Source organism: Bidens hawaiensis, unplaced genomic scaffold (assembly GCF_021521415.1).
Source record: "Bidens hawaiensis isolate Kalapana, Puna unplaced genomic scaffold, B.hawaiensis_p1.1 tig00013567_1, whole genome shotgun sequence".
Taxonomy (NCBI): domain Eukaryota; kingdom Viridiplantae; phylum Streptophyta; class Magnoliopsida; order Asterales; family Asteraceae; genus Bidens; species Bidens hawaiensis.
This window is the reverse complement of record NW_027492151.1, coordinates 353,207-497,385: the sequence shown is the minus strand read 5'-3', so window position 1 is coordinate 497,385 and position 144,179 is coordinate 353,207. Positions and strand designations below refer to the sequence as shown.

The 144,179-nt window shown below is 37.3% G+C and overlaps 8 protein-coding genes, 2 non-coding genes and 3 pseudogenes across 11 annotated transcripts; 2 read left to right on the top strand and 11 right to left on the bottom strand.

Moving 5' to 3' along the window:
• Positions 1-36,395: 36,395 nt before the first annotated feature.
• Positions 36,396-38,179, bottom strand: LOC143544449 (uncharacterized; annotated as a pseudogene).
• Positions 38,180-49,405: 11,226 nt separating this feature from the next.
• Positions 49,406-51,851, bottom strand: LOC143544448 (NAC domain-containing protein 75-like). The gene is made up of 4 exons (XM_077036555.1): positions 51,697-51,851; positions 50,912-51,089; positions 49,508-50,121; positions 49,406-49,423 (listed from the first exon to the last, which is right to left on the bottom strand). The coding sequence occupies exons 1-4, from the start codon at positions 51,832-51,834 to the stop codon at positions 49,406-49,408; spliced, it is 948 nt and encodes a 315-aa protein (XP_076892670.1). The 5' UTR covers positions 51,835-51,851.
• Positions 51,852-64,524: 12,673 nt separating this feature from the next.
• On the bottom strand, positions 64,525-71,058 carry LOC143544474 (mitochondrial-processing peptidase subunit alpha-like). 2 transcript variants are annotated; one of them, XM_077036578.1, is made up of 13 exons: positions 71,005-71,058; positions 68,952-69,185; positions 68,568-68,864; positions 67,571-67,738; positions 67,141-67,308; positions 66,955-67,035; positions 66,651-66,717; positions 66,390-66,487; positions 66,234-66,306; positions 66,065-66,135; positions 65,923-65,972; positions 65,530-65,642; positions 64,525-64,888 (listed from the first exon to the last, which is right to left on the bottom strand). In XM_077036578.1, exons 1-13 carry the CDS (start codon positions 71,041-71,043, stop codon positions 64,842-64,844), a joined length of 1,506 nt encoding a protein of 501 aa, XP_076892693.1. In that variant the 5' UTR covers positions 71,044-71,058; the 3' UTR covers positions 64,525-64,841. The 2 variants fall into 2 exon arrangements, with proteins under 2 accessions (XP_076892693.1, XP_076892692.1); XM_077036577.1 differs by lacking the exon at positions 71,005-71,058 and adding an exon at positions 69,269-69,397.
• Positions 71,059-72,673: 1,615 nt separating this feature from the next.
• LOC143544473 (glutathione hydrolase 3-like) lies at positions 72,674-78,363 on the bottom strand. Its single transcript, XM_077036576.1, has 5 exons — positions 78,070-78,363; positions 77,377-77,612; positions 73,934-74,198; positions 73,129-73,266; positions 72,674-73,018 (listed from the first exon to the last, which is right to left on the bottom strand). Exons 1-5 carry the CDS (start codon positions 78,298-78,300, stop codon positions 72,749-72,751), a joined length of 1,140 nt encoding a protein of 379 aa, XP_076892691.1. The 5' UTR covers positions 78,301-78,363; the 3' UTR covers positions 72,674-72,748.
• A 4,208-nt stretch (positions 78,364-82,571) lies between these two features.
• On the bottom strand, positions 82,572-91,399 carry LOC143544472 (uncharacterized). Its single transcript, XM_077036575.1, has 21 exons — positions 90,444-91,399; positions 90,205-90,320; positions 88,443-88,651; positions 88,093-88,212; positions 87,851-87,985; positions 87,639-87,764; positions 87,476-87,531; positions 87,309-87,399; positions 87,111-87,228; positions 86,752-86,964; positions 86,333-86,660; positions 86,135-86,228; positions 85,926-86,034; positions 85,476-85,750; positions 85,194-85,321; positions 84,875-85,109; positions 84,594-84,782; positions 84,053-84,523; positions 83,731-83,973; positions 83,465-83,556; positions 82,572-82,951 (listed from the first exon to the last, which is right to left on the bottom strand). Exons 1-21 carry the CDS (start codon positions 91,256-91,258, stop codon positions 82,804-82,806), a joined length of 4,311 nt encoding a protein of 1,436 aa, XP_076892690.1. The 5' UTR covers positions 91,259-91,399; the 3' UTR covers positions 82,572-82,803.
• Positions 91,400-94,186: 2,787 nt separating this feature from the next.
• On the bottom strand, positions 94,187-94,258 carry TRNAE-UUC (transfer RNA glutamic acid (anticodon UUC)). Its single transcript has one exon. It is a non-coding gene; the product is annotated as a tRNA-Glu (tRNA).
• A 12,739-nt stretch (positions 94,259-106,997) lies between these two features.
• LOC143544461 (small ribosomal subunit protein eS30z/eS30y/eS30x) lies at positions 106,998-108,679 on the bottom strand. Its single transcript, XM_077036567.1, has 3 exons — positions 108,571-108,679; positions 108,317-108,454; positions 106,998-107,229 (listed from the first exon to the last, which is right to left on the bottom strand). Exons 1-3 carry the CDS (start codon positions 108,572-108,574, stop codon positions 107,183-107,185), a joined length of 189 nt encoding a protein of 62 aa, XP_076892682.1. The 5' UTR covers positions 108,575-108,679; the 3' UTR covers positions 106,998-107,182.
• Positions 108,680-109,731: 1,052 nt separating this feature from the next.
• On the top strand, positions 109,732-112,732 carry LOC143544460 (uncharacterized). Its single transcript, XM_077036566.1, has 7 exons — positions 109,732-110,254; positions 111,062-111,147; positions 111,760-111,838; positions 111,942-112,001; positions 112,070-112,191; positions 112,386-112,457; positions 112,555-112,732. The coding sequence occupies exons 1-7, from the start codon at positions 109,868-109,870 to the stop codon at positions 112,655-112,657; spliced, it is 909 nt and encodes a 302-aa protein (XP_076892681.1). The 5' UTR covers positions 109,732-109,867; the 3' UTR covers positions 112,658-112,732.
• A 534-nt stretch (positions 112,733-113,266) lies between these two features.
• Positions 113,267-117,338, bottom strand: LOC143544471 (histone acetyltransferase type B catalytic subunit-like). Its single transcript, XM_077036574.1, has 10 exons — positions 117,022-117,338; positions 116,911-116,952; positions 115,339-115,448; positions 115,188-115,256; positions 115,071-115,109; positions 114,909-114,985; positions 114,730-114,805; positions 114,430-114,505; positions 114,181-114,338; positions 113,267-114,068 (listed from the first exon to the last, which is right to left on the bottom strand). Exons 1-10 carry the CDS (start codon positions 117,098-117,100, stop codon positions 113,418-113,420), a joined length of 1,377 nt encoding a protein of 458 aa, XP_076892689.1. The 5' UTR covers positions 117,101-117,338; the 3' UTR covers positions 113,267-113,417.
• Positions 117,339-117,731: 393 nt separating this feature from the next.
• On the top strand, positions 117,732-117,803 carry TRNAP-UGG (transfer RNA proline (anticodon UGG)). Its single transcript has one exon. It is a non-coding gene; the product is annotated as a tRNA-Pro (tRNA).
• A 4,444-nt stretch (positions 117,804-122,247) lies between these two features.
• Positions 122,248-122,874, bottom strand: LOC143544446 (stress-response A/B barrel domain-containing protein UP3 pseudogene; annotated as a pseudogene).
• Positions 122,875-123,626: 752 nt separating this feature from the next.
• On the bottom strand, positions 123,627-124,232 carry LOC143544445 (stress-response A/B barrel domain-containing protein UP3 pseudogene; annotated as a pseudogene).
• An 802-nt stretch (positions 124,233-125,034) lies between these two features.
• LOC143544459 (uncharacterized) lies at positions 125,035-128,821 on the bottom strand. The gene is made up of 6 exons (XM_077036564.1): positions 128,627-128,821; positions 127,039-127,149; positions 126,437-126,505; positions 126,204-126,335; positions 125,535-125,735; positions 125,035-125,337 (listed from the first exon to the last, which is right to left on the bottom strand). Exons 1-6 carry the CDS (start codon positions 128,819-128,821, stop codon positions 125,107-125,109), a joined length of 939 nt encoding a protein of 312 aa, XP_076892679.1. The 3' UTR covers positions 125,035-125,106.
• Positions 128,822-144,179: the final 15,358 nt, after the last annotated feature.

The following is a 144,179-nucleotide window of genomic DNA, read 5'->3' as shown; positions in this document are numbered from 1 at the left end:
AGTGTTATACACGATATACGTTAAACCCAAGTACAAAGACACGTTACAATACTCAATAGACACGTTGTATTGCAACTCCTTTAACACGTGATAGCCAAATCACAATTACACGTACTGAACCAATGTTTCAAAACAAGTCGTAGCCAAACATATATAGTTATCGACAACTTCGCCTAACAGACTAAGCGAAGTTGTTGATAAATTCGCTTGTCCACAAGTTCGCTTATATTAGGCGAACTTGTGAGACAAGTTAACTAAAACACCAATACAAATCAAACTAACACGATTACAGACACTAGATACTGAACTACTGACATCATGTACCAACACGTAGGAAAAATTAAGGATGGGTCGAAGCACTGAATCGGATCATAAATTCAGTCTAGGAGACTGCCATACAATATTTTATGACCCTAAGAAAGAATCGGATCAATAATTATGTCCTCACGCTACCCCGTGACCCATTCGAAATTTTGGTCGTATTGCCAAATGGGGTAGTACACGAGCTGGAGGAAAAACTGATGATTGTTTGAACCACTGAATCGGATGATAAATTCGGTCTATGAGACTGCCATACAATATTTTATAACCATAAGAAAGAATCGGATCAATAATTATGACTTCACGCCACCACGTGGCCCGTTCGTAATTTTTGTCGTATTGCCAAAGTGGGTAGTACATGAGCTGGAGGAAAAACTGAGGAGGGGTCGAACCACTGAATTGGATCATAAATTCGGTCTAGGAGACTGCATACAATATTTTATGACCATAAGAAAGAATCGGATCAATAATTATGCCCTCACGCCACCTCGTGGCCCGTTCAAAATTTTGGTCGTATTGGCAAAGGGGCTAGTACACGAGCCGGAGGAAAAACTGAGGATGGGTCGAACCACTGAATCGAATCTTAAATTCGGTCTAGGAGAATGCCATACAATATTTTATGACCATAAGAAAGAATCGGATCAATAATTATGCCATCACGCCACCTCGTGGCCCGTTCGAAATTATGGTCGTATTGCCAAAGGGGGTAGTACACGAGCCGGAGGAAAAACTGTGGATGGGTCGAACCACTGAATCGGATCATAAATTCAGTCTAGGAGACTGCCATACACTATTTTATGACCATAAGAAATAATCGGATCAATAATTATGACCTCACGCCACCCCGTAGACCGTTCGAAATTTTAATCGTATTGCCAAACGGGTAGTACACGAGTCAGAGGAAAAACTGAGGATGGGTCGAACCACTGAATCGGATCATAAATTCGGACTAGGAGACTGCCATACAATTTTTTATGACCATAAAAAGAATCGGATCAATAACTATGACCTGAAGGCACCCCGTGGACCGTTCGAAATTTTAGTCGTATTGCCAAAGGGGCTAGTACACGAGCCGGAGGAAAAACTGAGGATGGGTCGAACCACTGAATCGGATCATAAATTCGGAGTAAGAGACTGCCATACATTATTTTATGACCATAAGAAAGGATCGGATCAATAATTATGTCTTCACGCCACCTCGTGGCCCTTTCGAAATTTTGGTCTTATTGCCAAAGGGGGTAGTACACGAGCCGGAGGAAAAACTGAGGATGGGTCGAACCACTGAATCGGATCATAAACTCGGTCTAGGAGACTAACAAACAATATTTTATTACCCTAAGAAAGAATCGGATCCATAATTATGCCCGCGCGCCACCTCGTGGCCCGTTCGAAATTTTGGTCGTATTGCCAAACGTGGTAGTACACTAGCCGGAGGAAAAACTGAGGATGAGTCGAACCAGTGAATCGGATCTTAAATTCGGTATAGGAGACTGCCATACAATAATTTATGACCATAAGAAATAATCGGATCAATAATTATGCCCTCACGCCACCTCGTGGCCCGTTCGAAATTTTGGTCATATTGCCAAAGGGGGTAGTACACGAGCCGGAGGAAAAACTGAGGATGAGTCGAACCACTGAATCGGATCATAAATTCGGTCTAGGAGATGCCATACAATATTTTATGGCCATAAGAAATAATCGGATCAATAATTATGACCTCAAGCCACCCCGTGGCCCGTTCGAAATTTTAGTCGTATCACCAAAGGGGTAGTACACGAGTCGGAGGAATAACTGAGGATGGGTCGAACCACTGAATCGGATCATAAATTCGGAGTAAGAGACTGCCATACATTATTTTATGACCATAAGAAATGATCGGATCAATAATTATGACCTCACACCATCCCGTGGCCCGTTCGAAATTTTTGTCGTATTGCCAAAGAAGACACGAGCCGGAGAAAAACTAAGGACGGGTCGAACCACTGAATCAGATCATAAATTCGGTCTAGGAGACTACCACACAATATTTTATGACCATAATAAAGAATCAGATCTATAATTATGCCCTGACGCCACCTCGTGGCAAGTTTGTAATTTTGGTCTTATTGCCAAAGGGGGTAGTACACGAGCCGGAGGAAAAACTGAGGATGGGTTGAACCACTGAATCGGATCATAAAGGAGACTACCATACCATATTTTATAACCATGTTGGTGCATGTTTTGTAACAGATGATCTTTCGTGTTTGTTAGAATTGAGAGCAACGGTCAAAGGGCAGACTGTTGGTGCATTTTGTGACCGTCGCTATGCAATTCAGACCAGCGGAGACGCCATAGGTGAAGTTAGAACAACTTCGCCTTAGGCGAAGTTAGAACAACTTCGCCAACGGCGAAGTTAGGACAACTTCACCTTAGGCGAAGTTATCACAACTTCGCCATTGGCGAAGTTATTAACAACTTCGTCTACTGACGCCTACTGAAGTTTATATATATATGCGTGTGTCTTGTTTAGTTTTAAGTATCCAGTAATTCAGAGAGTTGTGTGTTACAGTTTGAGTGTCGAGAGAGAACAAACAGAGAGAGTGTGTCGTTAGGGACGACCCGAGGTAGAGCTCACCTCGGGTCGGACGTGTTTCTGTTTATGTTACGGTATGTAACGTGTTTGTTTAATTATTATTATAAAGAATCTGCAGATTTGTTTATCCCGTTCTTGTATTTGTTCGTGTATTTGTTCGTGTACATGTTTGTGTTCTTCATCTTTACACCAATAAACGAGTCTAGGAGGATTCCGCACTCCTAGACCTCGTGCGGATCTCGTATCGATCGGCGACGCCCCGGGGGGGACTTACAAACCATAAGAAAGAATCCGATCAATAATTATGCCCTCTCGCCATCCCGTGGCCCGTTCAAATTTTGGTCGTTTTGCCAAAGGGGTTAGTACACGAGCCGAAGGAAAAACTGAGGATGGGTCGAACCACTGAATCGGACCATAAATTCGGTCTAGGAAACTGCTATACAAGATTTTATTACCCTAAGAAAGAATTGGATCCATAATTATGCCCGCACGCCACCCCATGGCCCGTTTCTAAATTTTGGTCGTATTGCCAAATGGGGTAGTACACGAGCTGGAGGAAAAACTGATGATTGGTTGAACCACTGAATCGGATGATAAATTCGGTCTATGAGACTGCCATACAATATTTTATAACCATAAGAAAGAATCGGATCAATAATTATGACTTCACGCCACCACGTGGCTCGTTCGTAATTTTTGTCGTATTGCCAAAGTGGGTAGTACATTAGCTGGAGGAAAAACTGAGGAGGGGTCGAACCACTGAATTGGATCATAAAATCGGTCTAGGAGACTGCATACAATATTTTATGACCATAAGAAAGAATCGGATCAATAATTATGCCCTCACGCCACCTCGTGGCCCGTTCGAAATTTTGGTCGTATTGGCAAAGGGGCTAGTACACGAGCCGGAGGAAAAACTGAGGATGGGTCGAACCACTGAATCGAATCTTAAATTCGGTCTAGGAGAATGCCATACATTATTTTATGACCATAAGAAAGAATCGGATCAATAATTATGCCCTCACGCCACCTCGTGGCCCGTTCGAAATTTTGGTCGTATTGCCAAAGGGGGTAGTACACGAGCCGGAGGAAAAACTGTGGATGGGTCGAACTACTGAATCGGATCATAAATTCAGTCTTGGAGACTGCCATACAATATTTTATGACCATAAGAAATAATCGGATCAATAATTATGACCTCACGCCACCCCGTGGACCGTTCGAAATTTTAGTCGTATTGCCAAACGGGTAGTACACGAGTCAGAGGAAAAACTGAGGATGGGTCGAACCACTGAATCGGATCATAAATTCCGGCTAGGAGACTGCCATACAATTTTTTATGACCATAAGAAAGAATCGGATCAATAATTATGACCTCAAGCCACCCCGTGGCCCGTTCGAAATTTTAGTCATATTGCCAAAGGGGTAGTACACGAGTCGGAGGAAAAACTGAGGATGGGTAGAACCACTGAATCGGATCATAAATTCGGAGTAAGAGACTGCCATACATTATTTTACGACCATAAGAAAGGTTCGGATCAATAATTATGCCTTCACGACACCTCGTGGCCCGTTCGAAATTTTGGTCTTATTGCCAAAGGGGGGTAGTACACGAGCCGGAGGAAAAACTGAGGATGGGTCGAACCACTGAATCGGATCATAAATTCGGTCTAGGAGACTAACAAACAATATTTTAATACCCTAAGAAAGAATCGGATCCATAATTATACCTGCGCGCCACCTCGTGGCCCGTTCGAAATTTTGGTCGTATTGCCAAACGTGGTAGTACACTAGCCGGAGGAAAAACTGAGGATGGGTCGAACCAGTGAATCGGATCTTAAATTTGGTATAGGAGACTGCCATACAATAATTTATGACCATAAGAAATAATCGGATCAATAATTATGCCCTCACGCCACCTCGTGGCCCGTTCGAAATTTTGGTCATATTGCCAAAGGGGGTAGTACAAGAACCGGAAGAAAAACTGAGGATGGGTCGAACCACTGAATCGGATCATAAATTCGGTCTAGGAGATGCCATACAATATTTTATGGCCATAAGAAATAATCGGATCAATAATTATGACCTCAAGCCACCCCGTGGCCCGTTCGAAATTTTAGTCATATTACCAAAGGGCAGTACACGAGTCGGAGGAATAACTGAGGATGGGTCGAACCACTGAATCGGATCATAAATTCGGAGTAAGAGACTGCCATACATTATTTTATGACCATAAGAAATGATCGGATCAATAATTATGACCTCACACCATCCCGTGGCCCGTACGAAATTTTTGTCGTATTGCGAAAGGAGACACGAGCCGGAGAAAAACTAAGGACGGGTCGAACCACTGAATCAGATCATAAATTCGGTCTAGGAGACTACCACACAATATTTTATGACCATAATAAAGAATCAGATCTATAATTATGCCCTGACGCCACCTCGTGGCAAGTTCGAAATTTTGGTCTTATTGCCAAAGGGGGTAGTACACGAGCCGGAGGAAAAACTGAGGATGGGTTGAACCACTGAATCGGATCATAAAGGAGACTACCATACAATATTTTATAACCATAAGAAAGAATCGGATCAATAATTATGCCCTCTCGCCATCCCGTGGCCCGTTCGAAATTTTGGTCGTTTTGCCAAAGGGGTTAGTACACGAGCCGAAGGAAAAACTGAGGATGGGTCGAACCACTGAATCGGACCATAAATTCGGTCTAGGAAACTGCCATACAAGATTTTATTACCCTAAGAAAGAATTGGATCCATAATTATGCCCGCACGCCACCCCATGGCCCGTTTCTAAATTTTGGTCGTATTGCCAAATGGGGTAGTACACGAGCTGGAGGAAAAACTGATGATTGGTTGAACCACTGAATCGGATGATAAATTCGGTCTATGAGACTGCCATCAATATTTTATAACTATAAGAAAGAATCGGATCAATAATTATGACTTCACGCCACCACGTGGCTCGTTCGTAATTTTTGTCGTATTGCCATAGTGGGTAGTACATGAGCTGGAGGAAAAACTGAGGAGGGGTCGAACCACTGAATTGGATCATAAACTCGGTCTAGGAGACTGCATACAATATTTTATGACCATAAGAAAGAATCGGATCAATAATTATTCCCTCACGCCACCTCGTGGCCCGTTCGAAATTTTGGTTGTATTGGCAAAGGGGCTAGTACACGAGCCGGAGGAAAAACTGAGGATGGGTCGAACAACTGAATCGAATCTTAAATTCGGTCTAGGAGACTGCCATACAATATTTTAAGACCATAAGAAAGAATCGGATCAATAATTATGCCCTCACGCCACCTCGGGGCCCGTTCGAAATATTGGTCGTATTGCTAAATGGGGTAGTACACGAGCCGGAGGAAAAACTGTGGATGGGTCGAACCACTGAATCGGATCATAAATTCAGTCTAGGAGACTGCCATACAATACTTTATGACCATAAGAAATAATCGGATCAATAATTATGACCTCACGCCACCCCGTGGACCGTTCGAAATTTTAGTCGTATTGCCAAACGGGTAGTACACGAGTCAGAGGAAAAACTGAGGATGGGTCGAACCACTGAATCGGATCATAAATTCCGACTAGGAGACTGCCATACAATTTTTTATGACCATAAGAAAGAATCGGATCAATAATTATGACCTCAAGCCACCCCGTGGCCCGTTCGAAATTTTAGTCATATTGCCAAAGGGGTAGTACACGAGTCGGAGGAAAAACTGAGGATGGGTAGAACCACTGAATCGGATCATAAATTCGGAGTAAGAGACTGCCATACATTATTTTACGACCATAAGAAAGGATCGGATCAATAATTATGCCTTCACGCCACCTCGTGGCCCGTTCGAAATTTTGGTCTTATTGCCAAAGGGGGTAGTACACGAGCCGGAGGAAAAACTGAGGATGGGTCGAACCACTGAATCGGATCATAAATTCGGTCTAGGAGACTAACAAACAATATTTTATTACCCTAAGAAAGAATCGGATCCATAATTATGCCCGCGCGCCACCTCGTGGTTCGTTCGAAATTTTGGTCGTATTGCCAAACGGGGTAGTACACTAGCCGGAGGAAAAACTGAGGATGGGTCGAACCAGTGAATCGGATCTTAAACTCGGTCTAGGAGACTGCCATACAATAATTTATGACAATAAGAAATAATCGGATCAATAATTATGCCCTCACGCCACCTCGTGGCCCGTTCGAAATTTTGGTCATATTGCCAAAGGGGGTAGTACACGAGCCGGAGGAAATACTGAGGATGGGTCGAACCATTGAATCGGATCATAAATTCGGTCTAGGAGACTGCCATACAATATTTTATGGCCATAAGAAATAATCGGATCAATAATTATGACCTCAAGCCACCCCGTGGCTCGTTCGAAATTTTAGTCGTATTACCAAAAGGGTAGTACACGAGTCGGAGAAATAACTGAGGATGGGTCGAACCACTGAATCGGATCATAAATTCGGAGTAAGAGACTGCCATACATTATTTGATGACCATAAGAAATGATCAGATCAATAATTATGACCTCACACCATCTGTGGCCCGTTCGAAATTTTTGTCGTATTGCTAAAGGAGACACGAGCCGGAGAAAAACTAAGGACGGGTCGAACCACTGAATCAGATCATAAATTCGGTTTAGGAGACTATCACACAATATTTTATGACCATAATAAAGAATCAGATCTATAATTATGCCCTGACGCCACCTCGTGGCAAGTTCGAAATTTTGGTCTTATTGCCAAAGGGGGTAGTACACGAGCCGGAGGAAAAACTGAGGATGGGTTGAACCACTGAATCGGATCATAAATGAGACTACCATACAATATTTTATAACCATAAGAAAGAATCGGATCAATAATTATGCCCTCTCGCCATCCCGTGGCCCGTTCGAAATTTTGGTCGTTTTGCCAAAGGGGTTAGTACACGAGCCGAAGGAAAAACTGAGGATGGGTCGAATCACTGAATCGGACCATAAATTCGGTCTAGGAAACTGCCATACAAGATTTTATTACCCTAAGAAAGAATTGGATCCATAATTATGCCCGCACGCCACCCCATGGCCCGTTTCTAAATTTTGGTCGTATTGCCAAATGGGGTAGTACACGAGTCGGAGGAAATACTGAGGATGGGTCGAACCACTGAATCGGATCATAAATTCGGACTAGGAGACTGCCATACATTATATTATGACCATAAGAAAGGATCGGATCAATAATTATGAACTCACGCCATCCCGTGGCCCGTTCGAAATTTTTGTCGTATTGCCAAAGGGGACACGAGCCGGAGAAAAACTAAGGACGGGTCGAACCACTGAATCAGATCATAAATTCGATCTAGGAGACTACCATACATTATTTTATGACCATAATAAAGAATCGGATCTATAATTATGCCCTGACGCCACCTCATGGCACGTTCGAAATTTTGGTCGTATTGCCAAAGGGGGTAGTGCACGAGCCGGAGGAATACTGAGGATGGGTTGAACCACTGAATCGGATCATAAATTCGGTCTAGGAGACTACCATACAATATTTTATAACCATAGGAAAGAATCGGATCAATAATTATGCCCTCTCGCTATCCCGTGGCCTGTTCGGAATTTTCTTCGTATTGCCAAAGGGGTTAGTACACGAGCCGGAGGAAAAACTGAGGATGGGTCGAACCACTGAATCGGATCATAAATTTAGTCTAGGAGACTGCCATACAATATTTTATGACCATGAGAAATAATCGGATCAATAATTTTTGAGTCAAGAAATTGACTTAAGGGGAGATTGTTGAGTAATAGATTTGACCTAAATGAAGTACATGGAAGATTGGAATCTTCTCAACCTCCTCAGAATTTTTTAAGTATGGATCCGGGCACCCCTTAGACATCCGAGCAAGCTTTTACTTAGTCGGGTACGATATTTTGTCTATCGGGCAAGGTTTACTTCAAGTAGTCTTCTTTAGTGGATATCCGAGCAGGGTTTGCAAATTAGTGCATTGTCAGGCAAGGTACACTAGTTTACGTAAATACGGGCATGGTTCACTGTATCAAGCAAGTCTGTTCTACAGAACCAAGTATATTACTCTTCCGAGTAAGGTTTGGTTAACCAAGTCCAAGAGGCTAAGTGATTGGAAGACCGGGCAAGGTATTCATTAATAAATATGATCCAAGTAGGCTTGATGAAATTGGAATATCTCTAAGTAACATCGGGCAAGGTTCAACTCAAGCAAGGTATTATACTCTCGAGTACACTTTGCAAATAAGTTACTTTATAGCAAAGAGTTGAAATGGATCATTGAAGAACAAGGTTGCTCGTAAATATTTGTCGGGCAAAGTTTGACAAAGCCAAGATGACTGAAGTATACCCGGTGAGTATTTTACTTGGTAAAATACTCTTTAAGTAAAGTCTACCCGGAAACTGATCTCGGGCACACTTCTATGTTACCAAGTCATGAAGGATGGCAGAGTACACAGCGTACTTGGAATGAGAAGTTTGATGAAAAGCCTACCCGGAAGACTTGTTTTACACTTAGTTTATTTTGAATATGTACGTTGTATTTAGGGTTTCTAGAAGGAATGACAGCTGTCATAGGGTGGCAGGCCTATAAATAGAATGTTTTATGGCACGCCGCCCAAGACACACGGATAAAGATAGACAGACACATTTGTTGAGAGAGAATATTGTGTGACGGCTGTCCTAGGATTCCTTAAATCCTAAATCGATTATCCACTTTGTATGATTTTATATTATATAGATGGAAATCTTTTGAGTGAATCCTGTGTGTTCTTTATACCTTAGATTATTAATTGCAAATATCATGTTTGTTATTGATTCCGCCTTTAACAAACATTAATCTTTCAAAATATAGCAACCCGTCATTAACTCTCTTGTCGGCACATTAATCTGTGTGAGTTATGACATGATTAAGTAAGATCTAGCTGAAATCGGGGACCTGACAAGTGGTATCAGAGCTAGTTACTGCTATTTTGGAAAGATTTGGGTTGCTGATTGAAGATTTGAAGAAGAATGACGTAAGCAGACCTCTGTTCCATTGATTTGTGACGTCAGCAGCTCTGTTTTCATTTTTCTTCCAGATCTACAATCTACCGGTGATTTCTCTTCCTTATTTCAATTAAAGTTTTAAAATTTATATTTAAATCTTGTTTTAATCATATCAGACACATCAGATCTATAGATTTGTTCTCAGATCTGATTATTTTACCCTGTTTTACTAATAAATTAATTTTGTTTTCACAAAAATGTCTGGTTATGAGGAACAAGAGGTGTCTACTAACAAGATTCCTAGATTGTCTGGACAGGAAAATTTCACAAAATGGAAAGTCTTGTTTGAAGCAGCAGTTTGCTACAATGATGTTGACATGTGGAACTCCATCAAGAATGGTCCACAAGCTGCTGCTGCAGAAGGTGCAAATCAGGCAGCAACTGCTGCTGTGAGAGAAAGAATGAGAAAGGTGGATGACAAGGCTTTAGCTATGTTAAAGCTAGGTCTGTCTTGGGAGATACTCACCAAGGTTGCACATCATCCCAATGCCAAGGAAATGTATGATGCAATTCTTGAGATGTTTGAAGGAAATGTTGAACTCAAGAACATCAAGAAGCAGAGATTGAAGCAGCAGTTAGAAAGATTCAAGTATAAAGAAGGAGAAAGGTTGAAATCAATTCTTGAGAGGTTTTTGGGAATTGTGAATGAGCTCAGAACCACAGACTATGTTATAACTGACTTTGACCTCAACACAAAGCTGCTCAATTCTATGCCAAAAGAATGGTATACCGTGCGAGTTCATTCTCACAAAGCACAACTTCATTGAGCTAAAGGTAGATGATGTTGTGTGTTTTCTTCAAGCTGCTGAGATAGAAATGATTGAAAATGAAATGATAAGGGAGGAAAGACCCTGCTTCAATGTTTCAAATGCATTGATTGCACCTATGGGAAATCTGACTACAAAGAATCAACAACAGATTCCTATCATTGAAGAACCTGTTAAACTCAATTCTGATACTCCAAAATCATTTTTTGGTGTTAGCTCAAGCAATCAAGGAAACCAGCAAATATTCAATGTTCAACTGATTGATGACACTGACTCAGCCTCTGTGGCAAGTGGAAATGTTCCTCACACTGGTGGTGGGCATGGTCAAGGTAGTGAACTCAAGCCTTGCTGTCTATGTTTACTGAATCATATAATGCATTTGTTGCAAAGAACCTAATCCACACAAGTGTAGTACAAGATGATTTAGAGCAGATAGATGCTGATGATTTGGAAGACATGGATTTAAAGTGGCAAGCTGCAATGTTAGCTTTGAGAAGTAAGAGGTTGTATAATAGGACTGGTAGATCTCTGGTTTCTGGACCAAATGAAATAATTGGATTTGACAAGTCAAAGGCAATCTGCTACAATTGCCAACACCCAGGACATTTTGCAAGAGAATGCAACTTGCCAAGAAACTATACCAGCAAAATCAGCAAAGAAACAACAACCAAAACTTCAATAAAAACTTCAATCCCAACAACAACTACAATCCCAACTTCAACAACTTTCAGCCTCATATGAATAATCTGAATCAAGCAAATCAAAATCAACCAAGAAATCAAGGTAATGTGACAGTGACTACACAACATGAAGGTAACTTTGATTGGAGCAATCATGAAGAAGACATTGCAGATGACATCAAAAGAGCAAATGTGGCATTCATGGCCATAATTGAGAAAGAAACTGCATCTTCATCTCAGGTACACTCTGCTCCTACTACTGATTTAAATGAACTTATCAATGATTTGAAAACAAAAGTAGGCAAGCTGGAAAGTGAGTGTTTTAAGAAACAAAGTATCATCAATGCATATGAGGCAAGTGAAATAGTGAATGAAGAAAGGATGAAAAGTTTAGAAGAAGACTGTGTAAACAGTTACAGAGCTTAGAAAAGATTCACCACTGAAATTGATGGGTTGAAGAAAATGATTTTAGAAGAAAAGTTATAGAACACAAAATTACAAGTTGACAATGAATTCTTGAAGAACTTGGTTTCCACTGGAAACATCTGTGGAATTCTAAACCAAGTTAAGAAAAAAGACAAATACAAAGCAGTTCCACCACCATTCAACAACAACTTTATGCCAAAAGTTGATAAAGAGAAAAGAAATGCATATCTACAACAATTCAAAGATATGTTTCAAGACAAAGAAGAACTTGTAGATTTGTACAGGAATGTTGAGGTGAGTGAAGAAGGAGAGTTTGTTATGAAGAAAGAACTGAAAGAAGAAAAGTCAATTGGAGTGCAAGTCTCTGAAGATGACCTTGAGTCAATTGATTTGAATCAAGATGACCTAAGTGATTTGAGTGATCAGATTACTGAAGAGAAACTCAAAGCTGCTGAAAGAGGAAGAAGATACAAGAAACCAGAATCAGTTGACAAACTTCCAAAGTATCCACCAGTCACACCAAAAATGAAGAAACAGAATGAAAGAATGAAAAGAGAACATGTGTCCTTTGACATATGTGAAAGAAAGAAGGTAAATTACAATGCTGTAAGGCCTCCAAGCCAAGAAGTATTGGAAAGGATTAAGCAGAATAACAAGAAAAGAGTACAAAAAAAGGTGTGAATGTTGGAAACGTCATTCCTATTTATCCTATTTTCTCTAGTCATGAAGTGTTAGATGTTGGAGAAGTGGAAACTATGGAAGAATATGAGAAAAGGCAATCAAGACATAGAGAAAATCAGGATGAAGAACCAATGAATGTGCAAAAAATTGTGTTTGTAAAAGGCAGGACTGAAAGAAAAAATATCAAGATTGAGGAATTTGTTCCTTTCTCAATCAATTTTGACAGTCTAAAAAACAAGAACACCATTGGAGTCAATGAGCCAAGACCAAGTGCAAGGTTCAAGAAACCTAAAAAACATGAAGCATTCAAAGGAAAGGTTTTGTGCAAGAAATGTGATGAGTATGGTCATCACACAGACTCATGTAATGAAAGATTGATATTCGAACCTTTTCATGTACCGGATGGAACAAAGTATGGCCAAGACTTTGTTCTATACAAACATAATTATGATGTATATCTGGGAAAAGGAAAGGTGTGTGGAAATGAAACCATGAACATAGAAGAAAAGAAATCTGAAAAGGAGACAAGGAGTGAAAAGAAAACTGATGTCAAGACAAAGAAACAAGTGACTAAATCAGTAAGAAGAAGTGTATCTCCTAAGAAAAATGAGAAATTGGTGAAGAAGAACTATCAGCCTGTGAAAATCAAACAAGACAGTCAATCAGTCAAATCTGATAGTTCTGAAGGATCATCAAGCAGTGAGAAGTCAAGAAAGAGAAATGCATTTTATAGAAAGAAACCAACAGAACTCACTGGTGATGAGAAGTTTCTGTTAAAGCATGGATATGAACAAGACTGAAATTATGGATGAGACAGTTGCAGATGTAAGAGACTACTCTGAAAAGAAGGATTATGTGATCAAAGAGTATGCAACTGACTCAGCTGAATTACAGACCTCAACTTCTTATGTTAAAACTCCAAGAGAGTGTGGATATGAAACAGATAATTCAGATAATCTAGAAATCACACATGAAGATCCTGAACCAACAACAACACTCACTTCCCAAGCTGTGTCTGAAACTGAATCTGATGAGCTGCAAGTTGATAAGGCTTGCACTTCATCTCTCAACTAATCAAATTTTCTTTGTATGTGCAGGAACAGTCCACTCCTCTAAATGACATATGGTACATGAATAGTGGTTGTTCTAGGCACATGACTTGTGACAAGAGATCTCTTGTCAACTATGAAGAAAAGTATGAAGGTCCAGTAGCTTTTGGGAGTGATGAGAATGGTGGAAGATTGTTGGAAAAAGAATCTTAACAAATGGGAAAGTCTCATTTGATAATGTATTTCATGTTGAAGGTCTTCAGTACAATCTGCTGAGTATATCACAAATGTGTGATAAGGGATACAAAGTCAGTTTTGATGATTCACACTGTTTCATTCTAAAACCTGAATTTGTGATTCCACCTGAAATGATTATGATGATGGCACCAAGAAATGGTAACTTGTATGAATTAAATATGAAAGAAGCTATTTCAAGAGGAGGTGCATGTTTTGTTTCCAAGGCCACTGAAAATGAGTCAAAATTGTGGCATAGAAAACTGTGTCATGTGAACTGGAAGAACATGAATAGACTTGTCAAAGGTGAGCATGTCATAGGCTTACCTACAAGAGAGTTCAATTTGGAAGATCATTGTGATTCATGCCAAAAGGGAAAACAACACAAATCTACTCATAAGCCAAAGCTCATCAATTCAATTGATCAAGTACTTGAACTACTTCACATGGATCTCTTTGGTCCTGTAAGTGTACCAAGTATTGGAAAGAAAAGATATTGTCTTGTGATCAGTGATGACTATTCAAGATACACTTGGGTTTATTTACTAAGTACCAAGGATGAGACTGCAGAGTTGATTAAGGGTTGTGTAACAATGGTTGAGAACAAATTGAATAAGAAAGTGAAGATGATGAGAAGTGACAATGGCACTGAGTTCAAGAATGGAGTAATGCAAGAATTCTGTGAAGCAAAAGGAATACAACAACAATTCTCAGCTCCTAGAACTCCTGAACAAAATGGTGTAGCAGAAAGAAGAAACAGAACATTGATTGAAGCTGCAAGAACCATGATAGCAGATGCTAGCTTGCCTGTCACTTTTTGGGCTGAAGCAATAAATACAGCCTGCTATTTTCAGAATAGGGTGCTTGTGAACAAAAGCATAACAAAACTCCATATGAAATCTTCAACAATATAAAGCCTTACATCAAGTTCTTCAAGCCCTTTGGATGCAAATGTTTTCTTTTGAACACAAGGGACTATTTGAACAAGTTTCAAACAAAATCCCTGGATTGTTTCTTTGTTGGATATTCTACACACTCAAAAGCCTACAGAGTATATGTGAAAGATCACTTGAGTGTTATAGAATCATCTGATATTATTTTTAATGAGAATCAATTCAATACTGTTGATGGTGCATCATGGTTGTTTGACCATGAGAAATTGATAAAGTCCTTCAAGATTTATCCTGAAGACTTTGATGAATCTTTCTACAAGACCAGTGAAATTGAAGAGAAAAAGAAGAAATCATTGGACTTGGAAGAATTATGGAAGAAGGTTGCTAGAAAAGAAAAGGAGTATACTTTTGTGAAGAATTCCTCATGTGACATTGATGAACATGATCATGCTGAGCACAATCAAGACAATCCAGATGTACAGAATGATCAAATTCAAAATGAGGGTGACACAAGCAACCATGCAAGTGGAGAAGAAGCTGCCTCTACTGCAAGATTTCAAGATTTATTTCAAAGATTGAATCTAGAAAACAATGGTGCATCTACTTCAGGACAACATAATGATGAAGCACCAAAATTTCATGATGCAGAAACTGATTTGATCATTGAAGTCTTTGACCTCAATGAATCAAATCTTGACACACATGTGTCTACAGATATGATTATGCAAACTCCTTATGTAGAAAAGAATCATCCTTCTGAAAACATTATTGGAGACTTACATGAAAGAGTAACAAGGAGTCATTCTGAAATTGCAAACATCTGTCTTTACTCTTGTTTTCTATCCCAAATGGAGCCAAAGAATATTGCTCAAGCATTAAAAGACAATAGTTGGGTGGAAGCAATGCAAGAAGAATTGGCACAGTTTAGAGACATACATGTGTGGGATCTTGTTGATAAGCCATATGACAGATATGCAATAGGAACCAAATGGGTTTTTAAAAACAAAAGGGATGAAAGGGGTTTGGTGATTAAGAATAAAGCTAGACTTGTAGCACTGGGATGTCTTCAAGAAGAGGGAATAGACTTTGAGGAAGTCTTTGCTCCTGTTGAATAAAGCTATCAGAATTTTTCTTGCATATGCTGCCTCAATGAACATTAAAGTGTTCCATTTGGATGTCAAGTCTGCATTTCTAAGTGGAAAGATTGATGAAGAGGTGTATGTGGCTCAACCTCCAGGTTTTGAGGATCCAATGTATCCAAACAGGGTGTATAAGTTAAACAAAGCCCTTTATGGACTACATCAGGCTCCTAGAGCATGGTATGATGAGCTGTCAAACCATCTTCTTGAAAATGGTTTCAAAAGAGGAGCCATTGACAAGACACTCTTCTACAAAAGAAAGGGATCAGACTTACTTCTGTTACAAGTGTATGTGGATGATATCATCTTTGGTTCAACCAATGAACAAATGTGCATGGAGTTTGAAGGGGTGATGAAATCCAAATACAGCATGAGCTCTATGGGAGAAATGAACTTCTTTCTTGGATTGCAAGTTCAACAGAAAGCTGAAGGGATTTTCATTCACCAAAACAAATATGTGCAAGACATCTTGAATAAGTTCAACTGTCAAGAATACAAGACTGCTTCAACTCCAATGGACACCAAAGAAAAAATGATTGCAGATGAAAAGGGGAAGCCAGTAGATGAACATGAATATAGAGCTAAAATTGGATCTCTGATGTATCTGACTGCAACAAGACCAGATATCATGTTTGCTGTATGTGTGTGTGCAAGATTCCAATCAAGTCCAAAAGTCTCCCACGTGAATGCTGTAAAGAGAATATTCAGATATGTGAAGGGAAGACCAGACTTAGGGATTTGGTATCCAAAGAACCAAGCTTTTGATCTGATTGCATATACTGACAGTGATTATGATGGCTGTAACATGAGCAGAAAGTCAACCTCAAGAGGATGTCAGTTTTTGGGTGAAAGACTAGTGTCATGGCAATGCAAGAAGCAGACTATAGTAACAATCTCCACTGTAGAAGCTGAATATGTTGCTGCATCTGCCTGCTGTGCACAAGTTCTGTGGATTCAAAATCAGATGCTGGACTATGGTTTGAATTTTCTGAACACCCCTATTCTTATTGACAATACTGCTGCATATTTTACTGTTAAGAATCCTGTGCAACATTCTAAGACTAAGCACATTGAAATCAGACATCACTTCATCAGAGATTGCAGTGAAAAAGGTTTGATTGAAATGCAAAGAGTTGATACAAGTGACAATTTGGCTGACCTATTCAACAAACCACTTGATAGAACCAGGTTCAACTTTCTTTTGAAAGCCTTGGGAATGATTAACTCTGATGAAATCTAATTAAGGATGTGTGCTTGGTTGTGAACCTCTATGTGCTAACTGATTATTTTGTTAGAGGTCACACATGTTGAATGTTATGTGAATGTGTTTGAGTATGTTTCTGATTCTGTTACTGAATGTGTTAACTGTTATGTGCTTTGACTGATCAAGTGTGCAAAGTTGTAATATGATTTATCTGATTGATATGCTTATTTTATTATCAGCTAATGTGCATTTATGATATTAAGTTAAGTTTTCTTGATATAATCTACTTGTTAGAACATACTTACCTGATATCATTGCTTAATTGCTTGAATATGTGCTTTATTTGATCTACTGATGTTATTAAGATAGGTTAGACTCTGAATGATAATACTGTCTACTTTCTTGATGATATCATGTTTGATTATGATTTGAATATGTGTTGCAACTGTTTATGTCAAAATGTGTTTTATGTCAAAATTAAGTGATAAAATGAAATTTCTGATGAATTTTGCATAAATGCTCTATTTTGACCAATACATGAGCATGTTGTTAATGGTGTAGAGATATGATAAGATTATTCAATTCAAGATTTCAAGAAGCTTAAAAAGAAGGATTTTTTTTAAAGAAAAGTCTCAAGCAGTTGTTTTTGCTGAAAATTATGTCATTTACCCAGTTGGAAGGACATGCACTTGTGTATGTTTGGTCCTTAAATCTCTACAGATTCAAAGGATAGCCATTAACCTGAAAACTGAATGCATTTGGGGCAATAATGACTTGTTTCTTATTCCTTCACTTAAAGCTATGTCAATAGCTCTGACTTTGAAAGGACATATATTCACATGTATGTTTGGTCATGTTGACCACTTGTGGTCAAACAGGATAGCCATTTACCTGACAATGAAGAGATATTGGGGTGATTGAATATTAAATTTTTTTATATGGGAAATGATACTACATTGACTACTTAGCCAATCATATGGATTTAATAGGCCAAAAAGACCTTAGTATAGTCATTAACATGTATGGTTGCTTTCCCATGATGATGTAAAATCTAAGGTGATATAAACATAATGAATATGTTGATCTTTATGTGGAGATACATAGTTGTCTTTGCATGTCTCAAGATAAATCTCTCTGAATGATATGGCAGAAAAGTGATTACCCAGTCATACACGAGCCTGTTGTTATTTGGTCAACCAAAAAAAAAATAAAGCATCTTTAAATATGACAAAGAACATGATTTAAGAAAAATTGAGAAAATATCAAAAAACAAGGGGAAGTATGAATAAATCAACCAAAAGTTGATATGTGTTTTAAATATTTTATCAAACAAGAGGGTTATAACTAAGAACTACAAAGATGTTGACAAAATCAGTCTCATCTTGAATGAAAGGCATGTTATTTAACTATAAGTCCAACATTCAACATCTATATATGTTTGAATCTCAAAAATACAAAAATACAATAAGTTCTGTCATACAAAAACAATTTTTGACCAAATACAGGAGGTTGGAGTCAAATTGGGGTGATCTGGGGAAAGCCAAATAAGCTTTGAGAAGAGATATGAGGCATCATAGCACAGTGTTGACCATTAATGCATTATGCTTTAAATGAACCTTAATCATATCACCAAAGAGGTGAAACTCATGCTAAGTTTATACCTGCTGCTAACCTATGTATGTTGTCATAATAATGTTGAAAGTGAAGTATTGAGAAAGCTACTTAGTCAATATGATCCCATTCTTGAGATCTTTTCAGAAAAAGGAAGAAACTGTTTTGAAGCGATTATAACTGAAATTTGATCTCAAAATGCACCATTTGCTCTTAAACCATGATCTTTAAAGATAAATTTGTTTTTGACAAGTGTTTTTAAGTCAAAAAGTGTTGCATTTTTCCTAAAATAGGATGAATATGTTAGTTCGGGTAAGGTTTGATGTTTTATAACCTTTCCGGGCACAAAACAGTTGAATATGTTTGAATATGTTACTTCGGGTAAGGTTTGATGATTTATGACCTTTCCGAGCAAGGTTAGTCATTTTTTTGACTAAGTTTATGATTTGCGAGCATGCTTTGAAGTTTTTACACTTTCCGGGTAGAGTACACTGTTGTACTCATTTTCCGAGCAAGCTTGAAGTCTTGAGATGATTATGTGTTTTAGCTAGCTTTTAACAAGAAATTCTTGTTCCGGGCAAGCTTTGCATTTTATATGCTGATAATTAGTTCAAGAAAGCTTTGTGAACTTAGGATTAGCACACCGAGTAAGCCTTGTGATTTGTGTGAATATGTTCTAAGGAAGGGTTTGTTAATCTTTCCGGGCACACTTAGATATTACTGTTTAAGTTTTTCATTTTCGGGTATGGTTTGATATGTTGAAATCCCTCGGGTAAGGGCATACCTTATGAGTGAATATGGTTATCCTAGTAAGCTTAGTGCCAACATAGGATTTTCGGGCAAGCTATTTTGAAATTTTAGACTATAGCACACTTAAATGTTTATGTGTTTTAATTTCATTCCTAGCATGCTCTGTGATATGTGTGTTTATAATTTCTTTGAAATTACAAGTGTTTTCGGGCAAACTTTGTTTTCCGGGCACACTTTATATTCCGGGTACACTCTTGTTCCCTCAATATACTTGGTAATTTCAAAAATTTGACTTTCCGAGTACACTGTGCTAGAAAACCTTTTCCGGGCACACTTTGTACTCTATGAAAGTTATTCGGGTATACTTTAAATTAGAATGTTGTTCGGGCACACTACCATGGTTGCTCGGGCACACTATGTTTCCAAGTATGCTTGATTGAATATGTTCTTTAGTATGATAAATTGATTATGATTCTTATTATGCTGATAGGATTTATGCTAGATTAAGTTTTTAACTTGAATTTGAGAAAATTATACGGGTGTCTTAATTGATTCCTAGTAAGGATGTTTATTTGATATTTATACTTGATTATTTTCCTTGTGATTAAGTTCTCAATAAATCTAGTATTTCGGGTAAGCCTTCTTCATTATGTCTTAAATTTAGATTAATTAAACTTGATCAAGTAAGGTTTATAAATAGAAGGATTCGGGCAAACTTTGTAAATAATGAAAATTTTCCAAGCAAGGTTTGACCGGGTAAGCTTTGTGTAAGTGGAAGTATACCGAGTAGACTTTGAAAAGAATTATTCTGAGTAAGGTTTAATATACTTAAATGATATGAAATGTTTTAATATATCAAGTGGATAATGTTACTGTGTGACAGCTAATAACTCACTAAACGACAAAAAACATTTAAAACCCACTTTCAAAAGGTATATAAGAGGGAGTTAGGCAAAATTTTCAACATTATTTTTCCCTCTCACTCCTTCCACTGCAAACTGCTTACTCTCAAAGAAACCTAACCGACTAATCGCATTTTACTTCAATCCAAACCCTAACTTGAATTAGCCCTCTAATTCCGACTTGGTAAGCAACATTAATGTGTTTTACGACCACAATTAGACTATAATGGGCTTTGATTATATATCCGATTACTAATACTCTGTTTATGTGTTTAGGCTATAAATTTGTCGAAGAACAAGTTTTTGATGATTTCTCTCTCTTTCTTATTCATTTTTATACCTTGAAATTATCTAAAAGTACTGAACTTTATAACTAATTTCACTTTGAATATGTTTGTTTATGTGATTCAGATATGGCAGACGATGAACCCAAGTATGTCTTCGAACCAAAACATAATATGTGTGCACTTCTACAAGTCACACCTGACAATGAGCCGATGGCTAGGATGATAACTTGGATGGCTCGGTCCAATGTCAGTTTCGCATTCACTAAAAGCCCTGTAATTTACAGAAATCACTCCTTGGATTTCTGGAGATCTGCAGAACTGGTTGAGGACATAAATGGTAAAAGAATCGAGGCAACCGTGGCTAGACAAGAGATACATATTACAGAGAGAATGATAAGAAGATGTCTCCGGTTGAATAATGGTGATCACAACTCAATAAACTTCAGCACACCCCACCTAATGAAAATATTTGAAGAGACAATGGGTTATCAAGGAAATGTTCATGATGGACAGTTTCAGAAGGGCATGTTTCCTATGATGTACAGATTTCTTATTCACTATGTTATACACGGATTTGCTCCAAGGAAGGGATCATGGACCTTGATGAGTCACGACTTGGCAAATGCCACAGTTGGGATTATATATGATCTGCCCTTCAGTTTCTCTAAGATGATATTTGAAGGATTAGTAGGAAATCTGAAGAAGTCTGAAAGAAAAAGATTTTTACAATATCCAAGATTCCTACATATAATCTTCAGTAGTGAGCTTCAAGATCTACCCACTATTGGAACTACACACCAACTGCAAGACCCTAACACATATAGAAGAATCAAAAATCCAGGCGTCTTAAATATATACAACTCAAATGTTCCACTTGAGATATTGCCATGGTTATTGGACCATGACTTGCAAGTGATTCCAGTACCTGAGTAAAGCTCAGAGGAGGAAGGAGGAGAGGATAATGACAGTGATGATGATGGAAACTCTGATGATGGAGATGGTAATGGAGATGAAGGAGGAGACGAAGTGAATATTGAAGTTGTTGCACCTATTCAGGGGGGCAACTTGAGCACATTGAACAACCAATTATTCCATCACAACCACAAACTCCACCACACCAGATCACTCACACACAACCACAAATCCTAACCTTAAGCCAACCAGAAACATCTACACATACATCCCCACCACCACAAACACCACCATCCATATTTCAATCCCACACTTCAAACCAAGAACAACCTGATTATGAACAATTCACCACATCACCACCTACAACACCACCAACTGATAGTGACCTTCTGACCTTGTTAAAAGAAAATGCTGAACTGAGAAGAAGGAATGAGGAAGTAACTGAGGAAAATGTTATGTTGTTGAAGAGACTAGTAGAAGCAAATTTGAGAATTCAAACCCTGGAGCAGGAGGTTGAGAAGACCTCAGCTGCCCCAAAACAGTGGGAGAATGTATCTATGCCAACTGTCTCAGGTGGAAATGATGAAGAAAATGTAACAGTTGCAGAGACTGCTGATGCTTTAAAGTTGATTGTGAATGTGTATGATGATGGAGGGGAAAGCAGTGATGAAAGGAGGATTGATGATGATGAGTATGAAGGAGATATGTATGAGGGTGCAGAACAAGACTATGATTACATTGATGAAAGAAGAGATGAAGAGACTGTTGAGAAAGTGAATGAAATTGAAAAGATAAATGTTGAAGAGCAGGTTGAGACAGAGGAAAGGATTGAAGAGATAAATATAGAAGAAAATGTGGCTATCACTGATATGGCCACTGATACTCCTACTGACATAGCTACTGATGTCTTGACTGACATACTTACAGAAGTAGACACTGAAGTGATGAATGATGAAGATACTGCTACTGAGGAGATTGTGCTCACTGAACCAGAAAATGAACAAGCAGAATGCTCCAAGACAATAGAGTTTGATGAAGAGATGGATGAGCTAGAAAGAGATATTGATAATTTTCCACTAGAAAGTAAAGAAGATTTAAAGAAAAGGCTGGAAAAGGGAAAAGCCAAAGTTACAGAAGAAGAGCCTATTAAGGCATATCCTGAAAAGGATGTACTGTTCAAAGATGATGATGCTGTTGCTGCTTCTCTAAGGGAACAAGAAAACATTTTGAGAGAAACAAGTGACAGAGAGATATTGGCCCAAACTATAGACCCTGTAGAGTTAGCAGAGCAGGAAACCTTGATCAATCAAGCCAAATTTGCAAAGGAGATCATTGAAGATGTGGCTGATCAGGAGATGATTGAAGAATTGATTAATATGAACAGAGTTGAGGAAGTTGACAACTCTTTGGCTTTAGTGGTTAGCATGTTTCAACCACAGAGCCAACCTGAACCTGAATCTAAAGAAAGGCCTCAAAAGGAACCTGAAAGGGAACCTGAGAGACCAACTGGTGAATCTGTTGAAGAGATGATGGCTAATATCACCAAGATCAGGATGGAAAGAGAGAAAATATTTGAACAGGTGTATACAAGAAAAAGAAAGTATGATGAACAGAAGAAGGATGATGAGAGGAAAACAAAGAGAGGAAAATGGGATGAAAAGAATAAATACTATGTTGAGACTCCTGATAATGAAGGTGATAATGAAACTAGCCCAATCAGGGCAATTCCTTTGCAGACACTACGACCAGGACAAAAGATTCCAGGTGTCCCTGATGTGCCAACCAGAAATGAACCAGATCATCCACCTTCTGATGAACCGAAAATTGATGCCATGAATGATTTAACTGAATAAGAGGATGAATCTGAGGATTCTGATGATAATGATGATGATCCTGAGAATGATCAAGGAAAGAATGTCAAAGCTGCCAATGTTGTGTCCCCACAGGTGGATATGACTGATGAACATAGGGCAAACATTGAGCTGAGTGTGTTGGAAGCTAAAAAGAAAAATCCATTGGTGATAAAGTTAAGAAGATTTGGTATATGCTTTGAAACTCTGGCTGCTATGAATGATGATGAATTGAAGCAGAGATTAGAAGAAGAAAATAATACTCTCAAGAAGCTTATGCAATAAAAGAATAGAGATGCCCAGAAATACAGAGATTAGCTCAGAAGGCACAACTATTCTGAAAAGGATTTGTCTCACTTTACTTTTGATAAACTCCAAGATCTTTATAACAGTGAAAGAGAAAAGGTGATTGAAAAATGTGTGAAAGAAAATGAGAAACTGGAAAAGATGGAGGAGTTGAAGAAAAAGTTTGAAGGCATGTGTGGTTATTTACTGGAAAGAGGTATGAAGCCTGAGATTGTTAAGAATCTATCAAGAGAATCAGTGTTAGACCAATTCAACAAACTGAAAAGAAAAGAAAAACTGAAGAGGGTCAAAACTGAGAGCTCTACCAAACAGGCTGAACCAACTGATGAACCTCAAGCAAAGAATCCAAACTTTGAGGGAGAAACAAAAGAAACAGGCTGAAAAGGGAAAACCAGATGAAGTGCCTACTGTTGAAACACCCATCCCAGAGGAACCTAAGCCTGAACCTGGGGATGAACTATTTCTCCCTTGGGAAAATGAAGAAATGATAAACATTCTAAGAAACATAATGATAAATCAAAGAGTAATGACTGAAGCAGACTTCAATTTCTTGGAAAAGGAAGATTTGAAGACCCTCTTTTATCTTCAAAAGAATGAATGGGAGAAAGCCTTAAGGGAAAGAGAGAACCCAAGATATTATGTTGATGGTAGGTTTGTACCTGCTGGATTGGCAAGAACTCCTGGCATAAATTTTAAAAGAACTTAAAGCAGCAGGACACAATGTGGTTGAACTTGCCAATCTACCAACAGAGATGGTAGAGGTTGTATACATTAATGTTTTTAACTTGAGGCCTGCAAAACCAATGAAGTCCATTCCCTTCAGACCTCCTATTTCAAGAAGATTTCCACAAGGAGGAAGAGGTGGTCAAGGAGGAAGAGGTGAGTCAAGCAGTTCTGCACAACAAAGAACAACAAGACCACAGTCTGATGTGGATCTTCCTAGGGAACTGTACTTTGACTCAGTTACTGAATCTTTAAAAGTGATTATGGAAAGCAGATTGCTGAGAGAGATTGTGGTTAGGAGTGACTTTCGTGACTACAATGAAGAACAGTTGGATAGAATGGCCACTCTCAGATTATATGATTACAGAGACAGAAGCAAAATGGCAGGTAGACAGATGAATGATCTGTCAAAATACTTGTATGAAGAAGCTGGAAAATGATTCAAATTCTTAAAAGAAAAGAGGAGCTGGAGGTTGATTCAGTCCCACAAGTCAAAAAGGACTGCAAAGCTGAAAAGAATGGACATAGCTGAAAGAGACTTTCAGTTGACCTTCAGAGAAGAGAATCCATTGTCCAACTTGAATACATGTATAAGTCTGGGAAGAAGAATGAGACACCCCAATTACACAGTACAGAAAAATGGGATTATAGCTGACATTGAATTCAAAGAGAATGATAATCATTTTGTACTGAGGAATTCGGATGGAAAAATTCTGGGGATCATTAAAAAGGATGAAGACTTGACCTGCCTGCACAATGAAGATCTAATGGATATAAGGGACTTGGCTATACCAGAAAGTCACACTCACTACCAAGCCCTTAATATTTTCAAGATGAAAGCTGCTTCAGATCTAATCAACAGAAGACAAGCCATTCATGATGCAAGAAAGAGACAAGTTTAATAGAATAGGCCTTGTTTTGTAATGTCTTCGGACAGTTTTTGAATACGTAATCTGCTTATGTAATGAGATTATGTAATTTTACTTTTTCTTTGATGTGTATTTTGACCAAGTGTAAGTAACCTTAGAAGTGTTTTGGGTTAGCTGAGGTGTTCCAATCTAGGGGGAGACTGTTGAGTCAAGAAATTGACTTAAGGGGAGATTGTTGAGTAATAGATTTGACCTAAATGAAGTACATGGAAGATTGGAATCTTCTCAACCTCCTCAGAATTTTCTAAGTATGGATCCGGGCACCCCTTAGACATCCAAGCAAGCTTTTACTTAGCCGGGTATGATATTTTGTCTATCGGGCAAGGTTTACTTCAAGTAGTCTTCTTTAGTGGATATCCGAGCAGGGTTTGCAAATTAGTGCATTTCCGGGCAAGGTACACTAGTTTATGTAAATCCGGGCATGGTTCACTGTATCAAGCAAGTCTGTTCTACAGAACCAAGTATATTACTCTTCCGAGTAAGGTTTGGTTAACCAAGTCCAAGAGGCTAAGTGATTGGAAGACCGGGCAAGGTATTCATTAATAAATATGATCCAAGTAGGCTTGATGAAATTGGAAAATCTCTAAGTAACATCGGGCAAGGTTCAACTCAAGCAAGGTATTATACTCCCGAGTACACTTTGCAAATAATTTACTTTATAGCGAAGAGTTGAAATGGATCATTGAAGAACATGGTTGCTCGTAAGGATTTGTCAGGCAAAGTTTGACAAAGCCAAGATGACTGAAGTATACCCGGTGAGTATTTTACTTGGTAAAATACTCTTCAAGTAAAGTCTACCCGGAAACTGATCTCGGGCACACTTCTATGTTACCAAGTCATGAAGGATGGCAGAGTACACAGCGTACTCGGAATGAGAAGTTTGATGAAAAGCCTACCCGGAAGACTTGTTTTACACTTAGTTTATTTTGAATATGTACGTTGTATTTAGGGTTTCTAGAAGGAATGACAGCTGTCATAGGGTGGCAGGCCTATAAATAGAAATGTTTTATGGCACGTCGCCCAAGACACACGGATAAGGATAGACAGACACATTTATTGAGAGGAATATTGTGTGACGGCTGTCCTAGGATTCCTTAAATCCTAAACCGATTATCCACTTTTGTATGATTTTATATTATATAGATGGAAATCTTTTGAGTGAATCCTGTGTGTTCTTTATACCTTAGATTATTAATTGCAACTATCATGTTTTTTATTGATTCCACCTTTAACAAACATTAATCTTTCAAATATATAGCAACCCGTCATTAACTCTCTTGTCGGCACATCAATCTGCGTGAGTTATGACATGATTAAGTAAGATCCAGCTGAAATCGGGGACCTGACAATAATTATGACCCCACGCCACCCCGTGGACCGTTCGAAATTTTAGTCGTATTGCCAAAGGGGTAGTACACGAGTCTGAGGAAAAATTGAGGATGGGTCGAACCACTGAATCGGATCATAAATTCGGACTAGGAGACTGCCATACAATATTTTATGATCATAAGAAAGAATCGGATCAATAATTATGACCTCAAGCCACCCCATGGCCCGTTCGAATTTTAGTCGTACTGCCAAAGGGGTAGTACACGAGTCGGAGTAAAAACTGAGGATGGGTCGAACCACTGAATCGGATCATAAATTCTGACTAGGAGACTGCCATACATTATTTTATGACCATAAGAAAGGATCGGATCAATAATTATGACCTCACGCCATCCCGAGGCCCGTTCTAAATTTTTGTCGTATTGCCAAAGGGGACACGAGCCGGAGAAAAACTAAGGACGGGTCGAACCACTGAATCAGATCATAAATTCGGTCTAGGACACTACCATGCAATATTTTATGACCATAATAATGAATCAGATCTATAATTATGCCCTGACGCCACCTCGTGGAACGTTCGAAATTTTGGTCTTATTGCCAAAGAGGGTAGTACACGAGCCGGAGGAAAAACTGAGGATGGGTTGAACCACTGAATCGGATCATAAATTCGGTCTAGGAAACTACCATACAATATTTTATAACCATAATTCCCTCTCACCATCCCATGGCCCGTTCGAAATTTTGGTCGTATTGCCAAAGGGGTTCGTACACGAGCCGAAGGAAAAACTGAGGATGGGTCGAACCACTGAATCAGAGCATAAATTCGGTCTGGGAGACTGCCATACAATATTTTATGACCATAAGAAAGAATCGGATCAATAATTATGCCCTCACGCCACCCCGTGGCCCGTTCGAAATTTTGGTCGTATTGCCAAATGGGGTAGTACACGAGCTGGAGGAAAAACTGAGCAGGGGTCGAACCACTGAATTGGATCATAAATTCGGTCTAGGATAGTGCCATACAATATTTTATGACCATAAGAAAGAATCGGATCAATAATTATGCCCTCACGCCACCTCGTGGCCCGTTCGAAATTTTGGTCGTATTGTTAAAGGGGCTAGTACACATGCCGGAGGAAAAACTGAGGATGGGTCAAACCACTGAATCGAATCATAAATTCGGTCTATGAGACTACCATACAACATTTTATAACCATAAGAAAGAATCGGATCAATACTAATGCCCTCACGCCACCCCGTGGCACGTTCGAAATTTTGGTCTTTTTGCTAAAGGGGTTCGTAAACGAGCCGAAGGAAAAACTGAGGATGGGTCGAACCACTGAATCGGAGCATAAATTCGGTCTAAGAGACTGCCATACAATATTGTATGACCCTAAGAAATAATCGGATCAATAATTATGCCCTAACGCCACCCCGTGGCCCGTTCGAAATTTTGGTCGTATTGCCAAAAGGGGTATTACACGAGCTGGAGGAAAAACTAAAGATGGGCCGAACCACAGAATCGGATCATAAATTCGGTATGGAGACTGCCATACAATACATTAAGACTATAAGAAAGAATCGGATCAATAATTTTGCCCTCACGCCACCCCGTGGCCCTTTCGAAATTTTGGTCGTATTGCCAAAAGGGGTAGTACACTGGCCAGAGGAAAAACTGAGGATGGGTCGAACCACTGAATCAGGTCATAAATTCGGTCTAGAAGACTACCATACAATATTTTATGACCACAAAAATGAATCGGATCAATAATTATGACCTCACGCCACCCCGTGGCTCTTTCAAAATTTTGGTCGTATTGCCAAAGGGGATATTAAACGAGCCGGAGGAAAATTTGAGGATGGGTCGAACCACTGAATCAGATCATAAATTCAGTCTAGAAGACTGCCAAACAATATTTTATGACCATAAGAAAGAATCAGATCAATAATTGTGCCCTCACGCCACCCCGTGGCCCATTCGATATTTTGGTCGTATTGCCAAAGGGGTTAGTACACGAGCCGGAGGAAAAATTGAGGATGGGTCGAACCATTGAATCGAATCATAAATTTGGTCTATGAGACTATCATAAAATAATTTATAACCATAAGAAAGAATCGGATCAATACTTATGCCCTCACGCCACCCCGTGGCCCGTTCGAAATTTTGGTCTTACTGCCAAAGGGGTTCGTAAACGAGCCGAAGGAAAAACTGAGGATGGGTCGAACCACTGAATCGGAGCATAAATTCGGTCTAAGAGACTGCCATACAATATTTTATGACCATAAGAAAGAATCGGATCAAGAATTATGCCCTAACGCCACCCCGTGGCCCGTTCGAAATTTTGGTCGTATTGTCAAATGGGGTAGTACACGGGCCGGAGTAAAAACAGAGGATGGGTCGAACCACTGAATCGGATCATAAATTCGGTCTAGAAGACTGCCATACAATATTTTATGACCATAAGAAAGAATCGGTTCAATAATTATGACCTCACGCCACCCCGTGGTTCTTTCGAAATTTTGGTCGTATTGCCAAAGGGGATATTACACAAGCAGGAGGAAAAATTGAGGATGGGTCGAACCAGTGAATCGTATCATAAATTCGGTCTAGAAGACTGCCAAACAATATTTTATGACCATAAGAAAGAATCAGATCAATAATTATGCCCTCACGCCACCCCGTGGCCCGTTCGATATTTTGGTCGTATTGCCAAAGGGGGTAGTACAGGAGCCGGAGGAAAAATTGAGGATGGGTCGAACCACGGAATCTGATCATAAATTCGGTCTAGGAGACTGCCATACAATATTTTACGACCCTAAGAAAGAATCGGATCAATAATTATGCCCTCACGCTACCCCATGGCCCGTTCGAAATTTTAGTCGTATTGCCAAATGGGTTAGTATACGAGCTGGAGGAAAAAGTGAGGAGGGGTCGAACCACTGAATTGGATCATAAATTCGGTCTAGGAGACTGCCATACAATATGTTATGACCATAAGAAAAAATCAGATCAATTATTATGCCCTCAGGCCACCTCGTGGCCCGTTAGAAATTTTGGTCATATTGTCAAAGGGGCTAGTATACGAGCCGGAGGAAAATCTGAGGAAGGTTCAAACCACTGAATCGAATCATAAATTCGGTCTATGAGACTACCATACAATATTTTATCACCATAAGAATGAATCGGATCAATATTTATGCCCTCACGCCACCCCGTGGCCCTTTCGAAATTTTGGTCTTATTGCCAATGGGGTTCGTAAACGAGCTGAATGAAAATCTGAGGATGGGTCGAACCACAGAATCGGAGCATAAATTCGGTCTAAGAGACTGCCGTACAATATTTTATTACCCTAAGAAAGAATCGGATCTATAATTATGCCCTAACGCCACCCCGTGGACCGTTCGAAATTTTGGTCGTATTGCCAAAAGGGTAGTACAGGGGCCGGAGGAAAAACTGTGGATGGGTCGAACCATTGAATCGGATCATAAATTCAGTCTAAAAGACTGCCATGCAATATTTTATGACCATAAGAAAGAATCGGATCAATAATTATGACCTCACGCCACCCCGTGGCTCTTTCGAAATTTTGATCGTATTGCCAAAGGGGATATTACACGAGCCGGAGGAAAAATTGAGGATGGGTCGAACCTCTAAATCGTATCATAAATTCGGTCTCGAAGACCGCCAAACAATATTTTATGACCATAAGAAAGAATCAGATCAATAATTATGCCATCACGCCACCCCGTGGCCCGCTCGATATTTTGGTCGTATTGCCAAAGATGGTAGTACAGGAGCCGGAGGAAAAATTGAGGATGGGTCGAACCACTGAATCGGATCATAAATTCGGTCTAGGAGACTGCCATACAATATTTTATGACCCTAAGAAAGAATCGTATCAATAATTATGCCCTCTCGCTACCCCGTGGCCCGTTCGAAATTTTGGTCGTATTGCCAAAATGGGGTAGTACAAGAGCAGGAGGAAAAACTGAGGAGGGGTCGAACCACTGAATTGGATCATAAATTCGGTCTAGGAGACTGCCATACAATATGTTATGACCATAAGAAAGAATCGGATCAATAATTATCCCTCACGCCACCTCGTGGCCCGTTCGAAATTTTGGTCATATTGTCAAAGGGGCTAGTACACGAGCCGGAGGAAAATCTGAGGATGGGTCAAACCATTGAATCGAATCATAAATTCGGTCTATGAGACTACCATACAATATTTTATAACCATAAGAAATAATCAGATTAATACTTATGCTCTCATGCCAACCCGTGGCCCGTTCGAAATTTTGGTCTTATTGCCAAAGGGGTTCGTAAACGAGCCGGAGGAAAACTGAGGATCGGTCGAACCACTGAATTGAATCATAAATTCGGTCTATGAGACTACCATAGAATATTTTATAACCATAAGAAAGAATCGGATTAATAATTATGCCCTCACGCCACCCCGTGGCCCGTTCGAAATTTTGGTCTTATTGCCAAAGGGGTTAGTACATGAGCCGAAGGAAAAACTGAGGATGGGTCGAACCACTGTATCGAAGCATAAATTCGGTTTACGAGACTGCCATACAATATTTTATGACCATAAGAAAGAATCGGATCAATAATTATGCACTCACGTCACCCCGTAGCCCGTTCAAAATTTTGGACGTATTGCCAAAAGGGGTAGTACACGAGCTTGAGGAAAGACTAAGGATGGGCCAAACCATTGAATCGGATCATAAATTCGGTATGTAGACTGCCATACAATATTTTATGACTATAAGAAAGAATCGGATCAATAATTATGACCAAACGCCACCCAGTGGCCCTTTCGAAATTTTGATCGTATTGCCAAAAGGGGTAGTACACGAGCCAGAGGAAAAATTGAGGATGGGTCGAACCACTGAATCGGAATATAAATTAGGTCTAGAAGACTGCCATACAAGATTTTATAACCATAACAAACAATCGGATCAATAATTAAGACCTCACGCCACCCTGTGGACCGTTCGAAATTTTAGTCGTATTTCCAATGGGGTAGTAAACGAGTCAGAGGAAAAACTGAGAATGGGTCGAACCACTGAATCGGATCATAAATTCGGACTTGGAGACTGTCATACAATATTTTATGACCATAAGAAAGAATGGGATCAATAATTATAACCTCAAGCCACCCCGTGGCCCATTCGAAATTTTAGTCGTGTTGCCATAGGGGTGGTACACGAGTCGGAGGAAAAAACTGAGGATGGGTCGAACCACTGAATCGGATCATAAATTCGGACTAGGAGACTGCCATACAATATTTTATGACCATAAGAAAGGATCGGATCAATAATTATGACCACACGCCATCCCGTGGCCTGTTAGAAATTTTTGTCGTATTGCCAAAGGGGACACGAGACGGAGAAAAACTAAGGACGGGTCGAACCACTTAATCGGATCATAAATTCGGTTTAGGAGACTACCACACAATATTTTATGACCATAATAAAGAATAGGATCTATAATTATGCTCTGAAGCCACCTCGTGGCACGTTCGAAATTTTGGTCGTATTGCCAAACGGGGTAGTACACGAGCCGGAGGAAAAACTGTGGATGGGTTAAACCACTGAATCGGATCATAAATTCGGTCTACGAGACTGTCATACAATATGTTATAACCATAAGAAAGAATAGGATCAATAATTATGACTTCACGCCACCCCGTGTCCCGTTCGAAATTTTTATCGTATTGCCAAAGTAGGTAGTACACGAGCAGGAAAAACAAAGGATGGTTGAACCACTGAATCGGATCATAAATTCGGTCTAAGAGACTGCCATACAAAATTTTATGACCCTAAGAAAGAATCGGATCAATAATTATGCCCTCACGCCACCCCGTGGCCTGTTCGAAATTTTGGTCTTTTTGCCAAAGGGTTTGTTAACGAGCCAAAGGAAAAACAGAGGATGGGTCGAACCACTGAATCGGAGAATAAATTCGGTCTAAGAGACTGCCATACAATATTTTATAACCCTAAGAAAGATTCGGATCAATAATTATGCCCTCACGCCACCCCGTGGCCCGTTCAAAATTTTGGTCGTATTGCCAAAAGGGGTAGTACACGAGTTGGAGGAAAAACTAAGGATGGGCCGAACCACTGAATCGGATCATAATTTCGGTATGGAGACCACTGAATCGGATCAATAATTATGCCCTCACACCACCTCGTGGCCCGTTCGAAATTTTGGTCGTATTGCCAAAGGGGCTAGTACACGAGCCGGAGGAAAAACTGAGGATGGGTCGAACAACTGAATCAAATCATATATTCGGTCTATGAGACTAGAATACAATATTTTATGACCATAATAAAGAATCGGATCTATAATTATGCCCTGACGCCACCTCGTGGCACGTTCGAAATTTTAGTCGTATTGCCAAAGGGTGTAGTACACGAGCTGGAGGAAAAACTGAGGATGGGTTGAACCACTGAATCGGATCATAAATTCAGACTAGGAGACTGCCATACAATATTTTATGACCATAAGAAAGAATCGGATCAATAATTATGCCCTCACGCCACCCCGTGGCCCATTCGAAATTTTAGTCGTGTTGCCAATGGGGTAGTACACGAGTCGGAGGAAAAACTGAGGATTGGTCGAACCACTGAATCGGATCATAAATTCGGTCTAAGAGACTACCATACAATATTTTATGACCATAAGAAAGGATCGAATCAATAATGATGACCACACGCCATCCCGTGGCCCGTTAGAAATTTTTGTCTTATTGCCAAAGGGGACACGAGCCGGAGAAAAACTAAGGACGAGTCGAACCACTTAATCAGATCATAAATTCGGTCTAGGAGACTACCATACAGTATTTTATAACCATAATAAAGAATCGGATCTATAATTATGCCCTGAAGCCACCTCGTGGCACATTCGAAATTTTGGTCGTATTTCCAAAGGGTGAGTACACGAGCCGGAGGAAAAACTGAGGATGGGTTGAACCACTGAATCGGATCATAAATTCGGTCTATGAGGCTACCATACAATATTTTATAACCATAAGAAATAATCGGATCAATAATTATGACCTCACGCCACCCCGTAGCCTTTTCGAAATTTTTGTCGTATTGCCAAAGTGGGTAGTAGATGAGCTGGAGGAAAAACTGAGGAGGGGTCGAACCACTGAATTGGATCATAAATAAGGTTTAGGAGACTGCCATACAATATTTTAAGACCATAAGAAAAAATCGGATAAATAATTATGGCCTCACACCACCTCGTGGCCGGTTCGAAGTATTGGTTGTATTGCCAAATGGGCTAGTACACGAGCCGGAGGAAAAACTGAGGATGGGTCGAACACTGAATCGAATCATATATTCGGTCTATGAGACTACCATATAATATTTTATGACCATAATAAAGAATCGGATCTATAATTATACCCTGATGCCACCTCGTGGCATGTTCGAAATTCTGGTCGTATTGCCAAAAGGGTAGTACACGAGCCGGAGGAAAAACTGAGGATGGGTTGAACCACTGAATCGGATCATAAATTCGGTCTAAAAGACTGCCATACAATATTTTATTACCATAAGAAAGAATCGGATCAATAATTATGCCCTCACGCCACCTCGTGGCCCGTTTGAAATTTTGGTCGTATTACCAAAGGAGGTAGTAAAAGAGCCGGAGGAAAAACTGAGGATGGGTGGAACCACTGAATCGGATCATAAATTCAGTCTAAGAAACTGCCATACAATATTTTATGACCATAAGAAAGAATCGAATCAATAATTATGACCTCACGCCACCACGTGGCCCGTTGGAAATTTTAGTATATTGCCAAAGGGGTAGTACACGAGCCAGAGGAAAAACTGAGGATTGGTCGAACCACTGAATCGGATCATAAATTCGGACTAGATGACTGCCATACAATATTTTATGACCACAAGAAAGAATCGGATCAATAATTATGACCTCACGCCACCCTGTGACCCGTTCGAAATTTTTGTCGTATTGCTAAAGGGGTAGTACACGAGCCGGAGGAAAACTGAGGATGGGTCGAACCACTGAATCGGATCATAAATTCGGACTTAGAGACTGCCATACAATATTTTATGACCATATGAAAGAATCGGATCAATAACTATGACCTCACGCCATCACGTGGCCCATTCGAAATTTTTGTCGTATTGCCAAAAGGGACACGAGCCGGAGAAAAACTAAGGACGGGTCGAACCACTGAATCGGATCATAAATTCGGTCTACAAGACTACCATACAATATTTTATAACCATAAAAAAAATCGGATCTATAATTATGCCCGGACGCCACCTCGTGGCACGTTCGAAATTTTAGTCGTATTGCCAAAGCGGGTGGTACACGAGCCGGAGGAAAAACTGAGGATGGGTCGAACCACTGAATCGGAGCATAAATTCGTTTTAGGAGACTTCCATACAATATTTTATGACCCTAAAAAAGGATCGGATCAATAATTATGACCTCACGCCACCCCGTGGCCCGTTCGAAATTTTTGTCGTATTACCAAAGTGGGTAGTAGAAGAGCTGGAGGAAAAACTGAGTAGGAGTCGAACCACTGAATTGGATCATAAATTCGGTCTAGAAGACTGTCATACAATATTTTATGACCATAAGAAAGAATCGGATCAATAATTATGCCCTCACGCCACCTCGTGACCCGTTCGAAATTTTGGTCGTATAGCCAATGGGGCTAGTACATGAGCCGGAGGAAAAACTGAGGATTGGTCGAACCACTGAATCAAATCATAAATTCGGTCTATGAGACTACCATACAATATTTTATAACCATAAGAAAGAATCGGATCAATAACTATGCCCTCACGCCACCCCATGGCCCGTTCGAAATTTTGGTCGTATTGCCAAAGGGGTTAGTAAACGAGCCAAAGGAAAAACTGAGGATGGGTCGAACTACTGAATCGGAGCAGAAATTCGGTCTAAGAGACTTACATACCATATTTTATGACCCTAAGAAAGAATCGGATCATTAATTATGCCCTCACGCAACCCCGTTGCCCGTTCGAAATTTTGGTCGTATTGCAAAAAGAGGTAGTACACGAGCTGGAGGAAAAACTAAGGATGGGCCGAACCACTGAATCGGATTATAAATTCGGTATGGAGACTGCCATACAATATTTTATGACCATAAGAAAGAATAGGATCAATAATTATGACCAAACTCCACCCCGTGGCCCTTTCGAAATTTTGGTCGTGTTGCCAAAAGGGGTAGTACACGAGCCGGAGGAAAAGCTGAGCATGGGTCGAACCACTGAATCGGATCATAAAATCGGTCTAGGAGACTGCCATACAATATTTTATGACCATAAGAAAGAATCGGATCAATAATTATGACCTCACGCCACCCCGTGGACCGTTCGAAATTTTAGTCGTATTGCCAAAGGGGTAGTACACGAGTCAGAGTAAAAACTAAGGATGGGTCGAACCACTGAATCGGATCATAAATTCGGACTAGGAGACTACCATACAATATTTTATGACCATAAGAAAGAATCGGATCAATAATTATGACCTAAAGCCACCCCGTGGCCCGTTCGAAATTTTAGTCGTGTTGGCAATGGGGTAGTACACGAGTCGGAGGAAAAACTGAGGATGGGTCGAACCACTGAATCGGATCATAAATTCAGACTAGGAGACTGCCATACAATATTTTATGACCATAAGAAAGGATCGGATCAATAAATATGACCACACGCCATCCCGTGGCCCGTTAGAACAAAGATACAGGGGGTGAGATATTAACAGCTGTTTTCAACTCAAATGTTGGGTCTACATTGTCCTTTAAAGAATATTTGGCAAAAAGAATCTATATTTACATTGTTGTATGATCCCGACCCGTTATTACCTCCAAATTGGTGGTTCTTTTTATCTTTCATTTCTGTATCTGGCTTAACGTTCCACTATCTTGTGTTCTGTTTTTAAACAATGACACATTTATGGCAGCAGCTTTAGTTTTCTTCCTGTCAGTATCTTGAACTTTGGTTCCAAATATCTCTCTTTCCTTTCTTTTAAAACTTTTAAAACCATGATTATCATCTGTGGTGGATCTCTTTGACCAAGTGTCTACAAAAGAGAACGCATTCTCTTCAAACTGAGCTTGTTTAGATTGAAACAATGGAGTTTGTTTTTTTGGTGTTGGCTTTTGAGCTTGAGGTTTCTTTCCGGTCACAGATCGAGTCAATGGTCTCCTGATTTTATCCACACTTCCAGAGTTGGTTCTTCTTGTATGCAAACTATCATTTCCATCTGTAGTGGACATTGGCTTTGAATTATTTGCACGCATTTCAAAAGTCTGAGAGTTGGTTTTTCTTGTGTGCAAACCGTCATGTCCATCGGTTGTGGACTTGGGCTTTGACTTTATGAAAATAGATAAGAAAGGAGGGCTGCCGAGGCCCGGTGCTAGTTGTAGCGCGCTAGCGCGCATTTGACTAAAAACAAGGAAAGTAAAGGCTCTTCTCATGTTATTGCTGAAAAGAAGAAATCTCTTAGATGGGCGGATGCGAATCTGGATCTATCAACGGATCCCGGTATCGTCTGGTCCTTAGTCTTAGAGAAATTAGATATTTGCATCCATTTCAAACGTCTCAGAGTTGGGCTGTTTCTTATTAGGTGAACAAACGGTTTCAAGTAATTCTTGCACTTTCAATCTTAATGTTACTGGCCCACTGTTTCCTCTTTTCAGTTGTTCCCTGCTCTGCAACTACTTTCTTTGGCTCAAGCTCTCTCTGTGGAGTTGCATATGAAGACTCTTTCTCCTTCTGATAACTGTCAATCTTTGATTTTAGCTCACTAGCATTCATGGCTTGCAGGTTTAACATCTGATTTGCAAAATACGAACCAGGCTCCATTCCACCAACTTTCTTGCTACCACTTGGTTGCAAAGGGAAACTTGGTACCTTGTTTTGATGACCATTTGCTTCTGAATATGGCATGTTTTGATACGGAGTTTTTGTATGAACCTGTTGAGATGATTCCTGAATTGGAGGCTTGTTTTGCGTTCCCAAATCTGGAGATATGCCTTCTTTCCCTTTATGTATACCTTCTGTAGGGAACTCTTTTGAAGTTTGCAAATCAGTCAAAACTCCTTTCACATTTTGGCTCTTCGTTTTGGCGGAAGAATCAACCATGACCCCTATCGATATCTTCCTTGTTTGGCTGCATCGGTTATAATTGCTACCGAAACTCCTATTCCCACTCATATGATCCTATCACACAAATTTTAGATCTATTCAGCATAATTGTATGTACACAACAGAACACACATATACAAACTGAAATTTGGGGCAAAAGGCAAAGGGGATAATATCCAACTATAAGTGATCATTGACGAACATAAAACATTGAATGCATGATTTAAAAGACGATTAAACAAATTCCAGTCCATTGATGTTAAGAGATAAACAGAAATCATAAGCAAACCCTAAACCTATATCAAAATAATGAGACGTAAAGAAGGATTTGATATGATTAAAGGTACCAACAGATGCTTACATCATCTAAACATTTTCAAATATTAAAATACAAACGATTAACGAACAAAACTATAACATCTAGCAAATCCTGCTTCCAGTAACAATCATAGTGCAAAATTAGGGTTCAAATCATGAACTAGCAACACATTATGATCTAATTGAACATCCTAGGGTTCATAATCGCAGTGCAAACAAACTTATTATGCACGAACATTAATGATAACAGATTACGAATCAACTCGTAACAACTAACTAGGGTTCCAGATCGCAGTGCAAACAAACTTATTATGCTCGAATCGAACCAGAACTATAACATTAACAATAACAGCTTACGAATCAACTCAGAACGATTATAATCAACTAATTAAGGTTCCAAATCAAAGTGCAAACAAACTTATTATCAACGAATCTAACCAGAACTATAACATTAACAATAACAGCTTACGAATCAACTAATTAGGGCTCCGAATAAGCTCACCTGATTAATTACGATCCGTATTTGAATCAGTTGATATGATAGCTTGAGTTATTCAACAAACTGATAATAATTCAACAATTGGACGAGTTAGGGTTCTGAATCAAGCTTAATAACAACGAATCGAACCGGAATTATAACAATCATAATAATAATAATAGTTTACGAGTTAACTCAGAACGATTAGAATCAGCTAATTAGGGCTTCGAATAAGCTCACCTGCTTAATTACGATCCGTATTTGAATCCGTTGAACCGGTAGCTTGATTGATTCTTTTCAGAGCGGAACTTCTCAAATTCAACAAGGAAAACTCGACTTTTAAGATCTAGAGCTGCCCTGAATACAACAAAACAGATTGATGGATGTCAAATAACAAAAACACCCAAAACCGAAATACATATACTCATAATAATATAACAGATTAATGAATTATCAATTAACGGATTACATTACAGATCATAAGCAGGGTTTATATTTCATATCACAGTGTGTCTGACAGCAAATATGTTTTTTATTATATGCTGTGATTTGTTCACCTTCATTTCATGTATATAATGTGCATCCAATTAAGCAAAAACTTTAGCCTAAGTTTGATTTTGGTTATTAAGTATTAACCAAACCGAAAACTGACAAACTAATCAAATAAACCGAACCGATAGGTTAACCCGGTTTAAGCTAATAACCGAACTGAATCATACACATCCCTACATCAAACAATATAGAGATATGACAGTTGAGTTATTCTTCTTACAATAATAAGATGCTCAATTGACAAATCAAATTGAAGAGAAACCTGCAAACCTAACGAATAAATAAACTTGAGTACTAACAGCTTCCGATTGCAATCACCTAATTGATTAATTAATGTTTAAACTTCAAACTATAGCTATATTCATAGATCCGATAGCAGACAGACACCAAATCAACAACTGTGCGTAAGCATATGCATAAATAATACTACCTTGAGAGGATGTAATTCATCTTATCACTTTCCACTCTATTCTCCGTTGACGATTACTTTTGTGAAAACCCTAGCTCGCCTGTTTTTGGGGCTAATTGAAAGAGAGAGATGAAATGTATTTGTAATAATCAGGCGGGCGGTAAGTATTACGCAGCGAATCGGAGTCAACTGGTTCTTGTATCACCAAACTGAACTTATTAGGGCTCGAATTAGGGAGAATTGAGATCATCGTTTGCAGAGTTAGGGCTTCAATTCCTCGATTTCTCTCCGTCTGAACGGATACTTGCGTTTGGATGATGGAAATGTATGATGAGAGATGGTGGCGTGGCGGAGGAGAAGAGTGATCAGAACACCGGTGGGATGATACGGCTGTTGGCGACAAAGAGGGGTTGCGGACAGGAGTAGAAATTACGGATAAAAATTTGTGGGCGTGTTCGTGTTCGTGTTTGTGTTCGTGTTCGTGCGTTAGTATTGTAAACCGACGTTAGCAGACACTGACAGACAAACAAACATAAATGACTCTAACGGACAAACAAACAAGACAAGGACCGATCTTGAAAAGCGTTTTATGTCCTAACATTTTGTTAATTATAGACAGTGATGAATGTGTACTTAAGGGAGGGTGAAACCACCAGGGCTGTCTTCGAGAATTTAAATACCTCGGCCGAGCCAAAATAAAAAGGCCCTTAGGTCTTAACGAAAATTTTTTATTCGCTAGTGTACATGGATAAAACTTTTATCGCCCGATTTATTATAAGCAGAAACCATTAGCATGTAATTATCTCATAAACCATCGCAAATAACCTTATTTTTAACGCCAAAAAACATATATATACAATATGTATAAAAAAACTTTGTGCCCCCGAAATTTATGTGGTCCGGCCGATGGTGCGACTCACACACCCTCCGAGCCTCCCCTGGAAACCACTCTATTGGTTAACCATAAAGGTGCACTAAACAACCGGAACCGGACCCGACCCGCGGGTACGGACTGGGCTTTGGGTTTCCCCCGGAAGAGGAACCGACCAGGTGGAACCGGTTCCGCCAATACCCGGTCAAAACCCGACTCTAACCAAAACCCGAAAAAAACCCACTGGAACCGGTCAAATACCTTACTATACCCGGAACCGGTTCCTACCCTCGCCCAGTTTTGACTTTTGTTAATCATGCCATGTTCCGGTTCATGAGAACACCCGGTTTATGCACCTCTAGTTAACCATAAGAATCAAGAAGTGTCTTAAAGGTGAATTAGTTAACATTAGAGGTGCAAACGAGTCGAGCCCATTACGAAAACCGAACCATAAAATTATGTTTTTAGAAAATGGCTTAGCCAAACCATCGACAATTTTTCGCTCAATTTGTTTGTCGATTATTTTGGCTATTAGGCTAACCTCTACGAACTTCAGATATCTTTAGCCTTTTAATGTAAACTTAAAGCTCTATCCAATTAAAAAATGGTTGAAACAACCAAAAAAATGATTTCATAGTTATACCGCGTTGTAAAAATCTGTTCTAGGCAGCGTTTAGTCGCCGGTCACTCGGTAATCACCACTGGGTTGCCGATGCGACTTCAGCTAATATTCTCAAGTGTGATTATTCTCGGTGGCAGTCAAAATTGATCAAATTTCGGTCAAAAAGGGTCAAAATATTTAAAGCATTTGAAAAAAAATATATGCCTATTACTAAAATCGGATTTATAAGCTTAAAACATTATGGATATATATATATATATATATATCCCGATTAATCGCTAGTCGGTACCCCACCGCCCAATTAACGCCTGCTAGGCGAGTTTTACAACATTGATTATACACTTATACATGAGCTGGCTGCTTATTGAATTCACCATTTAGTCATTTGCCATCACAAGGAAGCATATGATTCTAAAATCTACATCTAGCATACACTTTTATCTCATAACATAACCAATGCAAAGAAAACTAGTAAACCAATACACACTACAAACGCATCCAAAAATGCCGCAAACCAGAATCAATACACAGCTCTATTCCATCACAACTACACATATAATCCTAAAAATCCTCATCTAGCATACATTCCTATCTCACAATTTATCCAATACACACTGCAAACACATAATCAGATCAATAACCAAAAACGCCGAAAATCAACTGCATACCAGAACCGAAACCGAGGCGAAAGCAAACAGAACTCGAGTACCGGTTACCGAAACTCGATTCGATAAGACGCAGTCGTTTTGAATTGCCGCGGATGAAGTTGTAATTGGCGTCAAGTGACCAGTTAGGGCACAGTGAAGATGAAGATGAAGATAATGTGGTGCGTGAGATGTTAATGGTGGTGGTTAATAGAAGTTAGGGCTCACATTTGGGTGTTACAGTAACTGGTTGATTATTGAAGATACCTGAAAATGTCCAGTGTTTTAAAATTTAAAAATACCCGTTTAACGTTTTAGCTTGGTAAATTGGATGAATAGTTTGTCTTTTCAATAGTCGGTATGGCTAGCTGTCGCTTTTACCCGAAACTCAACACAAAAAACTTGTACCTGAACCCGAACTAACCCGAATCCGAGAAAATTATGATTACGGCATAACTCCTATTCTTTAATATTTTTAGTAAAACGTTTTTTAACAAATTTAAGATATGTTATATAAAATTATTTATTTAACATGTGTAATGCGTGGGCTTCTAAAGGAAATATTAAAATGGAAATGGAGACAAAAATATGGAGTGTGAGAAAGATTTGTTGCCCAAAAAAAATAAATAAAAAACGAAAAACAATTACAAAAAAAAACTAAAATGTTTCCCCGTCATTCCGGTCCTAAAAAACGACGAAAAGACACAATGACGAAAATAAACAAACAACACAACGATAAATGAAAAATGTCACAACCGATCGCAAAATATAACGCAATGTTGAGTAATTTAACACAATATCAAGAAAAAAAAGACACAATCAAGTACAAATATAAACAAAAAAAACGTAATAATAAATAAAAAGACACAATGGTTTTTTCCTTAACACTGTGTCTTTTTATTTATTTCTACGAGGAAGACGGTGGTATGCATCGTAATGTAATTGTAATTAAACTACACTATAGTTACACTAGTTAATTCTTACAATTAACGTTAATTTAATTTGTACGTTAACCATCTCCGTTATATATATATATATATATATATATATATATATATATATATATATATAGTTTTTCTTAAGAGCATGCTCGGTCAAAATGTTGAGATGCTTCATCTGTTTAAACAGTATAGTAAACTCCTCGGTCAAAATTTAAAATTTTGACCCCGGTTATTGAGTTTTGAACTCCTTTATGCGTTTTGACATCCGTTTATGCGTTTGACGTCCGTTTGTTTTGTACTATATAATTTCGTCATAATTAAAAAATTTTAAACAATTGGTTAATTAGTAAACTTCCAAAAAAATAGAAAGATTTTTTATTTTTGAACAACGAACGTCTACAAAAGGATTCACAAATGATTTACTTAGTGTGAAGGCAACGCATGCGAAAAAGTAGAATTACACTAAAAATATACTTCGTCAAAAAAGCTGAGAGGCAGCATAGGCTACTGGGTTTAAGATTATCACATTAACTTAGAAAGCAAGGGTTTAATATTAATGAAAAATAAGAGGGTATGTGGAGTCCATAAAAGGCAAAAATTGTAGCCATGCATGTTGTGATATTCCTTGATGCCATTCTCTCTGCACCTTCTTTATGGGACCGAATCTAACCAATAAAACACTGTGCTATAAGGAGTAGTACCTTGAGCTACTTCACTTGTATAATAAGTCCCTTCCTCCCTACTTTTATCAAGGCATCCAAATCTTCTAAAAAAGGGCCACAAATTGAATGCCAACTTTTTTTTAAGTTAAACAATACTTACTAACTTGCATGATTATCATTTTGATATGTTTCATGTTCTTTTTGAAAATCCATTTTTTTTACTAATTTTATTGTTTAGACCATCATGATAAGAAGCTTTAAAACCGGCTTCACATAAGCCCTACCCATCCATCCTATGATTTACTCATCTCACAACTAAAAGCGACTAAAAAAATCGCATCGATCACAAAAATTGTTCTTTTGCTTTTTTGTACAACGTCCACCACGCCTTCACTCCCTCACATAATGATTTCTGACTCTCTTATCCATAACACCCACGTACGTACTCTCTCCTCAAAACATCTAAAATTGACTATTATGGATGCTCTTACATTATCTAGCCATCTGGATAAATAGCATACAATAACCGTGCCTATTTCCACATGGTAGACTGTGATCGTTTAAGTTTAGGCCAAACTAAATGGGGTCTTGGTTTCTTGTATGTCCCTTCAATCGATTGACTAATTTTTGTTTTCTTTTAACACTTAAAAGAGTTGTATTTAATGCCATCATTCTTTTAAAATTGTTGAATAAAAATACTAAAAAAAATAACACATGGAAGCATATATAATAATTTTTTATCTATTGTTTTTTTTTTCTGGATTTTATAAGTTATATACAATTTGAAACTAAAGTGAAAAGCCATTAGTATGAAACTCAGCTTTAGAACTACATGGACGTCACTTGAAAAGCAAAGGCTATATTACATGCACGTTCACCTATCTCTTTAGTTTATTCGATATGACAAATTCTAGCTTTCTATATTAACCTTAATTTTGTTAACCATGGATCGGAACTCAAAAGATTTGGGACTACACTTAGGGTGAGAGGTTGTTCTTTGGTACTTGAGGATTTGAGATAAGCGATTAAGTCAGTGTAGTTTCAAAGAGTTAGATGAGACACTCAAAGACTTAAATTAAAAAAAGAGAGGTCTTGGATCGCCCATGACAAAAAAAATAAAAGCAAATAGGAGGTTTCAGGTTGGGTCATGGGATTTTCTCACATATGATAAGTATCTAATAAGGGCGGTCTCTGGGACTTGGGGAATTGAGACAAGTTAGCGGATTAGTGATCAAAATTAGCCATTTAAAAAACTATAAAGAGCTTGGGGTGCTACCCTTTATAAGGACCCCAAACATAAACATAGTTCAGTAAAGGCTAATTAATTATTGGAGCTCAAAAGAAGTATAAATTATCATAACAACCAAGTGAACTACAAAACAACTCTAATAGATAATATTATTCACAAATTATATTCGTACTTTGTTCTCCAAATATAAAAACACTTGAAGAAGTGCCGAAGGGGTATACAAAATATTAAAGAAAGAAACAAATAAATCAATCAATAAATAAAAAATCCCATAAGATGATAAAGTGTAATCATGTTGGTGATGATTTTCATGCAGAAAGATGGGTTCTTTTTTTCCTTTTCTTTCTTTTTTTTTTTAGAGTTTGCTGTTATATATATATCTTGGTGCCAGTAGAGAACTAGAGATGAACCTTTTCTTGAATTCTTTTCCTCTTTTTGGATGCTTCTTTTCTCTTTAGCAACATGGGGTTTTGATGTACAGTTAGTTTTTGGTTAACCCTGATTTGTATATGTATCAAAGGCCTGCAAATGCAAGGAGTTCTAGAGAGATAAAGGGAAAAAGTAAAAAAGAAAAAACAGGGTCTGTGTGTTGGTGAAAAAGAACCAGCAACTAGCTAGGGTTCAAGTAGGGTGGTCATAATGATGAGGACAGTGATGCTGTCTTTTTATTTTTTTATTATTTTTTTTTTTGGAAATTTGCTGATTTCAATGATGATCAGGCAAGAAGGTGGAGTACTTCAACCAATCTGCCTCATTGTGGTTTGTGATTGATGATTCATGTTCCTGCATGCATTTTTTTTAGTTAGATTTCATGGTTAATAATTATTGAGTTCACCAATGGATTTAAAAGAAAAGTTGAAAGACAGCAAGGACAAAAAGAAAAAAAAAGGTTCATGATACATAAATCACTGGCGAAGCTTGGTCGGAGATGTCGCGGGGGTCGGACGAAAATATACATTAAAAAAACTATAAACGGAGGGGGCCGGGATCAAATTTCCGGTTGAATATTATTGGTTGAATACAAAACTAATATTAAGTTGAGAATTGTAAGAACATAATTAACAAAGATAATCATATATTATGAAAGAAAGAAAAAGAAGAGGTTAATATCATCTTATATCTTATGTATCATATTTAAAATAACAAATAATAATAGTGCTTAATTATACTGTTAGTATAGGTTTTTATTTAAAACTTGTGTGGTAGGATGCTCTATTAAATATTTCCCCCGTCCCATTATAAGTGTCATGTTTTGACTTTTCAAGTCTTTTTTTTGCAACTTTGACCGTAAATATTTTTGTTCGTGTCATATAATACTTGAAGAAAATTATATCAATGTAAAATACATTTAAAACCCAATCAATTCATATATTTTATATTAAGTATTATATAACACAAACAAAAATATTGTCGGTCAAAGTTAAACAAGAAAGACTTAAAAAATCAAACTAAGACACTTATAATAGGACGGAGGGAGTAACTAAAAAATGTTTATAACTGTAATCACTTTTGCTAACAATGGAATTATAGAACACCATTTTATAAAATGTCTTAATCAAGAAGGGTAACATTTGTTTTCTTTATATTTTAAAGGAAAGGAAAAAGGTGGTCATAATTATTGAGGTTATACCTAAATTTCACGGTGCTTTTGGCCTTCAATCACATAGGGTGTTGTGTCTCTCTTTGTCCTAAGATGCCATTCATCAAAAAAAGATTTTGGGTCATATATCTTATATCATTCTATAACTTTTACCTTTGAACTCGAAATTAAAGTTGATTGTAACCTAAGTATCATCTCTAGTTAGATCATAATCGGTATCAGATGAATTAAATAAACTTTTCTTAAAAGCGACATGCGTAAATGATGATTTTATTAAGTTGACAAGTTTTTAGTCCTTATGAATAAAAACACTAGAAAAACGACATCATTTTAACAAGTTTACATAAATGACGATATTTTATCATTTGTTATCATTATATAATATCAGTATAACTTTAAAGCGAAATCGATATGTTAAACAAATTAGAAACTGATTATGCCGGATTGATCATACACTTTGGCACTATAGATGTGATCAATAAATATAACTTTGATATAATTAAATGATAGATAAATTAATGAAGAAAAAAAATGTCTCACTATTAGGATCTTTACTTTGGGACACATATGAGTACAAGCTTGAGTTTCTTTGTACTTTTGTCTCTCTTTTTTTTGTTCCAAAGAGAAAGAGGAGAAATATTGGATGCCAAACATCCATGATTTAGTCTTGAATTCTAATGGACAACCTCATATTTTTCTTCTTACCTTTCAATTTATACTTGTCTTGTCATTGAAAAGTAATTTAGTCTTGCTTTTCTCTCTTTTTAAGTGTTAATATATTTTTGGGTTATTGGGTTTTAATAACCTCAATTTTCACTTATTTACTGAGATTAATCTTACGTTAAAAAATATTTACATATAATCTCAACTTTAAACATATAGGTAGCACTTTTCAAAAACTGTCTACAAGGGTACACTGATTTCCCTCCAACATTCTCATACATATTTTCACGTTATCAAAAAGCTAACAAGGTTACTTTTCAGTTAGTATGGAATTGAAAATACGTTTAAAGTTTGGAGTTTGGACTGTTTGTAAATATTCATGAGTTTGAGATTAATCACAAACAATAGATAAATATTGAGATTGTTAAAATTCAATAAGAAAAATTCCAATTTGAAATAAAAAAGCATAATGAAAGATCACCACAAGTAGACACGTTAGCAAAAGGAAGAAAGAGCAAAGGTTATAAAGGGAAAGGAGAATAACAAGAGGAACAAAAGAAGCATGCATCAAAATATTTGAAATTCAATTAGAAAATATATAAAAGAACACAACAAATATACAAAAGTTTCTTACACTTGTATCTTTTTTTAATTAATATGAAAATTTAATAAAATTCAGATAACCTGTCAAACCAAATAAAAAGTTAATAAAAAGAAATAAGCAATGAGAAGCATGAAAAGTGAAAGGGGAAAAGAATGTAATATATATGCTTTATCCCCATATATATCTTCCTTTAGTTAAAATATATTTAAGTTTTAATTTATATTTAATATATCAATGTAATATTAAATCAATAAAATTTACATAAAATTCAGAGTCAAAAAGGTTGTGAAAAACTAACTTCTTTAATATCAGTTGATGATGATGGAGTGCACCCCATTATCAGTTCCTCCAATCCTGATGTTGATCTCCCTCCTCCCATCTTATGATGATGTTGATGTTGCTGCTGTTATTAGAAATCACAGAAAATATCTTTATTACTCTTTTATACTTTTTTTATTTCAATATTTTTAATATTGATATATACTTTCACTTTTTTTTTCTTCTTGTACACCCACGTCCCACAATATATAATATCGTATAGGTTGATAAATCCGTACATATATACAACAATATATGTATAGCTAGGCAATTAATTAAGTAGTACAGATTTAAACATTTATATATATAAATTATTAGTTTAATGGTTTTTATATACACAAGTTAGTTTAATGATTTTGTCATATAACTAGTGATTGAAAATTGAACTATTCAAATTTTTAACACCTTAATAATATAGTATTTTGTGCTTAGAGCATTAATTATAGCTTCTTTAAATTTAACTCTATACATAAAATATAGACATTTAGTATATTTTGCATCTCTATCGAACTCTATTTCTATAAAATTTAGAGTTTTAATGAATAGTAATTCTTTTAATATAGAGATCTACTATTCATTGCCTTCTCTATAATATTTTTAAATGTTTAAGAAAGGAAAAGAAATAGAAAATGTTTGTTAATGAGATAGATAAACTGATAAAAGAAATAGAGAACTTAATGTGATAGGCTATATAAAATTTTTAAAAATGTAATATTTAGTTAAATCAACATTCACATCAGCTTCTCTTCGATATCTACTCTATACTTTACGTAAAAACACACTCATCTATAAAATTTGATCATATTCTAAAAACATTATCACATCTCATTCTTTATATCTATCTCTATTTAATTATATAATACTTATTAACAAAATATTATTTTTTCTTTTTCTTTTATTCACAAAATATTGATAAAGGATAGTGAAACTCTAACTTTATAGCGTATACCTTTATTGATTTCTCTAAATATATTTTAATATGTTGTTATAGAGATAAAGAAGCCGACATGAATGTTTGATACACATAATACAAGAAATGTAAATCACCTGAAAATTATGCATGATTCTTGACACATGAAACGAGTCCTCATCAAACATATTAACGGAGGTGTGATGCAGATGATGTGGCGGTTGAGGTGGCGAAACGAGAGTGGACACATGATGACTTGGCCTGCTGACGTCAAAAGCCATCTGCTGATGATGTGGATTATGTGGGGTCACATGATATGGCTGCTGTCTTTGTAGGTCATGCTCATTGCACGTTGTACCCACCTGCATCAAACAGTTGTACGCTTGAAAGCATGACAAATACAGCATCTTACAAGTCATAATGCACAAAGTACCATAGAGGTAATCATGAATTGGCTTGCTGCTACCACAAGTTAAGTATATATGATAAAACATAAAAGCAACCTTTAAACTATTTTTAGTTCATCTCTTAGCCTTGCACTCAATTAATTTCTAAAATTATGACATGCATGCACTTATTTTATGCATGTAATTAAGTTATCATTCAGACAAATTTTGATGTATTTGATTGATATTGTATTATATAATTGATTGTTATATATATACCAAAATGTATCATGAATGTATGTAACATACTAAAAGTTATTATATTTAAATGTATTAAACTTTTTAATTTTATCATTTTATGTACTAAATAATATTGTATACCTATAAACAAAATAAACACTTATGATTGTACTTAATAAGTTGAGAAAAAAGTGTTGTCCAATGATATAATCTTTTAAAACTTACCTCATCAAAGCTTTTTTGAAATGGGACAAAGTTAAAATGATCCACGCCTTTTAGATGTTGCATATGATCTATGGGATTGTAACTCGGCATAACTGCGTGGACGCTAACCGCTGAAAATTCATCAATGCTATTATGAGCACGATTAGTAGTGCTAGTTATGTTAATCTCTCTTGAAGAACAACTCCCACTTCTACTCCTACTCATTTCATTATTTGACCCTTCTATGGGGATCATATTCGATAACACGTTGTTATTACCAGCCTTTTCAGTCAAATTGCATTGCCTTGGTTGAGTTTGGTAAAATATCTTCGACACTACAAGCTCGCCCTCGCGCTCTTCCTCATTTTGTCCAAGGTGGTATTGGTGCATCACCCAATTGGTTTTCTCTGGTTTTCGGTTTTTACCAAAGTTTGTGTAGAGTACCAAGATCTTCTTGCACCCCTTTTGCTTTCCGTTAACCATAACCGGTCGGGTCTTGCCGGTTTTATGCCAACGGGTTTCGCCACCTTGTAGATCACATTCGGTTTGGATCTTTCTTCTCTTTCTGGTCCCCGTGGTGTAAGCTTTTGATGGTCGGTGGAAGAAATGTTTACTCAACCCATCTTTAGTAACTCCTGAAATATAAAAACAAATTTCACTTATACATTTCATCCATGTTTGTTGTTGACTGATAAAGAAATTTTTTTCACTGTTTGTTCAGTTTTGGTCTGAATTTTTATCATATGTTTTAATAGTTTTTAAAGGGTTTTGGATGAATTACAAATGATATTTATCTATAACTTTTAAATTAGATTAATTATTATTACACTATACTATTTTTAAAATATAATTACTATAGTTCAAAACTATAATTACTTTAGTTATTTGTATTTTTAGTATGTTAATTTTAGATGTACCGAATCTCATCCCGTTTTTAAATTATCATACTTTTAATATAGTTAAAATTCAGGATTTAGTTTTAATACAAATATTCCAAAATATATGAAAAGTAGATATATAGGTGTAACAAAACAAGAAACCCTAGATTTGAAAAACCCTTCAAATTAATATTTATTTTCTTAAAAGACAAGAAACTATTTGCATTCAATGTAAAACCTAACTCTTGAATTCTGAGACAAAAACAAGTTATGTTTTTTAATTATTGTATTATTATTTTTATATATGTTCTTGTTTCTTTCAAGAAAGTGTGCAAAAATAATAAGAAATACCAATCAGATTTGTTGAAAATGACAATAGTGACATTCTTTCATTCATACAAGCATGAGACACTAACATGTCAGTATTTTGGGTCGTTTCAGAAATTGTCATCCCTAACGTACACACACGGTTGTAATATCATCAGTCTACCGGATAATATTTTCTTGCCGGTAGATAATCAAGAACACGAAAGCAATTAACAATCACCTGGAAGCTTTTCAGGATGAGTATAACAAATCCCATCTTCACCTTCAATTGTAGGGATGAATTCATCAATCAACGGGTGAGATTTCGAGTTCTTGGCTTCAACTTTGGCTTCAAGATGTTCAATTAATTCTTGATCCGTTGGATCAAATTTCACTCCTGCTGGTAGACCCATCCAATCCTACAAATGATCTCAGAATTATTATAAGTAAATTAATAGCAAAAATATAAAGAAAGTTTTGTTTTTTTTAAGATATATGTAATTTTTGAAATGAAAAAAAACAACTAGAAATTTGCTTATATTCTTTCAAATTAATAACAAAATTTAATTAAAAAATTGGATCTTTTTAAGATATATGAAGTTCTTGAAAATGAAATAAAAAAATAATTGGATAAGCAAATTAATATCAAAAGTTAATTAATCAAAAAATGTAATCTTTTTAAGATATGAAATTCTTGAAAATGACAAAAAATCTGGAAATAATTTGCATAAGTTTATATTCTTTGAATTGATTCAAGATTATTATCAATATCTTAAAGTACTTTGGGAAAAAATTAATCAGAAACTCAGAAAATTAATTAATAGGAAAAACTAATCAAAGAAAAAATTTATCTTAATTAAGATATATGAAGTTCTATTAAATGAAACAAAAAAAATAATAAATAAATAAATAATAATAATAACTGGACATTTGCTTAAGTTTAATTCCTTAATAATTTGAATTGATTCAAGATTATTTTCAATAATCTTAAAAATTTTTGGGAAAGAATTAATCAGAAACTCGTACCGGTTTTCCTTCGAATCGATGACCGCAACTTGGACAGTGTTTGGATCCACATAACTGATGTTCTTCAAGCTTTGCATCAATGAGATCAGAGCTGCTGATATTCATTCTTCCTTGTATTTCTTGATCAACCGAATTCATTATTTATTACATGAATTTATCATGTCACGCCATAAATTAAAACACGCAAAACCCTTGATTTATTTGTAGTAATATATGATCAAGAACTGGTTTTTACTGCATATATGAATGGTTTTTAGGATGAACAAGAAAAAAACATTAGAGCAAATATACTATTTGAAGGAAAGAGAAAGATAGAGTATGAAAACTTGTGGCTTTAACCTTGAAAAACACCGGAATTCCTAACTGAATTCTAGAGAGAGAAAGGAAAAGTTGTCTCTTTCTCACTGTGTGTATGTATGCATGTATCTATATGTGTATGTATAGATGTATGTATGTGTTTATGTGTGAGTAAACACATGTAACATGACTACCTTTTCACTATTTTCTAATTTGAGCATACCATAAGTTTTAGCTAGGCAAATACATATATGATTCTCACATCTTTTGATATAATATATATGTGTGTGTATATATATAATATGAATACGGTTTATTTGCATAACTAATACGGTTTATCTAGCTAGCTATCATTCATTTTTCTTGATTTAAAATTTTAAAATATAAGGAAATAAATAGAATGCAATGTTTATTAATTATTAACCACTCATGAAATTTAAAAATGAACAATTTGTGTTTATTTATAAGGGGCATGTCATGAGATAACTCATTCTTAAAGAGAAAAGAAAACTTGAGAACTAATAAATAACTTGAGAAAACATGACTCATACATGAATTTTCTTTAAAAAACACATATTTTATTATATGATTATCTTTATTAAAAGAAAAGGTTTATCGTGATATTTGACATATTACATATATGAAATAGTGTTATATCACATACATGTGATATTACAATATTGTTGTATTGCATACAAGTAATATAACGCTATTACATGTATATAACGCAGTAATATTACATACGTGTAATACAATATTATATTGCATATATGTGATATAATAATATTGTTAATATAATATTGTATTACATGTATGTAATGCAACAATATTATATGTGTGTAATAGAATAATATTGTTATACTATTACCTATTTGATATGCCATTATTATTATAATATATTAAATATTATTGCTAATAACATATATAAATAAACAAAAAGGTTAACATATTTAAGAAGCAAAAACTTTACAAATTATATATTATAAATTAAAAATAGTTAAACAATTAAATTTTGTTTTCATGTATGTATTATTTTTTGAATAGTGTATATATATGTATGTATAGAGAGAGCCATGCATATGTTTATATATTAAGACAAGAAAGAAAAGAAAAAAAAGCTCAAAGCACACATAAAGAGGTTTCGTTTTAAGATTTTTGACCGTAAAGCAAAGGCTATACGGGATGATAATACCAACTGTTAGTTAGGTTAATTTTTCTTTCAAATTTAATTTGTTTTCAATTCTTTTACTTACCCGGACTTGAACGAAGACCTTTTGATGTTTAAAAGGTCCCAAAATCTTCTTAACAATACTTGTAGTAAGCAAAAAAAAAAAAAATTCTCAACAATTGTTATAAAAAGAACCCACAATCTTATTTCGATTTAATTAATTTCCACATTCGAGAAGCCGGACTTGTTGATATATAAAATGTATATTTGTTCATATGCTGAAATCCATTTTTGATAAAACGCTAAATACAATTACAACCAAATTAAAATTCTTAAATATATAATATATAAATGAAAACCCAAAAATCCTAAATGTCGCGATGTGGTCGCTCCCCCTTTTTTAAGAGTCACCAGATTTGCTTGATTTTTAAATGGAGGCTTCTGATGCATTTGACCCGAATTCATGGGTATGTGTCTTACCAAACCCAGATATTCCTTAAACGGGTTGTAACATCTCATTAAAATAAAAAATATTCTCACCAAATTATTGATGTAAAAATCCTATAAAATAGGATATACTAAAAATTAATATCTTATTTATTTTAAAAAAGGTGTATATATCAATCAATCAATCAATCATACCCAGTGGAATCCCACCCATAGCAAAGCTATAAGTAGGGTCTGGGGAAGGTGGGATGTAGGCACACCGTACCTCTATCCGATGGGATGTAGAGGTGGCTTTCAGTGAGACCCTCAGCTCAAAGTAACATAGTATGGTTTTTACCTTTTTTTTTTTAAATGTATATATATTATTTAAATTAAAAAACCAATTTTATAGTAAAAAAATAAACGGGTCTTGGGTCTCATCAAACCATAAGTATATTATTAACTTTCATAAATATTATTTATAACTAAAATACCAATTTTATAGTAAAAGAAATAAACGGGTCTTGGGACTCATTAAAACATATAGCTTTTAAATCGGGTTATAACATCTCATTTATTTGTGAAACAATTTATCACCAAATCATAAGTATATTATTAACTTTCATACAATAAAAAAAATATAAATTCAAATAATAAATAAATATTAGAATAAATAATATAAAACAACCCCCGTAATACGGGGGATAAAAACTAGTATTCAATATCTACGCATATCGGTTACTATAGTTATGAGCGAACCGAACCTAGTTAGTCATTTTATTTTTTAATCAAATTAATTATATTTAAAATGCAAAATTTTAGTTATAATATTCTTAAAATGCTAAACTAGAGATACTAGACATATCGTTTACTAAAGTGAATGAAAGTAGGGATTAAATCGGTACCGTACGCGGTACGTAACGTACTCACATTGGTTTAACTTTGTTCTTAAAAAAATAGATAAAATCTGCTAAACTTCGAACCTTGAACCGCATGCATGATGATAAAAAGCACGAGCACATTAAGTCAAGAGTGTTGAAAACCCAATAAAAGCTCATACATATTCTAAACGGGTACTGCGTGCGTACCCTTTATACCCATGCATGTAATCATACTTGTACCCGTACTGAATAGACGGATACGAGTATTCAGGAAAAAAATCTCAACCTAAATGATGGTACTTGTAATTTAGGTATTTCGCACGTCCTTCACAATTAATATAATAAAACTGGCAAGAAAGAGGAAACAAATTGAAGAGAGATCATGTTGGGAATTTCGGTTCAAGGCGTTACTTGGCGTGCAAGGTTAAGTAACGAGATTTAAGGAGTGAATAATTATAGATAATTAAATGTGCTTAGATTTAATTGTTAGTATAATTATTATGTCCTAATATTTAGCAATCCTAGATGTAGTCTAAACGTGATAGGTTAGATTATAAATACCCGTGCTTTGGGGTTTAGAGATTGTATCTGTGTAATTGGGTAATTGAGTTTTGTGAAGTTTTCTCAATAATAATATTCGTGTTTGGGTGTTAGCCAAATTAACGAGTTGTTCGTGTTCAATACCTGGTACCAATTCCATTAATTGGTATCAGAGCGTTGTTAATCGAAGACCTGGGAACCGGCGTGAAGGTCGGACCGTGGTTCACATGGTGGGTCCAACGAAGGGGATAAACAAAGGGGTAAAAAGGATTACTCGGAAGTTCAATGCTTTCGTTGTGATGAATTTGGTCACTTCGTTTCGAGGTGTCCGTTACGAAGGAAAGAAAGACAAGCACATTTGGCCGAAGCAAAAGAAAAAGACCCGTCCCTCTATATGGTGCAGTGTGTTCAAGAAAAAGTGTATTTGAATGAACATAAGGTTATACCAAAAGATTACGAGAGTGGTTCGAACGAACAAGACTTGTGGTATTTGGATAACGGTGCGAGCAACCATATGACGGGTAATTTATCTTTTTTCTCTGAATTAAATAAGCGTGTTGGTGGCAAAGTTAAATGCGGAGATGGGTCTTATGTTGATATTTGCGGGAAAGGGTCGATATTGCTAGTCGGTAAAACGGGGGAGCAACAATTATTGACCGACATTTATTATATTCCTAGTTTACAAAGTATATTATTAGTCTTGGGCAAGCAACAGAAAGTGGTTATGATATTCGTATGAAAGACGATTACTTGTTGATGTATGATGATCAAAGAAAATTGTTGATGCGGGTTACTCGATCCAAGAATCGTCTCTATACGATAAAATTAAAGACGGGGACCCCCGTGTGTTTACAAGCCCGGATTGATAACGAGAATTGGCTTTGGCACGCAATACTAGGACACCTAAATTTCGAGTCTATGAAACAAATGGTGAAAAATAATATGGTCATTGGAATGCAAAAAGTTGATCAGGAAAATCAAATTTGTGACTCGTGCTTAGTCGGGAAGCAAACGAGGAAACCGTTTCCGAAGTCGACGACTTTCAGAGCAACCCGAGCGTTGGAACTAATCCATGGAGATTTATGCGGGCCCATTAATCCTAGTACCTTAGTCGGAAATAGGTACGTGCTCGTCCTGATAGATGATTTTTCTCGTTTCATGTGGACTTTTCTGTTGAAGGAAAAAAGTGAAGCTTTCGACACATTCAAGCGATTTAAAGTCATGGTGGAAGCGGAAAATAGTGAGAAAATCAAGACGTTCCGAACCGATCGAGGGGGAGAATTTACTTCTCGTGATTTCAATCGGTTCTCTGAAAACGACGTTTTATTCGGCACTTAACCGCTCCATATACACCTCAACAAAACGGTGTTGTGGAGAGGCGGAACCGCACGATATTGGATATGACTCGGAGCATATTAAAAGCGAGACAGGTTCCGAATTATATGTGGGGTAAAGCGGTGAGGCATTCAAACCCGACGTGATTAATAAAATTCCAACTCGAGCGTTAAAAGACAAAACACCGTATGAGATGTTAAAGCGAAAGAAACCGGATCTTAAATTTCTTAAAGTTTTTGGATGTGTTGTGTATTCAAAAATAGTTGCGGTAAATATTAAGAAGTTAGACGATCGTTCGAATCGTTTAGTTTATCTCGGGAGCGAGAAAGGTTCGGCGCCGTATCGTTTATACAATCCATCGACTAGAAATATTGTTGTGAGTCGAGCGGGTGACACGGTGTTTGATGAAAAGCAAAGTTGGAATTGGGGTAAAAGTACTGAAACAATCGATGAGGAGGATCGAGCACCTGGCATGTTTTGGGTTAACTTTGGTGATGAAATTGACACCGGAGAAGGAACCGTTAATGCCGAAAACATCGGGTCGAACCCTGAGTCAAACTCTACGAGTTCAAGTGGTGACGGGGGTGAAGAAGACGATGAAGAACCGATAGCCAAAAATGCTCCAACAATCCCGGCTGGTACAAGCAACACGGTTACACCTGAGCCGGCTGTTCGGAGATCTTCTCGAGCCACTGTTACACCGGTACATTTTAATGATTATGTCATGAATTCGAGTATAATTGATGAAGATTTGCTATTGCTTGCGGATGATGAACCGGTTTGTTTTGATGATGCAAAATCGAAACCGGAGTGGATGAAAGCAATGCGTATCGAGATTGACTCGATAAATAAAAATAATACGTGGACGTTGACCGAGTTACCACGTGGTGCAAAGGCGATTGGTTTAAAGTGGGTTTTCAAGGTTAAAAGAAACGCGGATGGCTCACTTAATAAACACAAGGCGAGACTCGTGGCAAAGGGTTATGTTCAGCAACCCGAAGTCGATTTTGACGTGGTTTTCGCACCGGTGGCTAGACTCGAAATGGTTCGTTTATTATTATCTCTCGCAGCGAAAGGAGGTTGGGAATTGTGTCATCTTGATGTCAAATCCGCGTTCATACATGGCGAGTTAAAAGAAGAAGATTTTGATGCTACGAGATATCGAAAGATTGTCGGGTGTCTCCGGTACCTTTTACAAACTCGTCCCGACTTGGCGTATTCGGTCGGAGTCGTAAGCCGGTACATGCAAAACCCGAAGCAATCTCATGCAACTCTTATAAAGCAAATTCTTCGTTATATTCAAGGTACTCTCGGTTTTGGTATTCCTTACACTCGTGGGAAAAACGTGTTAGTTGGTTATAGTGATAGTAGCCATAACATTGACCAAGACAATGGCAGAAGCACTACGGGGCACGTGTTTTATCTTGGGTCTTCACCAATTACTTGGTGTTCTCAGAAACAGTGTACGATTGCACTCTCATCATGTGAAGCAGAGTACATGGCGGCAAGCGCAGCCGCGTGTCAGGCGGTTTGGCTAAGAGACTTGATAAGTGAGTTATTCGACCAGGAAATTCAAGCAGTTGTGTTACGCATCGATAATACATCAGCAATAACACTCGTGAAGAATCCGGTTTTCCATGGAAGGACCAAACACATTAAATCTCGGTTTCACTACATTCGAGAATGTGTTGATAGTGAAGAAGTAAGTGTCGAGCATGTTAGCGGTGTTAAGCAATGTGCCGATATCTTGACGAAGGTTCTTGGGAGAATCAAATTCAAGGAGATGCGGGAATTACTTGGAGTTGAAGACTTGTCGGTTTCGAGTTCGAAATTCCGGGGGTGATTGTTGGGAATTTCGGTTCAAGGCGTTACTTGGCGTGCAAGGTTAAGTAACGAGATTTAAGGAGTGAATAATTATAGATAATTAAATGTGCTTAGATTTAATTGTTAGTATAATTATTATGTCCTAATATTTAGCAATCCTAGTTGTAGTCTAAACGTGATAAGTTAGATTATAAATACCCGTGCTTTGGGGTTTAGAGATTGTATCTGTGTAATTGGGTAATTGAGTTTTGTGAAGTTTCTCACTAATAATATTCGTGTTTGGGTGTTAGCCAAATTAACGAGTTGTTCGTGTTCAATACCTGGTACTAGAGGTGCACAAACCGGTTTTTTTAAAAAAACCGGTTCGGTTATTAACCGGACCGGTTTTTTTTGGCCCGGAAAAAAACCGGTTCGGTTAATAACCGGTTTTTTTCTGTCAAAACCCTAACCGGTCTAACCGGTTAGGACCGGTTTAGAAACCGGTTAGAACCAGTTAATAAACCGGTTTTTTTATTAACCGGTTTTTTTTATTAACCGGTTTTTTTTTTTTTTTTTTTTTTAAATTTCGCGGTTTCAAATACGAATATTTGTTTTTTATATTTTGTACTTAATGAAGACCATTATTTTTTCACAGTATAAACAAACCGGTAACTACAAGGCAAACCGGTAACTACAAGGAAAAACGGACTGACCGAAGCCATTCTTTGCTTTCGTTGTTAAGGTTCTTTGCTTGGAAGATGAGTATGAGTGTGTGTTGGTGAATGTGTTTTCAACAAACCAAAGATTAAAAACACATAACTTTCATTTATAGTTTTTACATTAAAAATACAAACATTAAATCGTTATCGCATATTCGTAACTCAAAAATACAAACATTAAATCATTAACACTGAAGAAATCTCTGCCAAGAACTGTTGTTCATGATTTAACTCAAAAATACAAACATTAAATCGTGAACTAGCAGATGCTCCTGTTGTTCCCAATCGCAGTTTGTTCATGATTTGCCTCAATGTTTGCTGTTTCTTTAACTAAATTAGAAAAATCCAAATCAACAAGTAAATAAGAGCACATATTAGGAAAAAGAATGCTTAGACACGATTACATGAACAACTTGCTGTTTCTTACTCATGATTTGCCTCCATGTTTGCTGTTTCTTTAACTAATTTTCTTCGCTACTCGGTTAACCTAAAAACGGCTAGAAATCAAGAAAAAACGGGCAAAAAAGGACCCAAACGGTCATATGGCCTTTTTATAACGGTCAAAAACCGGTTAACCTAAAAACCGGGGTTTTTGACCGTTAACCGGTTAACCGGTTTTTAGGTTAACCGGTTTTTTAATAACCGGTTTTTAAATTTAACCGGTTTTTTTACTAACCGGTTCAATAACCGGTTTTTGTCCACGAATGAGTAACCGAAGTACTAACCGGCGGTTCAAATACCGGTCTAACCGGTTTTTTAATAACCGGTTTTTCTATTAACCGGTTTTCGGTTAAACCGACCAAACCGGTTCTATAACCGGTTTTTTTGAACACCTCTACCTGGTACCAATTCCATTAGATCACATGTGTTTTTTTCTTAGTAGCACAGATGATCGATGATGCGTTTGCCATGGAGGTCGACAAGGTTGCTTGATTTCCAAGTAAAAACGTATACTAGATGGACCACTATATATCACTTTACCCTATATATTTACATGTAAATATGTAAATGTATGTATATGTATACGAGTTCATGTAACAAGTGATTTTTTTCATTCTTAGTGTACTAATTAAGTCGCGAGCTACTATGCATGCATGCTTGTGTACGTATAAATACGTATGTTTTCTAGTTGCAATGGTGGTCAAGGAAATCTATAAAAATTTATAGCGTTCTATTATATTTAAAAGGTCAGGTTATTAGTACCACATAACAAATATTCACCTTGGGTGTGCTAGAGAAATCGACGTTTAAATATATTTCATTCAGAAGTATTGTTTACGTTGATACATGAGAAGACAAATAAACAACAAGCAGCGCTGCTAGCCCTTTATTGATATATATAGCAAAACTAGTCATTTGAAAATATATGTTTATATATGCTAAAATCTAATCGAATATGGTTTTTTTTTTCTACAAACACAACTTGATATTAAATTTGTACGTAGGGTCTAACATGAATCAATTATATCGTATTACTGAAGAATACTTGAATAATAAGCACCAATATTATCTAAAAGAGACCATAGGTAGGGATGAACTAATCATACTTTATGTTGACTTGTTGAAGTCAACTTTTAGATCTATATACAGCTATACAAGTACTCGCTACTTATTAAAATCTGGTGAAATCTTTTACTAAGGATATATATACCATGGTTCCTAGCTTTACTAATAGGTTTTTTTTCAAACGACAACTTTTTGTTAAAACACGACATACCCACAAGACGCTACTGGAGAATACTACCATGAGGGGTTTAAAGTACTATGATTTGTGGTAATTTACTATTTTGTAAACTATATATGATTATGCCCATAATTAAACATAACTGTTGATACTTTTATATTTATATGACAAACTTTGCATGTTGGTGAATAGGCCGTCCCCAAGAATGCGAAAAAAAATAAAAATAAAAATAAGGGTATGGGACATGTAAAAAAAAGGCTTTATTTAATTATTCGATGTGCTTAATTTAATCAAAGACTCAAAGTAGATTCACTTTTCAAACAAACCTAAAATAATTGGTTCTTGAAGTGCATGTACAAAAAATATATAAAAAGTTATGTATATACCTCGGGCCCCATGAAAGACCGGGCCTTCGGCGGCCTCCTCCCATGGACCGGGTTAGCCCTGTTATTGAAAGTTAGAAATGCAAGTAAAGTTATTAATTATATAAGAGTATCTACAACAGGCTTCGCTTCCCTAGGTCTGGATCTAGGTGTCAATATACAATGAGGACACAAACTTTCTTGTTGTAGAGTAAAGTCCATGAAGACAAGTTTGTCTCTACAAACTTGTAAAAGACTAGGTGAGGTGGCATCCATTATCTCTCATCACTCACATACACACATATATATTATATTTATATATATACAAACACATACAATATTTTTTTAATGGGTTTGTGGAAGTTTGTTGTTGTGGAAGAAAATAAGGTTTTTGAGAAAAATTTGAAATATGATATGACGATAATGTGGCGGTTTGTATGAGTTTGTTGATGTATTTAAGCATTAATTAGAATTAGATTGTCTTTGCGACCATGTGGTTTGTGCAAAGTAACACCTTGAATATGAAGGTTCAACAAGTAACAAGTTTAACTTTAACTATCTCATTATAACTTTATATAAGTATCATATAATGTACAATAAAAATGATAGGTAATAAAGTTTGAACACAAAACACATTTATAAAATCAACTTCAACTTATACAAAGTTCTATTCCAACTTCTAGCAAATCCACATTTTAAAAAGCTGGCTCCACTTGTTTAAAGTTTAAACCCTAACTATATACAAAATGGCAAAACAATCATTCAAGAACATGCAAACAAGCCCTTTGATTGGGTTGTCTTCTTTTATCCAAACAATGGATTGCTTCAAAGTTCTTAGTTGACCCCTGTCAAAAACCAACATGATGTCCCACAATAATGAAATTTATGTTTTGTCCTTGTATCATTCTTTGCCATATATATAATATAAGCCAATATTATTTTGTTAGATATGAGAGTGACATCCTACTATTGTTTTTAATAACTTAATTATAAAAGTTATGATTAATTACAATAGTTTATAAATTATCTAATCCTGCAGTTTCTTATGTTATTTAATGTATAGATAAAGTTGTGTATTTTTGCAAGAAAGAAGAATCAATGAATGCTAGACAAAAGAGCAAAAATGATTCCACATAATCGGGGTGACTCAAGAGGAGGTGAAATAAAGCAATGCTCTTAGGCCTCCAAATTCTAAAATAGTAACAAATTATATTGTGTAATTTAGGTTTTAGATTGTTTGACGATAGAGTTTATGATCTATAATTATGCATACGCATAGATGGCATAGCAGTTACAACATCGAAAACAACAATTTTCTAATGAAAAAGGCTCTAATTTTTCTGATCAAAACGATTTCCTGATAAAATCAATCTAACCGGTCTCGCCCGAATTAATATTACAAATCCCTGATATATTTGCCTACTTTTGTTAAATCAAATAATATCTTTGACGATATATTGTTGAAATGAACAAAGGTAAAAACAAGCCTTACAAGTTACTACATCAATCAAATTAATATATAAAAAAAAAAATTTCTTTACGTTATAGATCTGATATCATCGTGGGATTACCAACGGTATTTTAATTTTTTGTTTCCAATTGTTTCTCACTCTTAGTAAGATTCATCGTCGCACGTGTCTTGTTTATCAGTGAATTGTTACTCGATCAATTTTCTAGTAATTTACATTAAATCAAACTTTATAGTGATAATATTAGTTTTAACAATAATAATAATAATAATAATAATAATAATAATAATTATTATTATTATTATTATTATTATTATTATTATTATTATTATTATTATTATTATTATTATTATTATGACATCTCTTTTATTGATGCATGTGACTTGTGATTCTCAATTGAAGGATGATTTGCTTATAAAACTAATATAGGGGAGGCAGGCAGCATGCCTTGTCTTCATTATTAAGCGACATCTAAAAGTCTTGCCACAAACGAACAAACATTAAACTATTGTGCTATAATCATATACTACTTGTCTCTATATTTTAATTCTTGGATTTGATATCCATGCCTTTAATTAATGCTATCCTTAAGGGTACAATTTTATACAATCATCATCATTTGCTGGTATTTATATATTACATCTAGTTATTAAATAAGATGGATTAATTCTACTGATGAGTATGAAAACAAATATTTGAATTTTATCATATAAAACTGAAAGATTGAGACCAGCTATTTAATCAATTAAAAATCTAGAAACCATCGGCTATGTAATTACACTATGCTACAATTACACTATATTGCATATATAGATACACTACTATATTAACATAGTTAGCACGTTAATTTAATTTGTATTTAATTCAACCTTTTAGTCATATATGTATAAATAACAGAATTATGTCACCATTAACACCAAAACTTTATACCTTTTTATCTTTTAATTATGTCAAAAAAAAAATTGTTTAAAACTTATGAATAATATGTTACCGTCCTCTTACAAATTAGCATACCGATTTTGTTATTTGACACAAAATACTATTAGAGCAACCACAATAGGCTATAAAACCCAAGGTTTGAATCCATGTGGCAAGTGGCAAACTTTTTAGTCACAAATATCCTTCTTGTGGAGGTAGAATATGCCTTCAGGCTTCAAAGTTTGCAGGAAGTTTGTAGAAGCAAATTTGAAACGACCTAATGATGTGGCAATTTATCTCACATACACGCACATATATAACATATATGTAAAACTTTAATATTTTTTAATATGGTTTGTGGAGGATTGTTGTTGTGAAAGAAAATGAGGTTTTTGAAAAAAGTTTGAAATATGTGACGATGACGTTGCGGTTTGTATGAATTTGTTGTTGTAGATGCTTTTAGTTGCAATAGATTTGCATTAGCCCTAAATGTTTCATGTCAACCCAACATGCTTGTCTTGGGATTGTTAATAGAGAATGGAACATTTCGTAATTAAGCTGAGCTCGAGTCTGAAAAAAGATTCATGAGTGAAACTTGAGTTTTGTTAATATAGCTTGTGCTCGTCTTGGGATTGTTAATAGAGCATTGGTATACATATTTTATACTACAAATCTCATGCATAACTAGAGGGGAACTCGGTTAACCTATAACCGGTTTTTTTTGGCGTGCATTAACGGTTAACCGGTTATACTGGTTTTTCGGTTAGGTTAGTAACCGGTTTTGGCCGGCTAGAAAAGCGGTTTTGACCGGTTAGGCCGGACCGGTTAACCGGTTAATAACCGATTTTTTATAAAATAATAATTAAAAAAATCGGTTAACCGGTTTATAACCGGTTTTGAAATCAAGAATACAAACCGGTTACTAACCGGCGGTTAGGATCGGATAGTAACCGGTTAGGATTGGACCGGTTACTAACCGGTTACAAAATCGGTTAGAAACCGGTTATGTTGTGCACATCTATGCATAACATAATATATATTGCAACAATTTTAACGCAATTAAACTCATTTATTGAGCTTGTTTAGATATTACCAAACTTAAATACTAAGCATAGTATAGCACCGCATCGCATAGAGCGAATAATATGTCATTCACATAGCTATCAATCTTGCTAGTTCCCAAATCAACTCGATAAGCAGTTATTACTATCGTGCAGAACAATCAAATAATATACCATCTGGCTCGCATAACATTCCAACAAAACAACCAAAACCTGACCCATTTTATCTTTTAAATAAATATATTTCAAAAATGGTGTTAAATCCATTGGCTAGCCCCACTCGACAACTTAAAAGAAATACAAGTACACATCAAGTCTTATTAGAAACTATCGGTACTGAGAGATCGCCTTACATGATTGTTTTGAAAGGCCAAAAAGCATATCCTTATTATCCATGGTTGTCGACTGTAAAACACCCCGAAAGATACATAAAGCGAAAAAGAAAGAGTACCAAAATTTGGCACTGTGAAGCAACCCCGCCACTACTGGAATTTGCGGCTCACCGAATCATAAGTTGGAACGCTTAAAACTGAAAACACGCGAAATTAAGTAGAATGTCAGAAGTGAAAATTTGGTTAAACAAGCAACAGTTTATGATAAATTTAACCAACGAATGTTCCTAGGCCTGTATACGAACCGAACGTTCGTTTATGTTAAATGAACTAACAAACGTGAACAAAGCTTTTCTCGTTTATGTTCATTCGTTCACGTTCGTTTAGATTTGCTCGTTTATATTCATTAAATTTTTTAAGCCCCACTACAATGAAGACTAGTTTTATAATTGTTTTTAGGCCTGACAGATGAACATCTATTTTCAGTTATGTTTGCCCATTTACGTTCGTGAACTATTCGTATATACTATTAACAAACGAAACAAACACACTCATTTTCTTAACAGACAAACACAAACATGTCTGGTTCTTGTCATTCGGTTCGTTTACAGACCTACTCGTTCCACAATTTACCAATTAGATCCCTAGAGTTTTTCTTAAGCGGCTTTGTCTAATTGTTTTCTATTTGTCTTGTTTGGAGATTGAAACAATTGGATTGATCTTAGATAAACAAGTAAAGTTTAAGAACTAAGCCACTGAAAAGAACACTCTAGAGGCTTAAAAGATAAATTTGAACACGTAAAACATTTCAACTTTAATTAAATTAGTTAAAACTTACCATCTCCGTGAGAAGCCATGGTGAGAGGAGAAGAAAAAAGCTTTTTCGCAATGGAAGTGATGTCAGCGGCCGTTACTGCATCAATGGCTTTCAGAAAATGTTCCACAGGTTTCCTAGTCACAGATTAAATTAAATACATAATTAGGCTACATATTATGAAACTGTAGATATAAAAGATGACCTGACAACAGGTCCAATTGGGTTAAATTTTATCTTAAATGAAATAAAAAAAAAAGCTAAAAAGAAAACAGTCAAAAACTGCAGCTCTATTAAAAAAAATATATATTATTATTATTTCAATCAACAGATGTGTTGGCCCAAACCCGTAATGACTCCTTACTTGACCCGCCTATTTTGATATTATTATATAGATGGATATTAATAAAGCTATACCTTTCTCCGTATGTCAAAATTTGTCTACCAATATCCTCTGAAGCAACCATCTGCATATGAAGATCAACCACAAGAGCATTAAGTATGAGTTTGCATGATAATTAGCCAGTTGAATAGTCAAACATGAGCTAAATTTACATACTCTTGATTCAAGGTTCATCAGAACAGCGGATTTGGTTGACTTCTTTGCACGGTCCAGCTGTACCTGGTTAACTGAAGGAAGGGTGTATATCAGTAAATTGGTTAATTAAATAATATATAAATAAGAATCAAACGGTGTGATAGTTAAAAGTATAGCCTAACAAGCTTACCTTCACCACTAGTGGCAACTGCAATGAGTTCCTTTGCTGCTACATCAATGGCTTTCGATACAAAATCAGAACTCTGAAATATATTGATAAATATTAGCATCTAAAAGGATTTTAATTATGACAGAAATTGAATAATGGAAAATTAAGATGTTTTACTGTGGTAGCTTGGATTCCAAATATCGCAGTGTGGTTATAGATCGAGCTGAATGCTGAAAATGACTGGATCTCAGGGTACTGGTTCAATACTCTAAGATCTGCCCGTGATCATAAACAAGACAATTAAAAATGTGCAATTGTGCAAGCAAAATTAAAGCACTAAAAGTTTTAAGCACGTATGTTAATAACATTTTATGCAAATGCAAATAATTGCATTTGAAGATTGTAGCGTAAAGAAGCTAAGTCTGTCAAGTAACTTACAAAGCCGAGAGTACATCCCCTTTCCGGGCCCACCGGCTGAGAAAGATCCACCTCCTCCCATTAACATCTGCAAATAAATATAATAAAATATTACTCCTATACACTCGTAAGTTAATAGAACATTCCATAACGTTAAAGAGGGGTAATTTTGGCCTATTTATGTATATGAATATGTTGATAGAAATTATGTTTACCTCTAATCGCAAATAAACAATTGTTGCTAAAAGTAACAAAAAATTTTAAAAGTACCAGTTTCCAACAAACTAACAAAAGAGAGAACCGAAAGTTTTAAAAAAAGGAGTACCTGAAGAACTGACAAGGCCATGGCTTCTTTCTCCTTAAGCCAGCCACCAGGAAGTTCAAATGCAAGAGCAAAACTAGTTCTCTGATAACAGAAAGAATGAATCAAGAGGATAAAGCACACAGATATTGGATAAAAAATAGAAAAAACAGAAAAGGATTAATGTTTTAAGTTAATCTTTAGACGTACCCCTGTATCAGCCATAACACGGTGATCACCTCCGACATACAATGATCTTGGTTCCTCAACCTGAGCGCCACCTGGCAAATCAGCAAGGAGAGGTTCGGCATATTTCAACAGTTCTTCGTGTTCGACTCCTGATGCAGCAAGTACCATTCGAGGCGCAGTATAGTTTGCCTGAATTTTTCAAACAAAATTTTTTCAGAAACAATCAGATAATCAGCCTATTTCACCTTAAGGGTAAAGCGGTGATTTTGAATACACCAAGAACCATTAAATTAAAAATAAGCAATCTAAACGGCTTATTAAAAACAACTTATTTCAACATAGTAATAAGTGGATAAACATAAGCACTTTTCTTTATCCAAAAACCTGAAAGTGCTTATATGATTTTATATACACCGTAAATATTAAATAAGATAAAAGTAACACTACTTACAGCTACAAAATCTTCCAAGACTGTACTGTTTATTCTGCTGATTACGCCTTCAGATGCAAGAAGGGGATTTGCAAGTGGACCAGAATATCCAACTGAATGAACTGCCTCTAACAGCAAGGCCTCGGGATTGTTGGCATATTCACCAATCTCAGCCTTCACTTTCTCAATCTGCCAAAAAATTGTAATGTTTTCAGTCATAAAAGAATTTAACCAATCTCAGCCTCTAACAGCAAGGCCTCTGTACTTTTATCAAATTCAAACCTATATGAAAGACTGACTATATTCCACTACTTAAAAGTTATTTAATAAGTCAAAAAAATAAAAAGCGAAGCCAATGTATAGAAAAACTCAACAGTGAAACCTCAAAACTGTTTAAAAGGCCTCAAATTCAAAAGTTCTCAAGGTTTAAAAAGCTCCCTGTTAAAGTTGGAAATTGCAATATGTTGTAATTTTATGAATCCTGATTATCATTCAAATCAATATACTCAACTCTTTAGCCAAAACAAAAACACCAAAACAGTAATAGTTTGTTGGCTACTTGGCTTTTAACAACATTAACCCTTTTAACATTCAACAACTTTCTCGAATGTTTTTAGCTGAATTTGGTAAATACAAATGCAATCAACTTATAAAGTAGTTTCAAGACGCGTGGCTTTAGTACAAGAAAGTAAAACAACCCATAGATAGAAAGTTGAAACTACTTTACACAACAATGAACACGCCCTTAATACTTTTAGAAGACAAGAATACCATTCTTGCTATCAATAAGCAACAATTCAATGTAAAAAACAATGCGTTTAAACAATTTACCGTAGTTTGGTAAGTTTTTGCCCAAATATTAGTAAATATGAAGCAAGGTAAATAATTAGCTAGCTTACAAAGTAGTTTCAATATAACAAAAAGTTGAACACTTGGGTGGCCTTCACATACAATGCCCCATCAAAAATGCAGAAGATATCAAAATAATATAGAACTAAAGATAGAAAGAAGAGAGCACCTGTTCTTTAACCTCCCAATCCAAGAAAGCTTGATTTCTTACAGCGTCAACAAGTAGCTCCACCATTTGAGGAACATAAGTTTTGAGGGCGTCATAAGTGTAACCCATTTGCTCTCTAGAAGCAGAAGCTGTCACATTGCCGCCAATTGCTTCCACTTCCCGCACAACGCGCAAGTGGCTTCGGTTAAGTGTGCTTTTAAAAGCCATACGCTCTAGAAGATGTGAAACGCCAAATGAGGCTGGTGTTTCATAGATTGAGCCGCTATTAATATACAGCCCAATTGAGGCAGCAGGGTTCTACAAAAGTAAAAAAAAGCTATGATCAATCAACGGCAAACGTTTATCAACAATAACCAAATTATGAATGCAAAAACGCTGACTTACTGATGAAGTTTCTGATGCGATTTTTAGTCCATTTGAAAGGGTTGTTATCTTTGTCTTTCCAGGTTCAATGTTATCAGGTAAAGAAGGTGGAAGCTCGATACCCTTAAGAGGAAAGTCCAACGGAGGTAAGGTTGAAGCACTTCCTCCTGTGAACCAGCTGAGCACACCCCCTGACTTGGTGACAACAGCAGTTGAACTTGCAAACCTAGTCAGCATCCATTTGCTAGCATAGCCCTAATGCATGTACCAATGTAAGCAACCAATTATTATTTGTACTTCAATTTATTGTAGCAATTAAAACATATCGTAATGTATACAAAACAAAGAAAGTGTGCATGATAATGTTCATGACAACAATCACGTAGAAGCTCTGGTAGTTGCAATTGAGGTAAAGGCGTTTTACTGATAAAAAAAGAAGCTAAGCTATTCATCGTAGGTTATTGACCAGTTTCATAATACATTTATCACATACTTACATAATTACATCAAAATATCTTATCTTTCCATATGAAGTTCATAATTCTTTAATCTTACAGATGAAAAATTCAAGCATCCCCAACAGGTTTACATTAAGTTGTTGGGTTTTTTTATTCTCATTAAGATGTATACACATGTAAATAGCTCTTGCTTGCACAGTAAACATAATATGAATCTTGATTGACAAAATGCAAGCAGCTAAACAGAAATTCGCCTTCAATAGACGATAAACTATATGTTATATCTTCCCCACACTCAAGGAACCATATGATGTAAGTTTGATGAGTTATATGACTAAATCTTGTATACTCCTACTGAAGAAGTAAACACCCTACACCCCCAAAAAGGCACCAAGTTATCGGCATCCGAATCAATATCACAAATTGAAACAACAAGACTAACCAAAGCTAAGAGCTTTGGTGGAAATTAAGTTACAAGTAGTTTCCAGTTTCACCAGTGGGTCCATTATAACAAGCCTCTTAAAAGGATAGTGACCGAGAATGTTCCACAAGGTGACCAATAGGGCTGATTTCATCAAATATACCATGTAACACAATATGCATATACGTAAACATTGTCAGATACATTCATTATGTAATATCCAAGTAGAGTAAAACACTCTCGATACAAAAGTTGCATGCACCATCATTAACATACTATAGTCTTCCATCTAACTTATAAATTAAGAGTTATTGAACAATTCCATATTTGATTAGCGCTTATTTAAACAAGTAGCTAATCGGGCATGAAACTATCAAAAAACGCCTAATTCATCAACTTATTACAAGGAAAACTATAGTATGATAACGGAACTGCAGAAAACTTGAATACTAAGTGTTTTACAAAACTTGGATATCACATTAATAACATATTTGACCATGTTTACATATACACATACATGAATTACATCACATCTTTGATGAGATCCGCCTTATCGACCACCTCCAAGACCAGAGGCGAAGCTTGAACAAGAACGCGGAGGCAGCTGGACTCAACACATATATAAAGATTCATAAACCGAATTGACCGAGCTCAAAACTTTCGAACAAAAACATGTAAATTTACACTACGCATAAAAACTTTCGGACAAAAACACATAAACTTGCATTGTTGATAAAAAAAAAACGAAAACACAAGCTTCGCACTTGTCCAAGACCACCTCCTATCACCATCCTATTACAAAACTTATAAAAGTGCTTGTAACTTGCCGATAGATAATATTGGTCCGGATACCGATAAATGTGAGCATCACATCATAATTCATATAATCAATATATCATTACAATAAGCTCGGTATAAGCTCGGTAAACCGAATCATTTTTTCATATTAAACATAAAATTCGTCACGTGCATAATCAATCAAACGTTTAATTATAATTATTTACACCGAGTACACACAAATCAAATCAGAAATGGAATACAGATCTAGAAACCCTAATTTGCTGGCAGCTAATAACACGATGCATAAAATGGTGCAAAACATGTAATTAATTAATTAACGGTGAAACGATAGATTTGAATCAGGTTAAATGAATCAGGTAATATAGTATTCAATTAATTGATAAATAAAAGTCACCTTTAGAGTTCTGATTCTGGGAGCTGTTGCACGATACATGATGACAATAGACTGATTGATTGATGTATTAATATTATTATTATTATTATTAATCAACTCTCTCGATTGATTGCTTTGTAGCTGCCGGAGCACTTGGGGGTGAATGTGCGACGGAATTTCAATAATAATATTGGGGATGCGACTTACAAAGAGCTGAAGACTGGGTTAGATTAGATCTGGGCTCATGGGCTGGGCCTTGTTTCTTATTAATTAACAGCCTTTAAAGGAATAATGGGCTAACTGCATTACACATTACACCCTTTATCACTTTATTATCTCTTGCGTAATTAGGGCCGTCCAAACCGTTCATTGCTCGAACTCGCTCGGAAAATGCTCGCTTGTTTTTTCGTTCGATTGAAAACGAGCCGCTCTGCTCGGTTCGGTTTGTAAACGAGCCAAGCAACGAGCAAACATCTGCTCGGTTCGTTTCGAATCTTTTTAATTTATTTTATATTTAATTATATATGAACAAAGATATAAATATATAGACAAAACGCATAAATATAATCCTACAATTATTTTTACCCCTTTAAATTTTTCATATACCGTCAGTTTTATAGTTTTATTTGTTAGCTTCAAGCTTTTAGAATAATAAAAGTTTGTTTACATGATCATTATATCTCACTTCAAACTTATTTTTTATAACAATTTACAATCTATTACACGTTTGTCTAAAAACTACTAATTTATTTATAAAATATATTGTTTACAACCTTTAAAGTTGTTTCTTATTGAAAATTTTAAAGTGAAAAGGAAATAAATAATGCTCAAAATCGCTCAATGTTTTATCGAAAAATGTTCAATTCGATTTTGGCTCGTTTCTGTTTTCGCTCGGTTTGAATTATAGCCGTTCGGTTCGGTTTTAAACGAGCCAAGCAACAAGAAAGCCTTCGCTCGTGAACAACCCTACTTATGTTTAATGAACAAGTTTGAACTTGACTTTCACTTAACGAGCTCGGACATCTAAACGAGCCTTTCACTTAACGAGCTCCGACCCCTGTTTTTTGGTTAGGAGTATAAGTTTGTATAGCCAATCTACTTTGAATAATTTTATACTTTTAAGAGAAAATATATTATATGCTACTTTAAATGTTCAAACGTGGATACTTAGGTCTCAGACTCTCATGTCTAGAATGAAGTGTTAAAAAACCGTTGAGACCAATCAAAGCGTTCAAACCCAAGCACTTTGGCTGGTTTGAAGTCCTAACAGTTCGGTTTTTGTGGTTTGACGGTTTTAATGATTAGGCCGGTTTGAGGTTTGAAGTTTGAAGTTTGTTTAAACCAAACCAGTTGTTGACCGTTATTGCGTATCTTTTTATTTGTAAAATATGTATTTAATTATATGTATTATAAAAATTATATTACATCTTTATCATTTAAATTATTTAAATAGAAATTATAGAATATATATAAAAAAAATTCAAATCCCCAAGCCAAACTATTTAACTACCAAACCATTACATATTTAAATAGTCATTGCACAAAACCTCATCTTAAACTCACCTTAAAAAAACTTGAAATATATAATATTCAACTTGCTCTTCAAAAAGTTTTTATAGCTTTAACAATACTTTGTTGTTTTTAACAAGTTTATCAATTAATGTACAAATCGTTCTCATTATTAATATACAAATTTACATTCAATGGTTACTAGGAAATGAAACCTTAATGTTTTACACCCACCACCACTGTCTGGAAACAACCATCACAAGCAGGCAGCCGGCCGGCCATCTTTCCTTGGATCACTAACCGCAGTAAGCATCCCTCTCAAAACCTGCTGATGATCATAACTCAGTTTTCTATGCCCGTTCGGTTTCTTAAACGTTTGAACGATAAACTGACAAATTGCACCACCAGCTTTTGGTTCCAATGTATGACCCCTTTCTAACAAAAACTGCTTTCGGTCATCCGATAGCTCGATGTGATCACCGTCAATCATTGTCCAGTTTTCATAAGACACCACATTTGGTATCAACTGCATAACACAGTATCATAATAATAATAATAATAATGTAACATTTTATTTTCAACCCGTTAAACATAATGCTGGTTGATTCGTAAAAAAAAAGAAAAAGAAAAAAAGACCTTGTGGTAGACACGTGGCGACTGAACCGCGTCTGTAGGGTCCATGCCCAAGACAAAATAATTTAAGAATGCTTGTGCAACTGCAGGAATAATGTTCATTCCACCGCTGCCTCCAACCACCCCTGCTAACTGTTTATCCTGTAAAACTAACATTTTCAAGGTCAAAAGTCAAAGCTGGCATATTCGACTTTCGGAAGTCAAATTTTGACGTAATACGTTATATAAAAGCGTATCTAAGGTCAAATGCAACTCATTTGACTTTCTAATAGTCAGATTTTGGTACTTATTTGACTTTTTGAAATTCAAACCTTCGTATATCATATATGTGATATGCCCAGTACTTTGACTTTCAAAAGTCATATCTTGACATTTAATCTCCAAAGTCTAAGCTAGAGGTCTGATATCTCTTAACATATCAAAATTAGATAAAAAAGAAAGCGAGTCAAATGTTGCCCGTTACGTAAAGCTATAAATGTATCGAACTCCTAACTTATCATATTAAAAAAGGAATAATTTCATATAATAATGAAGTTCAAATGTTCATATGCATCCTTCATTTCACAATGCCGTAATGTCATATTTACCCTTTCAAAACATTACATCATATATACTACTTTCAAAGTAAATAAAATAAAATAAGACCACTAATAAAATAGACTTATAAACCAATGAAATATAAATATGATATTATGAAATTTAAATCCTAGAAGAATATATATGAAATTGTGCATTATTTGAGACACTTATCTTCCAAACGACAGAAAGTGTTTCGAAATCAAACTTTTTAAAGGAGTCAATTTTTTACCTTAAGAATGATAATCGGTGTCATGGAAGACAACGGTCTTTTGTTCGGTCTAATAAAATTTGCAGGCGCAGGCGGGAGACTATCCGCTGATATCTCTGTAGGAACCGAGAAATCACCCATCTCATTATTCAACACAACGCCCGTTGACCGAGACAAAAAACCGCCTCCAAATGCATAATTCACTGTCGTTGTCATCGATACCGCGTTTCTATTACTATCCACTATGCAAAAATGACTTGTGCCTTGGTCTTGAAGTTGACTCCACCTAGTTCAAAAAGAAAAAAAAAGTCAGTGTTTTGAATTTATGGTCAAAGTCAAACAACGAAGAGTTAATGTAACACCCCAACCCGGAACAGGCTAACGTTTTACTATTACAGATATCAAATCAACGCCACAATCCAAAATACAACAAAAATTAATGCAACCTACGTCATATTATTAAACAAAATGAATTAACTTTTAGAAGCTTGAACTTCATTTTTATCTCTCATCACTAAATTCCCCGAATCCCGGATTACCTGAAAACAAAATAAGAAAAACAAAACAAGAAAACACGGCTGAGCCAAAAATTGCCCAGTAACGGAAAGAACAATAGTATAGGTAAGGACAGACGTAAGAGAATAAATATACGAACTTCAATTCAAACTCGAAACCAACCCTTTTTACCGAAACATATACTTAATAAAATTCGGATGTATGATCCGACACTTGGCCAGAACATGGTCAAACGCATGCGGAAATATATCAGAACTATAACAAAAACACCCAGAGCCAGAAACATATAACTTGTAACATATAATATGTGACGTGTAACATATAACGTGTAACATTTAACTGAACTATAATTAAATGCGAAACATAATCCGATACACGATCGGGACGTAATCTGAATATACTCAAATTTAATCAAATGCATATACACATATCAAAACGGACCAGAAATATAGCGAAACAAAATATAATTACTAAAATACACGACGATGATGTTAAAATAAATAGGTCGTGTAATACGGAAACACCCAGAGCCTAAACAGAGGGATACACAGCTAGCTAGTCCATGCACCAAGGAGACGGTGTGGGTGGCGTGCACACATTGTTCCATCTCAAACAGGAGTCAGGAGTCAGGAGTCAGAAGTCGGAGCTAAGATCGATCTATACGCCTCTAAGTGGCCAAGGTACTACATGAGTACTTTCAGAGACGCCGTGAACTTTGATTACGCACTGTCACGATAAGTGCCATGTCAGGAGTCAGGAGTCGGAGCTAAGATCGATCTATACGCCTCTAAGTGGCCCTAATACTTCAAAAGTACTAGTTAGAGACGCCGTGAACTTTAATTACGCACTGTCACGACAAGTGCCATGTCGTTGACGCCCCAACGACAAGTCAGAAAATGCTCGGGTAACAGAGTACTAAAACTAAAAACATATAACTAAAATATATTATATAAAATAACTGAACTCAAAATATAACCGACGCGTAACGAAAATCCGTACTACAAAGTAACGGAATAGATTCAATACTATTAGTAAACGAGAACAAAAGCCGCACTACGAAGTAACGGAATATAATTAATACTATTAGAGAAAGAAACCAGAAACCGTACTACGAAGTAACGGAATAAATAATACTAAGAGTAAACGAAAACAGAAACCGTACTACCAAGTAACAGAATATAATTAATACTAAGAGGAAACAAAGACGGAAACCGTACTACCAAGTAACAGAATATAATTAATACTAAGAGGAAACAAAGACGGAAACCGTACCTTAGTTCGCCAGACACAAGTAGTCAATTAAACTCTAAGTTTTTCCAAAGAGTATGATAACCTATAATTTAGTTACATTCTAATTTAGATATACAAACAGAATTTGCATTGGTTGATTCGTTGATTTTCCCATGACGAAAACCTTTAATTCATGATTGATAAAAGAAACAATCATTGTCACTGCCCGTGTAGTATTTATCCAAGGACGTGTAGTTTACAACTTGGTTATATGAAAATTTCTAATATAACTATTTACTTATTTGTTATAAAAGAGTAGACATGAAATAAATAACTTTCAAATGATTATATAAAAATAAAAACCCACCAACTCTTTATTTAGTTTATCATTCTTACTTAATATCCTAACTTTGTTGACAGTTAGGAACAACAAATTAGAAAAATTAATATTAGTTATATTATGGGTATTATATTAAAAAAAAACAAAACACATGGGTTGGAGATTTGGACTTGGCTGCATGAATTAGCCACATAATATAAATATGCAACTATACTTATAGCTTCCATTATCCGGATTTGATTGCCATATCCAAACATTAGCAACAACACCCAAAACGAATGAACTAACAACATAAAATTATATTGTTTAAATTCCATTCTTGAGCTTAACTACAAATTCCTAGTTAAAATAAGGATTTTGTCCTCGTAACGAATCAACGAACCCACCCCCATATTAGAACACATTAAAAACATATACAAACCAAAAGCGGATGATCAAAACTATTACCTCACAAGCCGACAAAACCGGACGTATAACAGAGCGAGAACGGTGAGAGACTACGGGCGTCTGACGGTGTCTTAATAACGGAACAAGACATCAAATGGTGAGCAACAGTGATGGTACGCGGCGGCGGTATGTGGAGGCTGCACGTAGTAGTTGTAACAGACGGCGGAAGCGAGAGACACAGCGACTGATCGAGTGTCTGCTTTCCGGCGAGTTACAGGGAAGTGGTGGCGTCGGTGAATATCTGTGGCGGCGTTCGAACGGTGACAGAGGGCAGCGGTAAAGATCGGTGGTGATTTACGACGGGTTTTAGTCAAGCGGCGGTACTGTTGGTGCTGATGATTTCCGGCAAGTTCAGCAGCGTCTACGATGGTGATAGTTGTCCCCGGTGGCCGTTGATATTTAGAACAGAATAGGTCACGGAATATTATAGGTGAGATGGTAGGGTTCGATGGAGTTCGTTTAGGTATCCAGGGGTTTAAATATGTGATAGTTATCGCTAAACTCAAAAACCCTTGCATGTTTCCGTATGTTTGTTGTTGGGGATAAGCAATTTAAAACGATGGTATCTATCCAAATATCCTAACTGCATGTTTATTATATTATTATACATATATATGTTATACTTTAAAAATTCTAAAATGCATAACCATTATTTAATTCCCTTGCATGAGCATATCTTATATTACTTATTTGTTTTGTTGATAGTTTTGACAAATTTCTAAATCAACCCTCTACCTTAGCTTTGAATTCATTTGAACACTGTACTTTAAAATTAATAACGTATTCAAAGTCATTATTATTATAAACAATTCGGTTACTTGACGCTAGTATTCGATCGTTTTAATAATTATCAACTCGTTATTATTTGACATTTATTACTTTTATTATTTTATTGTTTCAAATTTTTCGCATGTTACAGTTAATGTATTACCTAGGCATGTAGTATCCTGGAGGAAAAGTTGTGTTGTCTAAAATCTTTTGTTGAATATTTTTTGCGAATGCGGGTGAAAGCATATCGGCTACGGTCTTACTTATGTTAACGAAATCCGGATCTCCTAAATCCATCCGTATGGAAAACATGTGCTTTAATGCTTCAATGAGACGGTGTAATCCCAACGAACCTTTTGCAGCATTTGAAGTCTCATAGCTTTCTAAGATGTTTGACACCTGTGTTTCACAAGTTTTATCAAAGGTTGCAATGTCAAACCATTAATGGTTCAACTTGGTATGTTTTAATTATAGTTATTAGTGTGTTGTAATCATAACATCAAATGAACATTAATTCTAGTCTCTTTTACAGTATGTTTAAATCTCAAACTTGTTAAATGGGTCAAAGCAAGAAACTTTAGCTAAAAGAAGAATGTATCAAATTATCAAACGGACCGAAAACTGTGCGATAAAAATTTTAGTTTCATACATCCTCCTAAAAAGACATGTTTCAACACAAAAAGATTTAATCCCATATTCATTATTTAGGTTTTTTTCGGCCCAAAAATTTCAAGCCCACAAAAAAAAAAAAGGAGTCTAAATCAAAATACCGTAACTGAACGAAACTCAATAACTCAAAACTGAAATTTTGTTGCAACTCAACAATGTGTTTTACAGAAAAGAATATAAAACATACCAGAGCTAGCCCCAACGTGCCACTCGACGGTGGCGGCATTCCTAATATCGTATGCCCCATCGTATCAACCTTAACCGCATCCTTAACCTCAACATTATACCTCCTCAAATCATCCATTGTCAATATCCCACCCGCATCTTGAACATCCTTAACCAACTTCTCCCCTATCACCCCATCATAAAACGCTTTCGGTCCTTCATTTGCCACAGCTTCTAAAGTCAAACCGAGCATTCAGTTATAACAAATGTCGCCAGCTTTTAAAAGCTCGCCATTTGGTGCAAACACTTGTTGTAACCCGGGGGTCTCATCGGAAGCAGCCTCTCTATCCCTATGGGGTAGAGGTAAGGTTGTCTACATCTTACCCTCCTCAGACCCTACCATAGCATTGCTATTGGTGGGATATACTGAGTACGATGATGATGATGATGATGACTTGTTGTAACCCGGGGTCTTTTTTTATTTTATCTGCATTGCTTGATATTTTACCAGCAAGGTATGGTGCCACAACGAACCCGTCTTTTGCGAGGCGAATAGCGGGTTCGAATAGTGTTGGCCAAGGTAAGCGTCCGTAGGTTGACCATGCTTTGTGGAGACCGGATATCTCTCCGGGAACACTCATTGATAATGCTCCTTTGTATTTGGCATCAAGATTGTTCTCATACATTTCCTGTGTGATTTAAACATCACCAATAGTTGACAGTTAGTGTTATATTTTAGCAGCCAACATTAATATGGGCGTAAAATGAAAAATAAATACAACTTGTTACTGATGCCATGCCACTAATGTTTGCACATCAAAAGCCATAAAAATAAAAAAATAATAATAAAAATTAAAATAAATAAAAAATATGTGAGAAAAAACTTGAAAATAACTTATAAGCAAATAAATTGTTGACATGATGAACCTGTAAGACTAAATATATAATTATATATATATATATTTATATATGACCATTATAATCATTTATATTATAATAGATCAAAATATTAACTATACCTTATTATATATTAGTTTGGTAATTGTTGATGGGCCATATTACCTATAATTAACTAATGAACACAGGGCAGGTTCTAGGTAGAACACAGTTTTTTTTGCGAGAACACGAAGAACAAACTAAAGCGTTCGTTTATAAATCTTTACATTTTTTAAAAGAGTGAATTGCGGTTTTCGTCTCTGTAGTTTGTCCAAATCTGCAGTTTTAGTCCAATAGTTTCAAATTTGTGATTTTCGTCCCTGTGGTTTCATTTCACTTGCAATTAAACTCAACCCCACTAACCCCGTTAAGTCTAGTCGTTAAATCCATCAGCGTGCCCCTCACGTGAGGGGAAGCTCTTCCCTTTTTTTCTCCAAATACACACCAGCGCCTCACGTGAGGTGGCTTGCGAATTACTGTTGAGGTTTATTTGGGGAAGAAAAAGGACGAAACTGCCCCTCACGTGAGGGGCACGCTGATGGGTTTAACGACCAGACTTAACGGGGTTAGTGGGATCGGGTTAAATTGCAAATGAAATAAAACCACAAGGACGAAAATCATAGATTTAAAGCTATTGGACTTAAAACCGCAGATTCGGACAAACCGCGGGGATGAAACCCACAGTTTACTCAAGGAAATATTTAAAAATTTGAAGAAGTTTATGTTTATTTTTAGAACCTATACATGTGTAAGTCATGCGTAGGTTATATCAGCTACACGTGTATAGGTAAACCGTTAAAAACTAAAAAATAAATAAATAAAAACAAATTAAAAATTTGTTTTATGTAATTTTTGCGCATTACATACACATTTGTGTTTACGAAGCACAAAGTCTTAAAAATACGAAACAATGATAAAAGAAAATTAAACGATTTAGATTTGGTTATTTATTTTTTTTTATAGCAATATTTTAATGAGGGGTTTTTTATCTCAACCCATTTTGACCCATTCAAAACCCCTCATTAAAAAATTCAAAAAACATAATTAAAAAGTCATAACTTGAAATATAAATCAAAAACTGAAAAAGTAAAAATACTAAAAAGTTTCATCCGTTTTCTCGTTCCATAAAAAAAAACACTTTAAGAAATGTCAACCCGTTTTAACCCGTTTCAATCATTTTCTTTTTTTATTTTGACCCATTCTGACCCATTATATACATTTCAATACAACACATTCAACCCAGTGGGTCACATTTGCCACCCCTTATTAACCTAAAGAACTATGAACACAATAACAATCAAGTTATACAATGTGCCTACATTATTCATTTTCTTAAGTGTAACAACATTATGATAGAAATAACAATCTCTGAAGCAGCCAATGGAGCAGTTTCTCTAAAATCAAATGCTCGTGTTCGTGACGTATCCGCTGACCAGACCACCATAAAACCACCACCTCCAACACCACTAGCCATCGGATTCACCACTCCGAGACACAGAGCAGTGGCCACGGCAGCATCAACTGCGTGACCGCCCTCTCGAAGCATTGACACTCCAATTTCAGAGCAACGAGCATCGTCAGCTGCAACCACTGCTCCCATAGACTCAACTGTATCACCTGGTTGTATGCTCTTGTTTAACCTCTGTATGGAACTTGACGTGCTTCCCAATGTAACAATAATAACCGACACAAATCATATCATTATTTAGGTGTCATGAAAACGAAAAAACCAAAGTGAAACGAAACAAAAACCGAGAGTTTGGTTTTATATTTACTAAAAACAAAAAAAAACAAACAAACCTAATCGAAGTTATTGATTTTCATATTTTATTTTTATTTTAGATTTTTAGGTAGTTAATTTTTTTTTATTAACACTTATTTTAAATAGTTTATAAGATCTAAATTCATAAATATTTAACTCAAATATTTTAGCCCAAATATATATCTATCTATATACCTCTAAAAAGTAACTTTATTGTCACGTGTCACTCTCTACAGGGCGTCCTCACTCCTAAATAATAGTAGTTTTTACAATTTTTTCATAAAATGTTTTTTTCTTAAATTAAGTTTTTTCATAATACAATTTTATATATCAAAACATTTTTTTTCTTTATTTAACCTGTGTAATATGGATTATATCATTTTTACAAGAAACATTTACAAATTCAAATAACCGAACCAAACCCAAAAAGTGATCAGTATAAAGTTCATTATTTCAGATCACTTTTTATCAGTAAAATATTTTCAAACCCAAATGGCAAAACCGAAACCGGACCCAACTCAAACCGAAAACACCAAAACCGACTAGTTTTCAAAAATTCAAAAACCGAAGTTTCGGTATTTGGTTCGGCTTAATCCCAAATCTGTGGTCAATCTGAGAAGCTCATAGCAAGATTTGACTAAACAATATCACAGAAATCAAAGTAGATCAAAACTAAAAGTCAAAGCACAAAGATTTAAGTAGCAAATGAATGAAACTATTATTATTATTATTATTATTATTATTATTATTATTATTATTATTATACCGATGACTAAGATGATGAGCCATGGAAGTGTTGTTCTCCATTTCTTCTTCTGCTTATTATTATTGGTAAGATCTTGTTCTTCAGACAATAATAATATTAATAGTGATGAAGCTTTCGTGTTGAGTTTTGTCATCGTGTCAACTCTCACAGACTGAAAGACAGAGTTTAGTTTTGTTTAGTTTAGTACACACACGCTCTGCGTGAAGATTGGTGCTTTGTCTTTCAGATATTATTGGAAGTTAATGCTACCTCCATTATTATTATTTCTTTATTTGTCTTTTTTTCATTTATAGGAATAAAATAATGTGTTTGTTGTATATGGAAAGTGACAAAATGGAAATTTTTGGGTCATCAAATAATCAATGATGTTACAAGACGGGATCAAAGGCTACTTTTTGAAAACGCCAATAAGTCAGTAAGCATCTTTTTAAACTTTCAGAAAACTATGTATTTGTATTATTATTTGGAAATCTTGTCTTACGATGGACGGGGTGGGAGTAAGATGGATCTGGACGGGAACGCCGTTTTGCAAGCATTGGTCGTGCAATCTCCAATATTTCTTGATTCGTTAATTAGTAATTAGTATTACTATTGTTATGTTATTGTTAATGGTTTTCACTTCGACTTAGTAAAACATATCAACACGACATGATTGCCTAACGAACAATAGCTATTTAATTTTGAATCCATGTGATTTACGATTCTGAGTTTAATTCAAATGGTTTAATTAAAATTCACTTTTAATATGTAAAATAACATGTTTTAATTTTTGGTCCCATTAATTCTCTTAAATGTTTTACTATAAAAGATTATGTACACTTATCTCTTTAGTTATACCAAGTTTAGGCTTAAGTTATTTTATGCACAGTTTTGAAAATCAGATGGTATCAGCAGGTGAGGGTGTGAGGCTAGTTTAAACCGTCACTTACCGATCCGATTTGTCAACCAACTGGACCTAGTAACTGAATCGACCGCTCTACCCATCTGAGACCTTTTAACATCACCAATATAAAATGCTCAAAAAACCAGTCGGGCAATATTAATCCAGTTTTCAAGTTTTCAAAACATTGATAAAGCGCAATATTTGGCCACGTCTTTTAACATTTACAAAACGCAAAACATTTATATAACTAACATGAATTTGTCAACAAAACCCAAATGAAAAAAAATATGGGTGAAAAAAATTTATAAAATCCTACTCTTATATTGTGTTTCTTTTTTTTAGTTTTCTATCTTTCAATCGACTAAAAAATAAACACACACACACGAAAGGTATCTATATACGGATGCTTTCAGGACTGCCAAAAAATGTCGGGATCGTTACAGTACAATGTTCGGTCTTGGATTTCTTGATTAGCCACATGGTAATCAATTAATTGTGCTTGAGCTATCTTACATATCATCAGCCCAGACGGAAGCATCCACCAACCGCCATCATCCCTGCAACCAAAACACCACCACAACCAAAAATGTTATACTCGTGATGTTATCTATTATCATTTCAAAGTAGCGGGTTTAAATCCTCAAACCGTTAACTTCCTCCGTTCAATTAAAGGTGTCAATATTTTCTTTTTTGTTTGTCCCATTACAAATGTCCATATTTTAAAATTTATCATTCAATTTCCAAGTTTACCCTTAAACACACAAAACTAGCATTAGTAAACAATATTGATGGACCCAATTTCCAAGGGCATTATTGTCATTTGGTAAGTAAAAAAATTAACCATTCAATCTACCTTAAACTTTGTGTTTTTCAAACCATGACACTTTTAATGGGACGGAGGTAGTATTTTATTTACAAATTAAATCCTTTATTATCTCCTATTTATAGTCAGGGACTAAATTGCGCATTTAAACTTTGATGACTTCATCAATCATGAATATAGTAATGGGGACTAAACCGCTCGCTCAGTGAAAGTGAGGAGTGTTATATCAGAGATAACTATGGCTTACATGCTCAAGCTCCACGATAAAACGTCTAGATTATTGTCACCGGGCGGTAGTTGATTTTTGTAATGAAAATATCCGCATATGAAGGCAACCACCTGTTTCACAAAGAAGCAACACATGATTTTAATTTGTAAAACATGAAAAAAAAATTGTTTGATTAATTGCTAGTGCTTGTGCTTGTGCTCATTTAAAGTTAAATGAACAAACAAGAACGGGGGCATCCGGTTCGTTTACAAGCATACATTCAAGTGTTGGAATAGAGAACTTACAACGTTGACCAAGGATGTGATATTCCACAAAGCATAAAAACGTGCGAGGCCCGATGAACGCTTAGGTGTGTGACTAAATAAAGCACTAATTCCAGCTGGAAACGGAAGGAGAATGCCAAGAGGAGTAATAAATAAAACCAAATATAAATCAAGCACGGAGTTCGAGTAAAGCTGAAGCAACATGAGCAAAACAAGAATAAAATCTCCTAAAAGAAGAATAGAGATCACCAACCCAACAAGATCCTGCCAAAACAAAATAACAACCTTAGTGACCGTCAACAAATGCCGATTGTCGAGAAACCTATGCATAAATAATATGTACCTGATGACCAATTGGTTTGACGTTGCAAATAATAAAAGATAAAGGGTACCACAACATGTTCTCTTTAAGTGATTGTAAGCTGCTATTATTTAATATCCACCATGATGCTCGTCTATGTGGCGTTATTAACGATTCTGTCTCTCGTCTTTGCTCTTCAAGTTTACCATAATAATTATTCAAATACCTTGACTGGTCAACTGAAGGTGAACCACGGGTCTGGTCAAATGAAGGTGTGGGCCGCTCATCCTCAATAGCAGAGACTATTAATCCAAATTGATAATAACCAGAAGCAGTAGGCTGAAAACGAGCTAAATCAACACGAATATGATGAGCACTTAAAGTTGGATTCGCATACGTGTCGAGCCAGCTTATGATTGGTCTAAATGTTGACTTTAGTTGATCACACCGCACAAGGCGTAGCTGCGCGTTTAAACCTGCAACCAAACGGTACCAAATGGTGGACGGAACAGACTGCAAAAGAAACAAAAGAGAACATTATCATTGTGTTTCTTGGTTAAAGGTTAAAGTCAAACTAACAAACCTGACTCATAAGGCTGGTCAAAATGTTGTCACTGTGAAGAACAAAAGGAGCCATATAACTTCCGTCCCCACCAAAAACTAAAGAAAGTGGAAATCTTTGATGAAGTGGTGGAGGAAGGTCGTCTCGTTTCTCATCTCCACCAAGAAAGAAATCCACATAAGCAAGCATAATATCAGAAGTTGCAGAAACCTGCAAATTTTTTCAAAATAAGATCATTATGTTTTCAGTCAATTAGTTGTACAAATTGTAATTGACCACTGTGAAAAGAATAAAAGAATAACCTTAAGGCCCTCGTATAATGCACGGGAACGACATGAACGCAAGCACGCGTGATCATATTCCGATCTAACAAACTCACGCAGCTTTTGTATCTTCTTTTTACGACACCATTGCAGCCATGTCCAAGAAAATGGATATGAAATAATGGAAAGAATATTATAAAATGAACCCTCCCACCATTGATAAGCTGCTAAAATGTTAATTTCTTCTGCAAACCTATTAAATGCATCTTCATACCTGCCACACCGCCCACACGTATCAAATGCCTCATCATACCACTAATGTTTAAAGTTTAAACTACAAGAAAGAGAAGAGCCATACACAATTTCAGCAACTTGTTCTGAAGGAGAATGAGGGAGATGCCAAGGTTCACTGAAAGTATTAGACCCCAAGAAGTACATGCGATGCACATGATTTCTGGATTCCTCATTTCTATTGGTTTCAAGGACCTGTATGGAAAAAAAAGACCATTATTTCTATAACTATTAATTGAAAAATCTAAAATATGAAACCCATTTTGAGCCGACACTACTTGTTTTGACCTAATTACCCGAACCCACCCACTTTGCCACCTGCGGGTAACAAGCTAACTTAAAAATATACCTCATTTAATGACTCCAAGAAAGGAACTGAGCGATCCAATTGCAAGCCGCCATGCCTAGCTGGCACTAGGCTAGAGAGTTCATCGCCGCCAACAAATTTCACACGAGCAACACTAAGTACAAGAGCAAAAAGTACGAGCAAACTTATGATCATGAAACCAAAAACCCATGGCCCACCAAATGTGTAAATCAACTCCTCGAATGTCGTATAACAGTGTGGCATGTGGTATCTTTCAGAAACACACTTATAAGGGCATGGAGTATCAGAAACGCCACCTGCCATATGATATATGCATTGTTAACAAAACAAACCTAGACAGAATCTTGTGAATTGTGTTGGCCATTCAATTGTATATAACGTTAAGTTTCTTGAAAAAGAATATAACACTAACTTCTTGGAAAAGAAATCCACTTATTTAGCATGGATGAAACTGAATATAAACCAAAATACCTCGAACAGGGGTAAAAATGGCACGATATGGGAACTCCAGAGTTGGGCAATCATAGCAAAGAGATCTTTCAGACCCGGTGACATTCTTGTAGGTGCCAAGGGGGCATTCCTAATAACAATTATAAAAGCCAACATCAAAATAAAAATACTAAAATATCCCAATTATCAATATAGTAGGTTTATATATTACTTAATAGAAATAATCCTACCTCACAAAAAATACCATAGAGCCCTTTCGGACAACTGACTCCAGTTATAGTTCCGTTGTCCCCTGGTTGCCCCAGACCTTTACCAATTCCTCCTCTGCCATATTTATCAAAGCAAAAGCATAATAAGAGCATGTAAAGCCAATGCCGACGTCATCAACAAGATTAAAAATGAAAGTAGTGATTTGTCAAGATTCAAACCCAATGTTAATGCTTCCATTTACACTTGCCACGGGTTGATATTCATCGCCAACTGTAATATCTGACCAATGAAAATGAATCCTACCGCCACCACCACCACCAGAATTCGGACCACCATAGCCGCCAACGGTTGAGATTGTAGATGATTTACCAAGTGCCAGTCTATCAACAAAGAGAAGAACACTTCCACCAGATCCACCGCCTGGACTAATCTGAGGGTTAGAATTGACATTTTGCTTTCTTATATTTTCTCCAAAGCTTTCTCCATCGGCTGTGAGTGAGCCGTAGATGTACAAACTAGACAAAGAGTGCTCCAGTGAACCCATCACTATTTCATATTATTAAAAGTTTCAGGGGGAAATGGTCAATGAAAAAATCAAGATACTAAAAACAGCATAATTAAAGATCTAGAAGCTTACCTATGATACCACCACCAGCAGTTGCACCACCCAAGCTATCATTCCCACTGCCACTGCCAAGCTCACAGGGGAAATCAGCATCACCATAAGTACCACCACCCTCCACGACCAGACTGTTATTATAATATGCATTCCCACCTCTGCCACCGTGACCCCCACCACCACTAGGGCCCGCACTCAAGACTTTTCCTTGACCCACCCCACCAATGCACCCTACAAATCCCAATTGTATTAAACATCATTAAACCTAACAATCACAACCTGTGATACTAGAAACAGGTTGTTTTCGGTCATGAGCATATAAATGATGCATGTTCCCACACACAATTGGAGCATAAAGAAATAAAATAAAATAATACCTAACCCGGAAGCAACTACTGATCCAGAAGGTTGAATAATCACAGTTCTGACCCATTGGAAATGAACAACAGATCCTTCAATGGAACCTTCAACAATTATTTCTTCAACTCGACATATCTGCAGAAGCATGACGTCTAATCAATATGCCTAATATGAAAAGATAATCTTATTTAATTATATAATTTATTATATATCACCTGAAGAGTGAAGGACAATGAAGAGTTCACATTACAGTCTTCAGGAGGATGAATTAGTTCCATGGGGCAAACCTCAAGTTCACAATTTGACCTGCAATATTATCAATATATATCATCAACCAAAGTTTGAGCCAAATCATGCATTATACTAAATTGTAATTACTTACAGGTAGTTATTAGTTGTGTTCTTCAATGGACCTCGGACCACGGATCCAGGCTCAACCTACATATGTGGCCAAATATACATTAGTACAAACAAAAAGAGTGATGCTAAATGCGTCAAGAGTCAGAGATGGCATCAAAATATATCATATGCACTGATAACTTTACATTGATACAGCAAAATATTGATAAAACCAGATGTTGAGCTTCTATAATATTTCCTTCACCAGTCAAATTCAGTGAACCTTGTCCATGAATACCAAGATTTGAGTTTGATTGTATCACAGATCCACCCTGACATAATAAGTAAAACGGTTTAATTACTTATATAATAAAAAAAAGTCTCTGATTAAACTTTTGAAATAAAGAAGAAAACTTACCTTAAGAACCAGTAAATTGCTAGCCTCAAGCAATGAAGTGGCAATAATTGGATCGCCCTCACCATCACCATCTATTACCATTTTGGAGTTCAACATCAAGTGCAACTTAACAGACATTCGCAAAGCCCCATATATCTAATAAAATATATTAAAAAAACAAGAAAACAATAAGAATACCATTGAATTATTTATATTATACTATAAGAGGTTAAGAGCAAATAAAACTTATACCTCTCACTTACCTTGATAACTGAATCACTCATTAAAAGTTCTTCTGCGATTAGCTCAAACTCTGACACAGCATCATGGGGAAGACCAAAGCTTAAAACAGCTGAGTTTGATAAACTAAGTTGTCCCTGAACCTATACAAGTTAAAAAAAATGATATTATGTACATATAAGTCTATTTTTGTAGCATACAGCCTTCTAAATCATTTTACTAAAATATAAGTTTATTATCATAGTAATATTTGTTTTGTTACAACTTGGACGAATTATGACATGTTTTAGCCCGCCCCGTTATGACCCATACCCAACCCGTTTTGCATGCTCTAGAAATGTGCAAGAATTGCAGTAACTGACATGTTGACAACCTGCACACGACTCCAACGCAGAGGAACATCAGCTCTGGCAAAATCTTGAATGTCAACACTGGTCCAACGGGGCTGATTTGGGAATGCAAAAAACGGTGTGTCTGTATCCGTTGACCTGTTGTGATTGTTAACTTTAAGCCTTCGAGGAACAGCATCATAGAAAGTTCCTGCAGCACCCGAATTTGCTGGACAGCCATAACTTTGTCCCCCTATAAAATAAAATGAAATGTTGGCAGCTAAAATACCATCTCAAATGCAATATTATAGAAGAGGAATTAACATGTTATAAGTTAAAACTGTTATTTCCTCCAAAAATTTAAAGGCGATTTGTCATTTTGCATGTTTTTGGCCAACTGGTATTAATTGAAACCAAATACTTACTTATAACAAGCTGGATTGCTGGAATATTGATTTGAAACACACTAGTTTCATTTACACCAAATCCAGCTAAAAACAAGCCTGATGTTGTAAAATGACAAAAGGACATAACTCTTTAACAATGAATGGTTATTGATAGCTTGATGCAATTTATTATTGCCTTTTTAAAAAGTGTAAAGGCATTCCAGTCAACAGGCATGTTTTTGGCCACATGGGTGACCTTAGTGAGAAAATTGTATACATGGGTGGCGCCCACATTCATTATCCCTGATTTGAACGAGAAATAATGTTCTATTGATATACCACATGAGCACTTCACTATTTCTCTTTTATTTTGTGTTCATGTCTGATAAAATTTCCCTTCTACCACAGTCCAAAGATGCCACAAGAGAAGGAGACTGATAAGTATTCAATGGAGAGTCGAAGTCATAGTCAAATGCTTATTTGGGGAGTCAAGGTCAAGGGCTAAAATCATGGGGAAGTTTCCAATAGTTATTTACTTATCTAGAATAAATATGCCTAAAGTCATATGTTTATTATTGTCTTGTTTATGTTAATCAAAATTTAGTTTCTTAGCCTTTATTTGGAGAATTGCCATCTCAAATTTGCTAACCTTTGTTCTTGAAGATTAACCCATCTCGAATTGGGTCATACTATGTTACTTTTTCAATAAAATCAATCTTTAATTCTCCGGTTTCTATCAGCGTCCTAGTGTTAAAGCAAAGCACATAAAGACCAAAATCCATGAACAAGTGATTGAGTACACAATTTCTATAATCAACATATAAAGGTAGAGTTGTTGTCTAAGACCTGGTTATAAGAAGTTTTCACAAAGACCAGAAACATAAGTGTACTCCTAGATACACCCTAATAGTGATTTATAACTATAGATCATTAAAGATAAATGAGTAATTCTCCTAAAAGCCGTATAGAATTTCAATAAATTCACATATAAGTCCCTACACTATATTTTTGCATAATTAAATCCCTAGATCTACACTTAACTATTGACATAAAGTCCTTTTCTGTATAAGTAAATCCCTAGACTTCTCATAAATTAACAAAAAAGGGCTTTCTATGATTAGGTCAAGGTTTTAATAAAACAACATTCCATTAACCTTTAGAAGTATATGGATTTCTGATATTTACATATAAATTCCCTTCAAGTCTTCAACAAATTTAGGGGCATAATCATTGTAAAAAAACTTCTGGTTGAAATTTTTAAAAAACCAAGCATCTAATCATACAAAATTAAGAGCTTCTATGTTAATAATAATAAAGTGCATGGACTGTATCGCTAAGTTATATCAATTCAGGTAAATGATATCAAGAAGTCCAAATTAAGATAAATGAAAACAAGGGTAACAATGTAATACGAATGTACCATGAGCAAAAATTGCTTGGTCATCGTGTCTGCTGAAAACATCTACAGATATTCTTCCACCAGCACCACCAGCAAACCCATTACCTCCGGATGCACTTAAAACACCACTACCTGTCCTGTTCTTCATACAACAAACAAAGATAGTAAACACATAAATTTACCATATAACACTTATCCTAATCATTCAAAACAAAAGCAGCAAAAGAAAACTAAAAAAACATAAGGAAAGAGACCATTACATTTTATGCGCCTTCACGAAAATACTGCCACCGGACCCTCCACCACCTTTAACACCGCCATCACCACCATCTGCAAAAACACTCCCAAAAAGCTCAACCGCATCCACCACCTCAACCCGAACCCTACCACCACCTTTCCCGCCATAATCCTCATCCTTACTAGTCGTCCCACCTTTACTCCCATAATCAAACGGCAAATCCAAATCCGACCACCCATACGCATCACCGCCCCACACATCCTCCGGCAGCTTCGTATTATCCACCACACAACACGCACCTCTCCCCCCATGCCCACCACCACCTCCCAACACCCCTTTCGGCGACCCACTCGTATACTCCGGCGGATCACCACCCAACGCCGTCACATTCACAACCGAACCATCCTCAAACGACGCATTCCCCGTCACCACATAAACCGTCCCACCGACCACCACCGAATCCAACCCTAACCTAAACTCAGAACTAACATTCACAATAACCGAACAACCAAACCCTAAACACGTAACCCTAACCCTAGGCATCACATGTAAGCTTCCAACACCTTCTATATACACATCAGTATCAAATATCAAACTATTATTCAGTTCACACGTGGCGTCTAAGCTACCAGTACCTCGTAAATCGGCGCACGTTAGCGGCGGCGGGTGCGGCGACGGCGGCGGCGGTGGCGGAGACGGCGGCGAGTAATCGCCGTTGAAATCGAGAACCGAATACTCGTCAATTGGTTCAAAATGAAAATTAGGGTTTGGTGATACAAAACCAAACCCTAGGAGTATAATTACAGTGAATTGATAGATAATTCGAACAGTATCCATCAATTGAATGAGATCGAATCATATGTTGAATTGATCGGAGATTAATCGGAGGTCGACGGTGGCCGGACGGCGAGATGAGTTTGAATGTAATAATAATATTAATAATAATAATAATAATCTGGACAGCATGAATGAATCAGTGATGATGATGTGGCACATGATTGTCAGTTGTGATATAAATATAAGTTATATAACTCATCTGTATGTATACATTTGGTCAACACTAGCTAATTTGTTACATGTTTTTAGATATAGGTGTTATATAATTATATAAAGAATATTTGTCTTTTTTGATTAGGTGTGTAGATAATGTTGTATTCTTACAATCAGGCAATACATGAAAATGACATGATGATAAGTAATCAAAGATGTACACAACAATTTATTTAAGTTCTTTCAATTTTAAGCAATGTTGGATTAGTATATTTTTATTATATGTAGTGATATGACATTTTTTATGTAATGGCAGGAAGTATGAGTTTTTAATGAAGACACAAGTTTAATTCTTATAATTAGCATGTTGTGGGGACAGTGTAGCTTAATAAAGGAAGACTGAGATCTTTGTAATTTTTAGTTTAATTCTGAGGACGTATATGTTTTACCATGAGTAGGCCTTTGGGCGGATGGATTTCCCCGGAACTGGAGATAACTTGGAAGCGATTAAAGGCTTCGTACGGCTGGGTTGACGTTTTGTCATTAGGTCTCCCATACTGAGTACCTAGACAATTCTTTATTGTTGATCGTTCAAAAAAAATATGGTTATATCATTGGAGCTCCAATAATTTGATTGTGACGTGACAATCGTTCGCAAATGGTTGGAGATCGCCTTGTGGGCAGGGTCGGTCTATACTCAAATTTGGGCAGGGTGACTGTTTAAAGCACAATTTCGGTTCAGTCTACCAAATTAACAAAATATATGTTGATGTATAATTTTTTTTATTAATAAAATATTTTTTTTGGAGGGGGGGGGTGAAAATAGGGCATAGGTTAGTCCGTTTATATTTAATTGGGGAAAAAAGGGCATAGTAACAAATTAAATTGGACCAACATAACTGGAAAAAAAGGCTTAGTTTAGTTTATTTATGTTTGTGCCCAAAAAAAAACATAGTAACAAGTGAAATTGAGTCTAAAAGAATTATATAAGGTCCGTTTTTATAACCCTTGAAAACTGTAGCTAGCGAACCATGGCAATGGATGTGCCATCATTTCTAATTGTGCCCCCCATGTTTTGATGGATGGTCATGTATAAATAAGGGTGTGGATGCATCATGTTTGGGCATGTGAAAGTGAGAGCCAGCAATCGGGGAATAGCAAAGAAGGATCACGGTGTGTTGGTATGTTATGGAAACGATTTGTGTCCTTGGTAAAGCTACAACATCTTGATTTACAAATATTGGGAAACGCCTCGAACATGGGAAAAGGAGGAAAGATGCGGTGAGCGTGTAGAATAAAAAAGTTGTTCTTTTGTATATTTTGAGTTCAATGATGTTAAGTATGACTTTTGATTTGAGTAAGAACCGTGATTCATTCTTGAGGCACAATGTTCAGTTGTTCGTGTTTGTTAATGAGATGTGACGCTTATGGTAATTGCTTTGGTAGCATCTACGTAAAAGGTTGACGAATGCGAAAAAGTGTCACTGGTGTGGCTCCTTACTCTGGATGATCATACCATAGTCCATAACACATTTTGCTAGTTATTCGTGAACATAGCCACATAAGAGCTTTTAAAACTAAAGAAAGTCTCTTCTTACACTTTCAGGTCTAAGTTATGACGTTTTTGTAGAATATATAGGACATTAATCTCCAATGAATCACGAACATGTCGGTACTCTTTGTTGAGGTTGTGCAAGAGAATTCTACTAATTTTTTGTTATCTTCCTTATGGGTTAAATTGGAGAAGCAACAACAACAATCACACCCAATAAGCCCCATAAATAGCCAAAGTTGTTGGTAGGGTATGGGTATGAGACGTAAGCAAACATTATCTCCGTCCATGGGGATTAAGTTGAAGAAAAATAACTTGAGACAAGTTGGTTAAGTGAAGAGGTGCGTGAGATGGGGGAGGAAGGTATTCCCTTCGGTATTTTCCTCAAACAATATTGAACCCTAGTGACTAGTTTAGAAGCACAAACTCTCTGTGGGCATGATCGTGGGTGTTTAAAATTTTAAAAACGTATGGAAAATTTTATGAATTATGTTTTATGATCATAGGGAAAACGGGTCCTTTCCATTTAAAATAAGTACACTCTTTCTAGTGAAAATAATACGGTATTAACTTTTTTTTACAAAATCAATGACAAGAAATGAGAAATATATGTTGCATAATTGTAAAAATGATTCAAACTGATGGCTTCGATGATGTTTGTTGCATTTTTATAAACCTATTCCAAAGCTTAAACATTAAATTTTCACTACATACCATGCATTGATCATATCCATACCTTACTATATTTGTGTAACACTAGTCTTGGTATACATTAATACATAATTATGTACTTTGGTTTGTTTCTTGCTGTTTTTATATGAACAGAGTGATTACCGGGAAGTTGGATTGGATTCATGATGAATAAGAAACTCAAGACATGGTCCTAGGATGTTCGATCAAAGTTATAAAATGTCATACTAGAAGCTAACGGATGTATTAAACTTAGCGGCTTAACCTCTACCCAATTGACACTTGACACAGTCGTGTCGATGGTCGGTTACTCGGTGATGTAGAAATTGAGCATTAAATGATCTCGAAAAAAAAAAAGATTTGTTGATTTATTAAATATAAACTACATGAGTTTTGTAGGTAATTGCCATCTAGTTAGGCACACCAGAAAGAACCAAGTAGAGTTGTGAAATTATTATGGGTTGATTGGGCTCATATTAGTAAGTAGTTAGACAGATGCCCACACAAGAAAAAATAAGACATTCAAAAAAAGGTTCCATTGCCGGGAATCGAACCCGGGTCTCCTGGGTGAAAGCCAGATAACCTAACCGCTGGACGACAATGGAACGTTGGTTTAGTTCTGAAATATACTCTTCACTATAACAAATATGAAATACATGGAATATGATCCGGACCTTTCGGATAGCGAACCAAATATCCGAAATATCCGAAAAAAGTAACCTTTATAAAAAAAATTAAAAGAACTTCTCTTAAAATATTTTGAATATCCGAAATATCCAAAAAAATTAACCGAAATATCCAAAAAAAAATTAACCAAAGTATCCGAAAATTATATGAAATATCCAAAAATTATTCGAAATTTATAAAATATTATTTAGTATTTAATAATTAAAATATATATATAGTTCGGATCCGAACCATCCGAAAATTTACAAAATCACTATCCGAATCCGAATCTGAAAATTCGGATATTTTCGGATAATTTGGATTCGGACTTTCGGATACGGATTCGGATTCAGATTTTTTTTTTGGACTACCCCAGTCATCACCACCGTTGTCTATCACTCTATTGTCAACATCCTTAAACTTTGAAACATATATGTAGAAACATGAAATGAATCTGACCTGATCCATGACGATGTTCCCCGGTCTTCGAGATGAACGAACCACGACTCAATCTTCTTCTCCGGTAGCTTAAGATCTGCAATGGTTTTTGGGGGTGTGGAGGTGACTGCTAAGAAATCTCAAGGATCTCTTGTTTACAGACACAAAAATGGTTATGGTGGTGGCTCTTATTGAGAACAACCAACTCTTGATAAGGAGGTGGAGACCTCCTTATATAGGGAGCCTCATGGCCACCATCATGATACCCTAATGGGCCTAGCCCAGTTAGGGTTACCTCCACAAAACCCCCTCAGCCCAATAACATTGTATTAGTCCATATAATAAAATAAGCCAAACATAATAAATTTAGGGTCGTAAAACCGGGTTTAGTACCATACCCCTACAAGCCCCCCAAGTCCAGTGTTGCTCCTAGGCGTGCAAGCGTTTAGGTGGAGCGTTGGACTTTATAAGGTGTGTTAGGACATGAGGCGGTTTTTTCCCTTTTCTTCGGCCTTGTCTTTATTGTCTTTGAGTTTTGAGAGGTTTTCTCCATGATGGTGACATGTTGTGATCCTTATGATAATGATGGTGCACTGGCATGAATAAGATATAGCATGCATCATAACAATAGTGGCGCGGGGCCTGATAAAAGATAAAGTGCGCGTCTCGATAATAATGTAATGTAACTTGCGCGCGAGGCAGCTTACGAGCTATAAAAATAATAATGCTTGCGCGCGAGGCGACTTACGAGCTATAAAAATAATGAAGCATGCGCGAATTGCGGCTTACGAGCTACAAAAATAATGAAGCATGCGCGAGTTGCGGCTTACGAGCTATAAAAATAATGAAGCATGCGGAGTGGTGATCCGCGGGCGCGCATGCATATCGGCTGAAAGTTGAGCGCGCGTGCATGGCGGAGGGTTGAGCGCGCGTGCATGGCGGAGGGTTGAGCGCGCGTGCATGGCGGAGGGTTGAGCGCGCGTGAATGGCGAAGGGTTGATCTGCGACTGCGGTGGCAGAATGTTGATCCGCGGTAGCGCGCATGCAACGTGGCTTGTATTCCACCTTGCTATAGTGGCGCTGTTGCGCTACAATGGCGCTGTTGGTATGCTAGTTTGTATGTGATCCGTGGTGGCGTGTGTTATTACGCCGTGCCTGTTTTTGTCCGCCTACACGCATGAGAAAGCGGTTGACACGCCGTGAACGGATTACAGAAGCATGGTGGTCTTCATAATGACGCGGTGTTGTTAAGCGACGGCGCCCACGCATGTGGCGCAGTGTTCTTTTGTGACGTGATTGCGTAGTGGTGATCCGCAAGCATGATGACGGTGATATATTTTCCTGCCTGTCTCCACCTGTGGAGGTGGTGTGTTATTTATAGTATTAGGGTTTCCAATGATTGGGCACAGACCCAATTAGGGCCTTTTTGGCCTCCTCCTATTGCTTCGTGCCACGTGTATTTAGGACACCTGGTGCTTTTTCATTGATTATTCTCTGACCAAGGTATTTCACCTGACCCATGTGCCATCACGTGGTGGCACATGGGCATTGCTGAGTTGTCCACCCTTCATTGGCAGCTGTCAACATCAGCATATTCTTTATTCCTTAAAAGATACCTTCTGGAAGGTTGTCTGATGAGCACAATCATGGTTGTCCTTATCCTGATTTGGATTAGACTATTCTCATTTGTTGTGTCGCTTGCGCGCGGCCTGCGCAAGGTCTTCTCTTTATTCTCACGCGCAGATGTGATATGCGTGAGCATGTGATATGCGCCATGCGCAGATGTGATATGCGTGAGCATATGTGATGCGTGAGCATATGTGATGCGTGAGCATATGTGATATGCGCGAGCATATGTGATATGCGCGAGCATATGTGATGCGTGAGCATATGTGATATGCGCGACGCGCATAGGTTTTGGCTGTGTCTTCATGACATCCTGATTTTAAGCCTCGTCTATATCTTGTGGGTTGACCCACCCCGCTCGATGTTAAGGCGGGTGCATACCCCTTCAAGTCCCCCCAGTCTAATGTGTGTCTTGTCTCGCGCGAGCGAGGTAAGATAGATATTAGACTTAATAGTTTGCTTTTTCAATAGGGCTTGTTTTTTCTCTCTTTTCTTGTACGCGCGTTGCGCGAAATTCCATCCCTTTGGTTAAAAACGAATCGTCAATGCACGTGGTTGGTTGGTGTTGGATCGCGGTGATGCGGTGCTCGGCGCCAGCGCGCATGTGTGATGGCGCGCTGCTGCTTTTTAGCGGTGGCACTCATGCATGGTGGGATGCACCATGGCGGCCAGATGGTTATCTGCGGTGGCGTGTACGCGTGGTGTCGCAATGACCTTACGCGGTGGCGAGGTTCACTTGTCGTGGCGCGAATGAATGTTGACGGAATGTTAATCCGCGACTGTGCGCATGTATGGTGGCGGAGTATTGACCCGTGACGGTGCATCGTGATCCGCGGCGACGCGCTGCTGCTTCATGGCGATGTACTGAACCGCGGTGGCGCATGCGTGGTGGCGATGTACTGAACCGCGGTGGCGCATGCGTGGTGGCGATATATTGAATCGCAGTGGCGCATGCGTGCTGGCGGTACATCGAACCATGGTGGCGCATGCATGATGGCGGTATATCGAACCATGGTGGCGCATGCGTGATGTTGGTATATCGAACCGCGGTGGCGCATGCGTGATGGCGGTGTATCGAACCATGGTGGCGCATGCGTGATGGCGGTGTATCGAACCATGGTGGCGCATGCGTGATGGCGGTGTATCGAACCGCGGTGGCGCATGCGTGATGGCGGTGTATCGAACCGCGGTGGCGCATGCGTGATGGCGGTGTATCGAACCGCGGTGGCGCATGCGTGATGGCGGTGTATCGAACCGCGGTGGCACATGCGTGATGGCGCATGCGTGTGCTTTTTGAATATAAGGTATGCTTACACATTGAAATTTGAACAAGGTTGTAAGGAAATTATTTTTACTTACTCCTTAACAGTTGTCATATTTCAAGTTATTTTGCGATATTTTGAATATGCTGACACGTGCCTTGGCATTTCATTATTCCTCTTTTGCGCGACGTTTTCGTGCATTTATTATAGGGAATTATGAATGAGTTTTTTAGCCTTTACGTGTCAGTATGTGTTACTCTGCCTATATCCATTATAATCCCATGCGCGGCCCCGACCTGAAACCTCAACAACTATGCTTTGGCATGTGCTTTGCCTTAGTTGTGCTTAGGTATTTTATGGTCCAGCTGCGCAATACGTGGGATGGATGCTATGAGTAATTTGGGCTAAGGCTCATATTATTGGGCTAAGGCCCTGACGTTTTAGAGTTAAAACTCGTCAACGCGTCTGAGCTTGAAGCTCGCGCATGTATGTTTTACTTCGTTTTATTTTTAGTTTGATATCAATATAATGTTGTCATATTGCTCAAATTAATAAAGGGAAGTGTGAAACATTTATGCAAAAATCAAAATCAGGCTCGCACATGCATGTCGGCGGAGTCGTGACTCGCGGGCGTGCATGCATGGTGGCGAAGCTTGATCCTTGGCAGTGCGCATGCACGGCGGCGGAGTGGTGACTCGCGGGCGCGCATGCATGGCGGAGAGTTGCGTGCGCATGCATGGCGGCGAGTTGCGCACAAGCATGGTAGAGGGTTGCGCGCACATGCATGGCGTTGGAGTCTTCTACGTAAAACCAAGAGCATGGAGTCGTCTTTCGAACTCACATGGTGGTTTCCGCGGGCGCGCATGTATGGCTGCGGAGTGAGGATCCGCGGGCGCGCGTGCATGGCGGCGGAATGGTGACCCGCTGGCGAACTTGCACGGTGGCAGTCTTTTGCGCAAAACCCACATGGTGGTTTCCGCGGTGGTTTTCGCGGGTGCTCACGCATGTCGGCGGAATGGTGACCCGCTGGCGAGCATGCATGGTGGCAGTCTTCTGCGCAAAACCCACATGGTGGCAGTCTTTCGCGCAAAACCCACATGGTGGTTTCCGCGGTGGCGGAGTTTTTCCGACTGTCAACTTTAGTTGCTCTAGTGGTGATGGAGGAGCACCGATGTACACAGCCTATTATTCTTCTATGCATTCCTTTTTGCTCCCAATTTTTTGCTTTGTGGCCACAGATCTAGAACTTATTCCAGCATTGAACACTGAAAAATCAGATCTAGATCCGGCACCCATTGCGTGTGAACGCAGATCCGCGTCACTCCAGAAACACAGATCTGGTAGCATCTTTTAGATCTATGGATCTTTTTGAGCTTTAATAGAACAAATCTTGAAGCATCTTCCTGTAAACTTCCAGATCTGGATTTTTCTTGGGAGAAAATGGATTAACAGATCTGAATAATGGATGAACAGATCCGAGAACCGAGACGAAAATCGAAGGGTAGCTCGTTGCCGTCCCACGGATGGCGCCAATGTAGAAACATGAAATGAATCTGACCTGATCCATGACGATGTTCCCCGGTCTTTGAGATGAACGAACCACGACTCGATCTTCTTCTCCGGTAGCTTAAGATTTGCAATGGTTTTTGGGGGTGTGGAGGTGACTGCTAAGAAATCTCAAGGATCTCTTGTTTACAGACACAAAAATGGTTATGGTGGTGGCTCTTATTGAGAACAACCAACTCTTGATAAGGAGGTGGAGACCTCCTTATATAGGGAGCCTCATGGCCACCATCATGATACCCTAATGGGCCTAGCCCAGTTAGGGTTACCTCCACAAAACCCCCTCAGCCCAATAACATTGTATTAGTCCATATAATAAAATAAGCCAAACATAATAAATTTAGGGTCGTAAAACCGGGTTTAGTACCATACCCCTACAATATACAACTACGACAAAACCACATGAATATATCTGAACAAGCACGAACACATAAAAATAAATTTGTTCTTATTCCTTTGTTCCTATACTATGCGTGTGTTTCCATGCTTATGATGTTTAACTATCATTTTGCATGAAAGGTTAATGTGGGCATGTCTACTTGCAATATCAATATAATTGTGTTTATGTGTTTTGGTTTAAGATATATATTTATAGAAGACGATTGTAGGCCGGAAAGGTGAATAATGGTAACTCGTATTTCACGATGAAAATAAATTTTGGTGACATCAAAGCCCACCATTAAGATGTTTTAGGTGTTAAAAAGATTGCACATACGTTGTCGGAACTAGAAGATGGCTCTTCGCTATTTGTTCATAGTAATTTCTATTAATAGAGATATCCAACGTTGTAACTTTTTTTATGGTTTGAACCTCTAAATTAATGCAAGTTAGGCAGAGTGTTAGCGTCATAATACTGCAACAAATTACATTAGTCGTAACATACGCTGTTCAAAGAAAGATAGTGGCTTAAACTCAATTGAAATAATATGAAAAAGGCTCCTATAGTTTTCGATCCGATTCAGCTCAAGTGTTCAGATCGGAGATGATTCCAAGAAGAGCCAAACTACCGTGTATATTTCCATTTTCCATGCTCGAGTCCAAGCAGAACCTGACTCAAGCTTGGATAGCAAACACCATGTATCCAATGATGATAAATTAAAGAACATGGTGCAAGATACTAATTACCGAACCAAACGATTTGGAAAAAGATTGAAAGAATAAATAAAAAAATTTCTATTGCCGGGAATCGAACCCGGGTCTCCTGGGAGAAAGCCAGATATCATAACCGCTGGACGACAATGGAATTAGTTAATTTTACTGATATAAATTTTATCAGTTAATATATATGAAATAAATTAAAGTAGTTGTTTTATTTTTTTTGAATCTATTTGGCTGTATATGTGATTTCTGTGCTTATTGTTAATTTCCGAACTGCATAGTGAATCTATTGATTTAATTTCCTAGTTAATAGGTATATATAGACCAGTGAGCCTAAGCTCGAGCTCGGTTTGTGTAACTTAAAAGAGCTCACACCCAGCTTGTTTTTATATTATTACTTTCATATATATATATATATATATATATATATAATAAAAGTTATGTAAATAAAAGACTTGTTTAGGCTAGCGAGCCTGCACAAGCTCGTTTACCAAACAAATTATTTTTAGGCTAGAGATACTTGGCTTGATTTGATGTTATCTACATCATCCAATGTTAGCATAAGTACAAACACCACTAAAGTTTCTTGTTAGCATTTACCTTTGTATGCAACATATATATTTCATGGATACAGATCATCGGCATTAATTTTTCTACGAAGTTTAAATTGAGGACAACTTTAATTAAGGAGTTGCTAGTGTTTTCTTAATGAATGTTGTCTATAAGATATAACTCATTGCTTACATAAAATTATGCAAATTAAGTTGCCTAATCACTTTACCAATTTAATGGGGTATTATGTACTTCAAGCATATGATAACACACCTTACATATCCCATATGACCTTGCATATATATGGTGTGCATTGTATACGCCTATGACACCATTACATAGTATACATCCAAAAGAGGAACCACCCCACATAACAATTACTAGAAATAGAAATAAAAAAAAAAATCCTTGGTATTCTTACATATAGACATGTACACCCATCACATCATCCATTGAAGATATAAGTAACAATTTATGATTAGTATTTTTGAAATATAATTTCAGAAAAGAATCCAACTATAATAGAGATGTAGATAAGCGGGTAACAAGTTGCGTCACAATCTCATTTTGAATAACAAATATGATCCTACTAAAAACAAAGCTACAGTTATTCGGCGGTATGTTATATTCAAGTCTATTTAAATACACATTATAATAAAATGAAAATGCAAGTGAACATGCTTTAATATGATTGAACAAAATTATTGGGTATCTTGCATGGTCTAATCATTTGAAAATGAATTGTAATTATTACAAATCAATGGATTCCCAATCACACAATTCACATGTTTAATCCCACGTTTAACACAAAACAAACATAATGTTGTTTGGCATGTTACAATCTATTGGTTATACTAGCATCTTCAACCCAAAGTCTCTTCTACATAATTGAATCCTTTCATTTATATGTATTGGTAGTATTCGTCAATTTAATTTTTCGTTTTCTTTTAGAATAACTTTAGTGCAACTAGTTGTCGGGGACTTCGAAGGCTTACAACCCATATTACCGAGTTCGAAGCATATAACAGAACAATGATTTTTCTCCCTAACAAGTGGCGTGCCATACACTTATTGGAATAAAATCGGGACCATATAAACACGTTCTTGTAAAATTCTTATCACATGCATGGTTCGAATCCTGCTACATTCCACTTGGCTCATGCTTAACACATATAGCATTTGCCAACCCACCTAGTATTTCTAGTTGGTGTTTTAAATTAATGTTTTATTAGAATATTTTAACTTAATGTTTAACGAAAGTATTTGTTGAATTCTAATAATATTTTGGTCATCATCTTCGACCACTCCACCATTTTCAGTCATCATCTCCCTTCACTCCACCATTATCGGTCATCATTCCCGGCCACTCCATCAGTTCCGGCCATCATCTTCGATTTCATCATGGGATGTTGTAGGTTTTGAGATCCGCCTGATGCGGTTTGCTACTGGTTAAGCCATAAGGTTTGCCCAATTACAAGGTTCTTCCTGAATTAGTAGACTAGGTCATCACAATCCGGTATTTCAGACTCAAGGATGATCTTTATTGTCCAAGAAAACATAGTTTAGTTTGAATGTTTAATTTAGAGTACATTGAAAATAAGAACTTCAAGTGAATTTTATTTAAAAATATAGATATTACATCTAATTACATTGAAACTTACAAGATTTTATTATAATTAAAAGTAAGAAAAAAAATGTACCTTAAAATAACAAAAACATAATGATGGTGACAACCAAAAATAGTTTGAAATTCAAAAGAAATAATAAGAAAGAGAAATGACACCAACGGCCAAATCACCCATGTGCCAAAGATTCTTATTTCTTTCCTGTATATCACAGCTAAACCCTACCTGCAACCCACTACATCCATCCATTCCTCACCGTACACGTGTCCTGTGTCCTTCATCAACGTTCACTATCATTCCCATTCAAACAAGTTACATATATATTCATAAATCTTGTATCTTGAAAACATTGTCACATTTTCTAAAATTAAATCAGACACACGATTAATATAGACGTGCCAAGAAAAAAATAGATACTCTAAAATATTCTATGTGTACATAAAAATGGTAAACATTTGTTGTATTTTTTAATTTTAGCTAAGAGTTTGTTAATTACACGATTTGCCTTATATTTTGTTATAAACATTAGTTATTTGGTTTCCTAAAGTTTGGTAGTCGATTATATAATTTTTTTATATACCATAGTTAAGAATAATATTCAAAGAATAGTTACTAAAAATCTCTTGCACGTAGATTAGTCAACTTTTCCTTAGTCATATATTCTAATGTTTTGAAATATTTTTAGGACTTTATAATTTAATAACCAATTTTCGTATTTAAATGTTTTTTATTTTACTTAAATTGTTCATTTATTAAATTTTTAATATTTAATACATTTTTGTTTTTTATTAATATTTCATACTCAAGCTAAACAAAAATATAAATAACAATCAATAAATATTTCATACTCAAGCTAAACAAAAATATAAATAACAATCAATAAACAATAATTATGATTCGTGTATATACTATTTAGATCAATTGGTTTAAAGAAAAAAATTATATAAAAAAAAAAGTTAGCATTAAACATTTACTAAAAGTTGAATGTTTATCATGTTATTTTTCCCTTTATTAGTAAAAAAAACATTTTTTATATAGTTTTTTCACTTTGTTATGCTTTTTAAAACATGTATCACTTAACTGATTTGCACCCTTAGTCTCTGAAAAAAGGAAAAAAAAAAGAACCTATTACGGTACAAGATATCATTGAGCTAAATATGTATAGTAAAAAAATAACTTACTGATTTGATTAAATATTTCAATTATTTTGTTGAGTCTACAAAATTAAGGTAAAAATCATATCAAATAACGTCCATATTGAACATTTCTTTCCACCTAAGAAAAATCAAATCCTTAAGTAATAATAATAATAATATCTTTGTGCCATAACCTAAAGATTCTCTGCCATCCTATATAAACAACCCATGAATATGCAAAAACACACGGGGATCTGAAAAAAAAAACAGAATTCAACGACAAAACAGTTTTGTTTTGAATTATTCATTTGATCAGTCAAACATGGAGCATGTTACAATGTGTTTTATGATGGTTGTTTTTGTTCTTGTGATGTCACTTCTTCTTCCATCCATTAATGCTCAAGGTCCTGCTGCTGCTCCTGCTCCTTCTAATGATGGTAATATTATTATTTACCTTATGTCTTTACATATATTTTTTTACTAAATACCGTACCGACTGAACACAATCGGTAACGGGTACTCTGTTTTTCATGTTTTCTGTTTTGGTATTTTCAATGGAACCGGTACCGAATAAAAAAAATCGGTAATGTGTTTGCTATAGTATATGGCTTACACTAGTACTGAATTGATACTATACCGGTATTGATTGAACACAATCGGTATGGGTACTTGATTTTTCAAATGTTTTTGTTTTGGAATTTTTGATGATACCTTTACCTATGGTTTCAATTGGTTCCAAACCGGTTTCTACACAATTGGTTACAAATTGATTCGGTTTCTGTTCGATTTTTGGGCTGGTTTTGGGTTAAAACTGAACCTAAGACCAAAACAATGAATTTTGTATTTTTTTTAAACCTAGTCCTGTTTTGGATTTATGGGTCGGTTCGGTTTCAGTTATTTCAGTTTAAACTATTTAAGTATAAAAAAATAAGAATAATTGTTTTTATAGTATTTAAGTTAAGTATTTATTAAATTCTTAAAGTTAATTAAAAATAAATAAATAAATGACAATCTCTAGATACGGCCCTCAGCTTTTGTTTCGGTTCGGGATTGACGATTGAATTTGATGTTCTGTTTTTGTGATTTGTAGGAGCAGCTATTGATCAAGGAGTAGCATATGTGTTGATGCTAGTCGCTTTGGCTTTGACTTACATCATTCACTAGATTTTTATTTTGGGGTTATTTGCTTATGAGGATTGATGATTTATTCGTACTTATTATTTCTGGTTATTTATCATCTGGTTGACAATTTTCTGGGTTTGTTTTGGCATTTTAATTAAAACCCAATTCTTTGGTAATGTAAAGATATTACTTTTTACTATTGTTATGTTTTTGTTTTTGTTTTTCTAGCTTTGTTTACATTTCGAAATATATAATTGTATTCGTCTGTTAAGGTCTCGTTTAACTAACGAAGCTAACTAGACAAATCGTTTCATCAAGTAAGAACGGGCATGCATCACCACTCGTCACATGAAACCATAAAAAAGCCATTCACTCGGTCAATTATTATTTTGGATGTAATTAAATTTAAATGAACTCGTAAATTTATGTAGCTAGCTACAAAAAAAATTTATGTAGTAGCTAACTAAAACCAACGTAACCATGAACTCGTAAAACCACAATTTCTCAACTATCCAAGTTTCTCATGATCTCTAAATCTCGGGTTCTGTCGATTCTAAATATTGCTCAGCCATTCACTAACCTTGTTGAAGCTCGTATATCTCTACCCCCACCAGGGGTGGAGTTATACCCAAAAAGTACCCAAATTCTTTTTTTTTTTTGTTCCTTTTATGTATCAGATAGTATAGTTCTGAACTAGGATACCCTTTATCGAAAACTTTTTTTGGGGAAACGCAGTTTTTTTCATTTGGAATAGTCCTAAGTGTGAACTTTAGCCGACGTCGAATTGCTAGCAATGGCATAGCGACACATATCAACGATGCAGCGGTTGGCCTGATGACTTCTATGGAAGCGGGTCTATACGCATTTCATGTGGGGACAAAGACGAAGTGGTTGGTTTGATGACCAATAGACGAGTCATGCTTGTTAGATGTACCATGAAGATCAACTTTTTTTTTGTTTGTATACAAACATGGCTGGAACATTGTGAAAGATGAGTTGCACTAGAAAGAACACACAGCACTCATAACATCCAATGATCGTACATATACGATGACTTGAGGATCATCAAAACGCAAAGTCAAAAATAAAGTCGTTGCTAACTTTGCTTAGAAAGCTAGATCAAGCTCACGAGCCTAAATTAGACTACCAAGTTTATAATTATTATAGATAAATTATAACAAAAATTATATATGAAAAAAATTAATAATAAAGCAGGCATCATGAGGCTCAGCATGCCTGCAATTTTTTTTACTGAGCCTGAGCACAATAATTAAAGCGAAGCTTAAGCTATCTTTAGATAAACGAGCTAGTTTACGACCTTAACTGATGTTTCTAACCTTCTAAATGTAATCCATTTGCAACCTAAGACTATGCCCATTGGTGATCCAATGCCTACAAGATCGGACAAAAAAAAAATTTAAAAAGCCATGAGAAGATTGCAACCACGATCAAGATTGCAACCATGTTTGAAGATAATGGAATCCAAGTGTCACACTTGGGTTGGTTGGTTTTTATTTTTTTTTTGATTTTTCTCTTAACATAATTAATTTTAATTATAATTTGATTTTTCTTAAATAACTTATAATATTTAAAATTTTAAGAAAATTTAAAAACACAATCTTGTTTAGTTTTTTTTTGCGAACATTCCGGTATAAATTTTATTAAAAACGGAGTTCATTTCAAAATTTGCATTTTTAATACAAATTAAATATTAACATTATCTTCGTTACCACATGTCACGGTTTTACTAATTGCTTGGATTTTATTTAGATAACATTATCTGGCATTATCAACTAGATATCCAAACATTATCTTTGTTTCCACGTGTCACCATGTTACTGGATGCTTAGATTTTGTTTATCCCACATATCCCACATTTTATTATTTATTTTTAATTCATAACAATTATTTATATATATATTTTGGTTTTTGTTTTATAACTTATTATCTTTGACTTTTTAAAAAAATCTAATTACTTAATTATATTTATATAGTTAATCAAAACTAATTATAAATTGAATTTATTTAATAAAAAAAGGATGATATTGGGTTGTTAATAGGAGTAAAAGATTGGAGTGGGTTAAATTTTGTAGATTGAAGAGAGAGAAATTAATTTTATAATGTAGAATTGAGATTCTGAGATTGTGAATGGGAGTAGTCTAATAAACAGTTTACAACTCACAATTTACAGCCTCCCCACTCACATGACATACAAACTCATTTGACTTTTTAGATTCAAGTATATATCTTTTAACATAAACAAATGCATGATTGTGCATAACTTTATCAATCTCGAACTCACGAACCAACACCAAAAGCAGTAAATATTACATATTAAACTCGAAAATATTCTGATGAAAGTAACAAAAGTATTTAAATAAATTGAAAGATATGCAAAAACAGTTTCATCAAACTAAGCTTACAAAAGACATTCCTTCAGCTTACTTCTCCGATGAGTTCGGTCCCCTCTTCTTTCCAAATCCAACAACTGCAAAAACACAAGTAATTATCAAACACAAATTCCACATAGTGTGCTATGAGTTGAAACCGAACAGGACCAATTATGAACCCAAAATAAACAAAACCAAAGACCAGACCAGTATAGAGCGGGCCAGTCATGGTCTTTTCGAATTTGGTCGGGCCAGAACCAAACATTAAACTTTTGGGGTAGAAAGGATCACATTTTGGTTTTTAAACATACCGAAACGAACCGAATCCCAACACCCCTCCCCCAAAGAACCATAATCCTAACCGACACAAATATCAGTTTTTGGTAATACCAGGCAAGGTACTCATCGGGGATTTGTGGTGTAATTATCAAGGGTGTAAAAAATCCAAGCCGAGCCACGCCACACAATGGCGAAGGATAGTTGGGTGGGACCAGGGGTGGACCCGGCCCTCTCCGGTTTTTTGCACGGTAGTGTAAATTTACCCGTTTTCGTCTGACATTTTTTTATATATAGTGTAAATTTACCCGTTTCCAACCGAAAACTTGATCCCGGCCCCCTCCGTTTACGGATTTTTTAATGTGTATTTCCATCCGCCCCCCTCGACATCTTCGTCCAAACTTCGCCATTGACGCCACGCGACTAGAGTCAAGCTCGTTTTGGCTTACCAGAGCTCGAGCTCCAGCTCAGCTTGGTTCGAGCACCTTTTCTAATGCTTAGAGCTCGATGTGAGTTGTTTTTTTCAAGCTAAAGCTCGCCTTTTCTACACACATATTTTTAAATCAATTTAAAAAAAAATAAAAACCTTACATGAGCCTGATTCCAATTGAGTTCGTCGAATGCATTAAAAAGGTAAAACTTGAATATACAAAAGGCGCGACGAGCCTAAACGAGCTTTTCGAAAAAACTCAGCTTGTTTAAAAAATTCAAGTTTTTTACTAATCCGAGCTCAAGCTAACGAGCAGCTCAGCTCTTTTACACACATAGTAATTACCCGTGGAGCATAGAGTTTACATGTTGGATTATTATTAAAACTTAAACAAACTAACTATAAAAATTATCAAATTCATTTCTCACATAATTAACTTTACTACAATAATAATAATAATAATAATAATAATAAGTTACCGGCGGTAACAAAACGACGGTTATACTGAATCCTTTTGTGAGCACGTCCACGTGGCTGCTTCTTCTTATCCTGTTTAGCGACCTTAGGTGTTTGGCCTCTGACCTTACCGGCACGAGCCAACGATCCGTGAACCTTACCTGTAATCAATTCAATTTAATCCAATTCAATTAATAACAGAGTTCATTCAGTGGTTAATTGAACGAATATTAGCTCAATTGGATATGAATATACGATTTAAAGCTATTAAACTCACCCATGCTTGATTCGTTGTCTTCTGGTGGTTACTGTGTGTTTGAGTAGCAGGTACGGAAGAGATGGTTGAAGTTTAAAGCTAGGGTTTTATGGGAAGTTGATATAATGGGCCGCTTGCAATTTAAGTTATATTTATTTGGGCCGAGCTTAAAAATAAGCTTTTTATGAAACGAGATCTAGTCCGGGCCCGCTTATCAGGTCGAGCCGGCTCATGAGCCAAGTGAATTCATGTAGACTGACCGTCTCAACAACCGGGATCGATAACGGTTGGGTTTTACCAACAATCGGGTTTTACTAACCGACTCCATCCCATTGGTCCACCTCAAGTGTTTTTTTTTATTTAATTTTTTTTAGTTCCAGTACAATAGCACACGTAACTGAAATCAACCGAATTCGTGTTGACTTACCGTCTCAACACTTGAGACCGACAACGCTTGGGTTTTACCCCGCCTGAAATTACCATCCTTCCCTGTGTCGGGTAAAATAATAGTTAGATATATATATATATATATATATATATATATATATATATATATATATATATATATATATATATATATATATAAACTAGCAAACGAGCCGATCTCAGCTTGAAACACTATTAACGAGTCGAGCTCAAGCTTTAAAATTAGATATCGAAACGAGCCAAACTCGAGCTTTAAAAATAGATATCGCTATGAGCCAAGCTACTTGTAAAGTATGCATTGGGTAAGGAATTTTGGTGCATTACCTTACGCGAAAATCGGTTACTTTAATACGTAATACTCTATTCGGTTTTTAACGATGCTTGGTTTTAATACCCAATTATACGTGGTTCATACGGTTTTAGATCATTTGGTTTTTAACGATGCTCGAATCCTTTATTGCCATAATTCACCAAGAGCTACACAACGATCTTGGATCACTATAGGAGAACCCATGCCTCCTAGTAGAGGCCCACAAACCATGTATTTTCATAAACCGTAATCGATAGTCAACAAAAGCCAAACCTGGTCAGGTAGGAACCACTTCCGGGTTTTCTGGGAGTTTTTCGGGTTTCAGGTGGGTCTAGTCAAGTTTTGACCGGTTCTAGAGAAAAATCCTATAATGTGTCATAATTACAGATCAGGTACGGGTAAAAACTATTTCCAAGTCATATCCAGAATAATGTATTTTACCACTAGGCAAAAGGGGACTTCCAATCGTACTTTAGCCTATAAACAACATTTCCCATAAATTTTTTAAAATATTACATTTTACAATATTATCTTCAAACTTGTTTCATAAACCCTAAACCCCCAAATTTCAATTTCATCACCATGAACACCACACTCCAATCAACCCCAATTCAATTTCCACTAATCTCAACATGTACTCAATCAAACACCCAAAACCCATTTCCAAAAACTTCTACTTTCAGCAAACTACACTCCAAACGAAACCCTAGAAAAATCTTGATTAAAGCTGGTGAAAACAGAGTACCAAAATCAACAGACTTGATGACCCAAATTAAGCAATTGGAAGCTGAAGAAGATGATGAAGAAGAAGTGCATGATGATAATGATATGGTTGATATTGATTGGGATAAAGTGGAAGATGAGTTTAACCCGAAAGCAAGAGATGAAGAAATGAATTATGATAAAGATCCTGAATTTGCTGAGATTTTGGGGACTTCGCTTGATGATCCGGCTAAAGCGCGGTCGAAAGTAAGCTAATTTATGGCCATTAAGTGTTTCAAAAGCTCGCAGCTTGTGCTCGTGGCTCGTTTGATAAAAGCTCAAAATAAAACTAGCTAAAGAATTTTGAAATTTGAAACAATCTGTGCTGAGTTGGCTAATTTTTGTTACCGAGCCAAATTGGCTCGGGTCATGACTCGGCTTGTTGGCTCGATCATAGGCTTGTTTATCTTCAAAATCGAGCTTGAGCCTAGCTGAGTTGCCTTGTTAAATTTCGAGCTCGAGCTCGAAACCACCCTGGCTCGACTCGTGAGCTGCCCTATGGTACGGTTCGATCGTTGGCTAAAACCGAACCAACAACTTGGTTTCTAGTTTTTGAAAACCATTCGGTTTTAGGTTGTTTTGGATTATAGGTTTGGGTTCGGTTTTGTCATTTGTACTTGAAAATTAGAGCTGAAAAAAATGGCCAAAAATATTAAATATGGGCCTGTTTTTTTTTTGTTTTTTGTTTTTGTTTTTGTTATTATTGAATATTTGATTGATTATTATATATTTGGGTTAAACTATATACTAAACTATTATAAATAACTTACAAATTAAAATATAAATTTATATGTTCGGGTCTGCTTATTTCGGTTACACATAAAACCGGACCCGAACCGAAAGTTCGGTTTTTCTATAACATAAAACCAAACCATCGGTTTTTGTTTAAATTTGGTTTTTTTGGTTTCGGATCGTTCTTTTCTAATTCATGCACACCCCTAAGTGGGATAAGATTCATAAGAATACTTTGCTTATTAAATGAGGATGCATGCTAAGTTTTTGTTGAAATGCCAGATTGAGGAGAGGATGAAGAACAAGAGAGATAAGATTATTCAGCGGAAAACGGGTTCTGCGACGCCCATGAAAGTGATTTTTAACAAGTAAGGATTACAGGATTTCTGGAATTTGTTTGTGTTTAGGCCGGTAAACGAACTGACGAACATGAATACGAAAACAAACAATTAAATAAACATGTTTTCTTATTCATGTTTGTTTGTTAAGAAAATGAACATGTTCGTGTCCGCTTATGTCAGTTCAACGTTCTAAACGAACGTAAATGAACAAACGCAAACGAACATAAATGAACATAAACTAAAGCACACAAACAATCTTAAATGAACACCAGTTGAAGTCTAATACATGTTAATTATTTTTAAAAATTGTAAAACTAAGAAGTTTAAACGAATGTAAATAAACGAATGTTCACGAACGGACACATGTTCATGTTCGTTCGCTTAATTAAACGAACAAAAATTTTGTTGATGTTTGTTCCTTTATCAAATAAGCGAACTTCCCTCCAAACGGTTCACCGAACGTTCATTTCGTTTACAGGGCTATTTGTGTACATGAACTGAAAGAATGAATGAGTTCTTTCGGGCCCTGTTTATATGGTGTAAGATGATATGAAAATAGACGAACTCTTTAATGAACAAAATACTTTACATTTTTATGTGGTAATTAATGGCTTGAGGTTAATTATTGATTTATTTCAGATTCGAGTTCAACAACTCGTATATTTGGATTGAGTTCTACCATGCTCCGTTGGATAAAGACATCAAGATGATTTGTGATGTAAGTTAGTTCACTCCACTAAATTATTCAGATAAATATTTTGGATGACTTAAATGTTTGTATACATACAAGGAAAATGGTGATTAATGTATTTTCTTTGCAGACGATTCGTTCATGGCATATTATTGGACGTCTTGGTGGGTGCAATTCTATGAATATGCAAGTAATTGCTAAAACCTTTACCTTTCGATTTGACTGTTTTACGTTTGTTAAAGGATGTGATATTTGCAGTTATCACAATCTACTACGGATAAGAGACCAAGTTATGATGATATTCTAGGAGCAAACATCGAACCGACTACTTTTTATAACATTAGTGATCTTGAGATTCAAGACAACGTAGCACGCATATGGTAATCCATACGAAAACCTAAACACGAACCGTTTATTTGTCTTTTTATTTGTACTCATTCATTAGCTAAAAAAAGAAACAGTCAAACGGGTCAAAAGTCAACCGTTCGTTGACTCGGCTGACTCTTGATGAGCGGTTATATTTAAAATATTTTGTATAGTAACGATGAGAGAATTCGGTTCATCTTTTTTTCAGGGTAGATATTGGTACTAGTGAGCCTTTGCTGCTGGACATATTAATAAATGCAATGACACAAATAAGTTCCGAGTATGTTTCATAATGTTTCTATGTTTGTGTTCTTGGGTTCGGTATTTAACTATTTAAGTGATCGATTATTAATGACTTTTTTGTGTATTGTTTACAGTCATGTTGGAATCAAACAGATGGTTTTTGGTGGATCTGAATATGAAAACTGGAGTCCAAACTTGACATCAGAGGATGAAGGTTATAGTGTTCATAGAATCTAGGCATCTATAGCATCTCATATGTAATGTAGTATTCACCATTGTGTTGTCATAGTATAAAATAACTTAATGAAATATGATTTTTTTTTATGAGCTTCATTCAATCAACCAAGTTTGAATAGGCATGTAAACAAACCAAACGAAACTGAACGGAGCATGTTCGTGTTCGTTCGTTTTACTTTAGCCGAACGATTAGGCAATCACAATTCAACTGTTTGTGTTCCTTCGTTAACAATATAAATAGACGGTTCATGAACGTAAACAAACGCAATGTATCAGACCTAAAAAGTTACTTAACCAAAGACTAAAGTCGATTTTTTTCACGTGAATATATTAATAAACGTAACTAAACTAACCTAGACTGACGAACGTAACATGCATGAGCATAAATGAACAAACAAACACCTATTAAACGTTCACTCATTTACACATTTAAGTTTGAAGAAAAAACTAGACATCGACTTTTATAATTTAAAAGCACCTGCTTTATATACATTTACACTCATTTTGTTGTAATTTATAAATTTAGAGCAAAATGCAAAAAATAAACACAACTTTCAGATTCAGGCTCAAAATTCAACCCGCCAACTCATGAAGCAAAAGCACAACCGCAAATGAAACGATAATAAACAAAAATTAAACAAAACCATTCTGAAAGCACAATTCTTGCAAGCTCAATAGAGATTACAAACACCTCAAACATCTAAAAAGGTTCAAAACTATTAAAATTCTTATAACATTCTCATTGAAATACTAACAATATTCAAGAACTCGCAACTCTCACTTTCTCTGCAACCAACTTTATAGCTTCAATCCTTTCATCAACCAGTTTCTGCAACTGTTCCTCTTGTTTCACCTTATCACTTTCTTCAACCTCGACTTCCTTAGATTCGTCACCACCGCCACTCGTCTTAAACATCACAAACGACACCTCAGAGTCAAACTCAGTCGGGACCTCAACAACCCGCTTCCCACTCGCACCAGTATCTTTACCGATAACATCCGCCTTAATTCGATCATAAACAACAGTCCTAAAATTCTCAGCATACTTCTCAATGGGATCGAGAGTTAAGTACATTAAAATCTCCCACAGCTGCAGAAACTGTTTCTTGTTGATTTTAAGGGTTTTTCTGACTTCTTCGATGGTTTCGGGTGGTGGGGTGAAACGGGTGATTTGGGTTCGTTTGGCTAGGTTTTCTTCTTTTAGAAGGTCTACGGTTGAGGTTAATGCAGGTTGGATTGCTTGTAGAGCTAGTAAACGGGGTATGTCGATGCAAGCCCTAACGTGCTGTAACGAGTCTAGTGGCTCCTCGATTGAGAAGTCGTGGACGTTGTCTGCAACTGCCTTGTTGGTGATTGCTTGAAGAAGATAACCCCCGTAGCCCTTGCGTTGGTATGGAGGGAATACCAATATCTGTCATTAATAAATTCAAATATTGGTTTGTTTAAAAAAATGAATTGTTACTTGATTCATAGTTTTTAAAAACGACACTGATATTATTAACCATTTATGTGAATTCACATACCTGACCAAGTCTCAACCTGTGGCTGTCAGGGTAATGGAAAAACCGATAAAGAGCTGCAAAACCGAACAACTTTTGTGGAGTATCCTGCTCATAATTTTTCTTCTCCACTAGTACGTAAATTTGCCAATCGGGGTCAGTAACATCAATGGGATTGCTACCTGATGCATAAATGTAACGAATTTAAATTAGATAAATAAAAATGAAATCAATAAAAAAGAATGCAAAACCTTAAGTACAGTTGGAAATTACCATCAACAAGTAGAAGAACAAGTGGTACCAATCTGCAGTAAAGAAGACCCATTGATGGGCCCTCAACTTGAACAACCTGATAAATATGTAGAATGATTAGCCACTGCAATTAAAACATATATATAATACAACCTCCAAAATGTTTCTTTCAATAACTTATATTATTATTGTATTAGAAATAACACATTACACATAAAATAAATACAGTTAATCCATCTTGCAAAAATATACTTTAAACAGAGTCAATTTAGTAGTCAAAAGCTATGGTAAATATGATAGTTTGAAAACACTAAAACACACCTCCAGTTCAGAAGAATCAGTTTTCAAAGGTCCACTCAACTCATTGCTAATTACTTTTCCATATGAGATCATAGACCTATAAAATGACAAATATCAAGAATCAACCAACTGACAAAGAAATACAGATGACAATAATCAAAAACTAAATTTCAATTAAAGCTTCATGAATGTGTGCATACTTAACATAATTAGTCTCTGTAGAGAATGTTTTGAGGAAGTCATCTTTTGTCTCAACAAGATTATCTGCAAATATATTCTGCAATGAAAAAAAACCAGCAATCAATATATCAATGTTGCGGAAAAATGAACTACATAGTATAAGTACAGTATTTGATGATAACCTGTAGAGAAGATTTAAGATCTGTTATTCCTTTCCCAGCCTTCATGGAAGATTGTAGAAAATATTAGGCATGCTTACTTATGATTCTGGAAAGCATATCATAAACACATGTACTTACATCAGATGTGCTCACGAAAGAAATATCAGCATATGCTTGAAATGAAACACTGCTGATCCAAACAGTGATCTGCATTATTTTATTTCAAATATTAATTACTGATCCAGACAGTGATCTGCAGGATATACAAAGGGTTCAAAAGAGAGTAAACCTTTAACCCTTGGTAGCCATATATTTTTCCATCCTCTTCAAAAAAGCTACTTAGGTCAACAGGTTCAATTGCAAAGCATTCTTCAGAGCCAACTTCATCTTCTTTAGAAACTGCAAGTTAATTATTAAAACCAAATAACAAGATTTCATTAAGCCTAAAAAAGAGCATACAAAGTTGAAGAAAACTTGAAATACGAAAAACAATATGTATGATAACTACTTAACTGGGGACACCTAAAGCCAAGTGAGCAGAAGAACAAGTTTAGAAACTTCAAATTTAAGGGAGTGTTTGGATCGGGCAATATCGGATCGGTTTTGCTAACCAAAAAGGGCTTGCGGCTCAGCGTGTTGCCCGTTTATCTGTCGCTTAATTGTAATCGTTACCTGAAGCTTTGAAACTATTATCGATATTCAATAACTTGTTTGCTTGCAATAAGTGGGCAGCTTTACAATTACCACAAACTATCAATTTTCTTGCTCCTAACTTGTTCTCGATCTAATTTAGCCCTTAAATGTCATAAACTCATAATCAGCACACTTTTATCAACAACTACAAAAAACTATTACCACAGCTTCAAGAATAACCTCTTTTGCAGTACATCAAAGCAACCCCCAAATCAATATTACTAATAACTTTCACCAAGCAGTAAATTACTTAACTAGCACTAGAGGTGTAAAATGAGCTAAGCCGCTCACAAGCTACTCAAGATCGACGCATGAAAAAAGCTCAATCTAGCTAAGCTTAAACTAGCTCAAGAGTCAAGCTTAAATAAAAAGTTCTTTAACATACTAGCCCAACCCCGAGCTTCACTTATCAAGTTCGAACGGGCTTGCAAACCGAAACGAGCCAATTATTTGCATAACTGTTATTTAATATACATGTTTAAATAACTATTATTACATATAAATTTATATATAATTACATATCATGTTATATACAAAGTTATAATTGAAAAATATACATTTATAAAAATAACTATATATATACAAAAAAAAATCAATAAACAGTAAACTACGGAGCCCAAGCCGCTCAAGCTTGATAAACTACTCACAACCCGAGCTAGAGCTTGAAAACCTAATCACAAACTGAGCTCAAGCTTGATAAACTACTCACAAACCAAGCTAGAGCTTAAAAACCTAATCACAAACTGAGCTCAAGCTGTAGAAATAAATCTCGAAACAAGCCGAGCTAGAGCTTGAAAACCTAATCACAAACTGAGCTCAAGCTGTAGAAATAAATCTCGAAACAAGCCGAGCTAGAGCTTGAAAACCTAATCACAAACTGAGCTCAAGCTGTAGAAACAAATCTTGAAACTAGCCGAGCTTGAGCTATGTGTAAGTTAACTGAGCCGGGCTCAGCTCGTTTACATCCCTAGGTCCAGAACATCAATTCGAAATGATATACACAATTACGCCATAATAGCTAACTTCCAACACGTTATAATAAACAAACATAAAAACGCCCAAATAAATTGTTCGACACAATACACGCAAATTCAACCAGTAGCTAAACCGAATTATTATTATATATAATAACAGATTGAAACAGGAGTTTATAGAGAGTGCTACATACCGAAGTAGATTTTGATGCAGTCGTTAGGTTGAACGCCTTCATCTACGTAAATAATAATAATAAGTGAGATTATAATAATAATTGAAGGAATTAAGTGTTAATTAAACTTACCGGCTTTGGCGAATCCGACTTTCCGGCGTTTTTTGGCGTCGGTGACGGTGTCGGAAGATGCCTGGTGCTTCGTTCCCATTAGGGTTTTGACGACCAGACGCGGGAAATGATATTAGAAACGCGGGAAATGGAAAGGAAGTGGTGACAGGTGAGTGATAGTATGTGAGGTAGTGAGGGTTTATATAGTCAGGTGTGGAAACGAACCGGGTGTTAACTAACTGTTCGATGGAAGGTTCGTTTATTTAGTAAAGGGATAAACCTTATTATTATTATTATTATATTTTGTTTATTTGATTAAATGAATAAACATGAACACGCGTTTTGTTTGTACATTTATGTTGACGAATATTCGTTGAGTTATTTTTATTTATGTTTGTTTATTTACGTTTCGTTTGTGTTAATGAATGCTAACTTGTGTTTATGTTTGATCAATTATATTAATATTTGTTCGTTCAACAATGTTCGTTAAAGTTTGTATGTGTGTGTGTTTACGTTCGTGAACTGTTCGTTTAGATTATAAACGAACGAATATGGATATGTCCATTTTCTTAATAAGCGAATATGAACAAAAGAATTTATTTGATTATATGTTTGTGTTTGGTTAAAGTTAAAAGAACAAGCACAAACATACGGGCCCCTATGCGTGTTTGTTCCGTTTATAGAATGAAGCTGCCTATAGATTTATGATGTTATAAAAGGATAACATGGTTGGGCGTTTGGTCTAGTGGTATGATTCTCGCTTTGGGTGCGAGAGGTCCCGAGTTCGATTCTCGGAACGCCCCTTTTTTGCAAATAATAACAATCTTTATGCAGACATACTTGATTTACCACATTGACTACATTTTTATAAAATTTATTAGAACTCCAACGTTGTATATGTTGAACCAAATAGTTCTAAACAAGTTTATCAGTTCGGCACCAGGTTTTTATAGAGGGCCACATGAACCGAGCATAGCATTAACTTATTCTGAGGACGTTTTGAGCTCCACACTTCAAATTTGCTACTTAGAAAGAGTGAACGTTTTGAGCTCGACACTTCAAATTTGCTACTTAGAAAGAGTGACTATTAACCGTAGTTTGATTAAAGTTTAGTTCGAGAGTCACCGGAAATAAACACCATCAAGTTAACCGTACATTGCAGAAGAAAACATTATAGAAGTTTTGTGGCATATTTCATAGCCTTGACACGGACTAGTTAAAAGTTTTTAGCTCACTTTTATGTACTCTTGTGAGTTTTGAGCAATAGAAAGCCCTATGTTTGTCACTAAAATTTGTAAATATAACTCTAATCAACTCAGAGAATGCGAACACTTTTTATCAAACTACCAAAGTCAATACCCTAAAATTGCAGAGATTATTAATGCAACCAGATTACAACTGATCTTCTCAGCATCAAAATTTCCAAGAAAGAATGAAGAAGTAAAATATTACACGAGTTCCATGATGAGATCATGTTCGGTCATAACATAAAAACATGTTTTCTTTTATGCGAGTTTCTTTTCCTTGTTGAAACGTCAAACATGGTAACCAGTGATTGTGAAACCCCTACCGACAATCTCTCCTGCACAAAACCATGCAAAGCATTCCAGCCCAAACAAAGCCGCAATTCCAGCCTGTTCAACATGCAAATCCTTTCTGTTTTTCCACAAATTCTTCACGTAATCGAGTTCTTTCCAGAATGATTCGTTACGACCAGGCAAGCTGCAGAATATGCATACGAGAAATTAGAAAAGTTAAGGTTTCATAACAGAATTAAATCACATTATTTTGATAATATCATTTTGAAAACCAAATTTAATAAACTATATCTTTTTATAAATTCAAAACGAATAAAATTATGCAGGTTCTAGTCATCTACGGGCTCCATTAGTGATCTCACATATAGAGAGCTTAACTTCAAAATGTTGACAGTCAAGTACTGAACCCCAGTTTAGTTCTTGCTAACAACAAACGATGTATAAACTTAAACATGATCCCACATATAGAGCTTAACTTCAAAATGTTGTCATTCAAAGAAACCGAGTTTAGTTCTCGCTAATAATAAATGATGTATAACTTAAACATGCTTAGTGTAAACTGTAAAATCATATATATGGTAAACATATGAGAGAAGCATAAACACAATTGGTTTAACCTTCTGCACTCTGCAGTACTATCTGTTATTAGCGATTACAACTTTTGAAGCCGAGTGTAAAATCATGTATATTAAGTTGAAATGCATGATTATATTATGTTGACATGTATGATTTTACACTAAGCATGCTTAAACCAACATGTACATGTATTAAGTTCAAACATAAGCATTATCTGCCACGTTCAAATTAGGAAAATAATTACTTCAAATTTTAAATAAACGTGAAACAAACCATTTATGAAAGTGAACTGAAAACTTGCAGCCTAATAATATTTAGCAGGCTTGGCCTCTTCCATCCTAAAAAAATGCAACTTTTTATGCGTTACTATTTTACGAGTTGTAAACTCGAACATAAAAATATGCTTTCCTGATAGTAAATTAAATAGCAATTTAATTCCAAACCAAGACATAAGGTCCATATATTAACCTGGCGAGACGAGTGTAGAACAACTGTTTGGACAGCTCATTGCATTTCTCAACAGTTGCCAGCTCTTGAACGTACTGCTTGTTCTGCTCCAATAGCTGCTTGTAGTAAGCACTTCCATGTTTTAACAAGAATTGAGATGCCTGAGATGCCTTTGATTGCAATTGCGTCAACTTTGATGCCATTCTATCTGCAACGAACACTTATTGTAATGATTCCAGATAAAGCATGAAACAGTAAACAGATACTTTAAGAACACAAAAGATTCATCCCTCTGATATTTAACATCTTCGATATGATCACATGCATAAAAGTAATAAACAAATTCATATTAACCTAATTCCATCAAAACCATGTGTAGTATAAAAATGAGCTTGGCTCGTTTTGAGCTCTTATTCTAAACTCGAGCTCGGCTCGTAAGTCGTTTTTTTAAGCTCGGACTCAACTCGTATATTATATTATCATTACTTAATTAATTAATTTATATTCGTTGTTAATTGTTTTGAAAAACCTTAAACAAGCCTAAGCTTGATTCGAGCTCGTGTACTACCTCAAACAAGCCAAAGCTCAGCTGTGCAGTGTGAAATTAATACATAAAAGTCTAAAGGAGGTAAAACTTAAGAATACACAAGGCTCGATGAGGCTCGGGATTGGGCTCAAAAAAGCCTGGCTCGTTTTGAGCTTTTCATCAATCCAATCACAAGTAGCTCGCGAGCTGCTCAGCTCATTTGCACCCCCTATGTGTAAATTGTAATATATCAATTGAACTAGGGCTGTTCAAAAAGCTCACGGCTCGTAGTTCACTCGAATATAGCTAGCTAAAATAACTCGATTTGAAACTGAAACGACCTGATCCGAGCTGGCTCATTGGCTCACTCTTAGGCTCATTTAACTTCGAGCTCAGCACTCATGCTGAGCCGAGCTGCCTCGCTTAATTTCAAGCTCGAGCTCGAACCGACGCTGGCTCGACTCGTTTACATCCCTAAATCGAACCTAGAACACGAATCGAGTTCAAAACTCGCAGTTCAATTCGGCTATAACTAAATTCCTAACAAAACACTGATTCACAGACGGTCAAAGTTCATACAATAAACAGAAGCAAATAATAATAATAATAATAATAATAATAATAAATCAAATGAACATACGAAGTGTCGACCTAACAGATCTAATCAAATCGTATGGAGATATACTGAACAAAAGCATAAAACGCGAAATCTGATGTAATAATAATAATAATAAGTGAAGATTGAGTGAAAGAGTGTATACCTGTGAGAGAGAGCAAAGGCGATTTGATTGTTTCGCCGATTAACCTGTAAACGGCTCCGATAGAGAAGGTGTGGACTTGTGCGAGAAGATAGATAGCGAGTTGTTTATTGTGAGACCTAGCCCTGTTATTCGGGATGGGTGTTTCCGGATGGGCTAAAACCGAGAAAAATGATCCGAAATTAGAAAACAAAACCGAAATTATGGTTTTATATTTTTGTAAAAACTGAGATTATGATTCGGTTTTGGTTTCGGTTTTGCATATTTTTATTTTAACTAATTTATAAGGAATTGAATAGATATGTTTTTTTAGAACTGCGTCTTTCGTTTTGTTTTAGGCCACCGCACTTCTCAATTTGGAGAGCATCGTTGTATTACTCTGGCCAAACTATATTGTCTTAACCGGTGCCACGTTATTTTGGACTAGAGGTGGGAAAATAAACCGGTTAACCGAACCAACCCGAAAACCGAACCGGGTTGAAACCGGTTGAAACCGTCGGTTTGAAACCGGTTTGTAATTTTTTTCATCAAAATCGATTCCAAACCGGTTAACCGAATAGAAACCGGCCAAAACTGGGCAAAAACCGGTCAAAACCCGAACCGAAACCGATCGTAACATGGTAAGAGACCGGTTTCAACCTGAACCGAAACCGATCATAAACCAGTTTTGACTTTTGTTGACCAAACCGAACCGATTTTAACCCAAACCGGTTTTGACTTTTAAACCGGTTTGTGTACCTTTACTTTGGATTGGGCGTTCCCACTAGAAACCATGTCGTCGGCTATCATTTGACAATTGTTGTGCGCCACAAGAGCATAACTCTTTGGCGTAAGTAATACATGATGGGACGAAAATCTGGGTGGGCTCGAGATTCGAATTGACAACCTTACAAAGCCTAGCTCAAATCTTTCATTTTCATAATCCATCTCATAATCCATCAAAAGTGACATAGCATGGATCGAACTCGCATATTTTAGCTCAATGTATAATAATAAATTAGTTATTAATTATCAAAATGATTTTAGGCTCAAATTCATTTTTCGGCCCAGAATGTTTTTGGTTATGTTAGTGTCACCCAAAGGTATCATCCCAGCCTTTTGGCTTCGCCCTTATAAAACTCATAAGACAATTTTTCGTGAGTCATACGAATCATATGTATCTCATATAACCCATGTGACCATGCGAAGTCTACGTGACACGTCAATAGTATTCGTTTAAAATGACATTTTTTTACCCATAAATAGTATCTTCAAAATAAACATATAATAAAGAAATAAAACCAGTAGAATAAAACATTATTAGACAATGATTAAAGAAAATGGCATTTTCTTTTTATTTCAAACAGGCAATCATTCAAACAAACAAACAAGCCAGAACGATTATTGATCAACATTTTTCAACCTACGGCAACGGAACCACATAATCAACAACAACCTCGCTCTCTACAAAAACCTTTCCTATTGATTCATGCAAGTTTGCCAGCTCCACATCTGAATCAACCGCCCCCACATCATCAAAAACCACAATCATAGCTATTGAGTACCCCTTGGCCATTTCATGAGACAAAGCCTCACCAGCACTCATATGTTCACTCTTCTTAAATTTACTTTTAAGTCCTTCCATTAACTTATTTTTCTCGTTTTCAACCAAACCCTCCTTCAACTTCAATAACGTAACTCTCATCACTGATCCAGGCCTGATCGAGCCACTACCACCATCGGATATCCAATCAACAATCACAAAGTCATCAAATAGCGGTATTATACTCTCAACGAGACGCAAGTGCACTGGATGTTGGCCGTATGCCTGCAGAAATTCTGTTGAACTGAAACGACAGTGGATGATGTGACTGAAGTTGAGTGAAGTAGATGAACATCTAAGGAGTTTTCCAACACTAAGATGGAGTGTGAGGCCAAGTGAAGCCAAACCGTTGATTTCGTCTATCATGGTTGCGACTTTGGTAGAGTCAACGTCGGGTTTGATGTTGAAGAGGAGGACGTGTTCGACAATTTGGTGGTGTGCAGACATTTTGGTAGGTGGCTCTAATGTCAAAAAAAAATATAGACTATAGAGAATATAAATCTGAATGATGCTGTGAAATAATATTGATCATGAGATGAGATGTTCACTATTTATTTAAACTTGGGTTGGCTCCTGAATTATTATACTAGCACAACTCACCTTGTGTTTAATTGATTAATATATAAACAGGAATCTTTAAGAACATAATGACTTTTTTAGTGTCATGCTTTCCAACAAACATCACACTTATTTTTTTGAAGGATATATGATTAGAAATGATCATTTAGTGGTTAAAATATATATGATTAGTAATGGTGGACAATGTGTTTTGGGGTGGTTGTAAAATCATTGTCATAACCCCTAAATGCATAATATTAAACATAATCCTATTCACTTAATATCATATTACATATTTTTTCTATTTTTCTTCTATAATCCTAATCAAACTTAAACATTTTATAATTACACATAAATGACCAACATAAATGATCAAACATAAACTAACCTTGATTTTTTTACTCGAATCGGATGGATGATTGGATTTGAAAATCGAAATCAATGATAGAAGATTATTTGAAAATCGAAATATAAGGTTTACAAGCATATCCACTAATTTGCTAAAAGATGGATACTCATTGCGACTTTCATGCATATATATTTTTCTTTTTCATTCGTATTTTTATATAATTCTATTTTTACCTATAAATAATATATTCAAACAAACAAACGAGAACAATTATCGATCAATATTTTGCAACCTACGACAACGGAACCGCATAATCAACGACAACCTCGCTCTCTACAAAATCCTTTCTCGATTCATGCAAGTTTGCCAGCTCCACATCTGAATCAACCGCGATCATAGCTATTGAGTACCCCTTGGCCAATTCATGAGACAAACTCTCACCAACACTTATTATATTTTCACTCGTTTTAACTTTACTTTTAAGTCCTTCAACAAACTTACCTTTCTCATTTTCAACCAAACCCTCCTTTAACTTCAATAACGTAACTCTCATCACTGACCCTGGCTTGATCGAGCCGCTACCCCCGTCAGATATCCAATCAACAATCACAAAGTCATCAAATAGCGGTATTACACTCTCAGCAAGACGCAAGTGCTTTGGGTGTTGGTCGTACGCCTGCAGAGATTCAATTGAACTAAAACGACAGTGGACAATATGACTAAAGCTAAGTGAACTAGATTCACATCGAAGGATTTTTCCAACACTAAGATAAAGTGTGACGTCGAGTGAAGCCAAACCTTTCATTTCATCTATCATGGTCTCGACTCTGGTAGAGTCAACGTCAGGTTTGAAGTTGAACAAAACGATGTGTTCGACGGTTTGGTGGTGTGCAGACATTCTGGTAGGTGGCTCCAATGACAGAGGAATATAGAGAGTAATAATCTGAATGGTGTTCTGAATATTGATCATGAGATGCTCACTATCTATTTATATCCATGTAAAAATGGCCGTGTTAAATTAGTTATAACAATAAGCATATGACTTCTGTAGCGTTATGTCTTGTTTTTTTCTGTTAGCGTGATCATTTATAACTCGTTAAGAGTAAATATGCTTCCAAAAACATCACACTTATTTTAGTGGTCGTAAAATCTTTGTCATTATCGTAACAAATGGATTAGAAAAATTAGTGTACAAATAGTCAAATACATGTCATGATTTGTAACTACTAAGAATTATGAGAGAGACTGTTATTATGGTTAGAAGATGCAATAAAACTACTATGATAATCATTCAATAAAACAATTAAAAAGGTTTGTAAATAAAACAATTTAAAAGATTACAAGCCTAATGGAAAATTTAAAAACATATGATTTTTGTAGTGTTCTGTCTTGCTTTTTTGTTAGTGTATTCTTTCATACATTAGCCATCATATTTAATGTCTGGACTAACAGTGTCTTGGGTCAACCCACCCTAGCAAGTTCAAATTTATCTGTCGAACCGACCCACTCGTTTTAAATGCAATCCAAGGCCGAGGTCGAGAAACACACACCGGAAACAAAGTGTCATGAACTTAGAAGAAGTGGTGACTATATATGGAAACAAAAGTAAATAGGATGGTCAGTATAGAACTTATATTATGCAAATACATGTAATTAGTCCTTTAGAAAAAGAACTGTTATATGGTGTGAATTGCTTATGATAAGTTAATTATCCTATCATTTTCTCATAAATAAACAAAAATTATACAATTAATTCTAAAAAGAAAATAGGATTACAAAAGTATGTTTGAAAAAAGAAGCAAACCTGAAAGTTCAACTTTGGCAGATTTTGACTTGTGCTGTGTAAAGGTAGCCTTCTTTGCATTCCACCATTTCTGCAACTTAAACGCCGTTTTAGTGGCATGTTTCTTTGTTGCGTCACCATCACTTTTTATTCCTTCTGTAATCTTTTGCTTCCAATCCACTTTCTTGTTATTGCTTTCTTTTTCCCTCAAAATCTTTCCCTTAAAAACCAAAAATTCACTTATCAGCCACTAGTTCTAGAGATCAAGGTTGAATAATAAGTCAAGGCTGCTAACTTTAAGTTCTTTTTGTCTGTTTTTAATCATTTTATATATAACACAACGCATGCATGACAAAGATCCACCAATTCGTTGGCAAGTTGGTTGAAACTGCAGTTTCAAGATTCCAAGATTCTTACCAAATTTGAAGGGATTGATTGTTCTTCTTCATCATCGTCGTCATCAGCTTCATCATCAAATCCTTTTCCACTCATTAATTCTTCCCTTGAGTACATTTTCATGCTAGGTGCTCCAGGAATACCCTCCATTGATTTCAGCATCTTTTCCATTTCAGCTTCTTTTGCTGACTTCGGGACAAAAATTTCACCAGGCTCTCGGTCCTGAAAATTTCACAAGATAAATAAGTAAATAAATCCATTAGAATGTAGAGCACCAAATATTGAAGATTATTTTGGTAATTTACAGAAATTAAAATAACCCAAAAATGTTATGTTGATCAGAAGAGTATGGAGCTCAATGAACCAAAGATCAATTTTTCCATCACTAATGTAGGTTTTTTTGGTTTTAATTGTTGGACCAATCATGTTTGTTCACATGTGAAACGGATGGTGTGAAGGAAATTGGCGTGCAAGGGTCTGCAACATCTATTGCTAAGTGTCTCGTGAAAAATTGCAATATTTTTTTTTTCTCTTTAGAATGTTTTCAGAGCTAACCGGCTTCCATATTTTATCATTATTAATAAACATTTAGATTTTAGACATGTGATATATAGTCAAATCGCTTAATTCAGTTCATACATTGTAATCATCATGGAATGAGGAGCATCTTCGCATCATGAAAGGATTTACCTTAGGAACTGGTGGTGGCATGGTATTACATGCTTTAGTGAGATCTTTGCATAGGAATTTGACCAAAGAGCTCAAAGTAGGCTTCTTTTGGTAAATATACTCTGCAACATCCGTGTCATAGTATCCTATAACCTAAAACAATCACCAAAGTACTATAAATTATACCACTAAAAAGTAACAAAACATTAAGGTAAATAACAAACGCTGAAGTAAAAAAAAAAACAAATTGTTACCTCTTGACAAGCTCGTTCGATAGTTTTGCATTCTGAACCACATTGTCCTTCAGAATCTTGTTCAACAAGCTGCAAGTAGACCGAATAAAAAGATAAGATACCAGCCAAAGAATCAAATAATGTTCCATTTGCTTGTACTTTATACCAATTTCCTTTAAACAAATTTCAACGTTTACATTCTCGATTCTAATTTTCTATGCATATGGAAACAAATGTTTCAAACATGTAATATTCTCATGTTGCGTTAAGCTACCAATGGGCCAAAAACAAAAGGCATTAAGCTATAAAAATGCTATGCCTTTATACCATTTTATTCCATAGTTTTCGAAACTTTGTAAGCCATATTCATTTCTCCTAGCAATAGGTAGGCAGGATTTGAATCCATATTCGTCTTATCCACATCATATAAGCTGGACCACAGTATCAAATTATTGAATGGCATAAATTACCAAAATCTAGTACTAGACCTACTTGTTTACTGGCTCACTTTTCAGATGCCAATACATCATCGAATATTATCAAGTAAAACCTAATCATATTCCACTATTCCACACACTTTGTGACTAACAGAATAGAATAATTGAAATCAAGTGAACAATTACCTCCAATCTATCACCTTGCTCTACGATGTCAATTTTCAGAATCCAGTCAGCTTCTTGCTTCTTCAAATTGCACACATTCTCCAAAATTTCAATTACATCATACTCTGATATCTGATAGGAAATCGATAGACAACAATCAGGACTGTAAACAAACCAAACAAGACCTTGTATCATCTCATCATCTGATAAGCTTTTATCGGACAAGCAGATGATTCACGAGCACCTAACCGGAAAAAATTCTTGCTTGTGTTCGTTCATTAAGAAAATGAACCTGTATGTGTAAGGTTCACGGACACAAACAATGCTTTATTTGATTTGTATAACCAAGAATGGTCAGTGTCAACGATTCGGGCCGGCTACCAAGTTTGTGAACATTCATTTCATATGTTTATTTACATATAATTATATAAATTAATCACATAATGCTCATATATATTTTTTATAGTTAATACTTTTGCTTAAAGATATATAAAAAACCATTAATGAACAAACATAAACAAACAAACATCAACGAGCATAAACCGACAGTTAACGAACACGTTATCGAACGTTCACGAACACAAGTGAACGAACATGGCCTTTGTTTGTGTTTGTTTATTTAGTTAAACGAACGAAATTTCTTGTTCATGTTCGCTTATTTATTAAATGAAGCCTTGACAACAATCAGGCACACAAAATTACAAATACTAACAGAATCCGCATGCTAGATGCTTATTCCTCCATTACTACGACAGGAAACTGTTCTCGATTGATAACGTAACAATTAGCTCACTCATGAATCGTCGAACTACATTCAAATTGCACACAATTCGATAAACACCAATCAGGTTAATTACAAGAACAAACAGAATCCACATGCTAGATGTATTTTCAAAATACTAATCCTCCTTACTACAACGAAAACCGGTCTCAATATAACGTAACAATTAGGTCACTCATGAATTGTCAAACTACATTCAAATTTCACACATTCTCTGCGATCTGATACTAATTCGATAAATAACAATCACACATACACAGTTAATCACATAATACTCATGTATATTTTTTATAGTTAATACTTTTGCTTACATATATATAAAAAACCAATAATGAATAATAAACAAACAAACAAACATTAACGAACATTAACGGACGTTAACAAACACATCACCAGACGCTCAGGAACACGGCCTCTGTTCATATTCGTTTATTTAATTAATCAAACGAAATACCTTGTTCATGTCCGCTTATCTATTAACAAACGAATACTAACAGAATCGACATGCACATGCTAGATGCTTATTCCTCCATTACTACGATCGTAAACCGTTCACAGTTAATAACCTAACAATTAGGTCACTCATGAACCGTCTAAACTACATTCAAATTGCACACACTCTCTGAGATCTGATACGAAATCAATAAACAACAATCACATAATCCACATGCTATATGCTTAATAATAGTTAATCCTCTATTACTACAACATAATCCGTTCTAATTTGATAACGTAACAATTAGGTCAATACGAATCATCAAACTACAAGCAATTATACATAATTATATAACAAAATCATACAGATAACGAGTTAAATGTTTTAATCACCTTCTTCTTCTTCGTCTGTTTGTTTTGAACTTGCTCGTGTAACTCCTTCGCGAGGCTCTCGCACACTTGACATTTAATAAACGGTATATCGTCTTTCCGAGCAACTCCAGCTGGTTTTGCACAATGCGATAATTGAATCAATGATGAACATAATAATAATAATAATAATAAGCTTAAAAACACTGAATTAAACATCACTGTTAGTTACTGCGTGTGGTAGTGTGTGCGGAAGATCCAAGACGGTTGCGGTAGCTTCACGATACTGCCGTTGGAGTGTAAGGACGAAATTGCCCTTGGATGCAAGTACACGTGGTTACTTGGTTTTGATTGGCTGCTTTGGTGCCACGATGGACAGATCCCACACTTGAATCACTTGAATCACGATGGACAGATCCCACACAGTTGTTTTGTTCGGTTGGTCCCGTGTTTTGCAGATGTTGCAACGTTGGTTTTCAACGTTGAATTGTATATAACAATAAATGTAAAGCTTTGTAAACATTTATAATTATAAATCTGTGAAGAGGTAGGTCCCAGCAGGGCTCAGTTGGTCCCGCATGACTCACCTTGAACAGGGATGTCTGCGCAAAGACCATCTACTCCCGCAGGACCCACCATGCTCAGAGAAGCCTACGCGCAGTATGCAAGCTGCATACGCAGGGAAAAGCCTCCCAATGGTAAAGTAACCCGCCTGTTCCCGCAGTTGCGGATACAAGCCATCAGGGAAGGCTACCCGCACAGCATAGCTACACGCATAAGGCTTAACACTTACAAATATTCAGTGTCACCTGAAAGAATGAGCAAAGGCGGGAGGGGGAAAACTCCCGCCAAAATGGGCCAGTCCGTATGATGGAGGATCTTTTGCGTGATACCTGACGAGGTAAAGACAAAAGATCTGACCAAGAATGCGACAGCTCACTGACAGCAGCGTGGCAGACAGCACGCCACAGCACTGTGACCAATAGCCGCCGCCTGCCCACCAACTCCTGCCAGACCACGTGCCTAGCCTGCAGTTGGTAGAAGACGAAGAGTGCACGGCACGCCTGCTCTGTGTCAGCCGCTACCTATCCACCACTCACAGGTAGGGCACGTGCATAGGTTACAGTTGGTAGCGTGTTGGGCCGGCTAAACCCCTTGGAAACCCACCTTCGGCTATAAAAGACAGCAAATGGTATTATCATTTGATCATCTACTATCTCGTATAACTTACTTGATAACTGCTCTAATAGTATTCATATACTTTTATATTCAAAGAGCAATATAGACTGATTCTCACGCCGGAGGGTGGTCACAAGGAGGAACCCCCCCCCTTCTCAGTGACGAGCTTACGGTGTCTGTTTTGCAGGTTCCCTGAAGTACAACTTACTCTGCTGGACCTAACCTTCGTGGGAAACATTACTTAGCCCCCAGATTACCTATAATCTGCCCGGGGTCACTTAGTGTTTCTTCATTGGCGCCATCCGTGCATAAAGCTAGAACTACATCTTTCTCCAGTTTTTCAAAACTTCCAAGATGACTAGAGAAATTCCGGTAACCACAACCCCAGCCACTGGGGTAAACACCGGCAACACAATGTTTACAAACACTACCCCAGCCACCCAAGCTGGGGCAAGTGAAGTACATTTTACGAACACTACCCCAGTCACTCATGTAGGGGCAAGTGGAGTAAATATTCCACTGGGATTCACTGATACCCAGCTGGAAAAACGAACTCGAGCCCCTCGCCAAACACTTGATCAAGTGAAGGCATGGGCCGAGGCACGTCAACGAGAATTTCAGGCTGAGTTGGACGAACGCTTGCGTTCAGTCCAACAAGCTGAGGAATTCGGTAGTACTCGCCAGCACCTCAACATGAGTAGTGAGTACGAGCACTCGGACGACGAGAGGGAAGACTCCGACACCGACGCGAACCCTCGCCATAGGGCGAAAGGGAAGCGTAAGGAAACGGATCCCCAGCCAAAAAGGAATTTTGGGGAAGCATTCCAACCAGTCACGGAAAAAAGCTCGCGTGACTTCTCCAAGGCCTTTAGACCTACTGCCACAAACGCAGGAAGGTCAAAATTTGCAAGGGACATTGCAGAAGCAATCGCCCCGAGGAGTGCCAAACAAATGTCCAACATTGGCACATACGATGGTCTATCCGACCCAGATGACCATCTGAACAGGTTCATTGCGGGGGCAACCGTCAGTAACTGGACGGAACCCACGTGGTGCTACATGTTCCAGATGACTCTGGTAGGAGCAGCCAGAGCATGGTTCGACCGTTTACCGGTCCACCACATTTATGACTGGGCAGACTTCCAGAACAAGTTCAGTCAACAGTTTAGTCAACAGAGGAAGCACACTGAGGAGCAGTGGACGATCCTCAACTGTGTGAGAGAAGAGGATGAATCCTTACTGGACTTCATCACCCGCTTCAACTCCAAGAAGCTGAGTCTGGGCAACATCAGCGAAGACCTCGTTCGCAGCCGCTTTCATTCAGGGCGCTGAGTACCCAGAACTTATCCGCACTCTGACGGGTAAAGACGGCATGCCATCCACATGGGATGCCATAATGACGGCAGCCAAGCGCTTCGCCGAAACGGAGAAACAGCTGGGAAGAGATCTCCCCCAGAATACAAACCTCTACACACAGAGGACAAGGGAGAACAATGTGAGAACCGCCCGGCTAAACAAAAAGAGGCGGCAAGGTATTTGGCAGTCAAGGATAAACTTTGACACCCCCTCAAGCTCTCGCCCTCTGGTTGGCGGAAGGGACAACACGCACCCTTCGAACCGGAAAAAACCGTTGGACGCCACTCACCAAGAGCGTCACGGAGATATTTGCCACGGAAAAACTGCCATGGCCAAAAGCCCCAGCGATCCGACAGAAACCCAATGCGGATCAGAGCAAGTCTTGTGACTTCCATGGGACAAAGGGCCATAGCACTGAGGAGTGCACATCCTTGAGGGACATCGTCGAGACATTCGTCAAGGATGGGAGGCTCGCACACCTCGTGGCATCTATCAAGAAGGGAGGAAGGAACGACAACAGGTACAGGGGTAACGGACGAAAGCCCGTCGACATCAGCATCAACATGGTCCATGGTAAGGTCAGAGGAAGAAAGAGACCGATGACCGAACCATGCGCATGGAAGGAAGCAGAAGTGCGCTTCCCGCGAGTGCCGGGAGGCCCAAACAAAGAAGGCCCCATTATCATTAAAAGCCAGCTGGGGCACTACATCACCTCCCGCACCCTCGTTGACAATGGCGCATCGTCGACAGTGATGTACAGGCAGTTCTTCGACAAGCTCGATGATGAAGACAAGGAACGCCTGGAGACGGTCTACGCTTCAATGGAAGGGTTTGACGGCAGCATGAACACTCCCTTGGGCATCCTATCTTTCCCCGTCACTCTCACCGATGGGAATTATTCACGCACGGAGGATGTGGATTTTGTTGTGATGAAAAAACCACATCATACGTATGACATCCTATTCGGGAGAGACGGGATGGCAAGATTCAACGCCGTGGTATCCTCAGTCCACGGCATGATGGGATGGCCAACAACTGAAGGCGTAGCAATGATCACGGGCATTCCCCAGGTATGCATCGCATCTGTCTCCTCTAAACCCAAACCGAAGATGGCCAAACAAACCATCACTGAACTTGAACAGTGGGCATTCAATGGGAAATATCCCGATCAGGCCGTTACCATTGGCCCGACAATTGTTGATCCAACACGCACCTTACTCAAGCGCTTACTGCAGCGAAACGCAGACATCTTCGCGTGGACACCAGCCGACATGACTGGTGTACCCCGGGGAAAGGCAGAGCATAAGCTCAAATGCGATCCGGCCGTTACGCCGATCGTACAAAAGCGCAGAGTAATGGGGCCCGAGCAAACCAACGCGTGCAGAACCCAAGTCAAGGAACTCCTTGATGCGGGCATCGTGCGCGTCAGCAAATATCAAACATGGGTTGCAAATCCCGTAATGGTACCGAAGAATAACAAACAATGGCGCATGTGCATAGATTTCAAAGATTTGAATAAAGCATGCCCCAAAGATTGTTATCCGTTGCCAGAAATTGATAAGGTGGATTCGGTGGCACCATTTCGCCTTAAATGCTTCTTGGATGCGTATAAGGGGTACCATCAAATCCACATGGCTGTAGATGACCAGGACAAAACCGCCTTTCGGACGCCCGATGGCACATTTTGTTATAAAATGATGCCATTCGGACTTAAGAACGCGGGGTCCACGTACCAACGACTAATGGACAAAGAGTTTCACGCCCAAATTGGGAGAAACTTGGAAGTCTATATGGATGATTTGGTCATCAAAAGCCCCGAGCCAGAGGCGATGTTGAAAGACATTGAGGAAACTTTCAACACACTCAGAAAGATAAACATGAAGCTCAACCCGAGCAAGTGTTCATTTGGGGTGGAAGAAGGGAAGTTCTTAGGAGTCATTATTACTAAAGATGGCTTCAGAGCGAACCCTGAAAAGGTCGAAGCCATTGTCAAAATGGAATCACCTACCACCATAAAACAGGCTCAAACACTTAATGGACGACTAGTCGCGCTTAACCGCTTTTTGGCAAACCATGCGGATAGGTCGTTCCCTTTTGTGTCAACGCTAAGAAATTGTTTAAAGAAAACGCACTTCCGCTGGACACCAGAAGCGGAAGCAGCTTTTCAGGAGATTCGATCACGCCTGATCGAACTCCCAACACTCACGACACCACAAGCGGGGGAGGAGTTAATCCTATACCTCTCCGCAACAGATAGAGCAACCGGGGCAGTCCTGCTTGTAGAACGAAAAGGCATCCAGATGCCAATCTATTATGTTAGCCGCGTGCTGGCAGACGCGGAAACCCGGTACTCTACCCTGGAAAAACTGGTCTTGGCACTTATACACGCTTCACGCAGGTTGAGACGATATTTCCAGGGTCACCCAATCACTATTCTCACCAACTTCAAACTCTCAAATGTTCTAGGCAAACCCGAGTTATCGGGACGTCTAGCCAAATGGGCAATTGAATTGGGAGAATATGCGATTCAATACAAGCCGAGACCAGCCATTAAAGGTCAGGTCCTGGCTGATTTTATTGCAGAAGTCCCCGCTTCACGGGAGAAAGAGTGCCAGGAGGAGGTTCAACCCTCCCCAGCACACGAAATCGATGAAGTCTGGCGACTCTACACTGATGGAGCAGCTAGTAACGAGGGTTCAGGCGCAGGGTTAAAATTAACAAATCCAGCAGGCCAGGAATATACTTATGCTATTCGGCTGGATTTTCCAAGTACGAATAACGAAGCTGAATATGAAGCATTCCTGGCCGGATTGAGGATTGCGCGAAAGATGGGTGTAAAAAATTTGGAAGCCCACGTAGATTCCATGCTAGTGGCAAACCAAATAAACGGGACGTACACGGCTGTGAACGACACAATGGCCCTGTACCTTGCCCAAGCCAAAGCCATCATGCGCGATTTTAATGATTGTAAAGTGATACACGTCAAGCGCAGCGAAAACAAATCTGCGGATGCGTTAAGCAAGCTTGCATCACTGGCCTTCACCCACTTGGGAAAGGACATCCGCGTGGAACTCCTCGAAACACCATCAGTCCCGCACAAGGAAATTTGTGTCATCCAAACCGGTACAGAAACATGGATGACCCCAATAATAAAATACCTTGAAGCAGGAACGTTACCAGAGTCGAAGTCACAGGCAAGAAAACTACGCTGTAAAGCACTGAATTATCAGCTGGTCAATGACACCCTTTACAGACGTAACTTTCTTGGCCCATTGTTAAGATGCGTGGACAACCAAGATGCTGACTACCTCCTAAGGGAGGTTCACGAAGGCATCTGTGGAGTACACGCAGGCCCCCGCGCTGTGGTAGCCAAGCTAAACAACGCGGGATACTTCTGGCCGGGGATGCATATGGACGCGTTGGCATACATCAGAAAATGCAGATCTTGCCAGCTTTACGCACCCAACACGCATCGCCCGAAAAACGAACTTGTTCCTGTCACTTCCTCGTGGCCATTTCAGAAGTGGGCCATTGACGTGACAGGCCCATTTCCAACAGCAGCTGGGAATGTTCAGTTCCTAGTGGTAGCCATTGACTACTTCACCAAATGGATAGAAGCGAAACCTTTAGCCCAAACAACCGCAAAGCATATCAAAAAATTTATTTGGGAATTTATTATTTGTCGTTTTGGACTTCCACAGAATTTGGTAAGCGACAATGGCACCAACTTTGCTGACAAGAAGCTACAGCAGTGGCTGAAAGAACTTCAAATCACCCACACCTTTACCTCAGTGGCACACCCGCAAGGTAACGGTGAGGTGGAAAGAGCAAATAAGAGCATCGTCGAAGGCATAAAGAGAAGACTCTTGGAACATAGATCCGGTTGGGTGGACGAGCTTCCACACGTCCTTTGGGCAAACAGAACGCTGAAGAAGACCAGTACGGGAGAAACCCCGTTCAGTCTCACTTATGGCACTGAAGCCATGATCCCAGTCGAAATCGGTTTACCCTCACCAAGGGTCTTAATCCAACCAGAAGACAATGATGCGGAAAGACGGTTAGACCTTATGCTAACCGAAGAGCGCAGAGACTTAGCCGCCGTGCGTGAAGAAAACTACAAACGACAAATGCAAAAATACTACAACACGCGGGTAAAACTCTGCAACTTCAAGGAAGGAGACTACATACTGCGTAACAACGAGGCTTCGAACCAACAACGCCCAGGAAAGTTGGCCCCGATTTGGGAAGGGCCATACATTATCAAAGAAGTTCTGGGAAAGGGCGCGTACCGGCTCGAAAGGCTCGATGGCACTCCCATCCCTAGAACATGGAATGGAGCTCAATTACGCAAATGTTATATGTAGATCAATTCCAACTTGTAAAGAAAAGGCCTAGAGCCACTTCTAATGGAAATGATTCTCCTTTCATGATGTATTAATAGCTTGTAACCTATGAACTTCCCTTACGGGAAGAAGTAGTTGCGTGTGGAAGGCGGCAATACCCGCATAAACACAACGCCAAAATGTTAAAAAGTTCTAAGGAAAACCTACACGCAGGTCAGATGTAGGTAAAGTTTAGCCATCCTTGTAAGTGCAAGTGACGGTCTTACCCGCACAATCACGAACAAGGAAGCCAAACTTAACTTACCGTCTACCACGTTAAAAGGTTAACTTATGAACACTTAAAAAAGGATAAGAAAAACCTACACGCAGGTCAGATATAGGTCTAAAGTTAAAGCCATCCTACTAAGTGCAAGTGACGGTTACACCCGCACAATCACGAAAGAGGAAGCGAAAACTTTAGTCCATTATCAACCACGTTCGAAGGTTTAACTTAATGCCTTACAAATTTCGAAAAGGAAAACCTACACGCAGGTCAGATAGAGGGTAAAGATTAGCCATCCTACCAAGTGCAAGTGACGGTTTTACCCGCACAATCACGAAGGAGGAGGCGAAACTTTAACCCATCATCAACCACGTTCAAAGGTTCTTATTCTAAACACTTGGGAAATTGCTAATTTAAACTAAGTATGCAAGTCATAAGTTTATAAAGCAAAGAACCCAAGGAAATAACAATCTTATACGCAAAGAGATTAATATTTCACAATCAATTACAAGAATGGCTGGGTAACTACCCGCCTAAAAGAAATCTATACAAGGCTGTCTATCCTAGTAGTGGGAAGGGATCTTCAGGATCAGGCTTCAGGGCCACCTCCGCTTGGACCAGCACCGTCAGAGCGCGGCTGCCCAAGGAAAGCCTTAAGGATGCTTAGCCCATCATCAGCAGCAGCAGCTTCATTCACCTTCTCCACCACTGGATGCGGGAAGGCAGCGTACTGATTCACAGCTTGGTCATAAGCAGCTTCAGTATTAACATTGAATAAAGGGAAGTTGGAGGGCGGAAAGCCTCTCTCAGCAAACCCTAGACCAAGCAGGAAGCCAGTCTTCTGCCCATCCTCATGAGAAGCGTTGAGGGCTGCGCTCATTGCATCGTCGTAAGAGGTCTCTGAAAGGACCCGACGCACAACCTACAAAAGAATATTACAAGTTAGAACATTTACTAATTACGAGCGGAAAGCGTAAAGAAAAAGATAAAGATACCTCAGGCAACGCTTCTCGAAGCAGCCATTGGAGGGTAGCTTGACTTTCTTTGTAAGCACGTTCGGCTCCGCTTTTATCAAGGTTGGCAAGTTGAACTTCCTTGGCGGCAGCTTCTTCGACGCTTTTGAGTTTCCTTTCAGTACGGTCAAGCATCCCCCTCTGGTCAAGGATCTCCTGCAGCTTCTTGGCATCTTCCATTGCCAAGGCGTCATGAGCATGCTGAAGAGCCTTTAATTTGCATTTAAGCTGCTCATTCTCTTCGCGAAGTGGCTCAGCAACAGCTTCAGCCTTGGCAGCCCTCTCAGTTGAGTTTCGCGCAGTCTCCTTGGCCAGCCGAAGCTGTTCATTCACAGCTTGGGCAGCCTTGGAGCGGGCCTCGAGTCGCGCCTGGACTTCAACCTCGAGGGCCTTGAATGCCCTCTCCTTCTCGGCTGCGGCAGTGGCCAACTGCCGGTTCTCCTCCCGAAGAGCCCGCGCTTCAGATACATCTTTGGCGCGAGCTGCTTTTAACTTGTCGTTTTCACGACAAAGCAGCTCGACGCGGGGCTGCGTTCGGGCCTGGAGAACCCGAAGCTCATTGGTTAGCCTACCCTCTTGGTAGCTAGCCATGGCTTCCCCCAACGCACCATGAGGAGCAGCGTGGCGAGCCCAGTCCACGCACTCCACAGGGGTGCGAAGGGTTGTTCCTCGGCGTATGTTCCATCTTGGAACATACACTTCATTGGAATCCGACACTGCAAAAGAAACAAAGGCAGTTAGGAAAAGATGACAAAAATATACAAAGAAAAAAGAACCCTACGTACCTGTAGGGTCAATAACAGGCCGATAGCCGCCAAACCCATCACCTGAACCTAAAAGAAATCCATCCAACAGGTCAGGCAGACGGGAAGGTGGCGTAGATCGGCGGGAAGCCCGGCGCGTACCTGATGGTCCGGCCTTCGGTGCCGGTGGCGCAGGTATAGTGGCAGCCGCCGTGGTAGCCATTGTTGGCGCCGTCTCCTCAGCAACAGTAACCGCCGGCTCCGTGAAAGATGCTGTAAAAATTGCACTCACGGCCGGCGGAGACACCTCAGCTGGAACAGCCTCAGGAAGGCTGGAACCAGCGGAAGCAAGCGTAGACGCCTGGGTCGACGCCTCGGGAAGGCTGACCGAGCCTACCGTCATTGGCGGGGGAATACTTACTCCAACTCCACCCTGGAATGCGTCAACATCCACACCTGCACAAGCAAAAGTGTTAGAAAAATTTATTTGAAACAACAAATCTAGACAAGAATTATGGGGGTACTTACGGGGTTTCTTGAGCTTGAACGCACGGACGAGCGGGGGCGAACCCGATGGAGCCGGCCTCTTGACACCGGTAACCGTCGTCGTCGCTGCCTCCCCGGAGGTAACACCTGCAGCCTCCAGAGCGGTGGTCTCCTCACCACCGGGCTTCCCCGCCACCTCTGCATTATCTGACTCCGAGTCAGATAGGACTACCGGGTCGGCCGTAGAGGCCACCTTCTCCTTGCCTTTCCCGACGGCAGCCTTTTTCTTCCGCACCAGTGGAGGACCTTCTGCGGATTCCTCAGAAGAAGAAATGTCATGAACTCCAGCAGCAGGCACAGCATTGAGAGGTTCAGGGTAGAAGATAGGCTTACCTGGCCGTCGGTGGCTCAGGATCTCTTGGCCTGGCGGGTAAACCTCCACGAACCGACCCGCAGTCTGCTCTAAGATGGGCAACTCGTTCTCGTCCAGAGCACGAGTACCCATCCGCGCAGGACCATCTTCCTCCCGCGGATTCAGGAGCGACTGAAGATCGTTACCCTCTGAAATCAACAAGAAAGTTAAAAAAAATCGTAGTCAGCAAAAAAGAAACAAGACATACCATAAGGGGTAGAGTTCGAACCATATTCAAGGACGATCGGAACCTTATCCGCATTCGCCGCCTTCCACACCCGGCTCATCCCCAGCATCACCATCGCCGACTCCGGAAAACGGAAAACCGGGGACTGGACCCGGGATATCTTCGCGAACCATTCCGCCTCCTCGTAGTTGATGGCGGGAAGGTTCGGAAGCGGCTGGCCATTCTTGAACTTCATGGCAATGGGGATGGCTCGAGCGGATATAAAGAAGAACTCTCTTCTCCATGAGCGAAGACTCCGCTCGGTGGTACAAATCTTTAAACCCTTGATACGGGTTGTAAGAGTGTACCACCCTTGGATGCACCTCCAAGTATAGAAGGTCATCAGGCGGTCAACAAGGGGCTCAAGGCCCAGTATCCGGCACACCCACTCAAAGTGCCGGACCTTGGCAATGGCCATGGGGTGCACCTCTGTCAGGTGCACACCGTGCCTCTCTAGGACACGGTACACAAACTTTGTCAACGGAAACCTAAGGTTCCCGTAGACAAAGAATGCAGCATAAACCCCGATTTTGCCACTAGGGGCATCGTACACAGTATGGTGGGGCTCAGGAAACTCAGGCTCGAGAGACTCGAGCATGAACTTCCTGACGATATACTGGTACAGCTCGACAGGAAGATAACACTGGCATTCGCCAGCAGTCTTCTGATCATCAGCATCGTGAGAAGACATGGTGGAAGAAAGAAGAGATTTCAGAGCAATGCTTTACTGAAAAAGAGAAGTTCGCCGGAAATTACTGGAGAAGAAGAGATGAAAGTGGAAAGTGTGAATTGCAAATAACCTTCTCCCCCTTTATATAGTAATCGCAATTAATGCGATGAATTTAATACGGAAGAGAGAGAAATCAAAGGTGCAATGAAACTATGACGCGTGGCAAAAGCAAACTGGCAACAGCTGTCAAAAAGGACGTGTGCCAGAGATTTCGCGGCTACGCGCCCGAAATCCCGTGCCCACGCGCCTGAAAAAGCAACTGGAATGACCACATAATGTCATGTCGCCATAACTTCTGGCACGTCCTGACACAGTCAGAAGAAACCGTCGCACGACGTTTGAGGTATTGGGTTGTTATCCATCCAACTCTTCAAATTTCAAAATTTAAAAATTTGAAGACTAAGGTTCAAAAAAGTAAGCGGGAAAATATCCCTTACCTTGGCAAACAAGTAACCATAAGCCGGGTGTGGGTACAGTGTAAAGGCAAAACCCTTCACATACCTAACACCCGCAGGGAATTGAAGCCAAAATATTTGGCAACCAAGTAACCATAAGACGGGTGCGGGTACAGTGTAAAGGCAAAACCCTTCACATACCTAGCACCCGCAGGGAATGGACGCCAGGAATACCTTGGAAGTAAAGTAACCGTAAGACGGACGCAGGTACAGTGTAAAGGCAAAACCCTTCACATACCTAGCACCCGCTGAGAATTGAAACCAGGAAGGATCTTCTGGGCAATGCTTGTGAAAACGGAAGTAATATCCCCGCATTGCGGGAACATCGAGTACTACGTTGTTTGAGGCTCCAAGATGGAATTGGTGGTTTAAACATAATTGATCACTATGTTCAAAAACTACCAGAACCACAGGGAGAATCCGCACAACTAAGACTCAATGCTCCTGACTTGCGAGGAGGTTACAGACCTACCCGCATCATACCCAAAGACCAAGCAGGAAACTCGGGAATTTCTGCAAGTGACAAGGACTTCCGCGGGAAGAACCCCCATGGAAAACCTTACAAAAACCCCTTTTCAAAACCCTTTGCTTAAGTCCAAAAATTCACCTCACTTTATTAGACATTCGTGAGAAGAACATTGGACTGGGGGGACTTGAAGAGGTAGGTCCCAGCAGGGCTCAGTTGGTCCCGCATGACTCACCTTGAACAGGGATGTCTGCGCAAAGACCATCTACTCCCGCAGGACCCACCATGCTCAGAGAAGCCTACACGCAGTATGCAAGCTGCATACGCAGGGAAAAGCCTCCCAATGGTAAAGTAACCCGCCTGTTCCCGCAGTTGCGGATACAAGCCATCAGGGAAGGCTACCCGCACAGCATAGCTACACGCATAAGGCTTAACACTTACAAATATTCAGTGTCACCTGAAAGAATGAGCAAAGGCGGGAGGGGGAAAACTCCCGCCAAAATGGGCCAGTCCGTATGATGGAGGATCTTTTGCGTGATACCTGACGAGGTAAAGACAAAAGATCTGACCAAGAATGCGACAGCTCACTGACAGCAGCGTGGCAGACAGCATGCCACAGCACTGTGACCAATAGCCGCCGCCTGCCCACCAACTCCTGCCAGACCACGTGCCTAGCCTGCAGTTGGTAGAAGACGAAGAGTGCACGGCACGCCTGCTCTGTGTCAGCCGCTACCTATCCACCACTCACAGGTAGGGCACGTGCATAGGTTACAGTTGGTAGCGTGTTGGGCCGGCTAAACCCCTTGGAAACCTACCTTCGGCTATAAAAGACAGCAAATGGTATTATCATTTCATCATCTACTATCTCGTATAACTTACTTGATAACTGCTCTAATAGTATTCATATACTTTTATATTCAAAGAGCAATATAGACTGATTCTCACGCCGGAGGGTGGTCACAAGGAGGAACCCCCCCCCCTTCTCAGTGACGAGCTTACGGTGTCTGTTTTGCAGGTTCCCTGAAGTACAACTTACTCTGCTGGACCTAACCTTCGTGGGAAACATTACTTAGCCCCCAGATTACCTATAATCTGCCCGGGGTCACTTAGTGTTTCTTCAAAAGGGTATGGGGGGGGGGCGGTTCCGGAGATGGTGTTTTGGAATTTGAGGGACTCGTTTGCGACCCTGGTGGCTTGGAAGGAGAACGGGGTGGCGCTGGTTAGCGGGTTTTCGAAGAATTTGATGACATTGTTCGTGGAAGATGGAGGGAGTATGAGCCCTGAGGGTGTGATGGAGAGTGCCATTTCTGGTGAGGAGTACAAGAAACTGGTGGTGGTTGATTAATAATTAAATTTCGTGTAATTTATGTGTAGTTTTAACTTTCTAATGCAAGAATTACATGCATCTTTTAACAAGTCTTTAGTCTTTACAATGTTATAATAGTTAAATAAACACAACGGAACTATCATGAGTATAGGTGTAAAACAAACCCGAACCCGGATTCCGACTCGAAAAAAAAAAGTTGGAACCGGGTTTTTTTATACTCGGGTTTTTGTTACCCGAATCCGTACCCGATTCTATCTGTAGGGTACAGATAGGGTATGCATTTCAGTACCAAAACCCGTACAGGTCCGTGACCCGATTTGTACCCGAAAACCGGAATCCCGAAACCGAGTTTTTCAAATACCAGACCTATACCCGAAAAATACATGAAAAATAGCTGAAAAATAACCCTAAAAGGTACAACCCCAATGTCCAAACTATACCCGAGAAATACCCGAGGGAAAACCCGAAAAAAAACAAAAATAGGGTTTTTCCAATACCCGAAAATAGGGTATTCATATACATGGTTTCAGAATATCCGATTCTATACCCGACCCGAACCCGATGCATAGGGTATTGTTTTGTAAGGTTAATGCCCGAACCCGAACCCGACCCAGGTATTGTCAATACCCGAACCCGTTCCATACCCAGAACCGGGTATTTGTAGAACCCGATTTATGGACCTCTAATCATGATTCATGAGTCCTGCCAAGGCCACATTTAACAATGGGCCAACTTAGTCCAACTGTAAGTTCTTTTCTAGTACGTGGGCTTGGAGGAAGTTTCACATACTGGGCTGCCAAGAGCCCAATACACTTAATGGATTAAATTAGTAATCAAGTCCATATTAAAATCTAAACTACTATTAACCGATTAATTTAACGAAAGCCCTAGTTATTATAAAATACTTACTCTAGTTTAAATAATTATTTTATGAATGTGTTTTAATGTAACTGTTTGATTCGGTCACTAGCTATTGCTCTAGTTATAATTACTCTAGTCATGATTCAAAATATGTTAATAATAATTTAGATATATTAAATAATTACTATAGTTATACAAATAATTACGTTAGTTATAAAAATACCGATACATACACAAAACTTCTTCATATTCAAAATAGGTAATTCATAAATACTCTAATTAAGCGAATCAGGGCGTAACTGAATTTAGACAATTTATATTACACAATAGCCACCGCATGAATTCATAATCTCAATCACATTGCAAAGTTTGTATGTTAAGCTTTTTTTCTTTAACGACAAACTAACATTCTCTTAAATCACATATACATACGCCTAACTGGATCCAAACCATCCACCTTTAGGATAGAAGGAAGGCGCATATGTGTGTGCGCGTGCACTTGTGTGTGTCGACGAAATTAACATCAAAACTTAGCAAGATGTTAGAGAAGAAAAGTACATGCACAATAGTGCCAACTAGACTTGTGCAGTATTAAAAGACAAGTATCTCTGATTTTAGCATTCACATTAAAATTTTCATCTTTAATTATTCATATTAATCTCTATACTTTAACTAAATATTATTCTCTAGATTTATCTTTATATTATGTTAACATGTCATATCTCATGCATTCGTCGTCTTTAGCTTTTTCACTCACAAACACTTACTTTATTATTTTTTCTTTTTTATAAACGCTTGCAAGCATTTATAGAGAGATTCATTATTTATAAAACTCTAGATTTTGGAGATAGAGATAAAGATGAATATTCTGATCAAGATACAAAATAAACAAACTTTCTGTTGAAAGTTCACGAATAATTCGCCGGACATTTGGTTTGGTTACAAAGTTGCAAGTTTAATTACCTCTATGTGAGAGTATCTTAAAATTCTTTTGTTTAATTCATAGTGGTATTTGCTTTTATATTTGCTTTAACTTTTTTTTTTCTTTCAAAATGATTCTTTTATAAAGTTATAATTTATAAGGTGAAATAGAATATATACCGCGAGTCGTTTATAAAACAATTCTAGAAAATACGGCGTTGATTATTTTATATAGTCACTAAAAGAAATCCAAAGATTTATACTTCAATAAAATTTCATAATGGTTTTTTTTTCTCATGTTTACACTACCTATTTTACTTACAGAATTTATATAAATACTGGAGAAAGTTAACGTACAAATTAAATTAAAACGTTAATTGTAAAAATCAAGTAGTGTAATTATATATACAAGTAGTGTAATTATGCAATTAAAACACGATATAATTACACTACACTATAATTACGCCGTGTTGTATATATAATCACACTACTTGATTTACACAATTAGCATGCTAATTTAATTTGTATTAAATTCAAATTATGTGCACGGTTTATTATAATTATGTTAAACCGTCGGTTCAAGCCATCAATTAAACAAACCACATATGTGATACTTGGGTACAATTTTAAATTGTTAATAGAACAGGTAAGAACGGAAAGTATAATAGGAGAGAGATGAATGAATTATACAACTAATAAGTAATGAATCCATAAGAATTTATGATTAACGTGTTTGTTTGACTATGTGTTTTAGCTAAAGCGTCTCTTTATTATCATGTACACATTGGGTTTTAACT

What these genes read in the sequence shown, in the direction of transcription:
- LOC143544448 (XM_077036555.1), bottom strand. Translation starts at nt 51,834, where the DNA reads ATGAATTCGGTTGATCAAGAAATACAAGGAAGAATGAATATCAGCAGC. An exon ending in ATCGATTCGAAGGAAAACCG is followed by an intron (nt 51,090 to 51,696) that starts GTACGAGTTTCT and finishes GATCATTTGTAG; the next exon opens with GATTGGATGGGTCTACCAGC. An exon ending in TCATCCTGAAAAGCTTCCAG is followed by an intron (nt 50,122 to 50,911) that starts GTGATTGTTAAT and finishes TTTATATTTCAG; the next exon opens with GAGTTACTAAAGATGGGTTG.
- LOC143544474 (XM_077036577.1), bottom strand. Translation starts at nt 69,382, where the DNA reads ATGAATAGCTTAGCTTCTTTTTTTATCAGTAAAACGCCTTTACCTCAA. An exon ending in TGGCCTTGTCAGTTCTTCAG is followed by an intron (nt 66,718 to 66,954) that starts GTACTCCTTTTT and finishes ATTTATTTGCAG; the next exon opens with ATGTTAATGGGAGGAGGTGG. An exon ending in ATTTTGACATACGGAGAAAG is followed by an intron (nt 65,643 to 65,922) that starts GTATAGCTTTAT and finishes ATCTGTGACTAG; the next exon opens with GAAACCTGTGGAACATTTTC.
- LOC143544473 (XM_077036576.1), bottom strand. Translation starts at nt 78,300, where the DNA reads ATGCTCGGTTTGACTTTAGAAGCTGTGGCAAATGAAGGACCGAAAGCG. An exon ending in GCACGTTGGGGCTAGCTCTG is followed by an intron (nt 77,613 to 78,069) that starts GTATGTTTTATA and finishes TGTGAAACACAG; the next exon opens with GTGTCAAACATCTTAGAAAG. An exon ending in CGCCACGTGTCTACCACAAG is followed by an intron (nt 73,019 to 73,128) that starts GTCTTTTTTTCT and finishes TGTGTTATGCAG; the next exon opens with TTGATACCAAATGTGGTGTC.
- LOC143544472 (XM_077036575.1), bottom strand. Translation starts at nt 91,258, where the DNA reads ATGGATACTGTTCGAATTATCTATCAATTCACTGTAATTATACTCCTA. An exon ending in TCTTGGAGTCATTAAATGAG is followed by an intron (nt 85,322 to 85,475) that starts GTATATTTTTAA and finishes TTTTCCATACAG; the next exon opens with GTCCTTGAAACCAATAGAAA. An exon ending in TCAAACCAATTGGTCATCAG is followed by an intron (nt 83,974 to 84,052) that starts GTACATATTATT and finishes TTGTTTTGGCAG; the next exon opens with GATCTTGTTGGGTTGGTGAT.
- LOC143544461 (XM_077036567.1), bottom strand. An exon ending in CCGTCGTTTTGTTACCGCCG is followed by an intron (nt 107,230 to 108,316) that starts GTAACTTATTAT and finishes GTGTTTTTGCAG; the next exon opens with TTGTTGGATTTGGAAAGAAG.
- LOC143544460 (XM_077036566.1), top strand. Translation starts at nt 109,868, where the DNA reads ATGAACACCACACTCCAATCAACCCCAATTCAATTTCCACTAATCTCA. An exon ending in ACATCAAGATGATTTGTGAT is followed by an intron (nt 111,839 to 111,941) that starts GTAAGTTAGTTC and finishes TTTTCTTTGCAG; the next exon opens with ACGATTCGTTCATGGCATAT. An exon ending in GCAATTCTATGAATATGCAA is followed by an intron (nt 112,002 to 112,069) that starts GTAATTGCTAAA and finishes TGATATTTGCAG; the next exon opens with TTATCACAATCTACTACGGA.
- LOC143544471 (XM_077036574.1), bottom strand. Translation starts at nt 117,100, where the DNA reads ATGGGAACGAAGCACCAGGCATCTTCCGACACCGTCACCGACGCCAAA. An exon ending in CTGATTCTTCTGAACTGGAG is followed by an intron (nt 114,506 to 114,729) that starts GTGTGTTTTAGT and finishes CATATTTATCAG; the next exon opens with GTTGTTCAAGTTGAGGGCCC. An exon ending in TGTTCTTCTACTTGTTGATG is followed by an intron (nt 114,339 to 114,429) that starts GTAATTTCCAAC and finishes TTTATGCATCAG; the next exon opens with GTAGCAATCCCATTGATGTT.
- LOC143544459 (XM_077036564.1), bottom strand. Translation starts at nt 128,821, where the DNA reads ATGTTTAATTCAGTGTTTTTAAGCTTATTATTATTATTATTATTATGT. An exon ending in AACAGACGAAGAAGAAGAAG is followed by an intron (nt 127,150 to 128,626) that starts GTGATTAAAACA and finishes ATTTCCTATCAG; the next exon opens with ATATCAGAGTATGATGTAAT. An exon ending in AATCAATCCCTTCAAATTTG is followed by an intron (nt 125,338 to 125,534) that starts GTAAGAATCTTG and finishes TTGGTTTTTAAG; the next exon opens with GGAAAGATTTTGAGGGAAAA.